The sequence below is a fragment of the Melanostigma gelatinosum genome (assembly GCF_949748355.1).
Source record: "Melanostigma gelatinosum genome assembly, chromosome: 21".
NCBI classification, from domain to species: Eukaryota; Metazoa; Chordata; class Actinopteri; order Perciformes; family Zoarcidae; genus Melanostigma; species Melanostigma gelatinosum.
The window spans coordinates 20892755-21036933 of record NC_136654.1 but is presented as its reverse complement, the minus strand read 5'-3'; the positions used below and the strand labels follow the sequence as shown (position 1 = coordinate 21036933).

Sequence of the window (144179 nt, the reverse complement as noted above, 5' to 3'; positions counted from 1 at the left end):
TCTTTGCACGTAATTCACAACACATGCAAAGATACGTTAACATTTCTCCTGAAAAAGCATTTAAAACTCCCTGTTCATACAGATAATATAGATTTTATAAAGCTAAGTTGTTGTAAACGCAAGAACTATATCATTCTTAGTAGTATTGTAGTAATATTTGTTAAGTCAGATTTATGTAAGAATAATATCCTTTGCTACTTTGCAATAGTAGTTATTTACTTTGAGTGCTTTCTTTATTGAGCTGTTATTGTGTCGTTTAATTATTTTTGATTGTTTTTGTTTCCCCCTGGTTTTGTACATTGTGAGTAGGTGCTAGGGTGTGTTAGAATATGATTTTGGGTTTTCTGTTGATGGAGTGTCTGATTGGGCCCTTGGAAGAATCGCCTTTGTTTTAAGAACCTGATGGGGATCCTGATAAATAAAATAAAGTAAATTGCAATGCCACAATTTGTGTTCGAAAAGTGTAATACTGTATCATACAGGGATTGAATAAACTGTGGTGATAATTTAGTCTGTGTTTTCTTTATTTATGACTTCCCGATATGCTATTTTTTATGTTTTGTTCATAAATAGGCTTTTAGGATGATCTTTACAGACAAGCTCACATCCTACTGAGGCTTGCACAAATTTGTTTCCCATTGACAAAATAAGGGATTCAATGATCCATCTTTTAACTCCAGATATCTCAACGTAATCTGCTGATGAAGATTCACAATCTGATACTAGTGCTCGCACTCATTAAGACCATTTTCATCAGCTCAGGTAACATGAAGTTACGGAGGTGTGGAGGGCCACAATCACAACAGAAAATAACTAAATCCTGAGATAGTGGCCTGCCATGACTGGAATGGAAGTGGAAACACCAAACTGGATAATGACATCAATGAAGGAGCTGTTTTTAATGTGCTGGTCACATTTTGCAGCTGTCAGATTGGTGCATACACAAAAATACAGCGCTGGATTACAGACAACCGCCCACTCACTGTGAATTGATTTAAGGTCATTTGTCAAAATTTCCTCCGGGAATTTGCTCCACTGCAGTAAAAATCAATTAAAGTGAGTCCTGCCTTATGACCTTATGTTGTGGCCCTACATTGTAGAATATCCCTGCGTCAAAATCTAATTCCAAGATGTTTGTATTGTTTTCACACTGTGCATGCTCATAAATAACTGGGGATGACAGGGGGAAATGGTTAAATGTTTGCCCTCTTACTGTTCTATTCCTCAGATTGAATAGAACATTTTCTGTTGGCGGGTGATGGATTCATTATGATGAGAACGTCCTTTCCTTTTAACTGTTGAAGCACAACATTTGTGGCTTGATAGAACTGGTTATTTCGATTGCTTACATAATAACTCTTGAGAGCTTTCCTTTCCCCGCTGATGCATTTTCATTTAACATTTTAATATCAGTAAGTATGAGCAAAACTAGTACTGTTTTGAGAGCAAAAACTGTTTTAAAGCAAAACATCTCATCTTAAATCCCGAACTGAACAAACACACATGTTTTTTTTTAATCAACTTGTAATTGCCAGTTATCAGAGTGATGAGTTCACGGCGTGTGCTTGGGAGGAGCTGAATGTGATGAAATCAAATAATGAAACAACAGTTAATTGTGACTGAGGCTCATTACATTGAGTTGACTCATCAGATCACTCCCTTGTATGTTACAGATGCAATACAGACCTGTCTTGTACAGCACAATTGTTAGGTGAATCATAGCATATTTCCCACATCCCATGTCTTCTGTTCATACAAAAATCACCGTTATCATTATGTCCAAATCCCAAAACGTCAGCATAAAGTGCGTTTCCATCTTGTTATCATTGACATTTATTTATATGAACTCCTCCTTATGAGCAACTCATGTCCTGCTGGTCTGGGCTTAATTCCAGCTGAATTGTCTCCCTCTTTCTGTTCTCCCTATCAGCCTTATCTTCTTTTATTTCCAGTTAATTAACACAGCAGGGGAAGTGGGTGGTTGTTGTTGATAAGTTGACAATGATGAAACAACTACAGAGGAAATCACGATGTTGCAAAATTGCCCGTATTCAAACTTGATATTCCTCTTGGGACTGCACTGCCTGCTTTCACAGAGGCATGATCTTTATATTAAAAAAATACACAGAGCCAATAGTGTTAATTACATCATTGGCCTCAAAGGGGACTGCAATGATTCCATATGCAAATTATGTAAGTATAGCTTTGACAACAATTATTCATATTCATTTGATCACATTCAAATAGGGACTTGGTGTGAGGCAAGGTTATTTACGATTCCATTTCCTGGACCACCCTTATAATATACCAATAAAGATGTGGATACATTATTTCATAGTGACGTCCTATTGAGTATTCAGTGTACAATGTTGTTCATATCGACAATTGTTTCCTCAGGTTTACTTCCCCTGCAGGAACACTAGGGGGAACCAAATATCTGTGCTTAGACAAACGCATTTTATAGTATGTGTTTTGCTCAAGATTGAGATAATTAGACAACAGACAAAGAAAAAAAAAGAAAAACTAAGAGGATGGATTCTGCGGTGACATTGTTTACTCGCTCTCATGATTCTACCATACTGGCAAAAAAATAAATGAAACATCCCCCCCCCCCCCCCCCCACACACACACACACACCGTGAAAGAGGAATGAGCCACTCTTGCTTCAATTCGTCAACAGTCTTCAATTTGAAGTCCCTCCTGCCGGAGCGCTTCCCTCAAGCAGAAGTGCGCACTGTAGCCTGCTATTCACATTCGCAATCGCAGGTCTATTGAAGCAGCACCTGGATCTACCAAGGACATAACTATTGAATCGAGCTGTCTGAATGCAGCTTTTGTTTTCTATGTGATGTTGAAGGTGTTTTTTTCCTTCCATGGATGAGACCTGAACAAAAAAAGTTACCACTTGCAGCATACTCCTTTGCGTAAAGGACTGAGTCTGAATCATGCATTGCGCAGAATCTCTGCTCACTTACAATTCATTTACAGGAGAGAAGCGCATCTCCACCCACAGGATGCCAGTCGCGCTCTGAATGTTGCTGCATGGTTTTGGTCAGGGGGTACCAAACTTGCGCAAAAGAGCCTGATTCTTCAGTCAAGTATTGATTGCCCGTCATAAGGTGATTGGCACTATGTCAGTCTTACGCAGGAAATTTGGCGAGGACTACCAGGTGGTAAACACCAACCGGGACATGACTTTTTCCGCACCGGCGAAGAAAAAGAGGCAGCGGTTTGTGGAGAAGAACGGCCGCTGCAATGTCCAGCACGGTAACCTTGGCGGGGAGACCAGCAGATACATCTCCGATCTCTTCACCACGCTGGTGGATCTCAAGTGGCGCTGGAACATGCTCATTTTCATCCTCACGTACACAGTTGCGTGGCTGGTCATGGCTTCAATGTGGTGGGTCATCGCTTACATCCGCGGCGACCTGAGCCACGGCGGCCACGACGCGTCCTACACCCCGTGCGTCGCCAACGTGTACAACTTTCCCTCCGCGTTCCTGTTTTTCATCGAGACGGAGGCGACCATCGGCTACGGCTACCGGTACATCACGGAGAAGTGCCCGGAGGGTATCATTCTCTTCCTCTTTCAGTCGCTGATGGGGTCCATCGTGGACGCCTTTCTCATCGGCTGCATGTTCATCAAGATGTCGCAGCCGAAGAAGCGCGCGGAGACGCTGATGTTCAGCCAGGACGCGGTCATTTCGCAGCGGGACGGGAAGTTGTGCCTCATGTTCCGAGTGGGGAACCTGCGGAACAGCCACATGGTGTCTGCGCAGATCAGGTGCAAACTCATCAAGGTACGTTACGCAGTCAGGGTGCGCATTATATCCAAAATCACTATACAAGTAGGCGCGCTTTGGCCGCAGTGAGCGTTTGACTCTTGAAATGCATGCCACGATCGAGGCTGAGACCAATTGACAGCCACTTCATTTGTTTGGAAATTGCTCATTGTGTCTTATGAGTGCTCTTCAAGTCATGTTTTGCATTTCCCTTCATCTCCAGAATTGATTGCATTCCCTGAGGGTCTCTGTGATTTGCAGGGACTTTGGATTTACATGAGGCTCCAACATAAGATGTGCGCTATTTGAATGAGTTAACATTTACATCTGCCCCCTGCAGCAACTATCTGCATTTGTCCTGGACACAGTGATGTCTTTCTGCTGAGTGTGTGTAGTCCCCCTCCAACTGTACACAGATGAGATGAACTGGCCCCCAGGGGACAGTATGTGGGAAACTACGCTTATTGAGATCAATTGAAACAATTCCTTTACTGAGCGGGAAAGCCTTTTTTCTTAAGGTCAGTCTTGCCTAAAGACATAATAATGTGAAGCACAGAGCGGACAGTGATTTACCTTTGCATGAAATGTCTGTTGGTTTCAGAGCTTAAGGAATCCTCAGGATGAAAGGAGCTGAGGCAGCTGCTGCTATATGATAAGAGGATAACATTTTGTGTCAACTTCACAACTAGAGACTGAAACTGCACTGTCGAATTACACCTGGTTGTTTTGTGTGTTGTTGCTGGACAACATCTACCACGTCTATTCATTTATCAGAAGCAGATTTTTCTGACAGATGTGTTTTTTTTTAATTTGCCAGCAACACATTCTCCCACTGTAGCAGGAATGTCTTGCACATGGAATCTACTTTTCTCCAGTCCACATTTAGAGATCTCCAGGACAGCGGTGCTTTGTTGTGACAGGGAGAGTTTGCGGTGCTTTTGTCGTCTCTGCTGAGTAGCGAGATGATCTCAAGTGACAGTTTACTTTCTGGACCTGGAGGGACAATCACCAGAAAGCTCCCATATGTTAGTATTAATGTGGCCTGTATGCTTGCTGTTCTTCATCCAGGCATGTGATATCATCTAAAATGGGTTCTCTCCAGTCATTTATCATCTGATTCGCGTAAAAGTATCCATTAGAGAAATAAGTCTCATTAAAAGCCAGGACTCAACGACTTATCATTGCTAATGTTCCAGCTTTTTCTACAACGAGTTTTATTTGATTTCATTATAATTTACTTTTTCATTAAAAGTCTAGAAAGGCAAAGAAAATACTCTGTGTTAATTGCAATTAATCAACACAGAGGCACAAATGCTATATCATCAGCTTTTCTCCATCTACAGAGACCAATAGTTCCATAGAGAGAGATTAATATTCTGTAATAGTCGTCGATGATGCTTTCAACTGGTGATTTAAAACAGAACGAAAGCAGAGTGTTTACCGGGGCATGCTGTCATGTTTGACCTTGGTCAAAATTGTCTGTGAGCCAATATTTCAGATATCGCTTTCGTATAACTCTTTTTAGCACATGGAGCAAGGACAGATTTGTTATTAAAGAAGAATTGTAGTTTCGGTTATGGTCTTTATTTGAAGTGGAAAAGGGGAAAACTTGTAGTGTGAGTCTGTCTGATTCACAGCATGAAAAGCTGAACAAGCTGCTGCAGCACGGTTGCAGAGTAGATACATAACCAGTACTTTGGCTACACTGCACCTCACTCAATTTACCTGTAAGGTCTTTTTCAAGAAGTAAATTAACCAGCCTGAGAATAATGTAATTGCTGGAAAGGGGAACGTTTCTTGTTTGAAGTGTTCCCAGCCATCTCTTTTTCAGGCCTTGTGGCTCTCTTTCAAAGATCAGTTATGTCATGATGCTGATCTGGGATTTCTGCAGGTGATGATCTGTAATTAAATCACCTTTCAGCAGTTATTCATGTGTTGGCGGAAGGTCAGACATCCAGGACGTTCATGTGCCATCAATCCTGCCCCGAGGACAACAGTAAACAGTCAAATTGTGCTTTCTAAGCTCACTTTTTCACACTGCAGTTTCATATGTTTCATGGACAGTGGGACATATAAATATATGCTACCTTATTAAAAGATCAAACCCCTATTTCTTTGGATTCTAGATTAAATGTGTTGTTAAGAAGGATACATTGCTGCTGAATAGATGCTGTATATGCTAACGTGTCTTTTTAAGCCTTTTAAAGTTTTTAAGTCGAAAGACACAGCGATGTATTAGAGCTCACAAAGCTACAGCATTGTGGCGTCAGAGTGAATTGACTACACATCTGCCCCGTAGCTCTAGACACACCGTAGGAACGATGCCATGGCTTGTGTTCAGGTAATGCACTGCTCAAGGTGACTGTCAGATGGGTCGCCCACAGAGCTGACTGGAGAACTGAGACGTGCTGCAGTAAATCCTAACGATGGAGCTGTGTAAACGCACTGTGACATGGCGACTGCAATCTATTTTCCGGGATAGGCCCGGGTTGTAAATTCTTATGGGACCTGGATACCTGGATAAAGTTGGGGCACGTTCTTGATCAGCACTCTTGTCATTTAAATTGCGACATTAATTACTGTGCAGGAGTGCGTCTATAAGTTCTTAATATTCGTTAAAACAGCAAACCTTCCAGAAAACCTGCTTATAATAGATGGTGTGTATGCGATAAGCAACTCACATAGAGGAAGAACATCAAGGTGAAGCATATTTTGGTGCAGCATTCTAACTCTTTTCGACTTTATTTTGTTCCCACTTTTTCATAATGATCGAGGTGATAAAAAACGGTTTTCTAAAGACTCACATTGCAGTATGTTTCCATTTGCTATCAACATCAGTGTCGGCCTTGATATTGCTATTGCATATTTTGTAAGAACCAAAACATCCTGCACACTGCCTACTCAATTTATCAGCATCCATATGGTGCTGCTGGTGCCCTCTGATTGCATTGTTTCCGTATGCGACGCCCACTTGAATTTGTTTCAAATCTTCACACGATGTCCTCGATGTTACTTGTAATGGAAACACAAGACTCTCCCGGATGATGCAACAGCTGCACAGGGTTATGTTAGTTTTAATTATTTCAACTTCATTTCTGAGAAAGCATCAGTTCGGCATCGTGGACAAGTTTAAAAACAACAATATCGGTGAATATGGAGAAGAGTCCAGTCAGAGGAGCAAATCTGAGCAAACAAAACATAGTTCCATAGTTGTTGAATGGATCCAAAATTGAGCCAGAAGCCAGTTAAATGAGAGGCTATTTTTATTGCAGTTTGACAAAATTCACTGAGTTGGTAGAGCTTATACTTCAATTTGTGACTTACATACCACACTTTTTAGAAACATTATCCCTCGGAAGGACCGTGCATTTCTCCACATACATAATGCATACCAACTTAAAAAGATAACTGTCCTTGAATATGAATTAATAATAATGCAGCTTTTATTAATAAATCAATAGAATGCAGTGGTGCAGTGGTGCACTGACCCCTGCGGCACCGTGCAGAATATGATTGTAATATAAAGGAACATGTTTGCATGTATGCCAGCAGTGCATGGAAGAAACATACTTGTTCTAATCGGAAGATAAAAAATGCGAAAAGTGAAAAAACAAAGAAAGACAGACAGCGAGAGAGGGACAGATGGGTTGTGCTCGTCAATGTCAACAGATGCTCGTCTCATTAGTTTGGTCCACAGCGGGAGATAAGTGATAAGGGCTGTAGTTGTAGCGGATAGACAGCCATGGATGCAGGCGTTTAGCTAGACAGGCAGGCAGACATGTGAGCATGACTCGCCTCTTCTGCCGCTGTTTTACTCCGAAGGACAGACACAAAGAGAGGAGAAGAAGAGAAAGACATTCGCTTTAATGGCGCCGTCGAGAGATTGGGAACGGCAGCTCGGATGTGAGCGCTACGTTTGATGTACATCTTAAAAGTTCCAGCTGGACACACATGGACATGTGCACACAGAAAAACACAGCTGCATTAAAGACACACAAAGACATCACACACACACACCTGGACACACACCCGCTGTCACTGAGGAGGAAGTGAGTCACCAGGGAGAGGGCCTGCTTTCACTCAACCTGAATCTCAGGTGGCTTGGTAAATGAAGCACTCCCTCTATATCAGGACCTCTTCCAAAGGCCATTAATTCCCCCCTTGTGGCACTGACTGTTTAGCGGCAGTAAGAGAACACCCCGAGCTTTCGCCATGTTTAAACCATTCAGTGTCGAGCAGGTTTCTCCTTCCTTGGCAGAGGTATAATTTGGTTGCAATGGAACGGTATGTGAAAAATAGCAGCTTCACTGTCATGACTAGAGTTGGCTTAAAAATGACTTCCCCTGAAATTGGTTTCCAATCTCATTAACTTGTACTAGCATTGCTGACAAATGGGACCGCTTTATCTCAATGACAATTTACATTTTTAAATGATTGGCTGAAATAAATAAATGAACACAACAGGCTTTTAAAAGCGAGTTCATGCATTCCTCCCACTTATAGGAGACGGAGGAAGCTTTTACCCAAAGCGAACGGCAATATGGAAAAATATTGCACTTTTATTAAAATTTCTTGTTTGTCTAAGAGATGCTGCAAGGGGGATGGGCCAGGAAGCGTGTTAATTAACTGCACACAAAGCTAAATTATGTGATAGTATCAAAGGGAAATCTAACTATATGAACGTCAATTTACAAATCCATTCATAATGCAGATATTTCATAGAATAAAAAACAAAAAACAACAAAAAAATACAGATTTAAATGTGTATTTAAAAGGAACAGTTTACATTTTTGGGAAATAAGCTTATTGTCTTAAGTCAGATGACAAAATCCACCCAACTCTTGGTAAGAAAGCAAATAAGGGTAGTTCCCAAAATGCCAATGTTTTCCTTTAAGTGTCATTATTGTGTTTTTTGTGTAACAGTCTGTTCAAGGCGTGTCTTTTTCTTTTGCAAAAAAAAAAGTTGTATCCATGTGGCTTCAGGGTTCTTCTGACCCTGAGGATGATGAGGATGATGGCGTGCAGTCTACGAGGCCACGTGGCCAGGACAGTTAATGTGTGGATGTATTTGTTGCAGGTGGTACCGTGGTGGGAATAGACCTGAAGCTGTGATAAGAGTCCCATCAAATAGCTTTGAGAGGGCAATTTTCCTCTGTGATTAGAGATAGCTGCACATGAAATAGGATCTCGGGATTGGAGTTCAAGTGAAGACTGAGTTAATTTAAGAGCACAAAAGCAGGCAGAAAAAGCCTCCAAACTAGAAGTAATGGTAGTTGTTCAGGATTGCTTCCATCATCCAAACAAGCGGAGGAAGAGGGTTATGTTTGTGTCTCATGCCTCGAGCTTCAGAGGGATGCTGCTGCAAAATGATGGTACCTAAATGCACACCTCTGACCAGCTGTAGTGCCTGTTTGCCTGACCTGCATGTTTTGTAAAATGGGAAGGGTCGGCTGAAATTCCCCAAAAATCTATGATGACATTTTACTGAATGGAATATTTATTTGCCCCCGAGACTCGGGTTAGTCAACAAAAAAATCTGGCAGAGACGTGGATGGATTTTAATGCGACATATTGGTGGCATGATGCCAGAACAACACACACCCAGGAGAGGCAACAACACGAACAGATGTTCTTAGGACCCTGATGTTCTTCTCAGTGCACTTACTGATAGACTTGCTGGGTAAAGCTGTAAATAAGGGTGAACAAAAAACTTGGTCTCCAACAGCATTGGTAACATTTATACTTTGAGACACTAATCGTTTACTCTCAATGCCAGTACATGGGAGCACTTTAAAACCCTCTGTGGTAGCCTAGCCTCTAAGGCAAGTGCCATTCGATTGTGGAGAAGACACTAGTGCTCGCTCTTGGGAAACTAAGCTCAATCAAATAAAGTACTCTTTTAGCTGTTAAATTAAAACATGGAATTAGGGAGAGGCCTTGAACTTCTTGAAAAGCTCATAAAACCTATTTTCCTGTCAATTGCAAGCCTCTTACTGCAGTTGCTACGTAAAGGGTGAATGATTTACAAAAGGAAAATATGTTTGTTTCACCCAGAGGGCCAAAATATAAAACCCCTGCTTTGAATTCCACTTTCAACACGAGTTTTAAAAAAGTGCACATTACAACCTAAACTATGTCATTTTCTCTGACGGCTGAAATAAAATAGTTCTCCTGCCGCCTCATGATAACTCGTATGCAGAGTAGCCTCCCTAACCCATTGAGTGTAGAGCCACTCGATCCACAGATGGCAAACAAAATGTCAATTCGTATTCACAGTGCTGTTGATGAAAGAAGGGTGTGACATTTCACAGGAAGACTTCGTGCCCACAGATCCCTGGCTTGGTGAGGGAAAGTGTCCCCCATCATGCTGTGTCAGTGATCGGTGCTCCCTGAATATGCAGACAGGGAGCCTATATGGCATGTCGACTGAAGTTAAATGAAAATGAAACTCCAAAAGACAGAGAGGCGGATGTTTTTCAAAACAGACGCCTGGGGAAATAATATGAAAATGTAGAGAAGAAAAGCTGTAAAAAGCCGCAACACCTGCCTGTCCTTTAACCCTCGGAACCCCCGTATTTTTATTATTGTACATTTTTCTCTTCCATAACCCTGTGCTCTGACTCCGTTGTGGAGGAGGAATTGAAGAATGATCCTAAATGACCCTCATTAATAAAAATGTGAATGCTATACATGACCTGATCATTTGTGTTTCCAGTCTCGGCAGACCCCAGAGGGCGAGTTCCTGCCCCTGGACCAGTGTGAGCTGGACGTGGGCTTTGGGACGGGGGCGGACCAGCTCTTCTTGGTGTCGCCTTTAACCATCTGCCATGAGATCAACACCAAGAGCCCGTTCTTTGATCTGTCGCAGCGCTCGCTAATGAACGAGCAGTTCGAGATTGTTGTCATTCTGGAGGGCATCGTGGAAACCACTGGTTAGAGCAAATTATTACTTTTCAATATATTATTTCCTAAAAACTTTTAATAAACGTCCTTTTGCCAAATCATTTATTTCATTGTCACTCAGCCTGTGGCATAGAGCATTTCTCGGTAATATATCATAAAATACTTCATTTCATGATCTGTAATTATTCAACAGCACAAGCTCTTCTCTCTCTGTCATATTTCTTTTCCCTAAAGCAATTCTCCACTTGTCATTTCTGTTCCTGGCTGTCTGTCTGTTTCTTTTTTTCTTCTTCTTCAGAATGTCAGTGTTTCATCCTTTTTCTTGTCTGTTTTAAAAATATTCCTCTGCACATTCGTCTCTTCTCTCCATCGTAGGTATGACATGCCAGGCGAGGACATCTTACACTGAAGATGAGGTTTTGTGGGGCCATCGTTTCCTCCCCGTCATGTCACTGGAGGAGGGCTTCTTCAGAGTCGACTACTCCCAGTTCCACAACACCTTTGAGGTCAACACGCCTCCCTACAGCGTCAAAGAGCAGGAGGAGAAGTCCTCGTTGACGTCGCCCAACTCCCTCTCTGTCGCGGCCACCACCTCCTCCCCTCAGTTGGGTAACGCTGGCCGCGGAGGCCGCAGGGAAAGACTACTGTCAGCCGACTATGCAGACCACGCAGAGGACCAGGCCTTCAGGTTGCCCAGCAAACTTCAGCGCATGAGCTCCACCAAGGAGGAGCTCCTCTGCAGGAGATTGAAGACAGGGCATGCCTTGCCTGGGGGGAAGGCCTCCAGCACAGGAGACCTTCCGCTTAGTATTCAGAGGCTGCGGTCAAGCTCCATCCCCGTTGTGAGGCAAAGACAGCTGGATGAGCAGGTCCAGCTGTTCTCCTTGGATGGACATGGACAGGAGGATAAGCTGGAGAAACACAGTGTGCCAGCAGCCATTAGCACCATCGCTGCACCAACCCAAACCCCGGTTCAGATCCCCTTGGTAGGGAGTCGGCCAGAGGACAACCTGCCCGCCAAACTGCGCAGAATGAATGCTGTCCGCTGACGTCTGCAGACTACCTTTAAGACTTTTGAAAATGTAATCAGGCTTCATGGGCATTGCATACAAATAAAGACTACTGTGATCTACGTTTTATTTATTATCTGCAGATTTTGGCCAGTATTTTACATTTACTTACTCTACTAAGTTGTCTATTGCCACAAATAGAAGGACAACGCCAATAAGCCATCCATCCGCTCACACTGTGAGTCATTTTTGATAGATCACCATCTGTGCCCCCCACTGACTTCTAAGACTTCTGCTTGTTTCTTTCACTTGTGTTTATAGTTTCATCAAAGACTTTATTATCTCAAACGACTCCACTTTTTTTATTTTTTTTTACATGTGATCAAGCACCAAAGTGGCAGTCATAATTAAGACTGACCTGAATTGACCATTCGCTAAACCCCTCGTCCTATCATAGCTTAGCAACTGTAAGGTGTGGCAGGTCGGTGCAGCGTACGCGGGGCTTCAGTAAGACTTAAGACCCACTGAAAGCAGTGTGACGCAAAGTTTGTCCTCAATCATTTTCTAATGGGACAACCAACAGCTAATCGATTCACAAAGTGTTGTGGGCTTCCTGGCGATGCAGGACTGACCAGCGATGCAAAAAAACAAAAACGAAGGGGTTGAAAGCTTTTTCACCTTTATGTGAATGGTGGCCAAATTCGCTCAGAGGATCTTCTCCATAGGAGAGATCCCTCTGCATCTCAACATGTTCGATGGTGGTGTTGAGCAAAAGTGTGAGGAACGGATGAAGCGGTGTGTATATACGCTCTAAAGTAAGCTGCAAAAGCTGTCTGGCTAACAAGCTCACTACCTACAGTACTATCATCATTACCTCCAAGGCCAAGGAGCATTATAATAACTGGCTACCTACAGTAGTTTGTGGGGTTACAGGCCATATTAAAATAAAAGGACCCCTAACAACCAGCACATTCACTGTGTAGTATTTTCACAATGTGTGGAAGACGATTTTGGAAGCTATCGGAGTGTAGCTGAGTGTCTTACTCAACTGGTGACGCGGACCTGTTAGCTTTAGCCTCAGTGTTTTAGCCCAATATCATAAATGTAGCCATCAAGTGTATATTTATCACCCATTTTACATCGTTTAGAAAAATCAGCTGGAGTTTAAAGCCAACTCGTGGAGCTAACGTTAGCTTAATTACTTGTTTAACTCTGTAAGAAATAATACAAAAAATGTTGAGTGCCACTGTTATTGTTGTAAACTGCTTATGTGCCATGTGAAAAGTAACTAAGGCAGACTGGGCTTAGCCAATGGTCAATCAACCTGATTTGCATTAAAATAAATCATACTTTATCGATCAATTGTGTTAAATATTTGTTTATTTAAACTTTCATTTGATTTGTATGTTAACTGCTGTACAATTTTAACTATTTTTACCTCTGGGTGCAGTGTTTGCATTGGCCCATAATAGGGTGACAAAATGTAATCACAGATCAATTTTGAACTCGAGAACTGATTTATTAAAATGTAATGATGAATATTTGGGAATGGAGGGTTGACATCAGGGGACACGTGTATTATTGCTAATAAAAAGTGCTGAATAATAAATTATTTGAAATCAGAAGTGTGTCTGTGAGAATATATCCTTTTTCCGTCTAGAAATGCTCATATTTTTCTGAGTTCAGCATTTTAACACCCTGTGGTATTTCAGTAGCTTGTGTGTCACCTGCTGCGACGGTTAACCCAACATTCATGAATTACTAAAGCTTTAAATATGATTGCGAGTCTATTTTGAAGCAAATCTCAAGAGGGCAAGAGTTCAGAAAGGAAACTCCAGACAAAATCCTTTGGTTGTATTCAAACCGTGGCTGGTATCAAAGCCCTGAGCCTTTCTCTGACTGCAGCTTCAGTTAATCATTTTAGTTTTCCTTGTTCACCAGCCTGGTCAGTAGCACTGGTTTGGTTTTGTAATTTTATAACTCGTTGACAGTGCGAATTGACATCTGACATGATGTTGACATGATGGATTTAACTGTTGATGTCATTAAATTGTGTTCGAGAAATGGGTTAGTCTAATTTTCACTTCAATTGTACTTCTTTGGTGGAATGAATGTCATGTAGAATAGAAAAAAACATGTATTTTCTCATCTCAATCAGGCCACGATGTATGTTCTGAAATGGATGCGATCCAACCAAACCAACGAGTCCTTAGCAACAACTAAAAGGTCAATATTTACATTTTTAGAGTTCAAACATCAGTGTCGTTATGTATTTATTTCTTGGAGCACTATAATGAAGTTGCAGCTGTAATATTATATGTAATAATGTACAATGTAACAATACACCTGAGTGTGTTATCCCAGCAGTACCAAATGAAAAGTCCATCAGATACAGCTGCATCAAACGTGGTCTGAATAATGACCATTTTTCTACCCTTTAAAGACACTTATTCTCAAACTTTAACAGTCCAAAAACATGAATCATCACTGTGATCTCTGTATACAACACCAGTTAGGCATCTTCATGTTCACAAGAGGTCGCGTCATTGTCAGGTATAGTCTAAAGTTGCATTTGTATGCCACCAGAGATGCAGATGTGGGTGCAGAGCGTGACTCTGTGGGCTCTGTATGTCTGCATGTTTATCTGTGTGCAAAGTTAAACACAGCGAGGGAGCACAGTGATCGGATCACACATCCGTGTTGACCAGATGCTCATCTATAGTCAATGAGCAGAGAAACTGTCGCTTCTCTAAAGCACGGCGCCATTCGCTTGGTGAGCCGGGTCGATCATGTGAATTGAGAGATCATCTCAGGTTGTGAGGGTTCAGTTCTGCTGTATTTTGACCTGTTGACATGGATACAGTCAACTACAGATACCAAAAGATAAGAAAGATAGAAGTGTAGAATAAGACACATTTAAGTACAGCCAAGTTTTATACAAGCACGGACAAGTTAAAACCAAATTAATGAAATTAATAACAAAATACCATGAAAACGGATTAACAACAAAAAAGATGGATCACATCCCTGCGTGTAACGTGAAAGGCGTCACTCATAGTTCCGAAGCCTCAGACAATTATCACCCGACTCAGCAGTTCCCCTCCACGGAGCATTTTAGTTCAGTTTATTGTTTTGATTTTCAGGCAAAAGACTTTATGCTTCTTTCAAAGGGTTGTTTCAGACCCTGCTTGCAGCTGTTTTCAGTGATAAATCCTATAAAAACCCACCGTACATGACCTGCAGAGCACCCAACATCACTCAGACACAGTTAGCGACTATCGTGAACATTTTTTAGCAGATAAAGAGCAAGATATATCCCTCAAGTGTTGGAGGAGACCAAATACAGAGCTAAAAGGAGAGTAGAAATTGGTCTGCGGGTTGCTATAAATGTGAGTCCAAATGAATGCCAATGTTGCTCTGTATCTGCTGCAAGTGGAAATAGGGAACGGTTTATACCGTGTGCTTTTTATCACAACAATCTAACCAGCAGGGGAGAGTGTTGTATCCTCTTTTTAAAGCAGGTCATGCTTCCCAGGACGACCCTGATTGAAATCTGCTCAGAGAGAGAGCTCAACACGTTCCTTATTACGGGCCCTGTCACTCCATTACAGAGTGACAGAATCTTATTACATGCCCCCTCTTGCCATCCTAATTGGGTTTTCCCACCAAGACTTTTTCAAACCTTCTGAATTACAATCCTACTGTGAATACAAAATCACTCAGCGCACATTAGCAGATATGCACGTCGGGAGCGGCGGCTGCTGCTTTGAGTGTCATCACGGGGCTTTTCTTTTCTTTAAATGCAAGGAATCCTTTCTCCAGTGATTTTAGTGAAGAGCTAGTAAAGCAGACAGAATCATTTACGGCCTGTTTGAATCAAACTGCTGCATGACTGTAAATGCATGAGCGTGTTCCTCTCTCTTATGAAAATGCCTGCTTGTCTAATAAATATTTGATTGATCCTTTAATAAGTGAAAAGCGCTGCTTGGGGGGAGGCAGTCCTGTAATGTGTGACTTCATCTGTCTAGCGCGAGATAGAAAAAAGATGACCTGAATATTTTAGGTTTCGTGCAATGTTTGTTGGTGCAAAGATTAATGATTGAGAGAGATACTTTTTGATTGTTTTTTTCCTGTGACAAACTTAAGAATATGGCTACTTCTGTCTCCTATTTGCAAAGTTCTAAACTTGTGTTATTCATCATATATTCATCTAAAATTGCACTCTTATATTTATGGTGAGAAAGCCAACATTTTCAATAAAAAAATGCAGCTCCAGCACTCGACAACCTCTGGCAACTAAAACAAACACATTGGATCTCCCAAAAGGCCTTTCGTAAAACTGTTTTAATGCAGTTTTTAAATCTCCTTTTCTTTTGCCTTATGTTTTGATGCTTTTAATGGTTTTATGTGAAGCACTTTGAATTACCTTGTTGTTGAAATGTGCTGTACAAATAAACTTGCCTTGCCTTGCCTTGCGTTGCTCACACAGTTCGCAGTCTTCATCATATCAACATCATAATAACTCATCTTCCCTCGCTGGATTACCTAAGTAACACATTCAGTCAATACTATGTGGGACAATTTAGTAATCTTCAAAGAGCGGCTCGTGAATGAAGACTTGTTCGTGGTCCAGGAAATGTACATATTTCCAGAACATTTACATATTTTCAGAACATTTACATATCTTCTGGGACATGAAGATGTCTCAGCTCCTCTTCTTGATTTCCATCGTTCTCATAACTTTTAAGACAGGATGCTTTTGTCTGTCACACGTGAGATGTCAGCTTTAGTTGGAACACTAAAAGTGCAATAATCTTCAGCGATTACAAGACGCACATGAAACGAGAAGCATTCAAATACTGGTAATACAACAATAAACACTGCTGATTGTCTCCCACAGACTCATCAAGCCACAGCATGTTGGTAAATTAAATTGGCTTAAATATTTTTATTTATATTTTATCTTTGTTCAGGTGCATCCTGTCAAATTAAATTGCCTCCAACACAAATAAATCGGATCGGCTGAGCACACAGACTTATCCAGCGCAGTGCTCACACAGCTGATTGAGAGGTGGACGTTTCATGCACACCAAATTTGATAATTTAATATTTGTTTGAAGGCAGGAATACATTTCATTTAAAATTAAGCAAAAAATGTGAAATTACATAGGTCAGTGGTTCCCACAGCCATAGCAGATGAACCCATCAGTCATTTGTAATGATTTTGAACTGGGCGTTAATTAAAGTCCCATTGAAATGGAATATTTGAGCGGTGTACAGTTACAAGAGGGATTTAAATGAAATCTTACTGTTCCAACCACCTTCAAATGTATCCATTACTTTCAGCTTATTATCTTATCTATTTATCTAATCGTGTTACTTTTATCTTTTATTTTCAACCATTTATCCATTAATTGTAGCTAATTATTTCAGTCTACTCTTTCTTTCCATGTACCACCTGGCAAAACTGCAGAATGAATTGCCCCCTGTGGTACAAATATACCCCTATTTGAGAATCACTGACACAGGTTGTGGTTCATATCTGAAAGGCACATGAAAGGAAAGAAAAACAACCAACAACGCAGTATTCAGTATTCAGGTCAAAAAGTTTTCTGAGGATTTTTGGAAACAATACTGCCGAACTGGAAACTCTGAACAGATTTGCTATCAGTGCAGCATCATCATGACGGATAAAATGCTGTCTTGCACATTCGCCAGTTTCTAGAAAAAAAACAGCAGCTGGGCAAACACGCGCTCCAATCTGGCAAACACACAAATGTTGAGTGCACATGTCCCAGACTGGCCACAATGTCTGTCTTCTCGGGAAACGATGCAGCGCTATAGCCAGTACACAAGTTGTGCAGAAGCTGCATCTGTGTCCTGAACCGTCTTTCTGCCGGGCAGATTTACATTCTCTGGGTGGGGTTAATCACTGCATGGTTTGGGGACACATTGCTTCGGCAGCAAAGTGAGTCATTTGTACCATGGGTACTGACCTTTCCTTCCTTGTCTTACTTGACAAGGCAAATTATTCGCTTATCTGGGTTAGGGTTGCTAGAACAGCAGTGACACTGTGAAGCCAGACGGTTTTATTAGTTTGGCCAGCAGAGCGGATTATAGCTGTGAAGTTATGGGACAACAGGCAGGAGGGAAAAAGGAACTTTAAACTTGACATACCTCCTTTGTACGACAGTAAAAATACATTAATTAAAGAATATCTAAAAGTGTGAGTGTGCACTCCTTTTGAGCCTAAAACCGAATGTCTCTCAGCAATGTACGGGTATTCCTTACACTGGCTCCAGTATCCCAATCAATTGGCAGTAGCTATAATCAATTAGCTCTGCATTATTTAGCCAGCAAGTCCCGATGGGATTCACTCAGACAACAGCACTCACTGTATCCGTCGTCCACTTTCTGGCGCTCTGGCAGGAAAACTGATAAATACTGTGACATGATTCCCGCTTGACGAATACAATTTATTACTCGTTAACCATGCTGGCCAGTTATAAGAGTTTCATCCTGAAAATGGAGTAAATGCCTTCTTTTCATTTAAGAGTAAGCTTCAATAAATTTACACAGGACATCGCATTCAAAAGTGACATTTATCCCAAAGGCACATTTTGTAAAAAGCTATTTTGACTCTTTTTGGAGTTTAGAATGAAATCGATTTCCTTATTCGTAGACTGTTCTCTGCTCCGTGTTCTTCACATAATCCTGCTGTACACTTGCACTGACCATCTGTGACTACACAGCCAGCCATGGGGAGGAGGGGGACAAATTAAAGCAACTAATGCTGTGACAAGACTTGTACTCAAGGGAATACCATTAGTCCCCAGTTGGTGAGAGAGATGGCCATCTGTGATTAGAAAGCAAATCTTAATGTGCCCTGTCCTCAGGCGTTGAAAAACATTTCCGATAAAATTGCTTGTGAGCACAAAATCCAGCATTATTTAGCTTTTAACTGATTATTTTTATCAAATTGTATTCTTATAAAAACCAAAGAAGAGCAGAGTGACCTCTTAAAAGTGACCTTTTGATGGACAACACTAATGGAGTTATTGGTAAATAGATTTAAGCTCATGCATCCCAAAGCCCCACAGCAAATAACAGCTTAGAAGCAGAGAATATGGGTGGGGCAGCTACAACGTGTGCCCTTCTGTTCACCTCATATCCGCTGCTGAGGTCTATTATTGCAGGGGACTTAATACTTCAACTTAAAAGAGCATTAAAATATGTCTTGAGCGAGCCTTTGTTACAATGTCAAATATCTAGTGGCAGTAAAGTGGGTCGGGTGATCTGCTCACACGAGGATTTGATGAACATTTTTTCCAAGTCTCGTGTCAATGCTACTTCAGCACAGTACATCATGGTAATTAACAGCAGAAGAGGAGAGCGGCTTATACGTTAAATGCCCTCAAGAAGAAACAAAAATGCTGCATTCACCGTATGCTCACGAGAGTTTATGACAAGACAATATGTCAGACGGGCTGATGAGTTATTACTGATTTGCATATGTTTTTGCAGCTCATAGATTTGCACTTTTACAGCAAAGTGTGAAAGCATATATGCATGGTGTGAAAATATGCATCTCTGGTTATTCCACTGAACATATTTACAGATGTAAATAGCGGGAAAAAAATGCACATTCTAATAACTGACTAGCAACTTTGATACATTTATTTATGTCTTGGATAACACGGACCAGACTGAGCAAGAAGTGACGATTTATAAAGTATTGTTTCCGACATTGGGTGGATTTACCCTTTAACTGACTCTGCTCTAGTTTTGGGGCGGAGACGTTGCACCCCCCTCTCTCCCTCTCTCTCTCTCTCTCCCTCTCTCTCTCTCCCTCCCTCCCTCATCGGTATTCACAATAAGTCGTGTCCTGAACTGCACTTGATAAGACTGGCCACGCTCTAATTTACCACAGAGGGGAAACAGGCGGATAAAATTGCTCCTCAGAATATCATTCCCATGACGAATCAATATTCCACTAAAGTTGGTTGTTTGATTTTTTTTCTTTTCTTCCAAGGGCGACCTTTTGAACTACTGTAAAAATAAACCCGTGATTTTAAAACCTATTTGGTTAAAGCTATCGCACAGCTAGCCGAGGAGAGATGTGTTCAGACTGCATCTATAGAACAAGCACCAATAGGCCCTTTAATAGAAGCCATGATGTCATTGCAGGCTTAACACAGGTGTAGTCAATGACATTAATTGCAGCCCTGTTCCAAAAAAAACAACACGTCCATCATGATATTTAGGCTAATGTTAGCACTTAGTTAGCATGCACTTGTTAGCATGCTTATCTGTGGTAGAGCCCAATACAGAACTGTGTAAATGCATAAAACGCATAAAATAAGCCTGCAGCTCAGCACCCTTTCAATACTGATAAGTAAATGTAAATGTTGTTTCACAGAGAGTTGTATAAAGAGCTGTACAATGACAGCAGGTGGAACAACTGATTTTGGTTTCGGTATAATCTGTGACAGTCGAGACCCGGGATGTTTCTGTGGTGTCATTACCTGTGATTGAAAAGTGTGTCATCAACATTATGACGAGTCAGATACAAGTCAGTGACTCTCTCTCTGTCTGGGTCAGCTGTCAGAGCCATGACAGGATTTTAAAGGTAACTGGGTGGCTAAAGGTATAATCCTGCAAACAGAATCCAACATATACACCTACACCAACATGCTTCCCATTTTTCCAGGATCAGTGGTCACATAATCCAGAGCAAGGCCTCCTGCCTGTGTCTGTTTTAGGAAGCTGCTTTAAAGAGCCTCAAGTCCAAACTTGACAAATGGAAATGAGGCGATATTGACACATAAACACTGTGCTGACAGCAGGGATTTGTGTTTACATTGAAGTAAAGGTGATTGGACAAACTATGGTGCCATGCATCCTGACCATCATGCTGTTGAAACAGTGTGTGGAGGCAGGTTACATTCATTTTCATTAACAGCGGACAAATTGTGTTTGTGCGGGACTTAATCAGATTGTGTGTTCTGTGATTTCTTATGCAACCTGGTGCTCCATCAATTGGGGGAATTTTTATATTTGATTACTTGATTGATTTGATCACTCGCTGCTTTAATTAACAGAGTAACCACAAAGAAACTAGCACACTTGTTCAGCTAGTCGAGACTCTCCACCAGAGTGGGGGCTATTAAATACAAATGAATAGAGGTCTGTCGTAGCATGAAAAATTAACATTTGCTCTACAATCGGCATAAACCTACATGTTCACATAATTCAATCTTATATTTATGGCTGTTACTTTTTTATAATTCATATGGATTCTTGACATAATTTGCAAGCCGTGAACTTTAGTTTAATAATTGATTCAACTAAGAATCAAATCATCAAATATATATCAGAGGAAGTTAAATAAAATGCTCTGAGAAAAAAAGCCCAAGAACACTGAAAAGCAGCAGCAAATCTTACAGGATGTTTTTATGAGCAGGATAATTGAATCGATTTTTTTTTCCTGAGAGGAATGTGAAGTACGTATTCCTTGTAAGGCAACTGGTTTCTGCCTGATCTAAACCTAAAACCACACTTCTAATCACGAGTAACCATTGATGATGTATATTTCTCTGTATATTCCTTGTTGTATGTGAAGAGGGTGAGGGATTTTATTGGCCAGTGAGCCTCCCATATGCAGCTTCCATCATGCATTTTATTCAATTCAAAGGACGGGAAAAGATCAGAGACACAATCTGGATCATAATTCTATTTTTAGAGGCAAGTGTGAGTTTAGATTATAGGCCTGTAGTTTGCACCACAACAGCTTGAGCACATTGTGGTTTATGTCCGAAGACAGATCGCAAAGTATGTATACAACCTTTATTGCAATCAGGTAGTCTTACTGAGATTAATTAAGATCTATTTTGAGAGAGAGACCTGAGTACAGCAGGGAATACACATACAGAGTGAAGACACAGTGCAGGAAAGTTCAGTCCCATTTCAATGGAAACACAACTCACAAATATCTCTCCAAAACTTTACATCAGTAAATTAAAAGTATAAAATCTCCGAGTTCTAAGACGCATTGTCACTCCGTAAGTAGTGGAAAACGGTATTTCTAAATTCAGGATATACCCGAGGAGAATCTGCAGTCAAAGAGCATTTTGCAAGCAAAACTTGACGACTAAATGATGAACTGGTAACACAACTTTCAACATGTTGGTACGACAGAACAATGTAAAGAAGAATGGAGCGGACCCAGTAACAACCCAGGAAAAATGAGAGTTGCACTACAGCCGCTGAATAAGTATGATGAGGTCAGAATCTGAGGTCAGACTAAAACAACTTTTCCCAATAAAGAAAATGAATTTCCCCAAATACTCGAGCCAAACCTGAGTAATGCCTTTTTTGTATTTCTACCATGAACAGACACTGACTCAGTCACCCTCATCCGTATCCTCGTTTTGTTTCTCCAGGTGTACTTGCTGTCTCATTTCAGAAACAACCTTTCTGACTAAAATCACAGTGTGCTGATCGTCTGAGGCCATTTTCTGAATTTTGCCTGCAGCGAATGTGTGCCTCAGCTGACCTTCGGGAGGTGCTCACACAGCACATTTGTCATCATTTCAAGGGAAAAAATCCCGTGGGTCAGCTCAGTGAAAGGTCATCATTCTTCCCTCAAGGCCCAATGGCAGTTGGTCCACTATTCATTTCCAGAGCCTTATTCCAATATGCTGCAGCATGCTAATATCTTTCTCGCTACACCGGTGAGTGCACAGACCTTGTGACATCCTCGAGAAGAGCTGTTTGCAAAGACAGGGCGAGGACGAGGCAAGATACGATTCAAAGAGGCTGACGGGGAAAGACAGAGAGTCCTTTGAAAAGACCATATTACATTTTGAGGAGCCAGCAGTGGTTGAATTGTATAAAACATTGATTTTTGTAACAAACTCAATTCATGCACCCATTCACATACATCAGGGAGACAAAATATGTCAATGGTTTAAAAAAATGGCAATCCACTGCTGCCTGAGTGAGCCACAGGTAAACAAGAGTCCAAAGCCATGCTAGCAGCTACGCGAGGCTGTTATAGCAGCAAATCTGAGCTAAATGCTAACGTCAGCATGCTAACATGTCCACAATGACAATGCTAACAGGTTGGTTCAGTTTTGTTGTGGCTTTGTTAACATCAAGATATTGGACTAATTGACTGTACTAATTGATTAGTTGAGTGATTGAGTTGTAACCTGCAGTGATTGACTGAAGGTCCGGAACCAAGGAACACTAAGAGGAAGAAGAAAGACACGACTGAGTCGATAAAAGAAGTCAACACAAGCACAGGCCATTTACATGAAGAGTGTTAATATGTAAAACACACACTACTCAACGCTTGCTGCACGTTGTAAACACTGCACAGAATTGCTCTGCTCTCCTCCCCACGATTTGAAATTGATGAACAGGACTGCAGGATCAGACTCTGGATGTGAAAAAATAAACACATGCGGACACTCTTGCGCTCAGCACAAGAGATGTTGTTTAAAAATGCAGAAGCCATTAAAGTAAAACATGTTATTTTGTACCTTCTGCCTTGAGAATACAAAAATGTTTTGCAGCGAAGGTTACGGCGAGCAGTGCAGCTCGGGCCATGTAGGAGATACTAGACGATTGCTCAAGCGAATCATCGGCTACAGCACAATTTCAGCTGACACTGTTTTTGTCTCATTCTTTCAAGAAAATCAAATTGTAAGAAGACGGCAGGGTTTCTGAAACAGGGCAGATATGTCACTGTAGTCAGGGCCGATGAGAGGGGAGGAGAAAAGTACTGTACTGTGAAGAAACACATCAATGCTGGGCGTAATATTGACATTTCTTGGTTGAAAATGGCCCCAATGCCATCAACTGTTTTAAATCAGCCCTAAAAATAATCCGGCCGAAAAAATCCCGTGGGTCAGCTCAGTGAAAGGTCATCATTCTTCCCTCAAGGCCCAATGGCAGTTGGTCCACTATTCATTTCCAGAGCCTTATTCCAATATGCTGCAGCATGCTAATATCTCGTAGATATCCCACAAAGTTATTTTTTGTGGACGTAATTATGAACGAGGAAGTATAAAGACTACAAAAGCATACACAGGGCGGGCCGGAGGGGAGTAGGATGGGTCCAACAACCAGCGGTCTTTCAGCCAGGAGGCCGCTCGTTCCCCATGTAAAACAAGACGTCAATGTTGATTCATTTGTCATGTAACTTGCTTAATGTAGTTGCAGCACTTCCGTGGTTATTTTAACCCAAACAACGATCTTTACCTCAACCTAATTAAATAGCTTTGTTGCCTAAACCTAACTGAGAAGTTTCCTGTGAAGACAGAAGTTCATTTCATCAGAAGTGGCCGTGGTTTCATCGCTTTGCCCCTTACCAAACTGACTTTGCTTCTCCCTTGCCTCTTGTGTTATCTATCCATGCGGATCATTTTGGTTTTATTAGCTCAGGTTTTGTTATATTTATCTCTTGAGATTCCTGCATCCTCCCCAATACAATGGATTTGTATGAAAGGTTTCACACTTGAAAATGACACTTCATGAAATTCAACAGCAACATCTTTTTCCACAAACAATGTACTTTGCATAATCCACAACACACCCCGTCAACAGTTTTCAGAGGAACTGTATGATAATTCCAGTGGCAGTCACTCCCAGTGAGCTGTGTGGATTACCCAGAGTAACCGAGACACTGTGATAAAGAAGACACAGTGCTGCTGATGAGTTGAATTTTTCACGGTGCCCCTGTGGAACAGCAGTCTAAGGCGTATGCCAATGCAACAGCAGCATCCTTTTTGCTGTATCAATGTCAGGTCTCTCTCATCTCACTCTCTTTAATGTATGAAAACAATATATAAAATAGTTTGTCTGTTCTTATGTGTAGTATTACCTAGAAAGAACATGAAAAAAACCACATTTCCGTATCTTATATGTGTATGTAAAATACAGCTGCTGAAAGACATGCAGCGCTTTAAAGAGGAGGTTTGATAATGTTTCCCAGAATATGCAAGCAAGCAGAAACGCAGCAGAAATACACGAACCACTGCCTCAGCAGCACCACCATTCAGAAACTGATTCTAGTCCTGAGCCCAGAGAGATTATGGCTGTAAGGGGCCACAAGTGTGAAGCCTTTCTCCAGAGCTGTTGGCAACCAAAACTCAGGGACGGGAGAGAGTGGAGCAACATCCTCGCCACGGAAAATGATGTAAATAAAGAACCGATCAACATATATATGTTCTTTTTTTACTATGTAGTATGAGTATTTTATGCTGAAAAGGCAGATTATGGGTCTCACTTTAAACAGTATGCTGTAGCTTTGCTCTGAGGATTTCATGAAGAAGTGACAGTCGGAGATTTGTCCGAGATCAATCCTTCAAAAAAGGAATCAAGGCACGCGTCTTCCATAAGGTGAATGATCCGCGAGCTTAGCAGTGCCAGTCAAACAACACAAGCCTTAAAACGACGAGCTTGCATGTGTGTTTCTTACGTGCAGCCAAGCCAGACGCAGAGCATCGACACACAAATATGCACTCGTGCAAAACACATACATGCGAGCGTTCCTCCCAGGGCTTTCGCTTCTGTCGACCACTGTTCATTCATGCGCGATATAAAACACAGTTTCCTCCGAGGCACAAAGCAGATGCATGAACTTGAACTTCAGACACATACAGAGCACACAGATGAACGCCTGATCTCGTGCTCTGCCTGCTCGCTCTGGGTTATAGTAATAAAGGAAAACATGAACGCTTCAGCACATTTATGTGACACCGCAATTATTGAGACTGACACTCAAACCTCAGCTCAAGTCTACACAACTTGAAACAGCGTTTCTGCACACGGCTCTCTGCACGAGACACAGGAATCTGACATAAAATCACTTGTTTGCCATTTCAAAACACTGCCATTCAAAGTGCCACACCCATGTACCCCATTGGGAAGTACACGTGACAACTGGGCAAACACCAAATTGCTTGACTGTCGACTCATGAGTCAGGATGTCAGCATTATAAAGAGACCACAGATGGGTACCTGTTTACAACAATAGCAACCAATATGGCAGCAAGACACCTGTGTTTTTGCACTGTATTCTATTTGCATTTTCAGTGCAAAATGCAACCTTTGGAAATGCACTGATGTATTGACTGACTTAATGATGTGGAGAGGAATAAACAGTACAACACACTCTTGTGTCTGGTAAAGATATTTATGAATTCCATCAATATTACTGAACAACCCAGACTGTATCTTTAGAAAGGTAGAAATGTTAAAAGTGTTGTAGGTTGAACACAGCAGTGTGTAACTGGTTCAACGGAAATTAGATTGTAAGAACCCTTCGGGTGCCATACGGCGACATTATTTGGTTTTCATATTGTATAGTTTTGAATGAAATGCTTAACTTTGCAAAATATCTGAGACTCCAGCTGAACTTCACATCTTCATCACTGAAGTTTGGCTACAGCAGAAGAAAGAGGAAGGGGGAACTAAAGGGACATGTGTCTGAATCTCGCGCTCGTCTTCTTCATGCGTTACACACTTATGCGTGTGTGTGCACACACGTATTGCTTGTTAATAATGCAGCAGGTGCACACTGTGCCGCACACACTGTTCACAGCAGAGGACTTATAACACCGTACGTCAGTGTGAATATTCTACAGAGCAGCCCCATTCACACGTGTTCTCTACACTCGGCATTAGTCCACAACCCCAAAACTTAGCCGAATTTAAACATAAAACGTAATCCTAACCCCACTTCTGAACTCTTCAACGGCCTTTTGTGATACTGTATTGATTCTCAAAAACACTGGTGTGATCTTTATCCTAGGAGTTATTAAAAACAAGTTTTTAAAAAGTGTGTTTTTAATATATCGCCTTGCTTACAATATGACAATATTTTTAAATATATTGAATCGTAACACACAGCCAAAGTACAATGCCGTACAATGCCCAGGTCTGCTGTCTGGCAAGACAGCAAAAGAATCCCAGAGATCTCCGGCCCTGTGAGGAAGAAGAGGAAGATCTTGGAAGGTATACACCTCTGTTAAAAAGGACTTATGGAGAAATCTCGCATCCACAGTGTCCTGACGAAATAAATGTCTCTGACTAAATAAATGTGTTGCAGTGTTGCAATGCTGCAATGTTCAAATCTATTCCTCACTTTTTACCAGTACAGTAGGCTGAAAAGCCCATCAATTGACAATCCTTTAAAAAGTACAAAAGACTTTTTATCTGTTTAGGTCTCTTGATAAAAGCTCTTTTGTATTCGGGTCACGCTCTGCACAGAGCCTAGACAGCCTCTTCAGTCAGATGCTGTGCAGTGATTTACTTCATGGTTTCATCATGTTGGTTATTTGCTGGTGTCTCAGCCACTATAGAATGTTTGATTTCAGAGTCTGGAATCAAAATGTACTCACAGAAATAAACTATTTTTTCAGACGATCTGACACCTAAACACGTAGACACACATATAGACAGGGGACCGTCTGTAAGCCATTATCTGTATAAAGCTTCTACAGATCCGAGGCTGCGCATCCCATCATTATCAGTTGTATTACGTCTTTCAGCCAGTAATTCAAATAAAAACAAATGTTATTTCTTTACTCAATTAACAAGAAGGATCCATTTTCACAGAGAGGAATGCCAATGTTCGCCCTTTGAAGGCTTTGAGCAGTAAGAGCCTGCTGTAGTTTGACAAAAGCAATGTCTTTTCAACGCTATGTGTGAAACTCAAGTCTGACCTGGGACCCTCCATGGGGGAGTTGTCCCCCCCACAGCAATTATTGGGGCCTCCAATCCTAGTCAGTTACACTTATGAGTATACAGTTTGAGCTGAAGCAAACACACACACACACACACACACAAACACAGTACAAAAGTCCCATAATTACATGAATAAATTGACTAATTACATCCTCAAAGCAAGTGACAACATATGCACTAGCTGGCACTGGAAACCACAAAACACACAGGCAACAATATGGATTTCATATGATGGGATAATAGGCATGGGACTCACACTGCACTTAGCTAATTTTCTCTCACCCCCCCCCCCCCCCTCCCTCCCTCCCCCTCCCTCCCTCCTCGTCATGCAATTAGATGAGCGAGTGTTCGACAAGGCACTTGGCACCCACACGCTTCCATTTCGGTGCTGCTTACATAACCGTGAAGCTCAACTCTACCGGCCCACTTTGACCAAACTCCATCAAACGGAGCCCCTCATCCCTCTCCAACACAGGGAGTCATGTCCCGACCGCCTACTCCAAACCAACTCTCATTTCGCCAGCTGTTTTTCTGTGTTGGGTGTAAAACGTCAATGTTAGAGAGTTTTGCATTTTGATGACTTTGATTCGATTCTCATTCCCAAATGTCATCAGCGAGAACAGGTTCTTTAACAATGTTTTGGAAATTGAGCAGTCCAGGGGAACAACAGTGTTAATAGATTTGTCAGGAAAATAAGAAAAAGGACTTCAGGAGAGGTTCACAATGGTCACCAATATTTATACTATCTGCAGTAAAACAAGATAAAGGTGAACCAATCACCTCAACAATGGACAAAGTAAAAAAAAAAACGCATTTGGGACAAGTCATACATGAATTTTCACAGTAAAGGCCTTTCAGTCTCAATGCGCAACAAGCGCACGTGGTGTCTGAGAGAGTGACATAAAACATTTTCATGAATTCTGGGCGGTCACAAGCATTATCTCTGCAACAGCCGCTTTTGCCGACTCAGTGCTCTCGCTTTGGAAAAGTCAGCATAAACCGGAACCCTTTATTAGTTTTGATTCTCTGTGCAGCGAACCGTGCTAAAGGTGGAGGCACTGCACTGTGGGACACAATGAAATGCATTAAGTGTGCTCCTCAGAGGCACCGGCTGCATATTTGTTCATTAAGTTCATCGCACTTATGGTTTTGATCCCCGCAGTCGCCATTGACTGCGTGAAAGGGCACCTTGAGGGTCGATGGAGGGCCGCTGGCCTTCGAAACGATGACAGAGTCATTTGTCAAACGGGAAAGGCCATGAATTTACTGCAGCCGCCGTCATATCCGCATGTTTAACCCCCTGCACTCCTAACACACACACACACACACACACACACACACACACCACCTGCCCCTGCAATGTATACGCAAGGGGATCCGGATCTGACGGAATTAGAGTGAGATAGAGTGAGAGAGCGAGGTGGAGGGAGACGGGGAGAGAGAGTTTATTTCATTAGAGGGAGACAGGAAGAGGACTGAGTGACATCATTTCAATGTCCCCCCCCCCCCCTATAGTTCACTGTCAAGAGCTCCATCTGGTAGACACACATGTCATACACGTTCATGTCGACACACACACATGTGGCCATTCAGAATCCCCACGGACACGCAGACCAACACATACGCTGCATGCTCTCTCACTGAGTCAGTAGTTCACACAAACAAACACTCCTCCATTTCACACATCCGAGCTATTAATCAGCTCCTTCATTGCCACCATATGGCTCTGACATTCTGCCCATGTTACTGTTCATGTAAGGCAGGGATTCCCAAAGTGGGGTGCGCGCACCCCTGGGGGTGCGCGAGCTGCCTCTAGGGGGTGCGCGAGAGGAAAAGTGTAATGGCGGTCTGATGGTGTAATAATATTAAATATAAAAAAAAAATGTAATTTTAATTTAAAAACTGTCAGGTGGGACATCTGAAGCTATCAGTCGTAAAAGAGGAGAGGGACAGAGAGAGAGAGAGGAATCGGAGGCGAGGGGAACGGAGAGGTGCAGCACAGACACATCGGGAGCACATCGGCCCATCGCGGAGTCAAGGTGAAAAAAGAGGAAACGAGAGTGAGCATCAGACTGGGAAAAAAAGAGGAAATATGATAAAGTATCTGTGTCTGGGCTTCACTTGTATTGGCAACGCAGATTCCCCAAAGCCACAGTGCGTGGTGTGCAGTGAGGTTCTGACTAACAGTCTGAAGCTCTTATTTACGTCGCCACCTGAACACCAAGCATGCCAGTGCAAGTCAAAAGCCCCTTACATCGTTTATATCCAAATTGGAGTTACAAAACAGTCAAAAACAACTGCAGTCTCATTCATGTGTTGGGTCTATAAATGACGCACTACGGGCTTCATATCTGGTTACAGAATAGCGAGAAAGGGGCTACCGCACACAATCACTGAAGACGTGAGCTTGCCAGCTGCCAGAGAGATGGTGGAATGTATGATTGGGGAGAAAGAAGCAAACAAGTTGTGCATGATCCCGGTGTCCAACAACACTGTGTCGCGCCGCATCGATGCTTTGTCCGAAGACATCCTGGCTACATTAGTCGCTCATTAATTGTAAATTAAATGTGATAATCTGCCTCTGAGCCTGTGCGTGTGTCCTCGCGATCCGTATTGCTCTTTAAAAGTGACGCCTTGTGTCACTGAAAGTTATTGAAACTTTGTTGCAGTGTTTCAGGGCGTTTTCACACCTTCAGTTCGTTTGCTTTGTTGCAGTTGCTCCTTTGTTCGGTTTGTGTTCACACTGCAACATTTAACAGCGGACTAAATCTTGTAAACAAATGCCACGCGCGAGCAAACTGTTCTCTCATTGGTCCGATTCTTATGCGGCTATGAAGGCTTAAAAGGCTCTGTTGCTTCTTTTTTTTCTTTTTTTATTAAGGGGGGGGGGGGGTGCGTGAACCCAGTCGGGATGTAGAAGGGGGTGCGCGGCCTAAAAAGTTTGGGAACCGCTGATGTAAGGGGTCCGTCAAGCCTGCCCTGTCACACGTCACACACACACACACACACACACACACACACACACACACACACACACACACACACACACACACACACACACACACACACACACACACACACACACACACACACACACACACACACACACACACACACACACACACACACACCACCTGCCCCTGCAATGTATACGCAAGGGGATCCGGATCTGACGGAATTAGAGTGAGATAGAGTGAGAGAGCGAGGTGGAGGGAGACGGGGAGAGAGAGTTTATTTCATTAGAGGGAGACAGGAAGAGGACTGAGTGACATCATTTCAATGTCCCCCCCCCCCCTATAGTTCACTGTCAAGAGCTCCATCTGGTAGACACACATGTCATACACGTTCATGTCGACACACACACATGTGGCCATTCAGAATCCCCACGGACACGCAGACCAACACATACGCTGCATGCTCTCTCACTGAGTCAGTAGTTCACACAAACAAACACTCCTCCATTTCACACATCCGAGCTATTAATCAGCTCCTTCATTGCCACCATATGGCTCTGACATTCTGCCCATGTTACTGTTCATGTAAGGCAGGGATTCCCAAAGTGGGGTGCGCGCACCCCTGGGGGTGCGCGAGCTGCCTCTAGGGGGTGCGCGAGAGGAAAAGTGTAATGGCGGTCTGATGGTGTAATAATATTAAATATAAAAAAAAAATGTAATTTTAATTTAAAAACTGTCAGGTGGGACATCTGAAGCTATCAGTCGTAAAAGAGGAGAGGGACAGAGAGAGAGAGAGGAATCGGAGGCGAGGGGAACGGAGAGGTGCAGCACAGACACATCGGGAGCACATCGGCCCATCGCGGAGTCAAGGTGAAAAAAGAGGAAACGAGAGTGAGCATCAGACTGGGAAAAAAAGAGGAAATATGATAAAGTATCTGTGTCTGGGCTTCACTTGTATTGGCAACGCAGATTCCCCAAAGCCACAGTGCGTGGTGTGCAGTGAGGTTCTGACTAACAGTCTGAAGCTCTTATTTACGTCGCCACCTGAACACCAAGCATGCCAGTGCAAGTCAAAAGCCCCTTACATCGTTTATATCCAAATTGGAGTTACAAAACAGTCAAAAACAACTGCAGTCTCATTCATGTGTTGGGTCTATAAATGACGCACTACGGGCTTCATATCTGGTTACAGAATAGCGAGAAAGGGGCTACCGCACACAATCACTGAAGACGTGAGCTTGCCAGCTGCCAGAGAGATGGTGGAATGTATGATTGGGGAGAAAGAAGCAAACAAGTTGTGCATGATCCCGGTGTCCAACAACACTGTGTCGCGCCGCATCGATGCTTTGTCCGAAGACATCCTGGCTACATTAGTCGCTCATTAATTGTAAATTAAATGTGATAATCTGCCTCTGAGCCTGTGCGTGTGTCCTCGCGATCCGTATTGCTCTTTAAAAGTGACGCCTTGTGTCACTGAAAGTTATTGAAACTTTGTTGCAGTGTTTCAGGGCGTTTTCACACCTTCAGTTCGTTTGCTTTGTTGCAGTTGCTCCTTTGTTCGGTTTGTGTTCACACTGCAACATTTAACAGCGGACTAAATCTTGTAAACAAATGCCACGCGCGAGCAAACTGTTCTCTCATTGGTCCGATTCTTATGCGGCTATGAAGGCTTAAAAGGCTCTGTTGCTTCTTTTTTTTCTTTTTTTATTAAGGGGGGGGGGGGGTGCGTGAACCCAGTCGGGATGTAGAAGGGGGTGCGCGGCCTAAAAAGTTTGGGAACCGCTGATGTAAGGGGTCCGTCAAGCCTGCCCTGTCACACGTCACACACACACACACACACACACACACACACACACACACACACACACACACACACACACACACACACACACACACACACACACACACACACACACACACACACACACACACACACACACACACACACACACACACACACACACACACAGGACACTGCCTGTTCGGATCAATTTAAAGGATTAAATCAAGTTTTTTGGGGGGGATAGATAGTGAACACACAGAGCAAGCATAATCAGGATTTCTGACATGACAGTACACACAAGGCTTATAAATACTTATAATACTGTGAAAACCACGCCCACCTGAGGGGAAACCATCACAGACACAATATGCAAGGGATGAAACGCTAACGAAATGCCTATAGCTAGCTCAAAACACCAGATTTCAGCATGTCGAAGGGTTACTTTATCGGGTGTACTTTATGTGTACAAGGGGCGCAGTTGGTAACTATGATATTAATGCATGGACAAGTTAGCAAGCTAATGTTAGCACATTCCACAATAACACGGTATAGGCCTTTCTCAACATGTGTTCTTGTCTCGTTGACTTGTGAACGTCATAGTACGCAGCTGAAGTACTGTTCCAATTCAAAAGTAAAGCATCTTGCCAAGCACCGTCCAAATGCCCGGATGTGACTTGCTCCGCCCGTTTTACCGGGGATGCATCGGCTTGTCTATACTTGGGACAGCCAAATATCCCAAAAATGCATTTCGCACCAGCAACGGGGAACAATCGCGAAAAACGAAGCACATTTCGGCACAAATTTTGGCTAGAAGTTAGTTGTTTAAGCATCAAATCTGTGGTCGATTTGGCCGACTTGAAAATTTGCTCTGACGCCGAGAACAGCCTTCTAGCGGAAAGTCTTTTTGAAATAGTAGTGATCGACCGACCGACCAACATAGGCATCCCCAGAGCTGCTAGCATGCCGAAAAACATCTGTTTAGCTACCAGGGGACACGTGCATGACTGCGTGTCTCTGTCTTCTCTCTCCCAGTAAGCTGAAGAAATGGACCAATGCTTTTATAATAACCCCCCCTCCCCCACACACACACAGTTTAAACAGCTTAATGTGCCTGCATGTGGGAGCCTTTCTCTATTTAAGTGCAGTAACTGTATGTTCTGTATGCGTGTTGTGGGTACAGTATGTGTTCAGTTGTATGTATTTTTTCCTGCCTGTGTGTGTGTTTGTGTGCATCTCAGCATGGAGAGGATAGAAGAAGCCTCAGCGGAGAATCACACAGGAGGTGAAGTGTTCAGTGAAGTGTGTTTTGTGTATTTCGTAGTGTGTATGTGTGTGTGTGTCTGTGTGTGTGTGTTACGTGTGCTGTGGGAGGACTGAACCTCCCATGGCTGGATCAGTGGCGAACCACAGGGGATGAGGTGTCCATGAGAGCTGTCACGAAAATCCAGCGTGACCGCATTTTATGCATGAGCAGGTGACATTTAATGGATCGGCTCAGTTCACACAGATGGAAAATCGGAGTATTAGTTAAAGAGAGAGACACCGCTGCTGTGTAAATGATTAAATCTCCCTTTAAGGCGCATTTGGTCGACTGCAGATTTCCTGGAATAATAAATAAATTGCTAAAGCGAGAGTATTTTTACATAATTAATCTCTGAGTTCAAATGCATGCGTTTATATATGTTCACGTGCAAGTACTGGTGATGAATTGCACAACGGTGGTTTACAGGACTGACATCTTATTTCAAAGCCCTGCAGCCCATCCATCAAAGTAACGCTAACTGAGCACAACAAACACAGCTATTGGGCTTCTTTATGTGGAGGAAAAACGCTGGCGTTGCATTGGAACATGACCTCGGGGTCACGCCGAGACGGATTGGGGGAACACAGCAAATGCACCCAGCCAGCAGGAGCGCAAATCATCGGGGAGGCTGTGAAACAGCAGGAAAATGGTTTTGCTCATAACCCCTTGTCAGTAGGGGGGTCAAGATAGAAATTATTTTACAAACATGTCAAAGCGCACGGGTTGCTATTAAGGGTAACACGCGCTAGCGGGTGGGAATGGAGGGATCATGGGGATTTGTTCCGCCGTAATAAACTCTCCTGATAGCAAATGCTGATAATGGACTGCACCGAGGTGAGAAAAAAAAATTGCAGCTATAGGCAGCAGCACAGAGAAAATTGCTGATGTTGCATCAGATTTAGTACATCCCTCTGAAAAATAAAACAACAGAGGATGCTGCCAAAACAAATCTCCCTGAACATTTGTAGATGTTAAGGAGAAAGTGAATAATGAAAAATCTAAATCATCTTCTGGACATTTCACGGTCACATTTTCGACTTAAACACACATATTGGGTTTACAAACAACATTAGCTCAGACATGAAAGACAAGGCGTCGTGCCGCTCGCGGAAAATGACGCTGCTGAAGAGAATTGAAGTTCAGCGGAAGAAATAAATAGACGGTTTGGGACTGAGAGGAAGAGACGGCCCTTTGATGTCATGCAATTAAACTTTGTGTTGTCTGTGGCCCGGAAAACACTGAACCGTCTCTCCACGCTGCAGACGTGTGAAGATGAAGGGTTTCATTTTTTTCTTGTCTCTGTACATGTTAATCGCAGGGGAAACAGCAAAAAGAGTGCCTACGCGATGTGAGGCTGCACGGTGATCGTAATATATATATATGTTATATATATATATAAAGCCTTTGTGACAGTGCATGCTGCTACGTGTGCGTGCTGATGCATGCTGGGGAATTGAGTCAGCTGCTTGAGTGCATTACTTCCTCCCATTGAGGAGGGTTAGCTGGTCAGTTTGGGCTAATGTTTCCATCAGTAATAGTCACACTGACACACAACATTCATCACAATTACACAGTCAGTCACCATCATCTTCCACAGCGCTGCTTTGCTGTTATCCAGCATGCAAAAGATGCCTCCAATTCAATTCAATTGCAATACTTTTCACGTTTATGGTCTGTGACGCTGCAAATGCGTTTCACAAATAAGAAAAGCCTGTTGAGGGAAATCATTTGAGACAATTAGAGATACCTGTTAGAGCCAAATATGGTATAATACCATATTTGGCCATAACATACTATCTGATGTCGGCGTTGGCAAACATCTGTAAAATAGCCTTTTCCAATGCTGCTGATTGTTGCAGATTTAAAAGAGATGGAGAAGAGGAGCAGTATGGAGAGGAGGGAGGGAGAGGAAAGGAGAGAGAGAGAGAGAGAGAGAGAATGGAAGAAAAGATAGACATGGAGGGAATAAATGGAGGGGGAGGGACAACGGAAGGAGAATGACGGAGAAAAAAGTAAAAAGCTGTTTTGAAAATGAGACCTGCTGCACTGCAAACCACCTGCAGTGATACTGAAAGCCATCTGCAAAGATACTGATTGAAAAATATATATATGTATGTTAATATGTGTGTGTGTGTGTGTGTGTGTGTGTGTGCAGGAAGCATTACAGGCAAAGGTAAACACACCTATAAAAGCAATTTCACAGCATCTGCGAAGGAGAATGAGTTTGTATAAAACATGAGGCGCACATAGCTGACTGTAGAGATACATTATTTTGAAGATCGCTGTAAAAGGCATGAATTAGAAATACTGCCTTGCAGTCATGTAGCGGGTTTACATCCAAAATATCATCACTTCAGCATTTCATCCCTTTGGCTTGAAATTGTCATGATTAGCAAATTAATTCTTGAGTCACGAGGTCATAGTGGCCTTTGACCAACAAATTCTACTCAGTTCACTGAGTACATGTGAAAGTTTGCGCCAAATTTGAAGTGAGGCGTTCCTGAGATATCGCTTTCACGAGCATTGGACAGGACGGATGCACCACCCGAAAACATAATGCTTCCAGCCACAGCTATTGCCGGTGCAGAGGCATAAAAACAAGAAGCTGGCCAGATAGTCTGGGGTAAATACCCGATCTTGGGAAATATATCACAGCTTCGGAGTAGAAAACAGACGACTGAAGGCCGTAGCCCCAGCTTTACTACACACAGTACCCTCTTCCCACACTCCATGTTACTGTGTGCCACTGACCTTGATGAAATCTAGGTCCAGTATGAGCCCCTCATAAACCCTCAGCTGCAGATTGCTTTTTAGAGAGGTTCAGAGGAATTGGATTTGAAGGGGTTTCTATTCAAATGAGACGTGCGCCAGACAAAATGTCTGTACAAATAAATAGACGTGGACAAAAGATTGCAATGACTGTAGAGTCAAATATTCATCACAAATATTGTGGTACTTATTAAAAGTACAATGCTGCTGTTTACAACGTAATATGTAAAGTGAATTGCACTTTAACCCCTTTTGTTTTTTTGTCATTTACAAACAAATCGTTAAAAGATTAAATTGCAACATTTCTTGCAGACGTTTGATGAATGATCCACTACTTCCACAGCGAAGAAGGAATCATTTGAGGCTGAAAATAATTGAGATAAAAGAGACAAAATTGGCAGAAGGGGGAGTTTAAAAATTGCCACAATTTAGTCATTTGGAGACATTTACGACTTCCTACTCAGTTGGTCAGTCAGACAATGGTGGAAGTGCCATTTTGGAGCAAATCAGTTTATATAAGAGGCAGGAGAGGAGGTACTGCATGGAGATTGGAGCTGAGGAAGAAAGCAGGATAACAATGTCAGGACAGAGGCCGAGCCCTCGCAGACCTGATTCTGTTTCCCTTGCTACAGAGAAGGTCACTCCGTATCAAAGAGTGGACAACCCTATTTAGCTGGTGCCAAAGTACCCGATGGGCTCAGCGAGGATTAGACGGCAAGCACAAAAAAAAGCTGCAGCCAGAACAAGGTTAGCTGCGTCTCATCGTCATACGCAAATTATAAAATGATACAAGTACAAAAGCCTTCTCCTCCTGCTAAAATCTCCATGTAGCAAAAAAGCAGGTTTCAAAGCACAGAGACGTTAACTATGACTGTGTTGTCTGAAAGACCCACAACATTAGACGTCTTATGTTCTGCCCGACTCATTATTCAATAAAATCAATATAAAACCATTATAATGGTGGGCGATGGTTGTTTTGACTTGGGGAAAAGCACCTGAGGTCCCAGCAGTTGGAAGATACCAGCATGTTGTGATTGTATATATATGAAAAGTCTGACGATACAAAAACTCATCTCTGAAAAGATTTGACTCTATTCACTCTTTTGAAATCAATCTTCTGTCTCATCTGTTCTCTCTCTACTTTAATACTGTAAACCAAACATTGAGTTCTCAATTTAATGGTTTTTGAAAATGTCTGCCTTGAGAAATGAGTCATGTTTTCTTTCTTTTTTGTAAATGTTTTTTTTTTCCAAAAGCATAAAAGACTTTTTGGCAGCTCCGGCTATAAAAAAATTAGATTTTCTTTCGGAGGCCACATTGACGTGGATTTCTTAGCAATCAGTGTACGCCAATGTTTAAAACTTTTGTGCAGTATTTTTTGCTTTATACCTATTTTGCTCGATGCTCGAACTGAACTTTCTTTTGTCAGGCTTTTTCATGACTGACACGGTCCTTTGTCTTTATCCTCAAGGATGAAGGCGCATGCATTTACATCAGCCGTCAGAGTGCTCTACAGCTCGTCTGTGATCTTGAGGTCTCCGTTTAGTTTGCTGTTAAGTGCCATCTACAGCCAGAAATGTTCAGCTCACTCTGCAGACATCCAGGCGCTTGTGTTCTATCTAGAATCTAAATCTGCAATGTAGCCTAACAAGTGACTAATATTGTCAAATAAATGTAGTGAAGTTAAAAGTACAATATTTCCCTCTGAAATGTAGTGGACTAGAAGTATAAAGGTATATTAAATGGAAATACTCAAGTAAAATGAAGTACAAAAACAGTCAAGGATTTAAGTCCAACCATCCATCCTTTAACTGTTACCTCTTATCCTATTCAGGGTGGCAGGGGGGATTGGAGCGAAGGTACACCATGGACAGGTCGCCGGGCTATCACAGGACTGACACATAGAGACAGACAACCAATCACACTCACGTTCACACATTCGTTTATCAAGCAGCTTAACTGCCACCTGGGTATTCAGAAAGACGAGGTCAAGAAAATGTTCCTTTGTCTTCATTAAAAGCAAACTAGATGTGGTCCTCTTGTCCTCTTGTGACAGTAGTTATGCCAGAGCAATGTTTCGTCTAAAACCCCTCTGGGCGACTTGATGGTCAGGGCTGGTCTAAATGGATCTCTCGCTCTCTATCCAGATGGATTGAACAGCAAGAAGATGACAAACAGGCTGAAGTGATGGATGCGTGAGGGAGGAAGATTTTCAATCAATCTGTCATCCGTAGTTCCCCTCTCATCCGCAGGAAGCAGGACTGATGTCATGGTCGATACAGGCAGGCTTTTTGTCACTGGGTGTGTGTGTGTGTGTGTGTGTGTGTGTGTGTGTGTGTGTGTGTGTGTGTGTGTGTGTGTGTTTATGCATGCATGCAGTGTACTGTACCTGCTTGTGTCAGAGGGTGGTGTAGGAATGGGAAGGTTATGAATTTGTTAGTTCTGGTTTGTTTGTTTGTTGATTGCGGTCGGGGTGTGTGAGTGCGGATGTGTGTGTTCGAATGCGTTGACGTTAAGTGGGCAAACTGTGACCATCTGCTGCCTGGAAACACCCCGCTGACGTTACGCATCAGACAATATAAACGGTCACTTCAGCAGTCGGCTCAGTGGGAGCCGCTTTCCTAATCCAAAACATGTGTGCAATGCAAGTGCTTGCTTGTTTGATCTCATTTTCTTACTACAACATCACCTCACAAAAGACTCTTTAAGATTCTAATAAAGGCAAAAAACAACAATTGAACAACACCACAAAGTTTTTTTGTATTGTGTTGTATTGTATTGTGTTGTATTGTATTGTATTGTATTGTATTGTATTGTGTTGTGTTGTGTTGTGTTGTGTTGTGTTGTGTTGTATTGTATTGTGTTTTATTGTGTTGTGTTGTGTTGTATTGTGTTGTATTGTGTTGTATTGTGTTGATTTGTGTTGTATTGTATTGTATTGTATTGTATTGTGTTGTATTGTATTGTATTGTGTTGTATTGTATTGATTTGTGTTGTGTTGTATTGTATTGTGTTGTGTTGTGTTGTATTGTGTTGTGTTGTATTGTATTGTGTTGTGTTGTATTGTATTGTATTGTATTGTATTGTGTTGTATTGTATTGTATTGTATTGTGTTGTATTGTGTTGTGTTGTATTGTATTGTGTTGTATTGTATTGTGTTGTGTTGTATTGTGTTGTATTGTATTGTGTTGTGTTGTATTGTGTTGTATTGTATTGTATTGTATTGTATTGTGTTGTATTGTATTGTATTGTATTGTATTGTATTGTATTGTGTTGTATTGTATTGTATTGTATTGTATTGTATTGTATTGTGTTGTATTGTATTGTATTGTATTGTATTGTATTGTGTTGTATTGTATTGTATTGTATTGTATTGTATTGTGTTGTGTTGTGTTGTGTTGTGTTGTATTGTATTGTGTTGTGTTGTATTGTGTTGTGTTGTATTGTATTGTGTTGTGTTGTGTTGTATTGTATTGTATTGTATTGTGTTGTATTGTATTGTGTTGTATTGTGTTGTGTTGTATTGTGTTGTATTGTATTGTGTTGTGTTGTATTGTATTGTGTTGTATTGTATTGTATTGTGTTGTATTGTATTGTGTTGTATTGTATTGTATTGTATTGTATTGTATTGTGTTGTATTGTATTGTATTGTATTGTATTGTATTGTGTTGTGTTGTGTTGTATTGTATTGTATTGTATTGTATTGTATTGTGTTGTATTGTATTGTATTGTATTGTGTTGTGTTGTGTTGTGTTGTGTTGTGTTGTGTTGTGTTGTGTTGTGTTGTGTTGTATTGTGTTGTGTTGTATTGTATTGTATTGTATTGTATTGTGTTGTGTTGTGTTGTGTTGTGTTGTGTTGTGTTGTGTTGTGTTGTGTTGTGTTGTGTTGTGTTGTGTTGTGTTGTGTTGTATTGTATTGTATTGTATTGTATTGTATTGTATTGTGTTGTATTGTATTGTATTGTGTTGTGTTGTGTTGTATTGTGTTGTGTTGTATTGTATTGTGTTGTATTGTATTGTGTTGTGTTGTATTGTATTGTATTGTGTTGTATTGTATTGTATTGTATTGTATTGTATTGTGTTGTATTGTATTGTGTTGTGTTGTATTGTATTGTATTGTGTTGTGTTGTGTTGTATTGTATTGTATTGTATTGTATTGTATTGTATTGTATTGTATTGTGTTGTGTTGTGTTGTGTTGTATTGTATTGTATTGTATTGTATTGTATTGTGTTGTATTGTATTGTATTGTGTTGTATTGTATTGTATTGTATTGTGTTGTATTGTATTGTGTTGTGTTGTATTGTATTGTATTGTGTTGTATTGTATTGTATTGTGTTGTATTGTGTTGTATTGTATTGTATTGTGTTGTGTTGTGTTGTGTTGTATTGTATTGTATTGTATTGTATTGTATTGTATTGTGTTGTGTTGTATTGTATTGTGTTGTATTGTATTGTATTGTATTGTATTGTATTGTGTTGTATTGTATTGTATTGTATTGTATTGTGTTGTATTGTATTGTATTGTATTGTGTTGTATTGTGTTGTGTTGTGTTGTATTGTATTGTGTTGTGTTGTATTGTGTTGTGTTGTATTGTATTGTGTTGTGTTGTATTGTATTGTGTTGTATTGTATTGTGTTGTGTTGTATTGTGTTGTATTGTATTGTATTGTATTGTATTGTGTTGTGTTGTGTTGTGTTGTGTTGTATTGTATTGTATTGTATTGTGTTGTGTTGTATTGTATTGTATTGTGTTGTGTTGTGTTGTGTTGTATTGTGTTGTATTGTGTTGTGTTGTATTGTTTTGTATTGTATTGTATTGTATTGTATTGTATTGTATTGTGTTGTGTTGTATTGTATTGTATTGTATTGTATTGTATTGTATTGTATTGTATTGTGTTGTATTGTATTGTATTGTATTGTATTGTGTTGTATTGTTTTGTATTGTATTGTATTGTATTGTATTGTATTGTATTGTATTGTGTTGTGTTGTATTGTATTGTATTGTATTGTATTGTGTTGTGTTGTATTGTATTGTATTGTATTGTATTGTATTGTATTGTGTTGTGTTGTGTTGTATTGTATTGTGTTGTATTGTATTGTATTGTATTGTATTGTATTGTATTGTATTGTATTGTGTTGTGTTGTGTTGTATTGTTTTGTATTGTGTTGTATTGTATTGTGTTGTATTGTATTGTATTGTGTTGTGTTGTGTTGTATTGTGTTGTATTGTGTTGTATTGTATTGTGTTGTGTTGTATTGTGTTGTATTGTATTGTGTTGTGTTGTATTGTGTTGTATTGTGTTGTATTGTGTTGTATTGTATTGTATTGTATTCTATTGTGTTGTATTGTATTGTATTGTATTGTATTGTATTGTGTTGTATTGTGTTGTGTTGTATTGTGTTGTATTGTATTGTATTTAATTACCATGATTAACACTTGAATACAACAGAGCCATAGTTAATGTTATTAGTGACAGCGTTGCTTTTCCTACTGCGACAAGTCAAAATGTCTGCTGTAAAATACTTCTATTTACACATTTGTCCATTGGGGATCAAGTATAGTTGTAACTAGAGACCATCTTTGCGATGGGATCACACCCAAATCAGCCAATGGCTCCTTTTCCTCTTCCTACCCCCTTACTTCTGCTCAGAGGCGGACCACACCCATCTTCAAACTCGTCCTTCATTTCGATCTCAACTACACACCTGTACAGTTTTGTAACTTCTTCTGGCACGATTAATCTGCTATCAGGGCGACAACATCTGTCCACAAGAACTCAAAACCACTTCTGTTGAAGTTCCTGCTACAGTAGGTGTCTCCAGACATATTTTACCATGATCACACACACACACACACACACACACACACACACACACACACACACACACACACACACACACACACACACACACACACACACACACACACACACACACACACACACACAGTCACTGTCTGACTTCCTAAAGTTGTCACCTGTTGCATTTAAGAATACATTAAATGGCTTCTAAGACTAAAAGTTGCACCTACATCTGTGAGAATATCGGTCATGTTGAAGAACTAGTCTGCACTCACCTCACAGGGACGGCCTGCACGTTTTGGGAAATCCTCCATCTCCGTTGGGGATGAGTTGCAATCAGTTTTCAGTCAGCTGGAAGATACACATGGAAGAGTGCCGAGTTGAAAACAGCATGAAAACAGCATGAGTGAAAAAATAAACCCAACTCAAAGGTCCACGAACGAGCTTTGTCAGCGCTTTCAACCGCTTCTCACAGTCTTTGGCAGAGATATTTGTTTGTAGTGTGTTCCCACTACAAAAGAGTCAGATATATAAATATAAAAGTATTTAATTGTGGGTGGTCGTGTTGTATGGAAAACAAAAACTATTAAATCTTCGGAAAAACATTTTCCAAAGTTGCAGTTTGATTGAAATCAAACTTTGACTAGAACTATGACAATTAGTATTGATGTAGTACATACTGTGCAGAAGTAGCACGTAGTATTAGATTTGGGACACGGTTATGGAGATGAGCTGCAGTTTTGAAAGCCTTTGAAAAAGCATGTACATGGACCTTTGAGTTGAGCTTATTTTGTCACACAAAAGAAAACTATGGGAACTATAAGTGCCACTTATGATGCAAAGATAAAGTACTTTGTGAAGATGGTTCATGGGACAATGATCAGACACAGCACCAGCCTCGATACAGGAATTGGCAAATGAAGTGGTGTCAAAAGCAATAAAATACAAAGAACGAAAAAACAATATCTGGCTTCCCATAAAGCATCAGACGATAAACTAGGTTTCCCTGATGTGATTCATACCTGATGGATCAATATCCTCAACTGCACATATTGCAAAAGCTCCAAGAGGTGATCGCGCTGTAGCTCGTAAGCAGTCTGGGAAATGTTGGGCGAGTTCATCTCAGCAGCAGGACTCCAGAGCGCTGCTGGGAGGAACGCCAGAGAGCATCATTTGATGAGCAGCATTATCACCTTCATTCCTCCCGATTCAGTGCACGCAAACACACAGGCAGCCAAGGTTATTGCAGGGTTGTCTCGGCTCAATATTAGCTGCCTCACTCAGAGCGTACAATGAATTGTTCAAGGCCTTGGATTTCTCACATAAAGACAAGTTTTTATTTTCCTCTCCGAGAGAGCCAGGCGCTATTACTTTGTGAGTTTTGAGAATCTAAAGGACTCGCTTGTCTTCCTCAAAGCCATTTTAATCTACGAAGAAGAAGAAGAAGAAGAAGAAGAAGAAGAAGAAATTGGCTCTCTCTGAGCTGATCAATCCCCCAAAAATATCTCTATTGGATGTGGTGTTGAGTGGGAATGAGTTTGCTTTGAACAGCTTAGGTAGAAGGCAAGAAACAACAGAAAACTAAAAATTGAAATTGGCTTTACTTCATAAAATATGACTTCAGCATGAATTCAGGCTCAGTCGAAATTTGTAATCCTGATCAAAGTCTAAACTCGTCTTCCCTTCCAGGGCTGCCCGTTCGCCTCCATCATCTCACATCCAGAGGGTTATGACTCAATATTCTGCCTTGTATTGCCATTGTTTGCCTGCATGTCAGTTGCATTGTGGGCCGCTGTTGCACCTGAGCCAGAAGGCAGAGAGCGATGCAGGTGATTAATGCTCACAGGACAGAGGGTAGATAACAAACAAACAAGCCGCCCATTCGCTGTTCGGGGAAGCGGCGGCTGCCTCCTGCCATCTGTCGTGGAAATAACTTTACAGTAAGAGACCTGTTTATGTTTGGATATGTGTTTCCTTTATTAATAATACACCCTTCATATACATCTCTCTCTGTGTATTAACAGTATGTCAGTGACCCCGGGGTGTGGTGATGCACAGATGTGCTGCATCACATGCATTGAGTCATGAAGAACCTGATGGAAATTCATGGCTGTTTTTGACACAATTGTTCGAGACCTACAACAAATATTTCAAGAAGCTCATTTAGTTCTTGTTCGTTTTACATGTTTGATGTTCCACTCATCACTTATTGATTATGTATGGCCCCAAAAGGCTGCACACATTGTATTAAGGGAGAGCTTCACAGAAGTTAGAGGTTGGACAGACAACGCCCCCTGGTGGTTAAATACGCATAAACACACAGCAGCACAATCACTTTGATGCATATTTTATATATTATCAGTTTCTATGCATAATTTGACAACTTTAGGGGCAACAAATGAACAAAGGATTCAATACTTACCCGAATTTTTTACTTTCAGCATCTTTTCACCGAAGGTTTTGTTTTTTTGGAAACCGAGAGCTGAGCTAATAGAAGACTTAATTACTTACATTTCATAAAGTGGACAGTAACGCGCCTCCAAATGAGTGCTAATGTTGCTCCGCATCTGCTGGGTGTGTAACTACGCAAGTCAGCTAACACGTTTCCACTCAGTTTGCTAACAAGCTACTTTGTCAGCTTGTTTCCGCTGCTAGCAAAAGTGACCAACAAAGGAGTATTACAGGTTTTAATTAATGCCACTTTAGTCGCGTCACACCCTCGTATTTCTAAAATGAGTACAATATAAGATGTGTAACAAGGAGCCTACTGAGCTAACTAAATCAATACAGGCAGCTTTGTCTGCTTGAGTCTTTTTTAATGAAATGGGTTTCTAACATGAAGATTTCAAAGCTTCTAAAGAAACTAAATTGTACATGCAACATCCGCAGACACGTTCTCACAGTGGAGATTTTGACTTGTCTGACACAGATGCTGTGTTTATTAACATAAACACTGGCTGTGTTCAGTTGAGATAAAGTAGTTCCAGGGCTCTGGTATTGTGCTCACTGATCATCAGAATGCTTTCTGAGAGTCCTAACTGACATGGAGCCATTGTTACTCAACATATGTGCCGTTTCTGTTGTATGACATACATGCCTGGCGTTAAAAAAAAAACCTTGAAAGGTGTTTAGAAGAGTAGTGCCTCTGTAATGCCGTGTTTTACTGGTCCACTGGAAGAGTACAACAGAAAAATGTGCATTTGTCGTCAGACCAAAGAAGTATCATGTTGTATGTCTACTGCAACAACTTCTAGCCGGCTGTTGTAATATTGATCCCAATGAACCGTTCATGCAGAAAGCATTCTATTACTCCCCATAGTCAGAAAAACACAGTAAGAAAGGCCAACATGCTGTTTAAAAAGACGATCAGAACCAAACGTGTTTTTTTTTTTTAAATACTTTATTTAAAAGGGACTCTTGAGCATTAATATCTCATTTCCCTACCACCAATGTTGACCGTTATGTGCCATGAAATACAAGCTGGCCTGGAAGCTGTCTCCACACGCAACGCCGATTTTATGTGTCACAAAAAAAAAAGATGTATGTTGCAACAAATTAAAACACCATTGTTAAGCAAAATATTTTTTTTGTGAACATCATGCAGAGAATTTCCTAATTCAGACATCACAGGCAGTCATATCAACAGCATTGTTCATGCATAACATACCATTACATCACATTTGCAGTACGCACTTGTGGTGTCAGCTCCAGCTATAAAGGCAGTTTATGCTCCACAGTTACTCTCTCTTACATACCCACACACACTTAATACTTTTAAAGATGTACATTTACACACTCTTGCACACACACAGATACACAAAAACATGTACAACAAGACAAAAAGACTTGATTTGGTCTTGATTTGGTCTTCTGGAGCAGCAGCATCGCGGCAGCTGACAGGAGGAGACTGGACAAACTGGTGAGGAAGGCCAGCAGCGTGCTGGGGTGTCCACTGGATACTGTGGAGGTGGTGGGAGACAGGAGGATGATGGCGAAGCTCTCATCCCTGATGAGCCACGCCTCCCACCCCATGCAGGACACTCTGGCAGCTCTGCACAGCTCCTTCAGTCACCGGCTGATTCATCCCCGGTGTCTAAGGGAGAGGTACCGCAAGTCCTTTCTCCCCGCTGCTGTCAGGCTGCACAACAAACTGCTCTCGGTGGACCACTAACACGCTGAACAGGAACACTTGAACACTTTTGATCACTTTAACTCATTCACCTGTAATCCTGTAATTTCCCCACTGAGGGACAAATAAAGGATTATCTTATCTTATCTCTTACAACCAGTTGATCAGAGGGCTGCCATCACTGGCACACAGGCAGTTATTCGTGAGAACCAGGAAGTATTCAGTCCCAAACTTGAAAAAAAATAAAATGTATGGGCCAGTTTCAATGATGCTGACGACAGTCAATCTCATCAATGTGATGGTTGCAAAGTCACAGTTAACTTTTCATGTTTCAGTTTTCTTTGGGATTTCAGAGTTTACTTTTTCACACCCACATACAAATACATCTACAGTTAAAATAAAAACTGAATATATATTTTCTGTTATAACTATACAAGTCAGACGTAGTACAATCGAGTACAATCTCGGTTTAAGACCACCGCGTTTCTTTCAAACGTCCACAAATTATTTGAGGGATTGTTCTCTGAACTTTGACTTGTTTTGCTTCTTTACTTTGTTTCTTTGTTTTTGCTAAAAGGATTGAATCACATCTTCCCATTCTCAAAAATCAATCAATAACGCCCTCAGTTTTAACACCACAGGCAATTCTCATACAAACACAATCTCACATGAACATTGACACAGTCTGGTGTCAGACATAAAAACACATTCATTTATAGTATATTACATATTTATAATGTGAGAGTAACTATTTTTTTTTACCATAGAAGGAAAACATCTTGCCATCAGAAAGATTAACAATTGCACATAATGATTGGCTAAAATATTTCAGTGACACAGGGAAACATAAAACAAAATGAAGTTATTCAAAATAGAGCAATATTTCAACAGAATTGTATGTTTGCTGTTCTTATACATTACAAAATGAGGACATAATTTTCTCTCAAATGATCAAAAAGCTGCTGAAAACAAGATTTGTGTACAAAAAGTTGTGTTTTAAAACAGACCCTTGCTTTTCTTGAGATTATTTTGCTTCCAGTTTGGCAGAGCGTTGAACTCAACTCGACTCATCTCAAGAAGTGTCTGAAAAACATGAACGTAAGAGGATAAAAAAACAAATGTTGATCAATTTTGGACGGTGTGTACATGTATATTTGCTGTATGACAACGTGACGGCAGCCGAGTTCCTTACCTTGAAGTCCTGGTCAGACAGGTAGACCTCCAGCCGTAGAGGGTCCACTCCCTCTGGTAGCGGTTTCCTGGTCAGCTCCGCGATGGAGTACTGCAGCTTACTGAGCTGAGACAGCGCCTCCTTTACTAACATCACCTTGCTCTTGGGGCTTTCCGCCTGCGTACACGTGTCATTCACAGCACGTAAAAACAAATGCAAAACACAACTTTTGCAGTCTCCGCGGCTCTATTTGTGTAAGACTGAATTATACATGAATCATAACAGATTTAAATGACATTAAAATATGGGTAAATGGATCATTCCTGCAGGAAATAATGGGGCGCTCTGGAGTTTACTGAGGCTGAATGGTGAATTCATGCCCCGCTTGCTGTTTCACTGTCGTCTGTAGAATTTATAGTCTGCACATTTTATGTTCTTCACTTACTTTACACTGAACATGATTCTGCATGCCAGCTTTCAAGAGACATGTCTGGGGCATGACACCTTATCTGAACAGATCTGCTTGAGTGAGATGATTTGGATTCTTTCGAGTGTCAACATACTGTACATGGAGAACAGCAGTCTCCTGTCTTAGTTGTGATATACTGGGACTCTTGTGAGACATCACAATAACAAAAAGAAGTCTCCCACCTTTGTGATACTGGTGTCCTTCTCCCAGTATGGGAAGATGTTGGTGAAGGTCAGAGGTTCACAGCCTGCTAGGACCAGATACGCCAGAGGGGGTCGCCGAGGGTTCTTCTCTATAAATCACACCACAGTGAAGAAGATATGAAAAACAAGCGTTTGAGTTCAGTTCCAAATTCAGATATCCACTCTATCAGGAGGAGTAATAGCAGTATTTCTTTAAAGACTATTTGGGGAAGTGTTTGGCTCCTAAAAATATCCGGATCAATCATTGTATACGCAGACTACTTGTCTCCAGTGGTCGTCTGAACTCTGACCTTTGCAGTACTGCAGCACAGTCTCCATGGCACACTTCCTCTCGTTGTTCCAGCGCATCTTTGCAGAGCCGGTGCACTGCGTGTCTTCGGGCTGCCAGCCCTGCCACAGGTACACCTCCATACGGTTATCCAGCAGGAACAGGGCTGGAGAAGTTAAGACGGCAGAGCACTTACATCCAGTAGCACCGAGAGGTAACGTGAGGCAGACAGCAACAATAAAACACATCCACCGACAGAGCAGCCTGTGAAAGAGTCTTTTAAACACAACAGCATCTTACTGCTTAGTTTCCATCAGTCCAAGGTCCAAACAGGGAACAATGTGTCACTGAAGGTTTTTGTAATTTGTTTGTTGTGCTTTTTTGTGTGCGTTTTTGATGAGAAAGCTGCCATGGCTCTTTTTTTAGTTTTTTACAAAATATCTCAGATTCACATTAAGGGTGACGATAAAAAAACAGAACAAACACTGTATTCTTCATGATAAATGAATCACAAGCGGACACAACCTCAAACTATGGGATTTACAGAACAGTCACTGACAACTAACCTAACAAAGAGAAGTATTCTTCAGCAAATAAATACAGTTGCTGGTAAATAAACTCAATTCAGTAAATCTTCTTTGTCCGGCAATGACAAAACATTGCTTTTCGAGTATTGACTCCAACTGGTGATTTAATCTCATTCACATCTCAGAAGTAGTTTTATTCCAGAAAGAATTTCTAGTTTCATAGAATGCATCTGACAAAGTAATAAACATACGATTCACTGAAATGTGACATGTCTACAGGTGTGTGTGCTACCTGGCTGGTGTGCGGAGTAGAGGTTCTCCTGCAGGAAGGGCATGGCCATGACTCCCTCCGTCACCCTGGCTGGATACAGCCGCTCCTCCCCCTCGAACAACCCGGAGCTGGCGCTCAGCCGGAACAGCCGCGGTGTGAAGTTGTACTTCCCTGGATCTGGAGACAACACACACACATCCGGTCACACATTAGCAATGAAGATCTTTCTCTCTATCTGTTGCTGATGACTAGGAATAGGTTCTAAGTGTGTGACTGTGAGGACGCACCTTGCAGCATACAGTCGTAGGCCTTCTTGTCCTGCGGGCCCAGAGCCTTCTTGAACTCCGCGGGTTCAGATCCTTCCTCCACCTCCTCAACTTCCACGCCGCTGGTGCTGCTCAGACCCAACTCCGAGGGACACCTTGAAGACCCAAACACGGAAACACCGTCGGTCCACCACGTTATGTCCATCCACAGGTCATCTATTTGTCCATCTGCCCTTTCCTTACCTCTGGGTTAGTTTGTCCGCGGCTCTTTTGGCCACCTGCCTGGCACTCGCATGTGCTTTACAGCCGTGCCACAAGAAGAGAAGGCCTTTCTGAGCATTAAGGAGCACCAGGCTGGCACGAGAGCGCAGACTGGCATGCTGGCGATCTACCTCCACCAGTGAGGCCTCCACCTCTGCCTCACCCCGGACACAGAACAACCGCCAGCCAACTGGAGGGGTGAATCAGAATTTTGTTCAACTGTTTGATACAGTATTTTATAAAATGAGAGGAAGTCTCTACATGAATCCGCAGTAATACAGCACATCACTGAAAACAACAAACAATGTTTTCGGTGTTTTGTACCTGTGTTTTGGGCATAATCTTCTCTACTGCCCTTGTGGATGATCAGACCTCCCTGGAAGAGCTGCAGGAAGCACGGAGGCTCTTTTCCCTCAGTCACCAACACCTGGACAGCCAATCAGATACAACGGATGAAGACAGACACACTTTGATTGAACCCTACTTGAACACAGCCATTCATCTGTTCATATCAAGTTAGCAGATGAATGGAAGAAACACCAGCTAACTATGAGTTCTAATCAGGAAACTTCACCTTTAAAAATGACATTTCATTGATTGTGTGTGGCTGTGACGGACTGATACCCACTTGTGACCCCCTGTGGCTGCCCAGCTCCACTGTCATCAGAGCAGATGTTCCTTTCTCGCTGATGCTGGAGTGACTGCCTTGCCAGAAAAAACAAGCGGTCCTCTCTCTCCCCGGAGCACCGGCACTCAGCTCCCCGGGCTTCTGCCGCTTACCCACTGACAGAACAAAACAGGAGCAAACCCGGCGGGTAAAATCAGGATTTCTGCTTCCATTTCGGACTAAAATGTAACGCTTAAGAATTTCTTCTTTCTACACCTTGTTAACCACACTTAGTTGTGCTTCTTCCCTCTAAGCACAAATGCCGTTCTTCAGTTGCACTCCATCACGATTAAAAAGCGAAGTCAGGCAGATCGATGCCATTAATCTTCTCCCCGGTCTTACTGCTTTGCCGCCGTATCAAAACCTCCTGTGTAACACGTCCGCTGGTCGTTCTTTAGGCTACCTCTGTGCCAAACGCACGACTCACCGAGTGTGGTGATGGAGTACTTCCAGCGGATGATGTAGGCGTCGGCCTCGTGCAGTTGGCCCAGGCTCTCTTTTGGCAGTTCCTCCTCTCCGTGCTCTTTGATGTGCCAGGCGTCTACAGCGACTGTAGCCAACTCTGCCTGTCGTCCGTCGTCGGCCCTCACCGGGCCGCGGCCCCGCTGGACGTTCACCCCCTCCAGAACCGTCTTCACCGGCCCCGGCTCGTTGTCCAGCAGGGCCTTGGCGTCGCATGGCTGCAGCTCCAAGTCAAAGGAGGGCCGTTCAATGCAGTGGACGGGGCTCTGAGCAGACAAAGAACATTCTCGGTTCGTCTCAAATGTGTTGCATTAGTCGGGATATTCATGAATTTAACAGCTACTTCTTAATTCCTTTCAAACAGATTGTCAGATTTATCAGGCGACGAGAAAAAAACCACTGATTCACACATCACATGAGCTCTCTCACTGCTAAATTAAAAATCCAAACACCCGTAGCCCAATCTCTTCCACCTTGATTTCATCTGCTTGAGCTGCTTCCTCCTTCTTCCTCTCGGCCCAGTCCAGGAACTTCTCTCTGAACAGGGACGTCTCATTGTGCTCCGACAACCGGCCAAACAGAGTCCAGCTCGGACGACCCTCCCCCTGCCTGGAAAACACACAAACACGTCTCCTCTCAGCAGCTGTACTGGCAAGATACAACCACTAGGGGCTACAACAACACAACCAATAACGCTCACTTTATATCAGATACAACTGCATTCGTTCGGTACAAAGCCAGATAGATAGATACAGATAATACAGTTCTGTTAAAAGCTGTTAAAAAGGATCAGCATGTGGTACTCACTGAGGCACATCCGAATCTGTGAAGGAGGCATCTAAAGGGTTGACTCTGTAGGTGCTGTAGTCATAGCTGCCGCTGTAAAGCTGTTTGCCCAGTTTCACAGCAACTTTTCTGTCACCCAGGGGCACGTCTTTCCCGTGCCACACGTACACTTCGCTGCCAAAATCAAACACTAAGACCTGGTGTGGGGCGTTGGCAGCAGTGGGGAGAGAGAGAGAGGAGATGGATCACAGTTAAAAAGCAGATCGAATGTGGATTCAAATGTCTGTCAGGACCATCACGGGTGCTTTATGAATATTTCTACCGTCTCTTTTCACACTTTCTAAGCAGGTCCCAGGCTTGTGTTACCTCTTTAGAGTCCAGCAAGGTGACACTTGGAATGGAAGCCCAGGCTTCTTCATGAGGCACCAGTTTCTCCCCGTGGAGTCTGTACACCCCGTTAGAGTCCAACACCCCATTCTCATACAGCTCGTCCTCCTCTGGCTCCCCTGCCCCTAAACCACAGCACAAAAACACAAGGTTATGAGACAAGGGCTGTTTGTGCCTGAGCTAAATACAAACTGCTTGTATTGATGTTGGAGAGACGGATATCGTTAACGAGTAGGAACCTCTGTATTGGGTTTGTCCGCCCAGCAGGCTCCAGAACTCTTTGGCCCATCTGGTGTCGGTGTTGATGCCCTCCTCCAGCACCGTCACCTGGGACGCCTTACACCCGAGGTCCCTCTTGGCCTGAACAAACGCCGCCATCTCCGACGCCTGGCCGCACCAAAAAGCATATCGCACATGTCAACATCTGTATTCAGGTGGAGAACTTGACGTTCTGCGTCGTCGCCCGTCTGGACATTCAAATCCAACAGCTGGTTGTGGATCCCGTACGCGAGGTTCTCTACCTTAGCTTTCTCGATCACGTTGGCAAACTCTCCGCTCCACATATAGCAGTGCTTCGGCGTTATGAGCAGGAAGCAGTCGCCGCTGTTTAACGAGTGGGCTGTTGGCTCCACCAGGCGCACCTGGATGTGCCTCCGACCTAAAGACAATGACAAAGCAGCTTGTACCTCCAGACCTCAGCAGCCTTAATCTGAAGCATTAATCACTGAAATACATGTGTAATCGACTGTCATTTGTTTGAGGTTTATGAACTTTGCATTCTGAAGGAATAGCACAGGAAGCACACCTGAGAGTTTCCCTTCAACAGCACTTTGCTTTGGTTATGGGCGACAGAGCACCATACAAGCACAGCTAGAAAACAAACACACACAGTTGATTTGCATGTGTTGCTGACCTTTGATGCGAATGAGCATGAGCTTGTTGAAAGGCAGCGTGCTGTTGTTCGTCACAACATCGGTGGATTTCACGCTGCGCAGGTTCACCTTGCGGAAGTTCTCCTTGCTTGCGAGGCCCGCCAAGGCCACATCAGCCAGGTTGCTTTTGGAGTGTTTTGCCACTTTGAGGGAGAGAAACAGAAGAGGGACCGGGCACATTAAGAAAGGAACACAGTGGAATTGAGACACTGATCATGACTATTCTTTAATCTAATCTGCCATCTTGCTAATTCTAACAAATCTTATAAATATACAGAGTCTTAAGCCTTGCTATGGAGAGAACATTCATCGTGCCAGAGTCAGTATGAGCAGTCTTACTCCTCTCCACTTGGATCCTCTTGGTCTCCAATGAGGCCACGTTAAGCCTCTGCTCAGTATAGACCTGGCGGATGTCGTTGCGGGCAGCCAGAGCCCGCAGAGGGTTCCTGGAGCCCTGGTTCCTTCTGTTCGGTCGTACTGCTCGCTTGTGCTCTGTTACAGCCGAGGTGAGTCTGAAGACGTACATGCACACAACACAGTGGTCATTTTCTATGACGGCAACCAAAGACTCTCGAGAGAAATAGGAAATCCTTAGTCATTCAAATTGTCGAAAATAATGCCGTTCATTGTTGTTATGATTTATAGAAACAAACTTTGGTGAATTGTCCTGAATCTGGCTGAGATCCTCCTCCGTCAAAACCACACCGGAGTCGTGGAGTCTCGACGGGGACACAGTTTTGTAGAAGTTGCCGAACGTCTCCTCGTCATCCAGGGTCATCACTTCTTTCTCCGTCTCTGCCGTCACCTCGACGGTGGAAGTCCTGCTCTTGCTCACGCCTGACCGAGCCGCCGCGGCAGGAAGCGGGAAGGATGGAAGGGGAAGAGGCGAGTCAGATATGAGCCAAATGTTTTGGATATCCTGTCCTGTGAGCTTACGGCCTCATGCGCGTGTCATGTCCGTAATGTTCAACACACACTATGTCTATGTGTCAGCAAAAGAGTGGATTCAAATGTGGATTCAAACATTTGTAGACATACATATATATATAATAGATCCTCCTTAATAACTGATAAATATTATCTCGTGTGGAAAACAACAACAAGCGAGGGTACGGTACCTTTACTGTGGAGCTTGTCGAGGAACGACTCCAGCTTGTCGAGCCTTTTATCTCCTTCCACTTTGACATCAGTTCTACTGGAGATTTCTGTCCAGCAATAACAAACAGAGGATTACTCATAGCTAACAACACTCAGTGCGACAATACAAAACATGAGCATTAATATTGTTTTAAAAAAAAGGGATCAAATGCCTTTAAAATGACCGGAAAGATTCATTTTAAATCTGTCATCTGGACTAAGCAGCATGGTATGACACAAATGGCCAAAAGTCAGTTTAGTTCAAGTAAAAAATATACTTTCAACATTCACAACATCTGCTGTAACAACAGATTTATCGGGTTAATAACTTTATGGATTAGCTGAATGATTCACACACTGATATGTCTGTAATATAAGTTGAAGGGAAATGTCTCCTACCTTCCAGTGGCTTCACGGGCGTGGCATTAGACTTCTTGCGGGAGATGAGAGTAGACTCTTCCTTTCCGGTGTCTGTCACCACACCTGGAGGAAGACGAGGGGGGAAATGTAAGGCGGCAACGGACAATCATTTTCCTCATCAATGAATCTGCCGATTAATTGTTTTGTCTAAAAGCAGTGGGAAAAAGTCCATGGTAGCATATTAAAAAGTCTTGTTTTATCAGAACAACAGTCCAAATGAAAAAATATTTTTACTTTCAAGTATGAGAAAGACGAGCATCAAATTCTCACATTAGCTGAAAAAGGTGTTTTGCCAGAAAAAATAACTATCAGAGAATGAAATTTGTGCAAATAAATTTTCTGTTCATCAATTAATCAATTAATTAACGAATCAACGCAGCTCTAAAGGGACTTGTTTTTAGGTCCCATAAGGAACTTATCCAACCACCGTGATGATATCCTTGACAGGACCAAATGCGATGCAGAATAATTGCGTCGTGTAGCAGCACGGAGAGTCTGCAAGTCTGACTGTCACAGCACAACAGCCTGTGTCAAGTCACGCTGAGCGAACACACTGCAGCTTCACCTTTCTTGGCCATGCGTCCAGCCACAGTGAACTGGACAGAGTCGTTGGCGGCTCCCTTGCCTCTGCTCTTCCACTGCTCCTCCTTGTCTTTAAGGACCTTCATCCTGTCTGCCACGGACATCTTGGGCCCCAAATCGACACTGGATTTCTGTTGGAACATTCGGACTTTCATTATAAAAAGGAAAGCTGGCCATGCACTCTACTGTTCATGTCACACGGGAACAGAGAGTTACGAGGACACAGTGAAGTACTCATGGGTGAGCACAAGGAGAGAACAGGAGAGACTACAAGTGATGGTGAAGTAAAGCAACGAGAAATACATTTAAAATGGAATTATGAAAGATATCATTACGTTCTTATTATTTCTGGGAGTGAATTATCCCAAAAACAACAACCTCCACAAAAAACATGAAGAATGTCGAGTCCTGACAATAAAAAAACAAAACTGTACTGAGGCCATCTATCACCAGCTGTTCATTGGAGCTTTCCTTACGTGACTTATTCCTGCTGCCATTTTTGCACCTGAACTCCACCATTCAAAATGAATTAGCAGAGGTTTACTGCCCCCCCTGGTCCCACTGGACCCCGGGAGCTGTATTAAAGTAATTAATGATATTCCACTCCTAAATATTTGAAGCGTTTTATGGCCCTGCCAGAGCTTTTACTGGCTGCCACCCCTTAGTCCTTGGCTAACAACGAGCAGTTCAATGCGTGTAATGTACCATGAGTTGCACGCGGGAGAGAGTCTCGCTCAGGGAGACCTACCGGTATCTCCAGTCCGCAGTATGACTGCACGGGAGAAAAATGCAGAGCAGATAACAGAATGAAGAAGTTATTGTACAAAATATTCCAACTTTATTTCCTATAAATTAGTCGACGTAGCATCTTTGTCTTTCTCGCTTTTGCTCAATTCTTGAATGAGAATTATTTCTTCCAAATGATAAGTTCAAATCGCTGAACAATTAGTATGTTGTTCACAGCAGATTTGAATTTGTTTTGGCACATTTCGGCAAAAGATTAGGTACAATTGTCAACAATTTGCACATTAACTACTTACTTATGGCTCGTTGAGTTGTTTCTCAGTAAAATTGCCTTGTTTTCACAACTTCTACAAATTCTTTGTGAGCCATCACATCTTAAAATGAACCATTCAATCATCAGAATCTGTCAGACATACATGTATATTCCATAAATATACATGACATGGTGTTATATACTGTGCCGGGGAAATCAGAGGACCGGTCTTTACAACTGACAATAACATCGTGCATATTTACAGCCCACTTGATTTTTCTCCGTCTTTGTATTTCTATGTTTTTTTCTCATTTTATTGTTATTCGGTAATGATCAGAAGAAGGCCGTAGGTTACAAAAAGGTTGAGAACCTCTGCACTGGCATGCAACACAAATCTGAAAAACAAGCCTGAGGGAATCCTATGTGCTATTTGTCCTGACTGAATGTGACGCATGCTACAACACACAAGCAGCAATGAACTAACAACATGGAAAAACACCAGTTCCCCTCAAACCATCTTCCACTCATATAATACGTAGCTCCGTCTCTCACTCACTGCACACACAGTTTGTTTGTACTTTAATGTGAAACAGGTTGCACAGAGTGGTCAAATATTAGCCTGACACGAGACAAAAGTTCAAAGAAATGCATTTCATCACACTGGCGCGCACACGGAGACGACCCACTGGGTCTGGACATCAAAGTGAACTCTCACAGATTTCACAGACAGAAGAATACGACACAGCTTGTCTTAAACAAGCTGTCCTCTTTTATTTTTTTAAACTATTAATACTCAAAAACATGCTAATCACATTGGTCCCGTCGTATAATAATGCTGGTGCTTGCAAACTACAATCGCGTTCTCACACACTTACAGACGGACAGGGCTCCTCCAGCTAGCAGCTCATCTCTGGAGTCAATCAGAGAGGGGAAATACCGTGGCCTGACAGGACCCTCGAGAGAAGGGGGGGGCCTGGGCCTCAAACCCCCACAGGAAGCCATTTTTTCTCAGCCCTGTCTTACTGTACAGTGCATGCAGCACCTCAGCCAAACCTCTGACACAGATATCGACCAACCGAGGGCCGGCAAACCACCATCCATGTACCAACAGCAAGTGTGTTGACAGCTCTGATTTATCAGCGGTAATTCTCAGAGGGTGTGTGAGTCCAGAGCACAGGTGGAGCAATAAGGGCTACAATAACATTGAGATAAAGTCCATGCAAAGAGGCACATGCACACACTCACCTCAAGGGGCTGGGAAAGGTTGACAAGTGGGTGGCAAAGTCAAAGAAAGGGGGTGGAGTCCGCAGGTGAGGACAGAAGATAACTGGAAAGAAGGGTTAAAGGAGGAGGAGGAGTCGCAAAAAGGAGACCAGGAAAGGAAAATTAGCAGAGGAGAAAAGAGCAAAGCATGGCAACATTAGACTGCAACAGCTGGAGAGAGCGGGTTTCAGCGTGGGAGACGAGAGATGAGACGTGGGTCATTGAAAGCCTGGCACAAAGTTTGGGAGGATGGGAGAGAAAGGAAATGGGAGATAGAAACAGGGTGTGAAACTAGCCTCACGGTTCAGTTGTAATCAAGTGAAAGACTTTCACTCTGTTGGCGTATTTAACGCAAACAAGTTTGAGTTCTTACAACGTATTAAATTGTGTTTTGAAATGAGCTACTCATCTTCAGTGGATGGTCTGAATTTAGATGAACACAGCAGCAGTTTTCTGTAAATTGATTATTATGATTAACAACACTTATTTAAGACAAGAAGACAGACCTTCTGTAAAAGGAATTTACAACAAGGCCTCACTTTACAACACAGCTGTGAGCAGGCTTAACAGGAAACATCTGGAGCTGGTTGAATTTGACCATGGTGTGTATCATGCATGTCACATTCCCTGGGCTCCCAGATATCAACCAAACGGCAGCAACATCTGCTCCAAATTGGCAGTGTATGAGATAAAAATGACAAACCAACGGCCTTTCCTCGAGAGAGAGAGAGAGAGAGAGAGAGAGAGAGAGAGAGAGAGAGAGAGAAATGTAACAAGAATAGACGCATGAAAGCAAATGCCCCACAGCTAATGTTGACATGGCATCAAATGCCAATAATTTATCCAAACCGTGTATTATCTACATCTCTGAGGTGAGACGGTTTCACAGAGTTCTTACGGCCGAAGCCAACGAGGCAAGCAGGTTACAGACCAACTCACAGGCAAAAACCTCGGATACAATTCAAGTGGGAGTTGAGGATGCAGTTTGGACTTTGTGTTGACTTAGCATCACGAAGACAGACCACATGACATCAGTTTTCAGTATTTAATTGAGTGGGGATTTGTTCAAATTGCTGGCTGTCTGTACTTACTTATTAAGTGGCTTTTTTCCAGACTAAGAGTGGATTTATTCGAAGGTTAGCTCATCCTTGGAAAAAGGATGAGCCCAAAACCAGAAATCCCTCCTGAGGATCAATGATCTGGACAGACATCAAACCAACAGATGCTCCGTATGAATAAACATGACATCATTTCAAACTCACTGTCGACCGTTTTTGGGGGATATCCGTGTGGCACTCATTGTTGTTTTTTTCCCCCCACTGCTGTCCAATTCTTTACTTGCACTATCCATGTAACGGTTATCATGTTGTTTTTCCACTTTAAAACTCATGTTTGAACAGGAGAAGAGCATGCAGAAACCTGCATGCTTTTCTCGCGCCACTTAAAGAATACGTCAGTTATCTTAGCATGTGTTAAACATTAAACCCCCTCGACGCTGACCCGTGTTTAACTGTATGACATGGATGTTTATATCCATGGAAGTCTATAAAGAACAAAAAGCTTGCTTATGGAGGGAATTGTTTGTTTTTTTGTACTTTGCAGACAGGGGCATTCGCTTGGAAGGCTTGCAGGTGTTTGGTCATGGTGTAGGATTGTAAGGGGCGTGTCTCTCTTTCTTTTTGGGAGCCCAGCTAAGCCCTAGATCTCTGGGCTTTGGCGTCACCACTCCCAAATCTGCTGCACCCCACAAGCCCTCCTAACCTCACATCCTTATGGAAACAAGTCGGGGGGGGGAAATAAGCTGATTCAGCAGAGGAAGAACCGTGTCCGCAGCCAAATCCTTCTTTCCCTTCACACAAAGCTGAGGGCAAGCTTCAACCTGTGGCAGTAAAAACAATGCACTCCAACTCCAGTCACGTAAACCTGTTATTCATACTAACTAACAAACTACTAAACCCCACAGCAAGAAGGAAGGAGTCTGCTCAACAAGCAAAAATCTACCTTTTTCATCCAGGCATTTTCAGCATGTTGGAGTTGGCCGAAGCGATCGGCCAGTGATGTGCGGGTCAACTCGGATGTTTTGGTCTTCTTCGTTCTATCCTTCTTCTCACCTTCACTCGTGAACTCTGCCAGTCTGAAAAAGGTAAAAGACACTTTAGTTCTTTCCCAATTAAATAAACTGTCCAACCTACTTTTGCGATGCATTTCAGAAAGACCTAAATGGAGCCTTACGTTTGGGTATTAAATACATTTAAAGTCGGGTTCTTGTCCATTTAACATTTCGTAAATTCTCTTTTCTTTGCATAGAAACAAATATGCACATTTCGGCCTAGTGCCTGCTGTGTTTGTGCACATCCAATGACCTCTGTTTGAGCGAGGAGCCCTGGCTTCCATCCAAACTGCTCTCCAGTTCCTCCACGTCCTCCGACACCGTGGACGTCTTCTCCGCGCTCTCGTCAGACGAGGGACTCCGCATCTCCTCGAAGCTCCCTCCACTGCCGCTGCTGCTTCCCTCTCTCTGTCGTCCGTCGATGCTGACGCACCCTCCGTCTGCCATATCATCAGTTAATGACTCATCTTCTCTGTCATTTTCCCCATTGACCTCTTCCTCGATCTCCTCCTCCTCCTCTTCCTCTTCCTCCACTTCCTCCTCTTCTTCTTCTTCCTCCTCTTCTTCTTCTTCCTCCTCCTCCTCCTCCTCCATCTCCTCCTCGCTCTCAGGGTGGCTGAGGGTGACACTGGTTTGTCGGGCTGGCGCGCAATCCGGCGCCGAGCCCTCGCTGTGGTCCGACTCCATGCTGGTGGAGCGGCTTTTCTTTAGGATTCCCCTGATGCCCCGAGACCCGGAGTCTTGGCGCTGCAGCGAGGCGAGCTGGCAGGGAGGAGAGGGGGGGGGGGAGGCGTCTCGGTTCTTGCTGAGGGGGAGAGCCCTGTCGGAGAGGAGACTGGAAGGCTGATGTAGAGAGGGAGAAAGAGCGAGAAAGCTTTTATTACTACCAGCCACAAGATTTATAAGAGCTGGAAAAGCGGATTAAAGTTGGAGACGACTGTCAGTGTATTCTATGGTCCTTGATTATGGCGGGCAACTCGCTCTGACCAGACCAACTTTTTCCAATGTCAGCTCCTTCGCAGTTTCCACACAAACAGCAACCCCCCCCCCCCTTTTCTTTTTCTTTCTGTCTTTTTATGACACACACAAACACATACTCCTGGACGTAAGTAGGAAGAGACAAGAAGGCTTAAGAGCTAGAGAAAAATGAAATGACTGATTCGAAAAAGGGATAAAGTGAAGGCTTTGCCTTTGTCAATAAATCTGCAAGACTTGTTTGGGATGTCACTCGTGTTTGTTGCTTTTCTCGGAAAAGAAAAAAGGTTAAAAAGAAACACATGCTGTGTCAAGTTGTAATTTTGAGACACAAGCCTTTCGTAATCTGAGCTACCATAACATACTCACAGTTTTACGGATGTGACCATGCGTTTAAGAAGCATGAAGTACCGTTAAGCGCTTTAAAGAGTAACAGTTTGCAATAAAGACGCATATAAACATGAACATGAAATGACACGTCCAAACACACCCTTTTGTGTGTGTGTAGTGTGGTGCTCAGAAGACGCAGCAGCAGCTGGAGCAACAGCGGACGTCCTACTGACGACAGGTCAAAGGTTACGAGGGAGTGCTGATTTAGGAGGAGATGACGGAAGAAGCCGTTCGTGAGCCAGCTGGGTGTGAAAGTGCAACGCAACCAGGTGGTCTTCTTAAATTAAAAACACTGGAGTGTGTCATGCACGGGGTCAATAGTGTGTGGTATGAAGTACGTTTACATACTTTCATTACCACCTGAGAAGACTGAGAAAAAGTAAAAGTGTGTGTGTGTGTGTGTTGTGGCAGCCGGAGGGGCAACCCCAGAGGGGCAGTGATAGAGGGACGATATTGCCTGACATGGAGGCGGAGCCCCCATGTCAGGGAAGGGAAAAGAGCGCCAAACCACCATCAGCCCAACAAGCAACACCTGAGGAGGAGAGACGAGGGAGCGACCACACCCTATCAGAGGAGGAGGAGGGGACTACAAAAGGGCCCAGGCAACAGGAAACCGGAAGAGAGTAGGAGTGGAAGAGGAAGCAGAAGAAGTAGCTAAACAGAGAAACCCTTGGAGAAGACTGCCTTACCCCTGGATCACCCTGGAACGTCTGACTACCCGCCCGGCTCACGACCCCTGCCTGTACGACTACCCTGCTCCTGCCCGCGCCCTGGACCGTCTGAGGAATACCCGCTGTGCACCGACCCGTGGAATTGGACCCCGACCCTCCCTCTGGAAAACGGACATTGTGTTCTTGAGTGTCTATCCTACCTCTTTCCCCTCTCTACCTTCAGTAAAAACCTCACTTGAACCGTTTATCTGCCGACTGGTTGTGTTTATTGGTCAGTGTTGTCGTGAAACCCCCTGTCCACCCCGGGGGCTGTCACAACTTGGTGGAGAACGTGGGCACTACCCGGTTCTGGCAACGCTGACCGATAGACCAACCGACCCAGTAAGCATGGCCACCCCGGTGCCATTTCAAGAGCTGCTAGCGGGGCTAATCGCTAGCAACCAAGAAACCCAAAAGCGCCACGAACAAGCCATGCAAATACAAATGCAAATCCTCCAATCCCAGCAGCAACAACAATACCAACAGCAAAGCCAAATGGAGAAATATATGGAATTGCAAACAGAACGCGCGGAGGCCATGCAAAGCGAAATCAAGGGCATGTTACAGAACCAACAGGAGCAACATACCGTGGAGAGAGCCAATCCAGCGCGCTTCCTGCTCAAACAAACGGCAGCGGACGATGTTGAAGTTTTTTTCCAAATATTCCAGACAACGGCACTCCGCGAGAAATGGCCAGAAGATCACTGGGCAGAGTTAATAGCCCCCTTTTTGATCAATGAAACGCAGGTAACGTATCAGGACTTAGAGCGCGCTGGAAAAGTTGACTTCCGGGTTTTGAAAGCGGAAGCGTTACAGCGATGCGGGGTCACGCTGTTCTTAAAGGCCCAACGATTTCATGACTGGTCATATGACGCCTCACTTTCTCCGCGAGCCCAGATGCATGAGATAAAAAGGATCACGACGGCCTGGCTACACGCAGAGCCAACCGAGGTGTCGCCCACCGATCGCGTGGTCATGGACAAATACATCCGATCACTCCCGTATGAGGCAAAAAAATTGGCAGGCCAGAGAAACCCCCGAAACATCGAGGACCTGGTGGAAATAATGGAGGGTTACCAAGCCGCACAAGCTTTAGTGCGTGGGGGAAGAAACCAGACATTAGAGGGGCCCACCCGCAAAGAAAAAATGAAAACAGAGGAAAATAAATATGTGTCTCCCTCCTTCCCCCCAGGCTTTCCCCGACGTCGGCCGGCGTTTGGACAGGAAGAGAGGAGGTGCTACCACTGCGGCGAGATCGGGCACATCGCCTGGGGATGCCCTCACCGCCAGGACGCGCCCATGCCCACGGCCAGTGAGGGGAGTCGCCCATGCGGTTTGATTACAGGATGCTGGGCCACTCACGAGGACCACATGCCCCTCACCCCTGTCAAAGTCAACGGCCGCGACGCCTCAGCGATGGTGGACTCCGGGAGCGCCATTACATTGGTGAGACCCACGTATGCTCAGTACCCGCTCCTAACCGGCACCCGAGCGGTCACGTGCATCCATGGGGAGACCCGCGAATACCCCACCACCGCCCTAGAGATCTACACGACAAGGGGTAGATACATCGGCACTGCAGGAGTCGTGGAAGGACTCCCCGTAGAGGTGCTCGTCGGCCGAGACCTGCCCGTGTTCCAGGAGCTTTGGCGCAGCCTGGTGGTGAAACCAGGTACGACCCCTCCCCGAAAGTACAAAAAAAAAGCCATCTGTGGGCTGGGGGAGGAGATCTCCACCGATCCCCTATCGGAAGGAGTCGCCAGTGCCGTGGCCCGGGCGTTGGTGGAGGCCACCCAACCCAACCCCGATGACGTCTATGCCACAGCCATCGAGAACGACGGACCCTCCAGCCCCAGTGAGCCCGAAGGAGAGGCGCCGCCCATCCCCGAGGAAGCAGATACCCCCTCCCTCGACGAAGAGGAGCTGGCCGGGCTGTTTCCCCAGGACCCGGAGGAGCCCATCTTACCCGGGCCCCTCACAGGGAGGTTTGGGACGGCCCAGTTGGAGGACCCCAACCTAGCCAACGCCCTTCGGCAGGTGGCCGCCGTAGACGGACGACCACTGGACGGGGTAAGAGACCTCCCTCCCACACATTTCGCCATATATAACGGGCTCCTATACCAGGTAGTCATGAGGGACGGGGCCCCCCTCAGGTTGTTACTGGTGCCACGTCCTTTTATACCCTCTGTCCTACAGTTAGCCCACTCCCATCTCCTAGGTGCCCATCTAGGAGTGGAGAAAACCCTGGAAAGGGTGAGGGCCAGGTTCCACTGGCCCGGAATAAAAAAGGCCATCGAAGATTACTGCCGGAGCTGCCCCGAATGTCAACAAGTGGCCCCACAACCCCATCACAGAAACCCGCTGGTGCCCCTGCCGATCATCACCGTCCCCTTCAGCAGGATCGGGATGGACCTAGTGGGGCCCCTACCCAAGACCAACAGGGGACACAGGTACATCCTGGTTATTGTTGATTACGCCACCCGGTATCCCGAAGCCATCCCCCTACGCTCCATGGCCACCAAGGGCATAGCCAGGGAGCTGGTGATGTTGTTTTCCAGGGTCGGAATACCGGAGGAGATTCTCACCGACCAAGGGACCCCGTTCATGTCTAGGATCATGAAGGACCTGTGTGGCATGCTGAAGGTGACCCAACTGAGGACGTCGGTGTATCACCCCCAAACGGACGGCCTAGTAGAGAGATTCAACCAGACACTGGAAAAAATGCTGAAAAAGACCATGGACCAGGACGGTAAGAATTGGGACCAACTGCTGCCATTCCTTATGTTCTCCATTAGAGAGGTGCCCCAGGCGTCTACAGGATTCTCGCCCTTCGAGCTCCTGTACGGTCGACGACCCCGGGGACTACTCGACCTGGCCAAGGAAGCCTGGGAACACCAACCCTCCCCCTACCGCACCATGGTGGACCACGTCGAGGAGATGAGGGTGAGGATGGCATCACTCTGGCCCATAGTCCGAGAACACATGGCCGAGGCACAGGCGGCCCAAGCCCGCGTGTACAACCGGGGAACACAACCCCGAGTGTTTAACCCAGGGGATCGGGTGTTGGTCCTGGTGCCCACGGCGGAATGTAAGTTTTTAGCCCGATGGAGGGGACCGTATGAAATTATGGAAAAATTGGGGCCGGTAAACTACCGAGTCAGGCAACCAGGTCGAAGGCACCCGACGAAGATCTATCATGTTAACCTTCTCAAGAAATGGGTGAGTAGGGATGCCATGCTCTGTTTCTCTCTCTCTACAACCCCAGGAAAAACGGAGCCCGTCGAGGTACCCGTGGGAGAAGAGTTGACCCCCCGGCAGAAGCAGGACGTCCGGGAAATGGTGGATCGGTTCCGAGACGTGTTCTCCCCGGACCCCGGATACACCACACTGGTGCAACACCGGATAATCACCGAGCCCGGGAAGAAGGTAAAACTAAGGCCGTACCGCATCCCCGAAGCCCGCCGGGGGGCGATAGAGAGAGAGGTACAGAGTATGCTGGAGGCCGACATCATCGAACCCTCGACTAGCGAGTGGTGCAGCCCTATAGTGTTGGTTCCGAAACCAGATGGCTCAGTCAGATTCTGCAATGATTTTAGACAGCTCAACGCCATCTCAAAATTTGATGCCTACCCGATGCCCAGGGTGGACGAAATGATAGAGCGCATCGGGAGGGCCAGATACATAACCACCCTCGACTTGACTAAAGGCTACTGGCAAGTGGCAGTGGCCCCCGAAGACAGGGAAAAAACGGCCTTCACTACTCCCATGGGCCTGTACCACTATAAGAGGCTGCCGTTCGGTCTCCACGGAGCCCCCCCCACGTACCAGAGACTGATGGACCAGGTACTTCGTCCCCATCGAGAATACGCGGCAGCCTATCTGGACGACATCGTCGTACACGGGGAGGAATGGGGGGCTCACCTCCAAAGACTGGACGCAGTCCTGAAAGCTCTGCGAGGGGCGGGGCTGACAGCCAACCCCAAGAAATGTCGCCTCGGCCTCCGGGAAGCTGACTACCTGGGGTACACCATCGGCCGCGGCTGCGTCAAGCCCCAGGTAGGAAAAGTCGACGCGATCCGGGAGTGGCCCCGCCCCCGCACAAAGAAACAGGTACGAGCCTTTATTGGGCTAGCTAGCTACTACCGACGTTTTGTTCCCCAGTTCTCTGCCCTTGCAGCGCCCCTGACGGACCTCACCAAAAACCGGCTGCCAGATCGGATCGTCTGGACGGCAGAGACCGAGGACGCCTTCGAGAAGCTGAAGGAAGCACTGTGTTCCGAACCAGTGCTGGTGACCCCGGACTTTACCCAACCGTTGGTGGTACAGACGGATGCCTCCGAGACCGGGGTGGGTGCCGTCCTGTCCCAGCTGAGGGATGGAGAGGAGCACCCAATCACGTACGTAAGCAGAAAACTGTTACCTAGAGAAACAAAATACGCCACGGTCGAGAAGGAATGTTTGGCCATCAAATGGGCTCTGGGGGAACTGAAGTACTATCTGCTGGGACGGCACTTTACCCTGGTCACGGACCACGCCCCCCTGGTATGGATGTCCCGAGCGAAAGACAATAACGCCAGGGTCACCCGCTGGTTTTTATCCCTTCAGCCGTATGCTTTCTCTGTTGTCCACAGATCCGGGGCCGCTCATGGAAACGCGGACGCCCTGTCAAGACGGGACGCCCTAGGTTCCTGGAGCAGTCCTCCCCCCAGGTCGGATTTAAGGGGGGGGGTATGTGGCAGCCGGAGGGGCAACCCCAGAGGGGCAGTGATAGAGGGACGATATTGCCTGACATGGAGGCGGAGCCCCCATGTCAGGGAAGGGAAAAGAGCGCCAAACCACCATCAGCCCAACAAGCAACACCTGAGGAGGAGAGACGAGGGAGCGACCACACCCTATCAGAGGAGGAGGAGGGGACTACAAAAGGGCCCAGGCAACAGGAAACCGGAAGAGAGTAGGAGTGGAAGAGGAAGCAGAAGAAGTAGCTAAACAGAGAAACCCTTGGAGAAGACTGCCTTACCCCTGGATCACCCTGGAACGTCTGACTACCCGCCCGGCTCACGACCCCTGCCTGTACGACTACCCTGCTCCTGCCCGCGCCCTGGACCGTCTGAGGAATACCCGCTGTGCACCGACCCGTGGAATTGGACCCCGACCCTCCCTCTGGAAAACGGACATTGTGTTCTTGAGTGTCTATCCTACCTCTTTCCCCTCTCTACCTTCAGTAAAAACCTCACTTGAACCGTTTATCTGCCGACTGGTTGTGTTTATTGGTCAGTGTTGTCGTGAAACCCCCTGTCCACCCCGGGGGCTGTCACAGTGTGTTTGCGTTGCAACTGTATATCAGCGACATGAAATACAATCTGTAAGTCAATTTAAAAAAATAAATTTAAAAAATGATGTAATCTAAACCAGACCCAGAGGTAAGAGAGCCAACGTTAAGGTGAGTAAGCGTTTTGGAATTGGCTCGCATGCAGTGTTCAAAAATATGATCTTTCCAAAATACAATCCAGAGGGATGACTTTTATATTTCAGCCTGTTGAGTTATGGAAACCATGTGGCATTTAAAAAAAAAAAAAAAGTATGAAATGGAAACAAAAATACTGACCTTTTCTTCGACGGTGGAGGCATTTTCATGCGGCTCCTTCGATGAAGGTTCATCTGTGGCGTCTTTCTCATCCATTGACTTGCTTTCAGTTTTGGGAAGGCTGAAATATGAGCGGGAAAAAAAAGATGACGATGATGGAAGCAGACAGAAAGAGAGAGAAAAAACAATATTTTTCTTCATCAATTTGATGTAACAAAACGGTTCAGCCATTACATAATGGAATGTGCAGGAAAGAGCTGGCTGCAAGGTGAATTCAAAACACACACGTATGAAACACTCATTAGTCTGCTGTGGCACCACAACATCTTGTTTCTGTTGAGTAGATCACTAGTGGTGAGGGACATAATAGAGTACCATTTGTACACTAAATGTACTGAGAATACAAGAGTAACCACCCTGAGCTGAATGGTGAGAAACCTACCTGAGTGAAGCTTGAGCCAAAGTTGACTTTTTTATATAAGTTCTTGTTTTTGCCAAAATCAAGAAACATCACTGATCTGTCACTTTGTAATTAATGTAGGGACGGGGCCAGCACAATGGTAAAGACACTGAACTTCAGACCCCACTGAGCTCATAATCATCTCATCTTGCGAGTGCTTTCTGACCCTTGAAAGGCGGCGGCGCTCGGACACATTCACATTCACTGCTCGTCATCTCCTGAGCAACGTCTGTTTTTTCTGCAATCATTTTCTGTTTTGTCGTAGACTTAACTGTCGATATGGAAATGTTTGGTTTGTCGCATGCGGGGCAATGGAGCTTTGCTGAAAAGGTCGTCAACATCTCTGCATCGAAAATAGTCAAATGTACCGATATCACCTCTGACTTGGGAGGAAACTGAAAGCAGTTCATGTGTCAGTTCAAACTCCATGTGGACAAAAAGGGACAGGAATCAACTTATGGTCCTTAAATCCCCCCCCCCCCCCCCACACACTTATGCAACATGGGGGGCATTTCTCATCGATGATAATACAGATACACACACTCTCCAGCTCAGCCCAGTCTCCAGTGGTTACAGTGCTAAGTACAGTTTTGCTCTCACTGCTGCAGCTATTAACTACAGCCTGGTTTGGTTTGCATCACCATGGCTACCTCACAGCCCCATTGTGTGTTTATGTGTGTCTGTGTGCGAGAGATGGAGTGTGTGCTATTAAAAGGCAAGCTCTGCAGGTTTATCTGGTTTATCGCTCCAGCTGTTCACATCATTTGACAGCCTTTCAGTTGGTCTGTAATTACCTCTGTGCTCCGCTCTGTCTGTCTGTCTGTCTGTCTGTCTGTCTGTCTGTGTGTCTGTGTGTGTGTGAGAGAGTGTCAGTTGATTTGAATGTTTGTTCTATCTGTTCCATGTTGTGGCATACGTATTGTGCCGCAGACCACTGCATGTATTACTCAAAGCTTGTGAAAAAAAGGAGAGCCCATTCAAAGTTCAAATCCTACCTGGTGGAGGATTCCTCTTCGTCACTGCTCATTCGCTGACCCTTGACTCCGTCGTCGGCGCGTCGGCCACTGCTTCCATCCTCCGACCCCTCCCGGTCCTACAGGCAGAAAGAAGGACGGCCGTGGCCTGAAGGTTGGGATTGTGTTTGCGAGAAATTCTGCTTATGTCCTGCACTAGCTGTAAAAAACAAACCGTGATAAGGGGAGTGAATGAATGAACGAGGCTCCACCCACACACTTAAGCAAAACAAGGAGTTAACCCTTCAAATGCTCAGTTGAGTTGCCAATGCTGTCGTTTGTGAGTGATTGTGAATAAAAACCACCCACCCAGAGTACATAAAGTAAAAACTGAAACAGAGAGACGAGTCCTGCATTTTCGACATTAAAGTCCCCTCAAGGGAGCCATCATGGTTTGTTCTTACTTTTCTTTTTCACCATCTTTAAAAGGGTTGAAAATCCCTTCCAGAACATCCTTTCAAACGTTGAAACGTGTCCTACTTCACTGAAAAGTCCATTCTCAGCGTATGTGGGCTGGAGGCTTTCAAACATCACACTTGTGTAAATTGCATATTGCACTTCTTCAAACATGTACAGTGCAAACTATCCGGCTGTGTGAGACGTGTGTCAGTAAACACTTAACTGAGGCCCTGAAGATAAGTGGATCCCCAGCTGTTAGCCAAGCTACATAAATCAAGTGCTCCTTACTCACAAAATGACACAGCAAAGCTTATAATATTAGAGGCCTCTTTCAAGCGGACTGGCGCTCTCTGATTATAAAGAAATGCATTGCCTTCATGTTTTTATATCCCGGGGAGGAGATTTAAGACATAAATGAGCTGTATCTTTCTCCAGAAGTCCACATGCACACATTTTATTGCCTCCATCCGTGCTGGAGAGCAGACGTACTGTAACCTCACTCCTGCTCTGTCTCTGATGCTGGAGACACTGACTCACCGGCTCCCAGCAGGGATTCGTGGTGGAGAGTTGAGCGATAAGGGAAAAGTGAAGACAGCGAAGGGGCTAATCTGTCACCGCTGATGCTTTTCAAGTGAGACGCGTAAAAATAACAAAGATCAAAACAAAGGACGGGGAGACCAGGGGGAAAAAAAGAAAGTAGTGCGATTGTGAGATACTCTCTTTGTGGGAACTTGTTTTCCCAGCAGGTTTCGCTGCCATCTGGGTTCACTTGGCCAACCTTGGCACTGCTGCTGGCCTGAGAAGGCCAAGTCAGAACAGCTATTTACATCAAATATCAGGAAACCGAACCACTTCTGAAACTTAAGCAGCCTGGGAAAGACACATTCATCTTTAAGCACACGTGCATATATCTCCCATAGGAGTGGGGGCATTATCAAGCTTTTGTTCCCGAATGGATCTTTTAGATCTCTCGACTTCTTCCTCTAACCGTCGCTTTAAGACATCCACAAACTATGTGTGTGAAGTCATGACTTTGGCTAAATGTGCAGCCAGGTGCGGGGCAGCTCAGTGCTGTATGGAACGGCTCAATTTGTTGTTGATGGAGCAAAGATCCAGGGGGAGGGAGGTTGAAGCGAACACCAGCTGCGGTGGAAAGGGCTGGGAGTAAATCAGCGAGGACACTGAACAGAGCCTGTAGAAAAATATCACTCAGAAGTTGATTACACACACACACACACAAAATCAATCAACAATATGACACATTTGAATGACGGGAATTAGAAGACAAACTTAAACTGGCGTACCTTAAAAAGAGACATCGTGGAAGTGCTCTTGGCCGAGTCCATCGGCTTCTCGTCATCTAGAAAGAACACACACACACACACACACACACACACACACACACACATGTATGGTTGACAATGAATACAACAGTGAGAGGACATTTTGAATTGCTTCCTGCCAGTGTAGTAGCACATGATCGGTCAGGGTGTCGCCTTAGAATGAGGGTTTCAGGCGGACACGGCGTGTGTTTGGTATTGTAAGAAATTTGAGTAAAAAACTGTAGTTAGTAGATATAATAAAAGTGTTTAATAATTCATAATTAATAATTCATAGTTAGTCATAATCATAAGGGTTTTGAGAATGCATAATTAAGATAAACATAAGCATAAACATAAACATGCAGAAGCATGAAACTTCTGCCAAGTTGCAGAAGTATAAACTTTCATTTTGAAGGATTATTATCGATGGGATTAAAACGTAACTGACAGTCATTGAATGTGATAGTAAACACAGGGGCAGACAGTAGAATACACTCCTGGAAGTTAGCCAATAGGAATCGGGATAAACGGAGGAGGAGGTGTTTCGAACAAATGTGGGAGGTTTATTTTGAAGCCTTTTTCTCTCTCTCACCTGGATGCTCGCAGAGAACAGACGTGTTTTTTATATCTGAGGAGCTGAGTAGAGTTTTTTGCAAATGGGGTTTTATTGTTTTAATATGTCATAGGAGTATATGCTCCAATGTATTACTGTAAATGTACTTACATCAGTGGAATTAAATTCCTTATAATTGTAAACCAGTTTTGGTAGCGTTATTATTGCAGTGTGTCGACGGCACAAGGAAGCCGGCCACATGGCTGGCTCGGCCTCCCCTTTGTTATGAGGTAAAAAATACTATCTTAACAAATTTGGCAAACACACGAAGGGACAGTCTTACCGGCCTCGCTGTGTGTGCTGACGGCGGCGTTAGTCAAGCAGACAATCCCGGGCCCACAATATCGGTAGGCAGAGCCGTTTCATGAAATCTGTGAGTTAGCTTCTAGGAATCGTAGGGGAATCTCTGCTTGGCTAAGCGCTGCTAACGGCTAACGCTCCGTTGCCGGTGGGTACGTTCCAGGAGCAGGCCACGTTCCACTGAGGTAGGTACGATTTACTGTCTGAAGTATGATGAACTTAAGGGATTAGTCAAGAGTATAAGGATCCTAAGAATTAATTAAAGACGGACAGCGCTGTGTAAGTAAATCACCACATTGGAATCAAACAAGCTGTGGTACAGGCGAAACTGCTTTGCTCATGCTGGGAGTCTCCTTCGGCCCAACATAAGTATTGTTAGGCCTGCAGATAGCTAGTTTAAAGCAGTTATGTAGCGAGGCGAACTGAGATATTGTGGCTTTGAGGGGCTTAGGTGTGCAATCCTTTGTGGGCTTTGTCCACGAGTATCGGGTCTCGTCGCATAAGCTGCTTAGAGAGCTAGGCTAGCGGGAGTTAGCTTCTGAGGCCGCAGGCTCCAGGAAAGACACTCTTGCTCGCTTTGGCTGTGAATGGATAATTAGTGGGTCGTGTGGTTGATTCAGAAGACGTAGAATAAGGGCTTTTGGTGAAACTAGACAGACTGGGTGAGTGGTTTGTGGCGTTGGCAGTGAATAACTCGCGTTTCATATACGTAACAGTGAGCTCGGGTCTGGATGAGCTAAAGCCTGTTAACCGGAGGTTTAAGGGTTAATAAAACGATAATACGTGTGACTAGTCTGTGTTTTAGCAGCGTGGAAATACGTTTAAAATGATGACTAAATATGTCCAATAATACGTGTGACTAGTCTGTGTTTTAGCAGCGTGGAAATACGTTTAAAATGATTGATATTGCATGATCGCGCTGTGGGGAGCTAACGCTAGCTACGTGTAGCTCCGGCGTTGCGGTACTCTGTATGTAAAATAAGTGCTTATAAAATAAAATAACGGCTGGATTGAGAGAGGAGACAGAAGGCGTATGAGTGGAATTAAAGTGTGGGATTTTGGTGATACTTGTGTGTGCGTACGCTTTATTAGAAGCTCCGTTTTTGTCGTTAGCATTGCGGTTAGCATATCTGTTACAAAAAGCCGGTTTCATGACAACTTCCGGTTCGGCGCAGAACAACTTCCGGTTCGGCGCAGACGGCAAGGCAAGTTTATTTGTATAGCACATTTCAAGGTGCTTCACATAAAACCATTGGAGGCATCAAAACATAAGGCAAAAGAAAAGGAGATTTAAAAACAATTAAACAGAAGAAGGAGTAACTGCAGGTAACCGTAAAGAAGTGTTTAGAATCTGAATTTTTCAGAGATTCATTGTCTAAGAGCTGTGAGCTTATATCCTGACCTTAGTTTTAATTAAGCATTATAACTTTAGTCGTTGACTTTGGTTTTAATTCAGCATTTTAACAAAGATTAATGGTTTCAGGTGTTCTTCAATTCTTGAACTTAATTGTGACTCATTATTGTGCAGACCAGAGTGTAAGTGCAGTTCAACAGTTTGACTTGCATTGGTATTTCTGATTGAATATCTTTGAACACAGTTATTGATTTTTAAAGTTGAATTTAATATTTAATTGATTAATTATTCATTGTTTTTTAATTTCATTTTACTTCCAATTTTAAACCTTTCGAATTCTGATTTGGAACTGGATTGTGATTGTGATTCTGATTTAGATGTTGAGTTTGATTTCGGAATTCCAGCTTCAATTTTGGATTCGAGATTCCTTCACATATCCAGTATTGACTAATTTTGGTACATTTACTAATTTACACAGTTCCTAAGAATCAATTTTGACACGGACGGCGCAAACATATTTGAGAGATCGTTGACCTCTCTTACACTACAGACGTATGCTAACATTTACTGCTGAACTTTTGGCAGTTCTGTGTTTGTTTTAGTCAAGGTGCGTGGTTGAGTGGGTCCAGATCTGGGAAGTGGAGCAGCGGATCCCAGTTTTGGAGTCAGCGGCCACACGCCATACAGCACAGAGGGTGAGTTGACTTTGATTCATGTGATGACAAGCATGCACATTTAATACACGCATTTGAATACTCCTAGGCTGCATAATGTTTACATTAAAGAAGCAGAGTAAGGAAGTAGGAGAGCTGGTAAAATCCAACGGACAAGCTGAGTTTGTGCCATGGGGACATCGAGACATGGACGCACTGGAAAAGGCGTTGCCACCGCTGGCAGGTGGAGCCAATCCGTGGATCCGTGTCTTTGAAAAACTCACAGCAGCTGATAAATTGGCATTGGGAGACATCCGTGCCGTGATGATCCACACCGAAGGAACAGCCAAATTGAACATTTTGGAGGTAAGTACAGGAACGACCAACAGGGGGGATGAAACCCCATTTGACAACTTTCGAGGAGTTTTCTGGTCAGCAATGCGGAGAATCTGGGCCAAAAAACCAAAAACGAACTCTCTTTCGGGACTGAAGATAAAACCAGAGGAAGAAACCCATCAGTACCTGAGGAGAGCTGAAGAAGAGTGGCAGAGGGCAACAGGGGGGAGACATGACGGCAATGAAGCCACCACTGTAGTATGGCGACACACTGTGCAGATGGGCCTGCCTCCACCGGTACGGACAGCGCTGGGAGAAGTAGTAGGCTTGAGCAACATGAAAGATGCCATGTGGAGGAAACACCTAACTCACTACAACCAGCGACAGCTAACTGAGAAGACAAAAGGACAGGAAGACATAGAGAGAATGCAGCGGCGACTGCTGAAACTGCAAGTAGCAGAGGTCGACAGAGAATTAAATAGAATCTGGGCCAAGAAACAGATGATAGCAGCAGAAGCCCAGCAGCCACCAACTCCAGCAGAGCCAGCCCCCATGGTGGAGTACTACCAGCCTCCGCCCTATAGAGGCAGAGGACGTGCACGTGCATCCAACAGAGGCAGAGAATATGGAAGAGGCCGAGCTTACCAAGCAGGCGGATATGGCCAACCAGGAAACAGAGAAAACCCTGACAGGTTTGGTGAGTGCTACGTATGTGGGAGATGGGGCCATGGGGCCCGAGACTGCCCAAGGCAAATGGGAAGAGGAAGACAGCCCAATGCACCACCACAACATGCTCCGTTCCCACCACAACATCAGCAGCACCTACGACCAGGTCCAGCTGGACCTCCTCCCATGAGACATCAACAGATGCCCATGCTGTCACCAGGACCATGGGGGGGTTCAGTGTATAGCCAGCCATGTGATCCCTTACAGCAGAGATATCGAGGTGAAGGGGAGATATGGTAAGGTGTCAAACATTTTTTGTAGATCCACATTTAGAATAGTTTTCAGTAAAGGTGCGACTCACAATTTTTGAGATTTAATGACGTCATGATAAACCACAACTAGACTTGCTAACTCTAGAAATTGAGAAATATACGGGAGCTCTAACTAACATGAGCCGAGTGTTGTTTTCTCAGGTGACAAACGCAGAAGCAGCAGCTGACGAAAGGAAGCAGGCTGATGTGTCACCAGGCAGTCTGGTGTGGATAAGAGTCCATGAGCGCAGGTGGAGTGAACCAAGGTGGACCGGTCCATGGGAGGTAGTATTGGCAACCTCACATGCAGTAAAGGTGAAAGGTAAAACTGGAGCTACTTGACACCACCTCACTCACTGTGCAGCAGCGAAGGTAACGAGTGTGACACTCGCAGAGACAGGAGTGAACATCAGACAGGAAAATTTGAAGCCAAAGACACCTCAAAAGAGGGGTTAGACAGTACTGAAGATGACGTTTCCCCCACAGTTTAAGCGAGGCCTTCCATTGGGAGACTCTAGCTTCAGTAGGTTATGGAAGTCTGTAATTACTTTCGTCCTGATTTCAGTAGTTTCCCTCTTAGTGTGGGGAATTAACCACAGACAGGAGCCAGAACACATGCATGACTACATCAGGATTCGAAATTTAGCTTCAGTAACTAATCAAACCGATCTCAGACCACGTAGAGAGGCTTCTCCGACGACACTCACCTATGAAAATGTAACTCTCACTCTTACGTTCAAAGAAGGTACAACATCAACGGTCCAGTTCGACTTCTGTGAAGTCGTTTCCTGTCCCAGGTATGAACACACCTACGGGTGGATGACCAAAACCTTGTGCATCATAACTGACGAGTGTGGGCCCGCCACAAATAAGTATGGTAAGCTGTTATCGTATTATAACTGTGCGTGTGAAGATTGGGGATGGGCAACGATGAACACAGGTGGCGAGGGTTTAGGAAAAGACCCCAACCCAGGTCTTAAAGACCGACTAAAGATGTTAAATGCCCCAGCTTCTTATCACATGTGTAGAAAAGGGGTGGGTAGATGTAATCCTTTAAGACTTACCTTAACAGACCCAAAATTGACTGACGGAGGACTTTACGTAGTACAGGGAAAGGCTACTGATAGTCCTGCCCCACAAGGGCTCATTAGGATTATTGTTAAGCCTGTAAAAAGACCAGGTTCGACATACGACTGACGCAGAGAATGAGGTAAGGGGTGGAAACTGGAATGGCAGATGGGAATTTATGGTGGGTACAATATACGGCTTCAAGCCAGTAGTACAGATTGTATTGTGTGTTTAGGATCTAGACCCCTAGCAACACCAGTTCCTTCAAGATTCAGACTCCTAAGTCCTGAATTAGTTGTATTTTAACTCTGTTTACTGATGACACTTTGCCCCTCCAACACACTTGTCAGAGGCTACACTGGCATTACCCACCTGTAGAATATAATACCCCACCTCTGTTCAAGGTTTCAGAGGGTCCATTTGATTGTATAGCCTCAGATACAGCTATGGGGCCCAATGTAGGCAGTATTATTGATGCAAATTGTAGCAACAGTCACAACGCTAGCGACTATCTATATAACAGTGTGTTAAGACAGACAGCACCTAGAGCTGATTTATGGTGATGGTGTGGAGGAAGAACCATATATCCAATCCAGCCTAAAGATTGGACCGGTAGATGTGCGTTGATGCAACTTATATTGTCATTCCATATCTTGCCTGTCACTGATGCAACTTATGGAGAACTCATCTCTCCACGCCCACATGCTAACAGAAGATCCAAAAGAGATGCCAGTGGCCCGAAGGGAGCCTTTGATGACCAAGTGTACATAAGATGTCATAAGACTGCCAAGGGGGGTGTCTAATGACTTTCAAGCCAGAAATCAAATAGCAGCAGATTTAGAATCTGTTTTCTCTCAGAGGGTGATGATTAATAAAAATGTCGATTGGATCAACTACATTTACCATAACCAACAGCTTTTAGTAAACTTCACCAGTGACGCCATATCAGGACTGCATGCACAGCTGGCGAAGACTAGTTTAATGACCTTGCAGAACAGAATGGCATTAGATATGATTTAGCAGAGAAAAGTGGCGTGTGCCAGATGTTTGGGTCTGCGTGCTTTACTTTCATTCCAAATAACACAGCTCCTGATGGATCGGTGACCAGGGCTCTGGAGGGACTGACAGCACTCAGCCAAGAGCTAGCAGACAACTCTGGTGTCACGAATCCGTTCACCGACTGGTTGGGAAGTATGCTTAGCCAGTGAAAACATACATTTTTGGCAATCGTAATTATTCTGTGTGCTGTCATCATAGACCGCCTAGTTGTCTGTGGATGGGGGTTCCCCTGCATCCGTGGACCTCTACAGGGGTTTGTTGCTTCACCGATGAGCCAGACACCAGTCCAGGCAACCAGTTATGTGACGAGGATGAGGACGAATTGGAGCTTCTGATGGCCACAGTCTAGATGAGGCCACCAGAGGGACTTCACGAGCGGTTCCTGACCATCCTCTCGGAGATCCTGAAGGACCTGATAAAGGCCCAGATGGACTTCTAAAACATCCAGTGAGATGTTGGAAGTTTGGAAAATAGACGGATTGTTTTGGATGAGTATTTGGAGATTAAATTTTTTGTTTAATTGGGTTATAAAGGGATTTTAAGGTGTAAAGATTAAGAAATGCAATTTTGTCAAGTGTAAATGAACAGTCAAGGCTTCTCAGTATGTGTTCTCTAGCCTACAGGCTGTATCCTGATCCTGCCAGCCCCAAGACATGGAAGGCAGTGACTTTCAACGCACTCTATCTTGAAACGAACTGAACAGAAATACTTGAAATGATATCTGTGTGCATGAATTGTTTGCCTCTGTTTAGATAGATAGGAAGCCTCTCCCTGGATTGAGTAGGGGGGAGGTCTCCAGGGACATTTGAAAAACTAACTACATTTGAGTAGCTAACTCACAGTGAACTGTGAGTTAGGGGGGAATTGTAAGAAATTTGAGTAAAAAACTGTAGTTAGTAGATATAATAAAAGTGTTTAATAATTCATAATTAATAATTCATAGTTAGTCATAATCATAAGGGTTTTGAGAATGCATAATTAAGATAAACATAAGCATAAACATAAACATGCAGAAGCATGAAACTTCTGCCAAGTTGCAGAAGTATAAACTTTCATTTTGAAGGATTATTATCGATGGGATTAAAACGTAACTGACAGTCATTGAATGTGATAGTAAACACAGGGGCAGACAGTAGAATACACTCCTGGAAGTTAGCCAATAGGAATCGGGATAAACGGAGGAGGAGGTGTTTCGAACAAATGTGGGAGGTTTATTTTGAAGCCTTTTTCTCTCTCTCACCTGGATGCTCGCAGAGAACAGACGTGTTTTTTATATCTGAGGAGCTGAGTAGAGTTTTTTGCAAATGGGGTTTTATTGTTTTAATATGTCATAGGAGTATATGCTCCAATGTATTACTGTAAATGTACTTACATCAGTGGAATTAAATTCCTTATAATTGTAAACCAGTTTTGGTAGCGTTATTATTGCAGTGTGTCGACGGCACAAGGAAGCCGGCCACATGGCTGGCTCGGCCTCCCCTTTGTTATGAGGTAAAAAATACTATCTTAACAGTATCCACAACATACTGCGTTGTGGATGGTCTGGGAGGCGGTGAGGAGGCTTTTTTTGTAAATATGGTAACAGTTGCACGCAAAGACCGAGCCGAGCACAGAGACATAAAAGGAGATTTAACAGGTAATTCAATGCAGGCCTGTGCATTGCCAACACAGCCACAAAATGCCACACATGCACACATCAGAGTCTTTACAGGTCAAGTGAACGTTTTCCTCACTTGGGGATAACAGCTTGAGAAATGTCGACAGGAAAACTGAGAGGATTTCATTTCGGAAGGCTCCTAAGGTGTCTCTGGATCAGAATGCACTGATGATATTTCCCTCACCTCACGGTGACTGCATTCAGACATTCAGTCAGTCAAGAGTTAACGGCAGTAAAAAACATGTTTTTTTTTACCATGTGGTGCATAAATTGCAAGACATAAATTATTTTTTTCATGCGAGTGGTCGAATCAAAAGCAGCCCTGAGAATATACTCTTCTAATCCGCACAAAAGGAAACCATTCAATTTAATGATGCTCCAAAACAACACAAGTTACTGAAGTCAGCACACTCCAATCCATTATCCCACTCTAAATCCGTTTTTTACTGCTTTGACAATGAGACATCGTTCCACCTCCAAAGAAAACAAATGAACAAACAAATCTGAAAAAGTCTGCCTGGCAAACTCCCCCATTTCATATCGGAAAAAAGATAAAAGCTAATACTAACATAAATTTATGTTCCCAAGCTCCTTCTGCTGTCCAGAATTGAACGTGATTTAGTTCAGATGATGACACATCACACAGACCCGCAGACCGTACTCTCTTCGTTTTGAATCCGGTCCAATCTTTTCACATCAGCATCCATCCAACATCCAAGAGAGCGAGAGAGAGACGGAGGGAAAGAAAGACGCCACTTAAGTTCACTGACTTTTCCATAAGTGTTTTCATCCATCTCATTAGACTGCTCAGTCAGAGCTGCTGAGAGCTCATTTGATGGGCTTTTGACCTCCTAATGGCCAATAGAGTCTGAGGAGTTCATTAAATCTGCATCATGTTTTACAGCAGAATTAACTCCAGCAGGGAAAATCAAATGGAGAGTATTCAAGTCATAGTGAGCTGAACTCATTCTGAATGCACTCTGTACTGTGATAACACGCATCTAACTGAGGGCTTCTACATACATGTTTGTATTGCTGGCTGAGGGAACGCTGACTCATCGGGGAGACCCTTGGTGTCACAAAAAGAGGCGTTCAGGCTGAGAGCTCTGAAGCCTCTGCCAGGAAGCTCATCAGCCGTGCGAATGCACCGCCGAGGCTCTCACACTCTCTTGCTTTCACACACAAACACACACACACACACACACACACACACACACACACACACACACACACACACACACACACACACACACACACACACACACACACACACACACACACACACACACACACACACACACACACACACACACACACAGACTGGTCTTTGTTCCTCTTTCTGCGTCTTTGGTTCTTTTAAACTCAATGAGGTTAAAATGGGTTTAACTTTTTACGATGTCATTTTAAATACATATTCTCTCATCATAGATCAGACCCGGTTTACTGAGAAGAGGGTAGAACCTGTGCTGCTACAATGAAAAGAAGGCTCTACCTCAGCCAGTAGGTGAGTCAGCACTTTAGTGAAATACACTAATCATGATTTAGCTCTGCCATCGACTGTTAATGCCTACCGTGCACATGTAGGTGGAGAAAGGCTCTGTTAAAATGCAACATTTGAATCAACGATTGGATTGAAAAACCAGCAAATACAAGAGACTGGACGGCAGACGGGCTTCACCTTGGTTTCACTTTCTTGTCCCTCTTGCATGGTTAAATAATATGTTTTTGATTAAATGTGAGGATCACTTAGACTTGGTCTTGGTCAATTTAACTGAGTAGGTCGAGTTTACATTGTTTACGCAACACTGCTTCACCCGTCCTGAGATACTGACACCTGGGACCTTCCCATCACCTCTCTCTCTGTCACTTTCTTTCCGTCTCTTGCGCAGTCGAGCGTTCACACGCACAGCCGTGAGCGGAGAAACACACACGGACCAATCAGGTGAAAAGGCAGGAGGCCACTGACAGAACGACGGGCGACGGACAGACTGACGGATGTGGGCTCAGGTGGCTGAATGAGAGTGGGAAAATCAGCCAGTGGGCCAACTCTAAACTTAACCGTTGTCTCTTCTTCAGTCCACTTGCATTTGATCCAACATTGACACACAGAAAGAGTGTAAGCGCACTCCCACTAAGGTCTTTGAAGCAAACTCGGCAGACACGTGCCGAACATTATCTCCCTTATTTTAGGAAAAAGAAAACCAGCGCTTGGGGCAAAACGTTCTCTTTGTATTATAAAGTGCACCAAACAGAGCCAGAGACGTCAGTAGATCGGTTTCCTTTCACTCCTCCTCATTAAACAGCCGGCATCGATAAACCAGGTAGGTGATCTGACATCAAGCAGTGAGCTCAGGATTCCTCTAACGCTGAGTAATAGAGAGAGACCTTGAATGAGTTCAGGGAGAAAGCGGTCCGTGGAACGAAAGAGGATTTGAGTGCAGTGAGAGCGAAGAGTTCGTCTTACCCTTTGGCTCCTCTGTGTCATCGGTTTCCAGCAGACTAGGGGAGAGGGAGAGGGGGAGAGGGGGAGAGAGGGAGAGAGAGAGAGAGAGAGACAAATGAGGTCAGCCTCTAACACACTGATGTGACGACGGAAATTGTGTCTGGCAAAATTGAGGTTTGACAGAAAAATAAGAATATTAAGTCTTACCTACACAACAATAATCCAAAACTGTACTCTCAAGCCACATATAAAGGTGTAATATAAACCAAACTAGCAACAGAGCTGCACCCCCTTACTGTGCTGCGTATGATACGCATCTTACAACAATTACCCGTGCCACTCTTCCAGTCCCATGTTGCAGATGATACAACAGCGGTGCCTGTGTCGCCTGCAAAGACTCATCTCGAAGTAACGGCCGTTAAATATGGACGGGGACAGCAGCTGCCTGTGGGGGGGGGGGGGGGGGGGGGGCAGCGATGATGTATCAGGAGGAGGAGAGAGGACTGCTTTTAACACAATGGAGAGACTTCTGGTGGGCGTTCGGGAGGGGTCAGAGGTCACTGAAGAAGGGGAGCCGGCCCTCAAGTTAATGTGTTGGTTCGGGGTTAGAACTCGATTTTGGTCAATTTCTGATTTTACCGGTCCGTTCCGGTTTTAAACCAATTACATTTCATGCTAAATGTCTGGCTGCATTTCCCCAAAAGTCTATTCAGTTGCCGCACTACCCTCACTGGAATGAGTGAGAGGACTGGCGTTTTCCGCCGCATCACCTGATGTGAATGCAGCCTAACACCCTCCTCTGCAAACACAGGACTCAGTGACGCCGAAACAACCCCACCGTACTTTGAGTGCCGGCTGATGGGGCGGAGCTGCACGCGTCGGTCCTAAGCTGCCATTAAAAACCAACCACAAGTTAAAAGATTTCATTTTAATGCTTCTAATTTGTGCACTTAAATGTTGGGAAGCGCAGTTCTTCCAATGGCATGTACTGGAACGGTGTAATGGTTCAGCCATGTAAACAATAATTAGCGAACGCCAAAGTGCCACGAGCCCAATTTACTGGCGTTTACTACACATGCTTGATGACACGCAGAGCATCAAACCCAAAATGACACAACATACGCTTCCCACTGCAGGTGAATAAAATCATCTTCGAATCAACTGCATTTTTGTACTGCGTATGTAACATGCATTGATGTAAAAACTGTTTCATGTACAGTTAAAATGTTCCCTATCCAACAATCTCACCTTTTTTTTTTTGCTAACATTAACTGCCGAAATCAAGGAACCTGATGTCACTGTGTTGTCTCTAGAAATGAGATCAAGGCGGCCAAAAAGATGAGATTCATGGACATTAACAGGTGACAAGTTAGGTACTTTGACAGGACAACATTTGTATTTTCTTAAATGAGTACGGGGGACTTTTCAGTAACAGATCGTCGTCAACTGTAACCTCACTAGGACTGGATTCTTGTCTGTGACAGTTGACAGACAGTTTTCATTGTCGCTGGAACAGCTGAGTTCCAGTTTCCTTTGTGCTATTCCTGCAACAGACACACGCCAACGTTGTGGTGAATATCTGCTAAGCTCCAGTCATAAAGCACTTCCAAGTCAACCAGGATTCTATATTGTTTGATATACAATTCATGATTGCCTGTACGGCGGCTTAATGAAACACAAACAACTCCAATTCCCCCCCTAGAATTGAAGGTGAACACAGCATGATGTGCAAAGAAAATTATAAAAATCCTTCAGATCCACAAATAGACAAAACCGATGCTTGAACATATTTTATACTGAATCAATTTCAACACTAAATTTGTCATAAGCAGGGTCGTTAAAAAAAAAAACATGCACATAAAGAGCTGTGCCATCAGGAGGCGATCAAGTACTTGATGGCTGAGATTTGCTGAAACATGCCGCTGCACGTCTATTGCCTTTCTCAATCTTATAAAATAATTGGTCCATAATACCTAACAAGCCGTCACTCACACAGCTATTGAGTTGTCTTGCTTCATTAAGCACAGGGCATGAAAACCTGGCAGATCCTAATTAACCCCCCCAACGCCCCCCCGCAAGCCCCAAACTGTGACAATATCTTAGCACTCTGTCCGTCTCACTTCTTCTCTCTTTATCACCAAGGCTGTTTTTCAAGCACAGACATGTCTGCCTGTGAAATCCCCGGCTTGATTACAGCTCAAACATGTTTTTGCTCCATCTATGCGCAAAAATCTTCGAAGAACATTCCTGGCCACCAATGAGAACAACTCCAAAACATCTTTCAGGTCAGCCTGACAATAACCGGTTTGTTACTCTCAGACGAGCTGAACATGTGGGAATCCCCGGAAAATGACTGTGAAGTGAACCAAAACAAAGCGGCTTGCATGTCATCATCACAGCAACAATAAATGTAGCATTCCTCCACTTTGCACACATGGCCAATTTTGGACATGTTAGCGACCATGTTTACTTCAAACGGAAGATACAAAGTGAGCCGACTTGTTGCCTCCTCGTCTTTACTAGCCACACTGAAAATGATGATTTATTGCAATCTATAGCCTGGTTTCTACTTCTACTGGCCTTGAGAGTCTCTCTGCCTGGACTGCTTTGTGTTTCATGTCTCATGGCCAAGTTTATGTCCCATTGAGAACAACTCTGTGGCTGGTCTTGCATAAACAACAGAAGTGCGCTATTATCTTGTGACAATGTTCATTAACTCACCTCGAATGAGAGGACTCCTTCATTGAGGAGACAGCTTGTGATTTAGAGGATGAAATTGTGTCAGTTTTGAAGTGCGTGGGCTCGTCGTCAGTCTTCTGCTCCTCCACAGGTTCTGCTGCTTTGGTCCTGAAGCCCCTCCTGGTATACATTTGCTCCGATCCATTACCCTCGTATTTTTCCTTCTCCTTGGTTTCTGAGGTCACCGTTTCGGATGCATCGCCAATTTTCCTGTCCCTGCGGACATATTTGGAGGTGACTTCGTCCGTGTTGCCATAGCGCTCGGCGAGCTCCCTCCTCCTTTCTGCCTTGTATCTAGCAATTCGCTCCGCCTTGGTCTCTGGGGCCGAACTCTGCAAGGTGCCTATTCCATCCATTTTTTGAAGTTCAAGGGTTCCAGCGCAGGTGGGAAGTTTCCAAGGTGCTACTTCAGTTTGTCCTGAACCGGATACGTGGATCGGCTTTCTTGTAGATCCCCCTTGACAGCGGTGTCTCACTCCATTTAAGTCATCCCAATGCTGCAAACAAGAGAGGCAGAGAGGAAGACATCATTAAAGCGTCATGATCCGAGAGTACAATTTCAGATGACGGGCACTCTAAACCTGTGTGGCAAGCAATGCTTACACTTCTCCAGCTTTCATAGGAAACTGGCTCAGCTGTAGAGCTGCGAGCCAAGCCCTGCCCCAGCTAACACCCACCCCCCCCACACACACACACACACACACACACAAACACCACCCCCACTGTGAGAATGATGTCAGCCAGCTCTGCTCAACGACTCTCATATAACCTCTGTTCCATCGACTCACTTGGAGCCAGTTGGACAGAGGGAGGAGAGAAAGTGAAAAACACACATCAAATAACATCTTCATCTTCTATTCCCAACCAAATGCATGCTGGGACAGGCCACAGGCTTCACCTTTCCTGTCCACATCCAGCCCAATAAACAAAGTGAACTTTCAAATAACTTTTCAAATTTAATTTCGGAGGCTGAGCTGAGCTCATTTCGTTCCATTAAGGATTAACGCAGAGCAGTAAAAACCACACATATGGCTCGGGGCGCAGAGGTTTTTGAACACCGCACTCGCATAAATGCATCGCCAGCTGTCAACGGGCGATGATAAAATATGCGTGCGCCGCTTCTGATCGCACCAAACCAAACACCGGGGGCTTTTCCACAGACGTTTCTCTCACTTACGATGCTTCGGGGGCTTCTGTCCGAGGACGGCCAAGGAGAAGAGACGTGATAAAAAAGGAGGTATATTTGTATTAAGAGGGGCAGAGGTTTGAGGTAGCCCCTGGCATCCCTTCAAATTACAGGGCATTCAGAACATTGGTTCTCACATTTATGATCCAGGAACAGGGGTAGGGGAGAAATATATAAATGAAAAGTGCTGTGTGTCTGGACAATGTTAGCAATGAAAGACGAAATAGGGAAGGTGAAGAATGGGTCGAGGCAAGAGGGAATAGAAGAGTGATTCCGGTGGAATAAATGAGCTGCCTTCTCTGTAATGATGACAAATGTGAACCAATGTCAAGTGCACCCCCGACCACCTGCTGGGCCATAAAACTAACCCGGAATCAGGACTCTTTAACGTCCCCTTAAAACAAATATGGCGTTGAAATATTACACAGGAAATAAGTGTATATGTCGGGGGATGTGTGTGTGAGTGTGTGTGTGTGTGCGTGCGTGTCTTCACCTTGACCTCTATTATCCCGCCTCCACCTAACATAACAGTGCTTGGCTAAACAGTGCCTCTCTTGTGTCGATTTAAATTTAGTCGAACCATAAAGTGTAACTCTGCAGGACGATTACGCGCCGTGTATTGAGCACCGGAGATGTCCAAGACACCTTCAGTCAAATGTACGCTCTGCGCCACGCAAAACTAAATTCACCATCTGTTTGTTAAATTAACAAATCAGCGCCAAGCACCTACTATTCCAGGTACGCTGGCATAATCAATTGGTGGCGATAAATCCCCTTCTAGCCAGCCTCAAGCCTTCAAGAGCGCCGCAGCCCAATAACAAAATGATGTCATCGGGGTTGCATTACATTTCTGCACTCGGGGTTAAAAAGCGTCGCGTTTCAAGATACGGTTTGCTTTGGTTGTGTATTCCATGAAATATAAAATGGTAAAAAACATCAAACGCTATCTCAAATTGAGGCAGCAGTCGTTTTTCCTCATCAAAACCTGAAGCAGATACGTTTAACTTGACTTGTTTTTGGGGGTTTAAAGTGAATGTCACTCCGAAGCCGGTGAATTGCCTTATGAAGGCAGAGCGATCCTGAGTGAGGATGTTGATTTCAGCGCTGTGCACACGCTTACATAACTCACCTAGGTCACGACCTATAAAAGGAGTGCTACACAGTGCGCTAAAGCTCGGTCCGTGGAGACCCGGAACATCGAGGCTGTTTTGTTTGGAAGCTGCTGGTGTTATTTTAAGCAACAAGGGGGACTGAAAACACAGTTGTTTGGTCATACAAGAACAATTATCATCCCGATCAGTAAAATGTGAACTCACTTGGGAATTTGTTTTCGTAGGCGTTTTTACACTGCCAGAACACCCCAAGGTGTCTTTACCTATTTATGGGTATTTCCTCAGAACAGACAAGTGGAGCAAGCAGAGAGGTGCAGGAGGACCAGACCACACGGCTCTGAATGCGCTCTCATGTGCTTGTATTGATTCAGTGAGTGGTAATGACGGTGGAGGGGGGAAAACCACTTACTGCACTCAGTGTCACACTTACCACAGCGCTTTGTTTCTCCGACGACAGTGCGTCTGCCTTGCTCAGTATGCAGTTATACCAGTCCTGCCTGCTAAATCATGACAATATGATTTCTGCTCCTCTAGGGCATGTAAACAAACAGAGTCCTCCTTTTCCAACCACTGCAGTTGTTCTCTGACCTTTTGTTGCCCGTTGGGAGTTGTTCCTGTCGCAAACAAAGGCCAAACGTGTCACTTCCTGACCCATATCCTTCTTCATGAATACTCGATTAATCAGGAAATGTTACTCACGAACCTGGCAAATGTCCCAAAACTCTTGAGGGACGGGACGGGTGAGGGCAGCGAGAAAACTTTGAATGGGTTCAAGAGCCAGACATCCCATTCGCTTTCAAAACAGTATCAGATCTAATGTCACCATTTCCTCATAAGTCTAAGTGCTCCATGATGGCCCCGTTTTTTAAATATTTACTGCTCTGCAAAGACCTCCAGTGATTATAAGCGGTTACTTTGGATTACACAACAGGCCTGTTCTACATGACGAATAAAATAGACCACAAAGGCAGAAGTTGCAAAAGCCAAGACGGGTTGAAGGTTATTTAACAGTATTAATTATACTAACAAGAGTGTATTTATACACTTGAACATTCAATGTTTAGGTCAATTTGGTAAAGTTTGCATTTGTACTTCCAGCACTAGAAGAAGCTGGACATTTCAAATGTTTCTCCATTATTTTCAGCGAACCAGTGCAACCATTTAGCCAACAAACTATGCATCTATTACTTTTATTTCAACCGTTTACTTTTAGTTCAGGGTTTAGACCTCTCTGCAATCCTGGTTGGGAACTGCTCACTGTAGTTTAACGTCATCTGTGGTGTGTTACTGTCTGGTGTTTTAATTTAAAAGAACATTTCAAAAGGTGAGTCAGCTAAAAACATCAGATGTCATTGTGTCATCGTTGCTCACAGCCCACTGTTTTGTCATGATCTACATGGGAGACGCGATGAGAAAGCAGGCTCGTTGTAGGAAAACAATACCTGTCACACATGAGCTCACCGATTTATTCCAAGAGTCAGACAGAAAGCTGGCCTCAGAGGCAAACCGCTGACCTGTAGCTCACCGGCCTGTGTATCTTTTCACAATTCACATGTCCACACAAGAGGACAGAGCAGGAATGCAGGCTACACCCTAGGCATAAACAGTGGATTTGAATTGAAAGTAGGGGATTTGACTGTATAAAAAAAAGTCACGGGCTTCCTCTTCAAGAGAAGCTTGAATAGACAAAGAGACGACCTGGTCACCTCTTTGGCCAAATATTTCAATCGTGTGTCAGTTGAACTCTACTGAATTACCCAATGTTTGTAGTATCTTACCTTGAAACTCTTGAGTAATCCCCACAGAGATTTACACCTGGAGCTGCTTGCATCGTGACAGCTGTGTTTAAAATGTACGCCTCTGTAGAGCTGCGCTCACGCCACCCAAGGTATCTGTTCAGCAGCAACGCTTTGTGCAAAGACACGTTGCCACCGTAGACCTTCAGGAATCCACATAAAGTTACTGCAAACATCAGCGAGACTTTCCTTCGCCGTAGAAAAAAAAAAAAGACAGAGGAGGTGGTTAAAGACACAAGGCGGCTCCAAATTTTTTTTTAAAACACGGCCATTCGAAAGGGAAGAGGGTGGAGAGTAGGAACTTTGCTCCACTGAGAAAACCAGGTGCCAGTACTTGGATTGCAAAGACAGACTGGCGGTGCCTTTTTAAGAAACGTTTGTCAACCGGTGCAGCTCTGGGGAGGTTTCAGCCACGGCCAGGGCTCATGAAAGGAGCAAAAACAAAAGATGGAAGCATGTCTTCAATGCAGAGGAAATAGGAGTGACCTTCAAAAGTATTGTTTACCTTGCTTTGATGTGTGCTCACATAATATGCTTCACGAACTATTCCAAATCTTAGTACCAATGTTGGCCACTGTAAAAATGTTGCATGTTTGTGTGCATGGGTGGTGTTTGACTGCAACCAGGTCATGTGACCAATCACTGACAGCAGAGAGGTCCTCAGTCCCCAAATCCAATAACTCCATCTTGTAAATCACGTACTTTACTAGCGTACTTTCTCTTTGTTTTACTGACAACAAGAGCATGTTAGCTCCGCCTAAATGCATTTATTTGGTCTAATTTTATCAAGTATTTACGTGTATGTTTTCAATAACACATGCAAAATACAAAGTTGTGATTTATCAAACATATGTCTGTTCAAAATGTCTGGTTTACCTGTTCAAGATCATTTAAGGCGATGCAGAAATGGCAGTAAAAATGGTGAAGAATAAATAAAAATGTACGCACAAATTCGCTCTTCTCGGGATACAGAGATGATTGTGTCGCGATAATTTGTCATTCCTAAAAAGCGGGTCCCCAGAAAAAAGGTTTTGGAAGCACTTTGATAAAGGATGCAGGGTGGAGAATCTTTTTTTTACAAATTTAAATAAAGTACACATCTATCTATCTATCTATCTATCTATCTATCTAGAAGGATGGAGGACAAAAACAAGGAAGGAAAGAGAAGGTGGGGGTACAACAAAGAGAATGAATATAACTGCAGAGATCAGAGGAGGAAAGAAGATGGAAAGGATTGAGGAGAGAATGGGCGTTAGTGGGGGCGGATGTGATCGCTTTGTGGGGCGAGTGTCTCCGGGGTGCCAAGGGGCCCCAGTCTGGTGGTACGGGGGTGGAGGGAGGACAAGATCTGCTGCTGAGGAGGAGGAGGAGGAGGAGGAGGAGGAGGAGGAGGAGGAGGAGGAGGAGGAGGAGGAGGATGGGGCAAATGCCTGGGCCTGAGACTAATCCATCTCTCCCTCTCCCTCCCCTCCCTCCCCTCTCTGTCTCACACAGACACAAGCTCCCTCAAATCCCTTTTACCAGAAGTCCTGCTGCCTGTAGCCAGTCACCCGAGAGGCAGTTGACATAACAACCCCCTGGGTACTCATGCCTGCGCTCTGCTCTGCCTAAGTAACCGACACTATAAAAACTGTACTGACCTGCTCGAGGCGGAGCTACCATTGTCACCGGGCAAAGAAAGTGTGCAGCTTTCCCCTCCTCGAGATCTTTGTCATGGGGGTACAACGGCAGCGCACGTCATCCAAACGCAATAAAGCAATGACATTCAACAGAGAGGAGCATCTGTGTTTTCCTCTATTTTGCATTTTTTTTTTTTTACAGGCTAGCTCTTTGTCCAAGCCTTCCGGCTCTCTGTTGACCACATTCAAAGGAGCCATTAAAATGTGACGTATGGGAAGGCAAACAAGCAAACTCGCACAGAAATACACACACACACACACACACACACACACACACACACACACACACACACACACACACACACACACACACACACACACACACAACAAGGCTGCAATCATGGGAGCTGGAGTGTGGAGAGGGAAGGGAAGGGTGGGGTTTATGGGGCTTTATCTTGCTAGTGGATCATGTATGCACGCATACTCGCACATACACAACACGGTGTGCTACGTTGGAGTTAATGCGGGCCAGAAACTAACACCCACACAGTTTTCTTTTTTTAAATGGGACAGATGTACTGTAGTAGCTGAAGTTAAAGCACCTACCCCCACACCGCTTGCTACCCTTTGTTGCACTCTCACATACAGAAAGCATTGCCTCACTCAAGCAACACTGCGAGGGCATCACATTTGCCAAGTTTTGACTGAAGGTGTGAAAGAATGTACAAACTGACCGAGACAATCGTCACACACTCAATCAAAGCCGTTTCAACTATTGGAGGCACAGTTACTTTGAGTAGAACTGATGTTTTGTTCAATACATGTTTCCTCTTCTCTGTGTACTTCCAGCATTTCTAGTTCCTGATTAAAAATGCATGACAACAATCACTCCACTCATGATAAGGTATTTACATAGATCTTGTGACGGTGCTTTGAGTTCCAGCCTGAACACAGAAATGAGGGATTTCTTCTGTCACGCTCTACAGTTTCTCCATTGAAACCATCTAATGCGATTTTCCCGCTTGTCAACAACTTATCAACATGGACTTCATCCCCGGAGTGGCCCGCCTGTGGGCTACAGACAACACTGAACAGAGAGGGCGACATTAGGGGCGGGGTGAGGCAGGGTGAGGCAGGGTGAGGGGGGGGGGGGGGGTCAGTGGGGTGGAATGTCTCATCCGGTGAATCCTGCTGGTGGGGTTTCTCTCTCTCGCTCTCTCTCTCTGGTGTCCGCTGTGCACAGCAGACACCATCTGGCCAGCTGGAATGCCACTGAGCAGGGGGTGGAGGGGTTAAAGGGGTCCTTGCAGGGGGGGATGGGTCTCTATGGCTGGGAGATGGAGTATTAAACAGTAGTGGTGTAAACCATGTAATGCCAACTAAAGCCTTTTAAGTGAAAAGGTGGCCATTGGAGGCCTAAATGATTAGCTTCTAGCAGTGTTATACTGAACATATCACATTCTACAGTACTTTAATACATTTTACAGTATTACGCTGTCGTTTCAGATTACAGTAGGAACACTAAAATAACAGTTTAATGGCTGTTCTATACAGCACAGTACTGTATTAATGTTTACAGTATTACACTGTTGTTGTAGATTACAGTATAATACTGCTAACAGATAAACAGATACATTTGCTTGTGTGCGTTTTATTAATGAATGCTACGTGGCAACTTCTGTCACTCTCGAACACAAGACTGGTTGACATGCACAGAAAAGGTTGCCCATAAACTCAGTTTTGAACATAGATTCAAAACACTATTTATTCTACGGCTTTATTTTCAGTTGACGGGGGTGTCGGATGAAATTCTGAGCTCTGGCACGGAGCTAAAACAAACGTGAGATGTAGCACAGAGAGAAGCATGCTGCTGCCGCTGCCCCTACACATGGAAACTATTATGCGAGCGCAAATCAAATGAAAGTCTGAAGTACAACCATATGTTTATGTGCCATGCTAATATTACACTGGGTTAACGACGTCATTGAAGTGGGCCTCGGCTGTGCAGTCGCTGAACAAATACAGTTAGCGTCTTGGTGACGAAGCTGGAAGCGGTCCACGCTAACTGCTAGCTAGGTTTATAAATATGTCTTAGTGGAGATTAGCCCGGGGGTAACCCTCGAGCGCTCTCGCCGGTGGAGTTCCTCGTGCTCACTTTGTCACAACCCTTTCTGCGTTATATAAATATTTGTGCTGCAGAATCTCTTGGCTGTGCAGCCGACATCAAACCCTTCAGAGGAGAGCGCGTGGGTCAGACCGGAGGGAGGGGGAGAGACGGGCTGAGTGGATCCTGGCCTTGTTGCAGCCAAGTTTTGCACTTCATCTGCTGCCTGTTATTTAACTGTTGAGTAGCACATGTAGAGGAGGCTTAAGACTCAAAATGCTCAGTTCAAATGCTATCTGACTGACCATGTGAAAGAGCGACTTCAAAAAGTTCATGCATCACTGACTTGTGCAAGACATCTTGCACATCATTCCCGAGTGGTTTTATTACGAAAACAAAATTGTAAATGAAAAATAAAACACGGAGAAGCCTTGTGCTCCTTCGCTCTCTGTTTGAATTTGAATCTGTGTTTTTGCATCTCTGTCATCGTACTTAAACAGAAATAGAATGAACAGCCAGGGACAAGGACAACAATGCTGGACTGATAAAAGGTAAAGAACAGACAGGACTGCTATGAACAAGTAGTGACAAGAATTTATATAGTCCACAAAAAAAGCACCAATGAACAACAATACACTTTAAAAAAAAGTAATGTCTCAAGTGTTCTGTAAGTTGTACAAAAAACAAACACTGAATGGATGATTATGTACAGTATGCACATGTTATGATGCCTCTTTACTGTACAGACAGTGTGTAGGATTTATATTGACGGTGCCGGATGATATGTATGTTAAAAACTGTAAAATTGTAATCTGTAATGACAGCTGTGGATACTTGGTGTTGAATGGTTGTTGACAGTGACGAGGTGACAATGACTAATGTTCAGTGTCCGTCAGGTTGACGGCCTGTGGAGAGATAACTGCTCTCGTGTCTGGTTGTTTTGGTTCTGTAGCAACAGTTGCATGTGCAGAAATGTATGATGTGACAAGTTCCAATGAACTGACAAGAGGCACATTCTTCTATAAGTAGGACAGCAATCAAAGCATCACACTGCCGGTCCAAAATAGATATAAAAGTAAAACTTTGCTCATTTTGTACTAAACTGAGGCGATATGGGCGCACAAGTGTACTATTTTGTGTCTTTCCCTCTTCAATCCTTGTTAAAAAAAACCTTAATTAGCCATTTAAATCCAATTCACAAACCTAATTTAACAAGAGGGTTGTTTACATCCCTTCAATTACTTTTCAGCTAAGCAATCCTCTGTGGGAGGCACACTCACTCAGTGCACCGGACAGAAATCTGGAACTCGCACCTTCATGACGGAAGGTTGGCAAAACAGCAGCAGGAACCTACAAAATAAAAGCCCAGTGAGAGGCCATTAACTGATCTGAAGCTTCAAGAGAAGCTAAAAAAACAACAACAACACGATCATTCAAACCCATGCATTCCCCGCTATAGCTCTTATTATTATTATCTTATGATTCAGGAATTGAAAGTGGATAGTTTCACTCTTGAAGACTTGTTCTAAAGAAAAAAAACTAAGGAATAACAAGTTGATGTTACAGCATAGAACAAGGCAAGTCTCTGCAGCAGGAACCCTCATCCACCCTCCGAACTCCCTCTTTCCATTGTTGAGCAACAAGATCCCTGCAAGGGGCAACGCAACGCCTGACACGAGGCGTTCAGGTGAATGCTAAAACCAAACCACAACCACATAACACACACACACTTCTGCTGAACAACAATGGAGGATCTGTCTCTTTGTTTGGGGTCTTTACACGGTCCACTGAGGAGGCAGGTAAGGAGCAGCAGAATGATGCAAGCACGACAAGGGCCACTCCCTGCTCGGACAAGTTTTTGCTCCAGGCGTTAAAAGTATGCACAGGCTGGCTATCAACTTCCTTTTTTTTCTCAACACAGCATCAGTAACACTAAGCAGCTCTGTTGTTAATTAGTTGTTGTTTTTTTTTAAGTACAGCAAGCATGTGCAGTCTTGCTCTGTGCCCGGCACACAAACACAGTATCTCTTATCGAGGCATGCATTCGCTTTCTTTCTCGCTCTTGCTCAACACCAGCTGGCGGAGGAAGGTCTCGGTAAACCTGTTGTGACACAAGCCACTGAGATGCCACACAGAGGGAAAATTACAACCTGGCAAGCTTCAAATACCATCGCCGTCGGATACGAAGCTTCAATTGGTTTCCCTCTATTCACCATTCAAGGAACAAAACAAACTCTTTCAACGATTGATAGCACTTTTACACAGCACATTTAGAAGATACAGACTAATGAACTCCGGGGGATCTTATTTATCTCACTTTAATGAATTCATTTTGAAGGTAAACCTTTAGAATTCACAGCCTGGTGACAAATAATAAGAGGCAGGCCCGGTTAAAAGTCAGAGGAAAAAGACTGGTGTTTGAAATGCACACCGAATAAACAAAGGCTGCACTTCACAGAGGCTACAAGTCGCCATATGGAAGGAAACCAAACCGGTCTCATCCATCTCAAAAGTACACCCAGCAGCAGCATTACCCAGGGCAGCTTGCAGGTTATGCATAGCCGTGGCAGTCTGACACAGATAAACATGACCATGATTCCAAACCTTGTTGTGCCAAGTTACATAATCTAGTTCGTAGTGACAGTATACTGTCAGCCTGGTCACCACAGAAGAGTTCAGACAGTTTCAAGTCTCACGCTCTCTTATCGCGTTAGGTGGTTTTGCAGAACTCAACCCTAAATGCAATTCAATGGACTGATTTGAGGCGGTGTTCTCTTCGATGCAGTAATGCACGCGCCTCAACATAACGGTGGAAATAGAAAGTATGGGTTTTCAAGTGAAATATTAAAAAGCAATGCGCTTTAAAAAAAGCATTCCCTCCAGCGTCTATTGTCGATGAAGGAAGGAACCTACACTGACAAACGCAATGGCAGCTGTTGGGAGTGTGTGAGTGTGACAACATAACACGCATCATATCCTTGAATGTGACATTTCGTACCGTAATATGTGACTGTCACATCCGTGCATTTGCTGAAACAGCTGTAAATGACTTAAGATCGGTTAGAGGAAGCTGTGGTAGTGCCTCGGTAGTAGCCTACTGCAGCAACACACTCATTACAACGTTACAACACAAACTGCCACTCGATGCTGTGAGTAACATACCTGCGGTCCTTTACGGGGGTCTGCTCGGGCGTCAACACACGCGACACCCACGGAGATGTGTCTGTTGGGACCCTCGAAAAAGACCGCTGTTCAATCAAAACACCACACTGCTGCACGTTAACGCTACAATGCTAATGTTGAAGAGTTCAGCACGTTACTGGACTGACGTTCAGCCGACGAGAGCGAGTCCTCGACGCAGATGAAAGGAAAAAGTAGAGGAAAACAACTTTTCTTCTTTATGAAACAGTTTGGCTTCCTCTGCTCATCCTGCACCGAAGCTAAGGGACGACGCGGCTCTGTCCTGCCCGGGCAGGGTGCAGAGGCGGCAGTGAAGGTCGCTGTCAGGTCCGGTCAACTTACTTCAAACTCAAAATGCCTTCTCGCCTCTGATTGGCCCAAACTCAGCACGGTGATGCATTCACGGACCCCTGATAAATGCAGGCTCCAAATTACTTGTTTGCAACATTTGTGCGTGTTTTTAAGTGGAAGGTGACCACTGACAGATTGCATTCACCCAAGACACATTTTTACAATAAGTATTTATTGTTTCAGCTGCTTTAAACCCAAAACAAAAATGTGCTTTTAAATAGAATTAGTTAAAAAAGATTTAAAAAGCTGAAGTTTTGGTTTGTGACCCTTAAATTGATGCCATGTGTACTTGATTAGTTTGCAGCCCATATAAAAGTGATTTAATATTTATTCTCTTCTCAATTTGCCAGATTATTTCATTTGCTTGATTGGGAGGGGCCCAAAAAAAAAAACCGATCTAATATTTCTCAAACAAAATGCATCGATGAGGAAAAAAAACCCTGTTTTTCTTACGCATTCAACAATAAAATGCGAAGCAGACGATGTCTGCATCTGCACTCCCAAATAGTTGCTCACAATAAAAGGCTCACTGTAATGTTAATGTTGCAGTGCACCCTGCTGTTCATAATTAGACATTGTGGGCACCTCGTGCTTATAGCGAGTTATCAGGGGATGTTGCATGGTCTAAAACAGGGGCGTCTTTAGGATTTTGGGACATTGGGGCCTTAGCCTGGGAGGATCCTCCTGCTCCTGCTACTTTTAACACTTCTTCCTCTTGATAGTTGGTTACACATATTGTTTCATGTACTTGTCAATGATAACCTTGGTCATGGTAACCTATACCTTTTTTTAATGTGCTGTGCTGTCCGTCATAAGTCATTTGGAGTTATTTTGCAAAAAGAAAGGGTTCACGGTGGACATGAGCATTAGATCTTTTGGTTTGGGTCTGCCAATACTGGCGAAACAACTGGGATTCATATGGAGCCGGAAAGTAATCACCATCTTTACCCACAAGTCCACCATGTGCCAGCATTTATCAGCCTCAGCTGTACTTTTTGTTAATCAGCAAGTGTTAGCATGCTAACGCTAATATGGTGACTGTGGTCCATTATATTGCTACTTGAACATTGCTGATGTTAGCGTGCGGCTCACTGCACCACTGTGTCTCCGTACAGCCTCACAGAGCTGCTAGTGGGGTTTATATGATTGATGAACCTTTAAGTCCGAAGGTTTACAGATTTCCGTCTCTGAGGTTTTTTGCTTTCATTTAATGTATGCGGCATGAATAAATATTGGACTCAGCAGCAACTTGTTTCTGTGAAAATAATGTCGCTATTCACTCGATAATCCATCTAATGTCACCAGAGGTTATGTAAAATGCCTGTTGAAATACCCAAAGACACACACACACACACACACACACACACACACGGTTATTCTCCATCATGCCAAAAACAATAATTTCCTGTAGCAGAAACGCTGAATGAATTAACTGACATCCAGAGAATGTATTTACAAATGGAATGTGCCTTTATTTCTTTCATTGATTTGTGAGTGTGCTGTTTTACAGATTGTCATTTTTATATGTATTTTTTTAATCTGAATTCATGCTGGTGGTGATGACGTTTGATGCCCACTGTGCTGCCAACCACGATGGTCTCTCCACCTTCACCGCTCCACCACCTCTTAGGTTAGTTGGGGAACATCAAGCCCACCTGTAAAACATACAGCCATTACTGCTGGCAGCTGTCAAACATGTCAGAGTGATTTCTCTGCTATATTGACATCATTTCCACCTGCTTTATTGTGTGTCAAAAAAAAGGAAACGTATATCATGAATCTAGGCACATACAAACAGTTTTGGCCGAAACAAGTTTTGGCAAGGTAGTTAGATATGTGTTTTAGTTTACCCCCCCTCCCCCCTAACGGCTTGAATGACCAATGATTCAATGTGTGTATTAGAATTTTCCAATGTATATTATAGGCCCCGACTTTGGGCTTAGAATACACAGAATAACAGTGACGTGTCTTGGCAGGAGGAGATATTACAGTGTTCATTACCTCTTCTGGGCTCATATTAGGACACATCCAGTTGTACAGGTAGTAATGAAGACTCTTGTCCATGACGCTGAACTTGAGGTTATCCAGAAAGCTCTTGTTATCCATCACGTCGAGAGCGGAGAAGACGTCAAAACCTTTCTGTCAGTGAGGAAAGGGAGCATTTATTTTGTTATCAAATCTACTCATGAAAAAAGACACATATTACCCTTCAAATTTTATTCTACAGATACTTTTGAGTACATTGATCATTTAACTGCACGTTTGTAGTTTGGAGGGAAAGCCTTGTGCACTTTTTCAATGGCACTCACAGATTTAGCCAAGACCAGTGCGTCCTCCATGAGGTCGACTGGGTCTGCGGCGGTGCCGGCAACGTAAAGGAGACGAGCTGCTCTCAGGCCAGTGTGGACTGGGTGATTCAGCACCCTGGAGGAGACGCCGTAGAAACTCACCACGTCGGTCAGTGTGCCAGCATCACCCTGCATGTGAGGAAGGGAACACACTCTTAACTATACTGCAGCATAATGAGCTTTAAATTGCACACAAAAGGGTGAGGACCGCTCTAAATCAACATCACAAATTGTCAGGCCAGACCTCTACTACATAGGTGTCAATCACGTTCTCTCTGGGTAGCAGCCAGTGCTCTACTTCCTGCAGAGACAACCTGGAGCTGAGGTGAAACTTGCTGAGGTTTGCCTGCAGTAGTGCGTGTAACCCCACCACATCTTCTTTAGTCAGAGGGCGCAGACCTGGAGTCTTTGTCACCTGGGAGAGACAAAAACATGTTCAGTCAGCGCCATAGAGTTGCCTGCATCTTTAAGCATTTTGCATGCACCCTTTTGGTGAGTCAGTTGAAGAGACTGCGTGATGGCAGGTCAATGTCACACTGCAATGGCACTAATGGCTTGTAGTCTCTAGGTGGCAGCACAAACTAACCTCAGGCAGACGGTAGAATTTGAGAGCTCTCTGCAGATTCATGTTCTGTCTCAGACCCGGGTAGCTCACCTCGGTCAGCTTTCGGGGATTCAGAGGGCGATGCCAGTACCTAAAATATTTAGTTTGTTTATTTGGTAGGGACACTGAAGGTGGAACGTTGCTTCATAAGGTAAATATCAAAGATGACATCTACTCCCCATTGTGACATACTTGTTGTGGAGAAACAGCATTAGACCTGGACTAAAAAACAAAGACTGCATGTTTGCTAGTTAGAGGAACGAGAGTGAGTTTGATGTTTTATGTAAATCTTCACGCTGTTAAAGACCCTGGCAATGTATTTATCCATAACATGACACATTCTTGACTAAATAAGCCATTAATGCCAAGTACAATTTTGGGTTTCACTCAAAAACTCAGCTCATCTGCTTCACCAGGACTGGGCGGCTGTGGTTTGATCAGATTTGATAAACTGTGACTTGTCACCTTTCTCCCCTTCCTCCAAATGCAATCTGCTGCTTCAAACGAGTGAACAAAGCAAAGACAAGAACAGAAATCTGCAATGTCAAATGATCACAATTCTCGTGACTTTGGCAGAACATTTTGTGTTCAAGGCAAAACCCATCCCTCATATCACAGTATCGACATTCTTCAGGGGCTTTAACAGTGCTAATTGTGGCTTCACTTTGCCTTTGAAACAAATGTGAATCGACCCTGTCTACTACCTGCAGGAGCTTAGCGGTGTGGGCAGCACTATGCCAGCTGTGTAGACAGCCTGGTGGAGGCCCTGCCGGTTGACCCGTCTGGTGAGCTCTCGGATCAGGACTGGAGTCATCCGCTTGAGGCGCAGCTTCTTATGAACACACAGGAGTTTGACCTGTGCCATCCGCTTGTCCCTGCAGGAGAGCACGTCTTCTGAGCATTTGCTTCGAGACACTCGAAAGTCAAATTGCTACAGTTTTGTTGGCAAGTGCTCTGAATGCTAATACGGCTCACCAGAGTTCACACAAACACACATCTTTGCATACATTCATGAGCAACTCACGTCTCATACACGCGGACCTCTGCAGGAAGAGCGGCGATGAAGCCGACTAACTTGTTATTGGTGTGTACTCGCACACCACAGTTCCACTGGGGCAGCCAGTTAGGAGGTCGTAAAGCCCTTAAGAGGAAGAGAGAGACATTGTCTGCAATATGGCTCTGTGAGTACATGCAGCGGTAGTTCAATTAACTCTGATTAAGGACATTTTATGGTAAAAGTATTGAGCATGAGATGACTCAGCTGAATAAATACAGCGGCTTTCTTTAACCTCAGGGCCAAAGACATGTGCCAGTTCCTGGAATGCTAATGTTAATTATTCGTAACTAAGTACATTTTCTTTGTTTTGTTCCCTGCAGTATACCGTTTATGCAGATCACAAAGGAAAGCAGCAAAAGTGAAGTGAAGCGATTAGAGTATAGCCGGCTTGTCACTGATAACGGTTTGTCGGAGGCTCAGGCTGGAAAGTCGACTGGGAGAAATGATGTCATCGTTTTCAGACTCTCAACACCATCGTTCCTTCAGTGCAACTCAGAAGCTCAAATTGTTGTGTTGCAGTCGTACAGAGCAGTTTTGCCAGACGGGAGGGGGGGAACATGTTTTCAGCAAGTTTTGCTGGAACCAAAAGTGACTAAATGCGCATGCTTGAAGCTTACCATTGCAGATACTCCAGCGAGAACTCACACCTGATGGTGTTGTCATCCTCTTCCATGTAGTTGTCGCTGAGCAGAGTGCAAAGCTCTCTCAACTGCAATGATGGATGTAAACGTGCAGAATGTGAGTCAACATTTCTTTAGATTCACACCAATAAAAGCACCGCTCCTGACCTCTGAAAGGGATGCATGTTTCTAACCACATAGAGTAACTTACAGGAAGTAACTTACCACAGTAGGGCTGCTCAGGTCCAGAGTGTCCCAGGAGAAACCTGAAGGTAGAGAGTAGGGCTCCTCACGGACACTGGCTTCACCTTCTACGATTGGGCCATGAGTCACAAAACTGTCACCTGGCGCCACAAATATAAAGAATTAAATGAGGTAACTTAATTCTCAATGTTGTAATTATAGCGAATGATTTATGGACTTATGGTTATGTTTTTTTAATGACAATACTAAATAGGATTAGAGGGCTTTTTCTTCTTCTTACCATTCATCTATTTCAAATCCATGAAATGAGTTCAGTGGTATAGAGGCTGTAATCACCAGTGGAGTTATAGGTATCCCGAGCAATGTTTTGATGATTTTTTTGTGTCATGTTTTCTGCCAGTGTAATACCCTCAAGTGCCGTACACACATGCACAACCAGGGTGAATATGATCACACGTCTGCCCACAGAGCCTGGTGGTGATGTGCTGTGAAACGTAGGAGCGTGCCAATAAAACGATAGAAGTAGTTTGAATGTTGATGACAATGACGGTTTTAGAATGATCAAAAGAAGGATTTGCAATACTCTTGACTTTCTGCACAGTGAGTGGCACATGGTTTTGTATTTAAAGGAACAGTTCAGCATTTTGGTAAATATGCACGCATGAGTTAGATGAGAAGATTCGTACCACTCTCAAACAGCAAGCCTGTCCAAGGTAACGCAATCCATACCAGCAGCTCTAAAGCTCACCAATCAACTAACTAGAAAAGCGAAGAGTAATCATGATAATATGCCATTTTACAGAGGGTAACTATTTCTTGACTATTTCTTTAGAGGTGCTGGTAGATGGGTTTTTTACCGTTGGACTGAGCCAGGCTAGCTGTTTATCCCGGTTCCAGTCTTTATGCTAAGCTAAGCTAACCGCCTGCTGGCTATGGCCTTATATTTAACGGACGAATGGTATCTGATTTCTCATCTAATCTCCAGCAAAAAGGTTATACCCTACAAATGTCAAACTTTTGCTTTAGTATAAGTTTGAGCAAATGCTTTTGTTTTTCAACAAATATTCGCTGGAACAGGAATCACGTCCTACCCAGTTTGGGGACAGGCTGTGTGTCCCAGAAACGGTAAGTGTGTGATTTGGCCTGCTGCAGGGTCTTCGGCAGACTTGGGCCTAAGGAGAAGAGGTGGAGGGCTCTCTGGATCTCCTGCTGCTTCGCTTCTGGAAGAGAGTCCAGCTAGGGCAGAACAAGACCAGCAAGGACAAGTTACCATCATCTCTCCCACGAAGATTGACCGTTTGACCGTCACACAGCAGCATAACTCAAATTGATTCCTACAGCCAAAATCGGTGATTTCAAAAGACACATTTTCCTGTTTCATGTGCGATGGGCATACAGGACATCCACGGGCGAGTTTAAGAGTATTCACATTGCAACAAACACAAACCAGCACACATACATCACTGCACGTGTGCACTCACACGCTCAGGAAGACACGAACCATAGCAAATGGATCCCTGGGTCCCTGTGGTTTCCAGGCCTCTTCTTTCTTCTGCTTCTTTTTGCTCCCTTTTAGACTCTCCTCCTCTGTCAGCATCTTATCACTAAAACACATTTTCACGCATTGACGTTCTTGTATATTGTAAAGGGGATTTTTACGAACTGAAGAAGCAGAGAGTTGAAAACGCTGCCGTACTTACAGCAAGTTTGAATCCGTCATTGTGAACAAGTGCGAGTCCTTGACGCTGAGGGTGAATTCGGGGTGTTTTCTAACACATTTGTGGTTTTTCAGCTCTTATCTTGGCGAGCAGCGATGGGAGGAGAGCGACCGCCTCAGTCACCCAACCCCACTCCCACCCAGTTGATAGATAACAATACTAACAATTAAATAAACTTCTCACGGTCTTGATATGTCAGACAGCTGCTGGATAGAGCACTGCGGCAGATTAAAGCTTCTAGCAGCTTGATCCCGGCTGCAAATTTAATTGGCTGAAATTGTCTGATTGCAGAGTTCCCATACAGTCTTCCACTTAAAAGTCAACACTTTGTATCTCTTATATACTTGATCATCTTTGCCTGTGTTCAGTATAATGCACAGTATCTTCACACTGCAATTTGACCACAGTTTTCTTGTCAAGTTGTTCATTGTTAAATACATTGCAGTGACAAAGCTATACAATCAAGTAGAAATCATAGAAATGGTCACATTTAATTGATTCTCAGAGAAAATCTCACTCAACAAGCTCTCTGGTCACACTGGCTCCTTTTGCAGATGCAATAAGGCTAAAAGTAGTATCTTTTAGCCTCTAGATATCCAGGCATTTCCGAAAAAAAAGAATGAGCTTAGCTCGATTCATTACTGAGGCAGGATAAGAAGATTTGACTGAAATCAGGATCACATATTAACTTGTTATGCCAGTGAAGCAAAGTTGAATTTAAGTGTTATGTTTTTTCTGGGGAAGGCAGGACACTGTCGTTTAACTTCTTCTCATCCTAGAGTCAGATTTTATATCATTCCTACATTACATTTGTTGTAGAAATGAAGAAAGATATCAAATAGTTCCAAATAAGTCCATCAGCAGCCACGGAGCTTTTGCCTGCTGTATTAATTGTTTATTAAGCAGCTCTTTCTTCATCCCTTGTATTGTGCATCACGTACGTTCTCCTAAATATACCCCAGGAGAGGTTTACTGCAGTCCCTGTTGAGTCTATTGCATGCTGCTTGGATTCATCTGGGGAGCATGTCATTTACAAAGCCCAATATAAGAAATCACAAATTTGTCCTGAGGGGCTTTACAATCTTTACAGCATCCTCACGAGTGCTCAGCCCTTTGTGTATTATAAATCTGTACAACCATTTGTGCTATAAATGCTCCAATCTCCTTTGATCGAATCTAAATTTATATTTCTAAAGTGCAGCCTGGAGCTATTTCTGTCTCTGCTTCCTTTCTCTTGTCTTACCACTGAAATGCAAATATAGGGAAGTATGCTAAAAACACCTGTCACCATTTAGGGTGAAGGAGTGGAAGTTGTGCAGTATAAGTACTGAGGAAAGCTCATAGCGTGCTGATTGACAACAAATAAAAGGGCGGAGGCGCTTGTTCCCCCTTGAGGTGTTTCAGCTCTTCTTGACTGCGACAGAGAGGAAGCGCCTCGCCTTGAGACGCAGGCAGGACGACCAAACTGGGGAGGCAGCCGGCTCAGCGGCACACCCTGGAGGCAGCAAGGCAGAGGATGAAGGCTAATGAAAGTCCCAACTGAACAACACACAACGCGTCTCTGGTGAGACGATGCAGCCTCAGATACCCTGTGTGTTTGTGTCTCACTCTATATTTAGCATTCATTTCTGTTTTGTTTTACTGCGTCTCATTTCTTCTGAAAAAGACTCAATGTCCCCCCCCCCCCAAGGGTCGTCAAAATGTCATCTTACAGCTGAGCCCTCTTGAGACACTGAAGGAGTCACTCAGTTTTATTGTTGCATGTGGAGAAATTATTTATCAATTTTGTCGTGAGAGTAGGGAATTCATTTTGAATGTATTAATAATTTGAGTCCACCCGAGGCGATTACTGTCACGCTCCACACGCTGACAGCAGATTTACTATCTGGTCATGTCAGAGAAACTGATTCATACTGTGAATTGCAGCATGAACATGCAGAAATACACATATGTCAACATAATGTGATCGCTCTCGACATTTGATACTTATTATTATATGTCTATTTGAACTTTTTTCATCATTTCATATGACCGCCAGCATAGAGCTCGGAGTCCTTTGTCTGAGACAAATACAAGCTGGAAACACATATGGCTGAGCGAATGCACTTCTTAATCAAACATCATAACATATGGAAGTGTTCAAAAGCAGCATGCGCTTGGTGACATGTGTTTGTTTGCAAGAATAGCAGCACATACAACTGTTATTTAGACCATGAAACCATTATTTTATGCAAATAATGGCTTAAAATACAACATTTTTCAGGTATTGAAAACATCCACATCCCCAAGAAGAGAGGACATTATGAACAAGCGGATGAGCTGGGCAAGCTCCTGGCTGTATACATTACATGAAGGAGCCATCAAGTGTTCTATGCTTTTTCTAATGGTTTTCTCTGACGTTGTCTGTGATGGTATAGCTGCACCTTGTTGTGTTCTCCAGAACTAATCCCTCAATTTTTTTTGTGCTCCAAGCTGGCTGATGCACAGAGACCCTTATTCTTGAGGGGGAAAAAAGGACTTTAAATTGCCCGGTGTGAGGAGCAGATTGAGATTGAAGAGGCAGAGGAGGCAGACAGACAGAATGTTACTCATTGCTTCATTTTATTTACGACCGCAACACATTTCATGCGTGTCATTTTGTAGATTTACTTGTTTCAGATTATTCTGTGATTCCAATGACTGTATGTGCCTCAATCCCTAAAATGCTTACAATAAAAATGAATGCCAGATGTTCATACCCAGGCCTATAGATGGTGCAAAAACACCTGCAATAATGACATACACCACTATTAAAGCCGATCCGTGACAAACTGCAAAGTGGCAATGTGTTGCTTTCTGCTCAGGGGATGTAAGGATAACCAGGCAAAGGTGTGTGTGTGTGTGTGTGTGTGTAATTGTGACTGTGTTCTGCTGGTTCCCCCCCCCCACCACCACCACCACACACACACAGACACACACACACGCAGTCAGAACCATTACTAATCTGTAAATAGATCTGTATTGCTGTGATCTCTCTGCCGAACAAGATCCTCCTCGCTTTGCTTCGCTTTCTCGTCTTCTTTCCCCGTCTCCCTCGTCTGTCTTGGTGTCTGTAACTCTGTTGTTTGCGAGATTGGATGAATGGGAAACAATGTCTGGGAAACAATGTCTGCATCCCTCTTCCTCTTGTCTTTCAGTTTCTCTGACTCGCTGTGTCTCAGATTTCTCTTTCAGCCTGTTGTCGCGTCCTTGCCTCATTCTCTTTTACTTGTGCATTAAACTCAACTCGATTCTTCTTGACAGCCGTGAATGTCAAAATATGTCACGGTCTCCATATATATAGTAAATATTTCTAATCAGTGCATAGGGATGATTAGGCCATTAAACATCTGTTTTCTTGTTTGTTTGTTTCATCTCTTTCTTCCTCTGATTGTTTCTTTTACTGCCACTTTAACAGGATAAAGATAAAAGGCAAAACCTGATGTAATATAACACAAGCAGAGAAGAGTCATGCTAACTGACTCAGTAATGCTCATCAGCAATGTCTAATGTTTGCTAACATTAGCTACCAAAAGCTAATGGCATTGCCAAGTCAAGCTGAGTGGATTCAATTTAGAAAGGGTGCATTTTATAGCTTACAAACAAAAACATCTGTTTGTAAGTGGAATAATGTGCTGTTTTTTCTTTCAAAAGTTACTTCAGCTCACTTTGAGAGCATGCGGTTTGACACTTAGCATTTAGCACTTAGCGTTTAGCACTTAGCATTTAGCTTTATAATTACACCAAGTTGTCAGTATTTTACACAAAGCACCCAATAAAAAGTGTATCCTTGTATAATTGTGTGTTTATTCTCATTACGATAATATTGTAGCATATTTCCACTTATATTGTTTTCAGATAGATTGAAGGTAAACATGCTCCCCCAAAGGTTCAGGAAATTCATCAACTACTGCCTCTCCTTATCTCCTTTCAGGTGATGTCAAAAATAGAGTTTCTGGTATAACGGGACAATTTTAGTTGAGATATGAAAAAGGGGGTATTTTGCTGACTAAGCCCAAAAACAAAAGCCAGCCTTCTATGAAAAGAGACGTGTCAGACGATTCTGCAGCACAAGATTTACATCCAATGCCATTGATACTCTGCAGCAAAGTGTGTACAGTGTGTACCATGACAAAAAGTAAAGGTGTGGGGGTAGATACATGTTGGCAATCTGATCTTAATGCTGCAAACTGATTTTGTGTCCAGTGTCAGACTTTTGAAAAAAACTATAGCGATGACCTTTTTTATCCTTAAAGCTACTTTGTGTTTAGGTACGTGTTTATAACATCTTTTAAAACAGAATCAGATGGCATTGGGTGTTTTTCCAAGGAATTGATTGAACTCAGTAATCAATTCTTTGTTAATTGTTAGTCGTGATACTTTGTCAGTTAAATTCTGCTTGGTGGAGTGTCTTTAATCAATTGGTTTTATTCCCCAACCATAAAAAAATGTCAGCACTGAATGTTCAAGAGTACCATAACTGAATGTAATTTGGCATCCTCCAATATCGGTGTTCTTGTTTGTCGAACAGGTTGTGGAAACAGTCTTGTCTCAGGGCAGGAACTATACAATCCATCCCACACTTCACCCTCACACCCATGTCACTCACCTGAATGGGCTGTCTAAAACGGTGTCTGGCCTAAGGCTGGGCTAACTGCCTCCCCCCCAAGGGTGAGGATAAAACAAACAGACTGGGAACACACAAAATTGATAAAAAAATACAACCATTTTACTTTTTGTTGTTTCGGCACCAACAAATTTCATGTTGCAACATTACGAGGACACAAACCTTTGGGATCAACTCCTGGAAAGTAGAAAAACTTTTTCAAAATAAGCCATAAAACCGGAGCTGAGAGTCTAACTGTCTGGTTAAATTGGAGAAGGCAGCACCAATCTCTTTCCTGACTGTGGGATTACTGCAGGCCTGGCTTTCTGGGTCCTAATTAAAACCCTTTCATCAAAGAGTCCAAGATGCTACTTTGATGTTACCAACAACTCAGACAATTAAAAGCTTGGTTTTGTCCTGATTGGCGGATCCTCGCTCCTAAATCATGCAACTGCAGGACCTTGTTTGCTGATATTATGTGGCCATGATGAGTGGATAGGACAGTATTTGCATTCCCCTTGAGCGCCATGCAATACTTTCTCCCCGTGCCAGATTGGGTTTTCCTACATGTTACGCACACAGGAGAAGTTTCAGTTTGTTGCAATCTGCAACCTCAAGTCCTACACATGACATCTTTAAAAAGTTTGGAGACTTAGCTACAGAGAGATATAAACCATAGACTCTGTACAAAGATGGACAAAGTTCACATTTACAGTTTCTTCCAATCGTTTAAACTTGTTTCCCGAGACCGTAGCTCAATTTCTCAATACTCCTAACACAAAACTAAAACCGTTTTTAGTCAAAACTCCAGAAATCTCTTGCAAAATGAAACTCAAAAATACACTCAAATCATCTTCTAACAAAGGATTCTTCCAACCAAAACGACACACACACACACACACACACACACACACACACACACACACACACACACACACACACACACACACACACACACACACACACACACACACACACACACACACACACACACACACACACACACACACACACACACACTATATGTATTGCTTCATATTTAAATGTATAACATTTGTGTAGAAAGTGTTTTCTTTTTCTTCTTTTTTAAAGTTTCGGGGTTGTTTTGGCCCCACAATAGGTTGCAGTATAAACACATACAGTATTATAAACAACTGGGTTGTTTTTGGTAAGGATAGGTTTAGGCTTAACTGTGCTGGGGTCTGGGTTGAGTATGTATTGATGGTATAAGTGAATGCATTGCCTTTCTAAGTACGAGTGGCTTGTTTGTATTCAAGGCATCAATTTCATGGAATATCAGGGTATTCAATATAATCAACCTCTTGCGCATCAAGTAAATTCCACATTTTAGCATTTGACATGAAATAGAATGAAATAAAAATAAAGATTATCCAGTTAGGGGCCAATGATGAGATTCAGGAAATAAGCCGATTTGGAAATTATGATTGGAAACACGGCAGAGCTTTAATGCCTATTTGGACTAAGTAACATTTCACCTATAGAATGATCAAATGATTGAGATGAAAGACGACTGCCTGATGAGAGCGCCAATTCAAAACAAACACCAAGGTCAGAAAGCTGGCAACCCTGTGGGAAGAAGGCGCACGACAGGATACCAGTATGCTTAACACAATGATGCAAATGTAGGGCATTAACTATGGGCACTGAACAAGAAAGACTGATTTCTGCCTAAATAAGGAGGATTTAACTGGGACAGGCCAGTTGTTTGGCATCAGGGGATTTCATCGAACCATCTGGGTAACTTGTGGCACATTGAATCAGAGCCTTGATGTAACCGCTCAGTGTTCATATTCTCTTACAGGGTACGTCGTGGCCCGTAACTTCAAACCCTCTGGTGCTGCCTCTCTGACAGCTACAAAACACAATCATGTATCGTTTTCGGAAAAAAAAAACCCGCTGCCAAGAATGAGGCCACAATAAATCATAGCAAAATAAGAGTGCACCACTGTGTTTTTACAGTAAATTACTGTGATGTGTGGCTTACTTTTTGTTGCATTCAAACTCCTGTCAAGTACAAAAGAAGAGCCCAGGAACTAGCTCAGTGTGTAATGTGTATAGACACTGACGTGATTCCTTTGAGCTCAGCAACATCCTAAATATTTCATCACGTATAGTACATACATATACATTTGGCTGTGATTCAAAGTACACATTTCACTTGAAACACATTTACACATCACTGTTTAAAATGTATTTTCAGCTGTTTTCCTGTTAATCAGCTCACTCAGTCAGTTTCAGACCTCAGTAATAAAAGCAAGCAGTGCACAATTCAATGCACTCACTCAGGGATGGGTCTGAAAATGAAGACGCTGGACATATTTTATTTTTCATAATTCTTCCAGCAGATCAACACAAAGCTGTTTTTGTCTCCTTATTGCAAGGTCACTCTTGAGTGTATTTCATTTCAACATAATGTTTTCATTTTTACTTGTAGTATAGTTTGGCATTTGGGGAAATACACTTATTTGCTTTCTTGCGAAGAGTTGGATGAGAAGATTGATACCACTCTCATATCTGTCAAGTAAATATGAAGACGCAGCCAGAAGCCAGTTAGCTTAGCTTAGCATAAAGACTGGAAACAGGGGAGACAGTCTGGCTCTGTCCAGAGGTGAAACATATTCATCCTCTTACCAGTCGATTTGAGCAGATTATGAACCGTTGTCTTGTGATCTTGTTGTCACTGCGAGGTTGTCAGGAAACCAGTTGAGACTCCAGGAAGAGATGGCGCGGAACACAACCCGCTATAAAACCAACGTTTGTTGTTGTGTGCGGATTAAACAAACAAGACACAATGTGTTACTGAAGTGCTGGTATGTAGATTGTGTTACCTTTAGACAGAGCAATGCTAGCTGTTTCCCCATTGTTTCCAGTCCTGAGGCTAAGCTAAGCTAACCGGCTGCTAGCTATAGCTTCATATTCAACCAAACAGATATGAGAGCGGTATCCATCTTCTCATATGACTCTTGACAAGAAATGAAATATTTCCCTAAATGTCTAAGTATTCTTGTCACATTTTTTTGGAAGAACAGTGATTTACCTTTTCATTAGTTTGTGTGGGTCACCACTTAGTTTTCAGGGTTAAAAACTCCATTGAAACTTTTTCATTGTGTTTCATTTGTCAACTGCGAGTGGAGACTAAACTACTGGCATGTGTATGCTGTGTCTAATTGTGCGACGGTATTAACTCCCTACTCGATTGTATTCCAGGCAGACACCAAATCCTCAGTTGGATTTTTTCCACGGTGGTTTGTGCATCCCAAACTTCATCAGTCGCTTCCATTATTTCAGCAGCCAAACTAATTTTGTGCGTTAAGTCAACCTCCATATGCTAGGTATAGAAGAAGTAGACAAAGCATAACAACCCCAGTCAAATTTACTAGCATTTATTGGCTGTCGGCTATAATTACTTTCCCAAGCTGATTGTGTGCGATGTACTTTATGGAATTGGAAAGAAAACAAACACTTACTTCATACAATCACTGTGCGAACTAAAAGCTGCCAACAATATCCTGCCATCCCTTTGTTTGTATGGGTTTTGATCTATTTCTTGTCTCCTCATGCAAACCTGCGTTTATAATCCTTTGTTCTCTGCAAAAAAAAACAACTTTGTGACAAGCCTGTTCATGAAAAGGACGTTATAAATAAATTTGTCTGACACCAATATCTCCAGAATCATTTTGTAACCCATTTAAATGAGCTAGTGACCTAACTCAGGATGCTGAGCCAGTTTTTAAGGAATGCTAAAGAAGAAAAGTTGAGGCTTGAAGGAAAACGATTTTCACTCTGACAGCAGCCTTAGCGTCAGGCAGATCAATCTGTTAGTTCAGGAAACAGTTTGGCTCCATTTGGGACACTATTTCATCCTAATTTCATCACAAATCATCATGACAGGAGATGCAACGCTTAAGAAATTCCTCTTATTCTCTATTATTCCCAGGTTCTGTGTGTTAGTTTCAGAAATCATCCCACAGATCACCACAATTAATCCTCTTCTTTCAAAAGTTGACTGTAATCCCACCAATCCGTTACTTGCCAAAATCTGTTATTACATCAACCTTTAATTTCAATTGAAAAACTTGGCATGATCTCAGTGTTCTGGAAAACCTTGAGGTCAGACAGACACATTTGTTCAAGATAACGATGTGGATTTGATCGAGATTAGATTACTCCGTTCGTACATCTGAATTTCACCACAAGTTGACATGACAGAAGGCAGAATAGACGGATGAACTGAGCAAAGAAAAGGGGGAGTTGAGTGGAGAAATTAATAAAAGAGGAGCTGTTGTTATGGAGGGAGTCAGTCTGCGAGAGACTCAGCATGGGCGCTTCCCAAATTACTTTGCTTGGAAAATGACAAGACAATTAATAGGATCCACTTGGTTTTGTGTGTGTGTGTGTGTGTGTGTGTGTGTGTGTGTGTGTGTGTGTGTAAAGCACGGACAAGGCACATGTTTTTACACGTTTTTATTGCGTGTGTGGGTATGAATGCCTCAATGTAAAGTCATAAATTGCATTGAGCAATAGATGTTTCAAGAGATGGTTCTAACAGATGTCCTTAGTCTTACACTTTTTTACCACTGTTATGAGTGAGTGTGTGCATGCCCAAATTATTCTCCTTCAATGTAGAACTCATGATTCTCCATGAAAGTCTGTTTTTATTGTTCATTTGCACATGAAAACGTATTTACTGTAATGCAGTGGCAGGCCGTGCATTTTATACCTAGGCCTTCACTGTTGTCCTGCTGCTTAAACATCTTATAACCACATGATGGCGCCACAGTTATTGTTAGTTTCTAAGGCTGTAACTATGTACGTATTAAATGTACGTATCGTTCGTTACGAGACTTGCAATGTGTTTGAATAGTACAAGAGCATTTGGAAAATGCAGAAGCTCATATTCAGGAGAATATAATGTTTTCTGCGCTCATGGAGGACAGTGGTTCTCAGCTGGTCTGGCTGTGGGACCCACCATCACTACTTAACAGGGGCGGACTGGCCATCGGGGATACCGAGGGAATCCCCGGTAGGCCGACGGGGTTTGGGCCGGTCTCTGACATCGCCGGCCGAAGAGCTGCACATGGACACTGAGCTGCACGTAATGCTGACGTCATTATAGGCCGGCTCGCAGGCGCTGACACGTCAAAGAATACGCCCAACATGTCAAACTAAAGATCTGATTGGTTGAAGAATATGACAATCAACAATATCGTCCCCATTCACTTAAACTGCACTGGATGCAGGTGAGACTCTGCAGGCCTGGGTCTCTGTTCTTACCTCGAGGTGAGATCTGATTGGATAAAAGCTCTACTTAAAACAAGCTGCACTGGAAGCAGAGCAACTGAGGAAGACAGTAGCTGTGCAATGAGAAAATAAGATCATGGGAAAATATTTTTATAAATTACAATACATGTGAATTGTAGAAAAATGATTAAATTATAAAATATATATAGCATTGTGATTCTGTTTAGGCCAGCAGAGAAGGCCTTGCAGGCCCTGATGGCCCACCACTGCTGTAATGGGGGGAAACATTTGTTACTGAGTGTGAGCATGTGGTTTTTGTGTGTGTGCGTGTGTGTGTGCATTTCTGTGTGTGCGTGCCATACAGATTAGCTTCTGATCCCTTCGTAAACCAGAAATCAATAGGTCTCAGTCTGCATTCAGACAGTTAGACAGACAGTTCTGCTTCAAAACATCCAAACAACCCCTCTACTTCATATTCAGAGCACACAAATGTTTCTCTGACATCTATGAAAGACAGAGAGGTAGAAAGAGGCGAGAGGGGGCAAAAAAAAAAAGAAAAAGAGGAGGGAACAGGAGTGAACAGGTCTATTTCTGACATTGGTGAAAGATGTGTAGCAACACACACAAAGACAGACAGACGGACGAAGAGTGAGGAGACATCAGCTCAGTTTCCCTCCTTGTAGAGAGAGAGAGAGGGGGGGGGGAGAGGGGAGAGAAGAGAAAAAGGCAGAAAAAAACGGATATATATTAAAACTGCAAGCAGTGATGATCGGGCCCTCGCACCTTCAAGCACCTCAGGGGTACTGGAAGCCGGTGTTTGAGTTCTGAGAGGTCTGGAGCTACAGTGTAGGGGCGGAGCAAACCACCACATAGAGACAGAGACAGAGTGCAACGTGTCATACTACAAACAAAATGCCTTTAGTTTGCTAAAAATGTTAGATTTAGCAAGTCACTGTAGTTAGTTAAGGCACTTGCAAACATAATGCTGCACGTCTGATGCATCCAAATTCCACAACAACACAAGTTGCATGCTGTCAAAATGCTTAACTTATGCTTATATATAGAAATATAGTGAGCTTAAAACTGACATTTTGACTAAATGCTTGCTGCACACATACCTTTTGTCAGGATCATCAGTCCTGCTGATGCCTCACGTCTTATTGCCTCTATAAAATAGAACATTAAATTAAAATGGCTGACTTGTTGAGTTTAGGTATACCTACGAGAGGCTTTTCAAACATCTCCACATGTTACATTTGCCGACTAAATTTCATACATGTGGTGAAACCTCAACGAGGAGCCCCTTTTTGCAGCTTTGTAGGGGGGCTTTTCTTGAGCCATTTTGCCACATCCAAGCCAGAGACCCCTAAAATATAACATTTGTCACCATGGGTGATCACATCTTTCTCTCGATAGTCACGGCTCGACGGAGGAGGTGAGTCCATGATTAAAATACAAAAGGATGCATCATTTAGCCTGATATCATGCTAATGAGAAAGGCAAGGGGTGTTCTGCACATTTCATCCACCTTCAACGTGATATATATATATATATATATATATATATATATACAATTGAATGGGAATTTGCTCATTTGTGTTTTGGGTGTCTTGTTATGAACTGAAGCGTTGATCAAGTGGACATTTTGACTTGCTGGTAGCTGAAGATGAAACTTCACGAAGGTCATTAGGATCCAAAATGTGCCCCCGTTCATTTCTGTGCCACATTTGATGACAATCCAGTTGTTGAGATATTTCCCTCTGGAACAAAATGACTGATGGACTGACAGACTAGCTGACTGACCAAGCAATATTGCCACCCCTTTTAAAAAGAGGAGGAAAAGCAGGCATAGTGTCATAGTCTTGGATGGGAAATCTCAGCACGCATTTACACTCGTGCACACACATGGATGCAAAGACATGCACGTGTATGCAGATGTGAACAGATACAGGACACACACATACACACACAGACTGCACATGCACATGTGCATCTTGTATGCTGAGCCAACACTGGCACAGAGAGACTGGCAACGCTTGGTTGGCTGGCTGGCAGAGACAATGGGATTGGAGTAAGGTGATTGAACGAATCCGCCGGTGCAACAATAGGAGTGTGGTTTTTCGGCCATTATTTTAGGGCGGAGAGGAAAATCACATTCCTACTGTGAATCAGGTTGAACTGTTTCAACGCCAGAGATTTCCTGCTGAGTATCTGTGAAGTCCTCTGCAGCACAATGAAGGGCCGCCTGTTGTGAATCAATTACCGGTATCTATGAAATGAATATGCTGTACATTACTGAAAGGCCTTTCTCCATAGTATATATTACCATGTATAAACATACATACGTGTGTGTGTTACAATGTGGAAATATTAGGCAAACGTAATGCGCCATGTTGTGTTGACAAAATGAAAACAATATCATAATTTGCACTACGATTTCAGAGTGAAAATATTCGCGGGCTGGATTAATTGACTGTTGGCATTTGCCTCTTTAAGGTAGCAGTTGGTGAAAATACATTACAGTCACTTAGCATACGCTTTTATCCAAAGCGACAATTCAGATTCTATCACATGATACACCGTAGGCACAGTTACGGGCGCAATTTTGGGGTGAAGTGTCTTGCTCAAGGACATCGACATGCGACTAGCGGAGCCGGGGTTTGAAACACCGATCCTCCGATTGAAGGACGGCCCTGCTCTCCACTTAGCCACAGTCGCCCGGAAATAAAAATTCAGATAAAGGCCAAATTGGATTTATGGTTTCTAGGGACATGGATAACCTGGCTAACAGACCTTGAAGTAGAGTAGCATGAACAATGGAGGTTCAGAGGGGTTTATCAGAGACATAGATATTGTGCTGTAATAAAAGTTTCCTCTTACTGAAAATAGAGAGGGTCCTTCAATTTCTTGGTTTGCTCCTTCTTCGATTACCAGCAGATTCATTCAGCACAAACATTACAAGGAGGAGAGGGACAACAGGATGCAATGCACACATACACATATGCAGAGATATCCACCGGAACATAGAGAATACACAAATACATGTGGGCAGATGATATTAAACACGTAATAGGCTCACAAACACACTCGCGTTTTCAGAAAGCACAGCCACAGATGGAAATGGTTGACAGTGCAATTTGTCAGCGACTGCTGCAATCAGTATCACGTCTGTCCAACTAGCAAGCGGAAACACACAAACGACCACACACACACAGCTAATCAGTGCTTGTGCATGAGAGATGTGTTAGAGAGAAATGTGTTGACAGCATGTGGATTTTTGAGAGTATCTTCTCTTGAGACCACAAACCAAGAATTATTTCTTCTTCAAATGTCGTACATCCTCCTCACCGTTGAAATAGACTCACAGTTGTTAATCCAGGTCAAAGCTACAATCCCCAATTGACTTTGCCCATTGAACCCGCTTCACTCATGACTCAGGAGATGCAGACCAGACTCGGAAGCTTTTGCATATCAAGTCAAAGGAAAGTTGCAGTTTGCCCCAGGCAGCACAAACTGAGTCATGACGCATCTGCAAGATTGAGTGAAAAATGCTTTTCCCATACTGTATGACTTGCAACTCAACCATACACTGAGTAAACTATCGCGCCATTGGTGCATTGGCTGATTCAATGAACACAATCGGGAAACGTGTAGCGTCATTTTTGATTTCTTATGCCGGGCATGCAGTTGAAAAAGTTGCACACTTGCAGGAAACACCTCAAAGGGTGTCAAGGGCCGAGAAAAGCACATCGAGCACACAGACAGCGATCTGACAGGTCAGAGACACAGAGGGCTCCCAGTGGGCTAGTCTGCATGCATTCAAAGCCCTGCAGAAAAGATGGTTGGATCGCCGGTGTTTGGCTCTTTAAACCGCTCCACTGGTCTGTGGAGGTGATGAGTTTGGCTCCGACCAAATGTTTCCTACTTGAAATCTATTCTCTTAGAAGACTGGCCTCCCTGTATCTTGCAGCTGGATTCTCGCTATGTCATGAGGTTGTGCGAGAGTGGGCTCGAATGTCACACCAAAATACATCTTATCAGGCTTCAAGCGGGTAATGCGTTTGTGTCCGGTATGCTACAGGTATGGCTTAGGTGTGTGCGAGACTGTTTGTTCTAAGGCGACGCCTAACGAGGTTAGCGTAGATCGTGCAACAGCATCAGTTATATCAAAACTGGAGAATATTTCTTTATTGAAATGAGAGCAAAGAACGGCACTGAAGGCTTTCCTCGCTGGAAAAGAGGTTTTCGCTCTTCTCCCGAGACAAGAGCATCATTGACAGATGGTTCAACAACAATGTTGAGATCTATAAGGTTGCCATGTGAAACCAGATGTAGTAAAAAAAAGAGCCGAAAATTCACTTTGCCTTGCAGGTTGGACGCTTTAAACATCGTTGTGCCAGAGAGGACATTACTCGATATGAAGGCAGGTTAGGTCGTGTTTAGAGAGGTGAAGATGATACCAAAAAGGGAATAAAGAAACATCTTTGGCTTTAATGCAGCAAAATGATTTAAACCATTGATGAGGGATTGAGTTTAATCTGAAACCAACCATTGTCAATGCCAATGTGTTAAGTAACGCAGATGCAAAACTAGAAGTAAACATTGGACCACAGTCATAAGTCACGTGAGTCGTTAGTCACGTGAAATGTGACTGTATTTTGAAAAGATGCTGAAGTGAGGTGAGTCTGGGACCTCCAACAGATGGCTGAACACAAGAGAGGAGCAGGGCAACGTTTGTGGTACTGGTGAAAAGGCGACTTTGAATAGTTGTTGGACACGATTGGTTTTCCCACCACTGGGTAAAATAGGGTTGGTGAGCTGTGTGTGTGTGTGTTAAAGCGTGCACTGCTCTGGGGAAAGTGTCAGTAGAATACATGAATCACTCTTCCCAAACTTTTGGTCATGAATTCAAAATGTGTTCGTGTGTGTGCAGTTGTTGATGCAGAAAAGGGAGTCAGGCAGAGCTGATTCTTTCTCTCCTTCTCCCTCTTGCTCCTGAGATCTTACTCACAGAGCCACTTCCACAAATACACACAATTAAAAAGTACATTTTGACCATTCTGTTAGATTTTGCACAAAGGATTCACACATTACATCCCCCACACTCCGGAAGAGACTGAAAAGGAACCGAGGCTTAATTGCTCCCTAATTTAGCTGGCAGAGGTTCCAAAACCCATTACTGTTACATCACCTGTGCACCCAAGCCATTCTGCATGGATGTGGCAGTTTTGACATTCAACCAACATTTATTCTTTAGCAGGAAGAAAACTAGTTGCAGTATAATGACGCAATTGCAGCTCCACAGATGATAGCTCCATATGCAACGTGTGTCAGAGTTACATGTAGTGGGGGGATGCAGACTATGAAAAGTCTAATTATTAAATGCCAAGAAACAGACCCTCAGTAATGAAAAATGAACTGAACAAGAAAAGCCGGTCCTGGCTGCAAAACATGTGGGAAGATTTGTCCCCGAGGCCAGAGAGGAATGGCTGAAAGAAAAATGGAAAAAAGAGAGAAAATAAGTATTTAAATTGAATGATAAAAAGGAGCAATGGCTGTTTAGCAAAACACATTCAGAAAAAAATACATATTTCTCACAAAAACAGGTTCTTAGTATCAAAAAGCCTGACAAACAGCTCGACTATCCATTCTGCACCAATTTGAACAAGATGTTGGAGAATCTTGAGTCACAGATGGTCAATCATTTTAACAAACACAAATGTTAGAGCTAAATGGATTAGTCTGACTGAAAGAAAAGTACTCGTTAACCGTTAATAATAAACTAACCGTTTCAGTAATTTATCCAGAAAAAAAAGCCAAACATTGCAAATATTTAGCTCTTTTTTATCACATGACATTTTATAGACCAGACCAATTCATGGATGAATTAATGCCAGAAATGAATCACCCGTATAATTTCTCAAATATAATGAGACAACTAAATAAAAGTGTGTCGTGTTTCGTCCATAGGCTGTAGCCTACCGAAGAAGGTTTCGTTCCTGTTGATCACCTGATGGTTCACTCAGAGTGGTCATACTCTCCGTCAGCAGGTGTGCTGATGATCCTTTTCTGTCACTCACTGATGGTGCCCGGATGAGTAAAATAATGACGCTCACGTTTAGCTGTAATACGGAAAAAACGTTGCAAAGTTTCCACAAAACAACTATGGGAGAGAGAGAGAAAACGTGAGTCAATTTAGTCGCCATTCTCAAATACTTCACCTTCATCCAGTAAGTAGATGCACGTGCAGGAGCGTCAGCTGATTAATTAGCCGCAAAGCAACCTGCTGCTGCCGCTAGCTTTCTCCGGCTGTGGAGGACGTGTACCACCTGACGTCTGGACTGCACCATGTCAATGTTCACCTGAGAGAGAGCTGGCTCAATAATGGGACTATCGGGACATATTTCCACTAAATAAATCAAAGGTAAGCAATTTAAGCTCGTTTATTGGGCGTCTTTGGTTTGGATGAGGCTGAATTGATGGTGTAAATTAGTTTGTATTTTGTGTTGTTTGTTGGATGAGCCTAACGCCACAGGTGAAAGGAAGTGTTGCGCGCGTTGTTATTTGGCCGCCATGCCACGCTGTTGTTTCAAGTAAGCGTTTTGCCTTTTCGTGCCTGTTTGTTGGTTTTCTGCCAGCTGTGTAGCTGCTGTGAGTGTGTTACCAGTTGCAGTATAATGCAGTATGCCACCGTGCCCTCTGGTGTAAAGAGCATCATTTTTTTCCCTGTTTGTTCCTGTAATGTTAAATGAGTTATAATTTCCTGAATTAAGCAAAATAGCACTTTAGTACCTAGTTTAGGGACAGGCTGGTCCAACTTGTTTTATTTCTAAACCCACCCAGAATATTTCTGATTTTGAGGCCATAAAATAAGTAACATAAAAAGCCGAAACTATATATTTTTTAGCAATTATTTACACTATTAATCTTTTATCTTTAACCTTTTTACTGATATTTTAAATTTGCACTCTTTATATGCTATACTCTCCTATTTTGTACTGCAACTGCTGCTCAACTCATTTTACTAGCAGTAAATACAGTTTGTTTTTATCTAGGGCTGCCCCTGCTAAATGACTTATTTAAAAGAAAGTTATAAGCACATCTCTAGTAAACACTAAATCATTTAAATCATTTAATGATGTCTAAAAACTTAAATGCCCATCAAAAGTTCCCCAGGGGATGCTATCAAATTGCTAGCAGGCTGTTTCCCTATTGAATACTAGATTGGACATAATTCTATTCCTTAAAAAGACAATGAGATGAGTCAATAAATAAATAAATTATTGAAATGGACCCTTGAGCCATCTAGTTTTCGATATTCCCCGGGCTAACCGCCCCAATCCTCAACACATTCAGTCAAAAAACGCTGGAACTAGAAAATGTTTGGCTCTTTTGCCTGAAAAGTTCCAAAAATAAATTAGCAAAGTACTTCAGCAGCATTGACAATCATCCATTTAAAAGTGTTTCAAAAAGCACCTGCAGAAGATCCCTGCTGTGGTGGCATAATGAATACCCTGAACTTGTGTTGCACATATTCCCTCCCAAGCCTTTTACTAAAACCATGCACATCAAATGAGCTGAGCCTCAAAAAAGAGACAGGAGAGCCCACAAAGTTCTCTCTCTGGGTTATTAGGGTGTTGATTGTTGGAGAACAGGGACACACTGAACTCTCCCAGTAGGAAGTTGAATGGTAAATGGACTTGTACTTGTATAGAGCTTTTTGAGTCTCTCGACCGCTCAAAGCGCTTTCACACTACATGTCAGTCACCCAATCACACCCATTCATACAAACGCAGGGGCTACCATGCAAGGTGCCACCTGCTCAGCAGACATTCACTCACTGTAGGCACAGTTCATGGGAACAATTTGGGGTTCTTGCCCAAGGGCACATCGACATGGACTAGATTTGCTCTGTGCCAGAGAATAACAATGATCAGAGGAGAATCCAAAATGAAATACTTAGTCCGCAAAGTGGACTAAGCATGTGGAAACGTAAGAGGATCAAATATTTAAGCCAGAAAGCCATTGCAAAGGCAGTGTGGATTTATGTTAATCTTGTCTCTAGACGACGATAACACCAGGGCCCACTACTTTTAAAATAATACATGGGTAAGAACAAAATTGGGCGAGATGTTGGCCGGCACTCGGGTGGAAATGTAGCTATACTTACTTTAATATATGAATGGCATCGTCCTACTATGCATGTACATTTGCAAATATGTAAATAGCCAACTTTACAGAAAGGGCACAGCAAAGAATACCCTAAACCCACTATAGAGTCCCAGTGACGACGCCTCGATGTATTTGATTTCAGAGCTTTTTTCTTTGCTGCTGCATTTTTTCCCTGAAGATCAATAAAGTTCATCTCATTAGCACGGTTTAAGGCCATTTAAGGGATCAAAATGAAATTAAAAACAAAATGGAACTGCAGATGGCAGAAGAAAATTTCACCATATGTGGCCTGAAAAAAATGGACACACACACCAAAATAAAATGGCAGCTTTGAGAATGGTTTATTGATTTGTGATCATGCCTGCAGTGGCATTTCAATCATTTTTAACCAGCAGAGGAAATTCCATTAAACCATTTTGTGTGTGTGTGTGTGTCTTTGCCCGTGTTTTTATTGTGCGTACTACGTATATAAAGCATTGGTGGAACCGTGTGTGTTGACGGTGTGTTTGTGTGTGTGTTCACCCACATCCCATCCTGCAGGGAGTTTCAGGGAAGGTTCAGACAAGTGTAGAACACTCACCATGAAGAACAGAGAGAATAAGTGGGAGGAGACAAGGCTCAATGGTGACAGGGAAAGAAAGAGGAGAGAGTTAAAGAGAAATGAAGAGAAAGATTGGTGGGGCGGGGGGGAATATCCAGTAAGTCAGACAACCTAGAAACAGTTGGAGAGAGCTGCGAACAAAAAGATAGACATGGTGCAGCTGTGAGCGGAAACACCAGAGGAGACGCTGGTTGTAAACATCACCTTTATCACATCAAGGCTCCAGGACATCCTTTTGTCCGCTCGTATAACTGGTACTCCCTTCTGAAAATCGTATTAGCACGAGCACACAATGTAGGTGCAACACTTAATTGGCACGTAACGCGTGCCATTGATAAAGGCTTTGGTAATAAATTGACAAATTACAGAAAAATCAATGTGCTGTGCTATGCTGTGTGAGACAAAATCAATCAGTGAAATAGGGCTTTTTGAGACAAACTGTGCGTTCGAGTCCCTAATTCCCCACACACAGGCTTTAATGGGGCGGTCCCCCAAGTATATTTAGCGAATATCCGAAACCCCAAATAGACAAGAGACTGCCTATCCAAACATAATCAAATATTCAAACAAAACACTAAGCCGATACCAATCCATTAAGCCCGAATCGGTCCTGATACTGATCCTCAGTATTGGCTCAGGAAATCCCTGCTCTGGAGTGAAAGAGACAGAGAAAGATAAGATGGAACTTTATTAAACCCGAAGGAAATTCTTGTGCTGGAGTGTCATTCAAGATTACAACAGAAGAATAGCAAAACACAGTAGAATAAAGATGTAAACCTATGTGAACAATATAAATATACGTTAGCAACCCAGAGGAATGAGAGGAACACAGGAGACCATGACAGCAGTAAGAGAGAAGGAAAGTATATTTAAAGAAAATGTACGTAAAGTTGAATTTCTGAAACATAATGATGATAATAATAAAACAAAAATATATCACTGCTGAATTTCTGATGTTGCAACCAAAGTCTTGTACATTCTGGAGTTGTGAGGTGACATCTGAGAAAAAGCCCTGATGTACAGTGTGCTGCAACAAGCACAACATCTGAGGCAGAGAGAAAACAAGTTGTTCTTTGGAGAACTTCTGAGTGAATCACATGGAGACCTGGACCTGGATTGGACAGAGGGCAGGAAAGAGAGTCAGAGAGCTGGAGAAATGGTGTCAGAAGAACAGAGACCAAAAGTCATTTTCAGTTTCTGTTCATATTTAACTGTTTGTTCAGTGGAGCGTCATCTGTGTAATTGCAACATGGTTGATGGCATCGGTAAACTCAACTACAAGTTAAACACTCTTCTACACTTTTTCAGTCGGCCGTCTCAAGTGAAAGATAAAAAGAAAACACTCTGCGGGACTGACACGGACTTGCGTCATTAAAGCAGCACATTTGACCTGTCGCACACTCGCAGACATGTTGTTGTTTTTTTCTCAGAAAATTAGTCCTCATGAGTCCGCGAGTGTTGTTTTTACACTTTGTGTGTCTGCAAGTCACGCTTCCCCTTAAACGACAGTGTTTTGAGGCTGCTGTCTCTGGGCATCGTGCGCTGCCTCTCCAGCTGTGCGCAGCTGCAACCCCGTGCGTGACGCAGCCTTCAGAGGCTCCACTCAGCCCTGTCTGGTATTTTCTTAATTTGTTATTGAGTAAGAAACATTTTTGAAAAAGAAAAGGTTAAAAAAAACAGGCAAAACGAATATCAGAATAACAAAATGTAATAAATAAGGACGCAACTATGTTTACATTGGCTCTAGATGCAAGACTGGTGCAGTTGAAATCCTCCTCCTGCTACCTACAAGTTTGTTTTTTCATATTAACTGCATTGCATCAGATCTTCTGCAAATCGGCAACACTTCTCTACTCAGGTTATTTCCCACATGCATTGAAAACTGCAGTCATTAAGCCACTCGTAAAAAAACAATGATATAGACAACTCGCTAATGAACAATTACAGACTCATACAAAACCTCCAATTTTAAGTCATTGAAAATGTTCTTTCTTGGTTCTAAACAATTTGGATGTTTTCCAGTCAGGATTTCGAACCACAGCACAGACGTGATTAACTGGTGTGAATTCCATTCGAGGTACAGCGTCTTCTTAGTGACTTTAATATGCTGCAGTTGGTTCATAAAGCACTGAAAACTAAACATGAAAAAGCAACATTTAGTTTTTATGCATCACAGATCTTGAAAACTTGAGATCTGCTCGAACTGTTGAAATTACAGCTTAAAACTTTTTGATTTGCTTAATTTACTTGACTATTCATTCATATCTTGCAGTGCAGCTGCAGTCTAATATGTATTCTACTTTTTGATTTGTCTTGTTCTGCTCTATTTCATTTTATCTTTTTTTAATTGGTTTTACTCTTTTTAAAAATCCTACTCATGTTTACAGATTGCCTTTTTTTATTTGTATGCTTTCTTATGTTACAGACTCTGAACTGCCTTGTTGTTGAAGGCTACCATTGTCTATGGTTCAGGTCAAGCCAAATGCCACAAGTAAATGCAAAGTAACACATGCAGCTTAAACGGGTTCCTTCGTCTTTTCTGTACCATTTTCATTATAAAAGAAACTCGACAAGATGTCAACAAGTTTGCTCCTCTCCGTTGCCTTTTCTCACTTCCTCCCTCTCTGTCTTTTCCAACATAAATCATTGCTGACAGTCAATAAGCTCCTTGTCTGAAAGTTTTAAGTGGCCACCAAAAGGTCAGAACGTCTGAAACACCTCAGAGAGCGGTACGAGAGCCCGGATGCAGACGATCTGCTGTCTAAGCAGCCCGAGCGACGACAGTGATCCAGCACTTCGCAGACTGCAGCTGGGTCCTTGCCTTCAAGATACAGAACATATCTGGATCAAAAGCTCAGACGATAAATGACAGTCGAGAATGTCTTCAATCCAATAAATCTCCTAATATGAACCCACACCGTGCTAAGACACCACTCTGTATATGGATTGGATTGATTCATGATGTTTGTGACCTCAAATAAATGAAAATGAGTAATTATTTAGTCACTGCATCCCCTGACAGAACAACCCCACGGTGTAAGTTCAGCCTGCGTGCACATTTCTTTAAGTTTAGCATGGTTGAAACAGAGCAGCGAATGTTGGTAGCGTGAGGAACCTTCTAGCGGGCTGCCGAGTTCCATCTCAGCGCCGAGGAATGTAAGCTCCGCCCTGAAACAGAGATCAGAGAGGAAGAGAAAAAGAGGCGCAAAATACGGTAAAGACGCACGATCATGTTCCGACGTAGAGTTGTTTGCGTCTGCATCGCAATGCGTCTTAGAATCCAGAAATGTCCACCACTCTACACTGTATTGGAATTTGTTTTATGATATTGTTAAACTGACCAGCTTCTTAGATTTTCTTTGTTTATTTTTTGGCCAAAAAAAACAACTTTCCCACTGAAGCAGACGTCAGTGAGTCTTTACTGTCCAGTTGAGCGGTTGAACAATTCAACCAGAAGAATTCATTTGTACCATCTGTGTTTTTCTTTTCATGAATTCAAGACTTTTCCCGTTGACCAGGACAAACAAAGGTGTGTGTGTGTGTGTGTGCATGCCCATGTGCTCCTTATATTTTGGAGACAGATGGCACAGTCGAAGAAAATCTATAACCTCATCTTCTTTTGACTTCAAGGCAAACTGGTTTCATATGTTCTGTTTTGCTTTTGTTGCCACTAGACACTCACAGTTGCACTCACATCCTCGCAATACATCTGTCTAAATCTTTCACACCCACACACAGTCTGTCCGTCCAGATAAATATCTTTCTTTATAATATCAGGATATTTATTCCCGTCAACTTCTATTCTGTCATATTGATATTTCCATGTGTCGTCTGTGTGGTGCTGACTGATTGCTTCTTATACTCTCGTGTCAATGGGCAAAGAGAAGGAGGTCATAGCCTCCTGTGTGCAAATGATGAAGAGGGCGGTTAATGGTTGGATGTGAGTGATGTTGCTTCCAGAGAACTGAGAGGTGCAGCTATGCATGTGTGCTGTTCATGATCTATATATTGTTTGCGCCCACGGTGTGGATGGATGAGCTTCTACAAAACAACAAAACAAAGCCACAGAGTCAACTTCAGGACCAAGAAATGTATTCAAGTTTCTCACCAAAACTACATTTTACGAGATTACACGTGAACACATCACGATAACGTTGTAATTTACCCAGTAGGCCCACTTATTTCCACCGAACGGAGCCTGATTGCATCATAATGTGAACAGAACCTTTGGAAGTTGGCCATTAGTGATGCTACCATTGTTACAATGGACTGTTGGTAGTTCTGCTCTTGTCAATTTCAACACGGATTGGTTTACAATGTAACATCACCAGGGATTAGTGAACAGAAAAGCATCAATGCAGATGTCCTGATCGCATATTTGACTGAATATTGGCAGATAACGATGTCAGTAAAACTTTATTTCACACTGTGATGGTTTTTAAACTGTTATTAATCCGCGGTTCACATACAGTACGTGGGAGGGGGGGGGGGGGATCCGTACGGATCACGTATAGACAGTGGTGTGTGTTCATGTGATAACCGTATCATCACCAAACATATTTACAGCTGTTGGGTTTTACGTCTTGCCTCACTGACATAACACGGCAAAGCATTCTAACCTCGAGCTCCAAGCCCTCGGAACACTCAGTCCATCTACCGGTGGTAAATAAAGGTGATGATGAATGATGTACAGTTACTGAGGGAATATTTTTTTATTTAGCCCTTCTAGAGGGAGCAGCATCAGTGAAAGAGCTGGCTGTCAATTTCAGAGGAACCATATCTTTGTGGTAATGCCCATGTTTTCATCAGTGAACTCGCAGCACGCGCATGTCGACGTGCACGGACGTACAGACACATGCGCTGTATGTTAAGCATGCCGTCTTTCCATTCCTTACTCTCCTTTTGACTTTCTCCCTTCTTTGCCCGCCACCACATGCATGCAAACACGTTACACATCAGGGCCACGTGTACATGAATGCTGCATGTGATGAATGTTTGCGTGCAACATCTGGACACTCTCTGAATATTTAGCTGACTGGCCTCCTTGGAGAAGATGCACTGAAATGGAAAAATGTCAGAATATTTAAGATTCAGACTGGATACACACAGAAACGCATCATTTATTTAAAAGCCCTGTGAGTCATGTGATTAGAGCAGTTTGCTCTGTTTATTGCCCGAATAGTAAAGTCCGCTCAGTCCTACTATCCAAGTTGTCGGTGTAATTTTAATTCTGTAATTATGTCTTCTTGTGATTTCTACATAAGGCCTGTTATGAATTGGGTCTTAATGAATTAAGTAGCTCTTCCTCCGTGTGTGTGTGTTGTAATCAGAGCTTCTCTGTGCTTTGTTTATATAGCGGGCTGGCCGTGTGTGCCTTTTAGTGCACGTGAGCGTGTCACATTGGCCTGCGGTCACAGCTGATAACGTGTCCCAGACAAGGACGTTGTTGCGAAAGCACAGCGCCCGCCCTCCGGTTCCCCCTTCAGGTTAACACGGTTACCTCCGTCAGCACGGTGTCAGTTTACATCTGGAAAATGACATTAAAATAGTTTAGATGTAGTAATATGTTTATCACTTTAAAGCTATGACATCCATTGTTCTCCAAAGTTTTTCCAGAATCTTATCAGCTTCATCTGTTGAATGATGAATAGTGCTCTTTGTTATAGCCTGAGCAGCAATGACTACTTCAGTAGATGTTTTGCATTAGTACAGAATTTCTTGAGGGGAATTGAAGTCAAACAATGGTTGTCAAAATGGATATAAAATAAAGTGTTGCCCTGACATTGCACACTAACATTAGGTTCAGATTATGTTCTCTCAAATTGCTCTTCGTTCAGAGACATTAGATTCCTTCCGTTTTTGACCATCTGTGGAAGCCTCTCAGTTCATATCAGACGTACTCGGGCATATCATTTTGAGATTGGTAGTTTAGAGTCTAGACTTTTAAACACTACTATGCAGCTCTTTTTTTAGCAGCTATGCAGCTCTTCTCTTCACATTTTTTTTTTTTATCATCTGGAAAACCACAAGTGATATGGCACATATGCCAGTAGGAGACAAGCACATCATAAGGCCTGGAAGTCAGGCTTGTTTTTATCTTTTCAGCCTTGGCGGATAAAAAAAAGAAATAACAAACGATAAAATGATTTCTTTTTTAGTATCTGTGCAACATACTGCCTATTTAACATGATGTAATACAAAGTACGAGTGGAGACAGTTCACAGCTTTTCCTCTTGTTTGGTGGGCTTATGTTGACTTTCAACTACAGCTGTGGTGTATATCTGTACTATTTATTATAAGGGTTAGAAATAGGAGGCAGGGATACCAAGTCAACAGGGAGAAATTCACCGAATTAAATATGAGAGGTTTGATCGACTGTATGTTTAGAGTCAGTCTTTCGCTCAGTGATGAACATTGATCTGAGGACTGAAAACTACAGCGTAGCCCAGCAGCCTCCTCCTTGTAGGTTCAAAATAACAGATTGCTTGTGATTGTAATCCACTTTCGAACATCAAATGTCACTGGATGTCGACTATGTGTTCAAAGCATTTGTAATTTGCGCTGTCTCACTCCTTTCCTCTCCCTCTTTTGCAGTTTTTCTTTTTTTGTTTTCCTCAAGACTCCTTCTCAATCCCTCTGACTTTCATTCTGTCTCTCAAATCCCTCCCGGCATCCTTTCATTTGCTCCTCTCGGTCTTCATTCACCCACCGAATTAACGCTAGTTTTATAGGAGGGAATCAGCAGTGTTGTTATCAGCAGCAGCACTGAATAATGTCCCTCAACACAGGCACTGCAATCCCACGATCAATAAGTGGCTTCAATTATTGAGTGGGTATTGGTGTGCAGTTTGCATTAGCAGTTCTGGAGACTCATAGATGATTAAACATATTCAGTCTGACCCAGCTCTGTGTGTGTGTGTGTGTGTGTGTGTGTATGAAAGGGAGAGCGAGGGAGATTGCTTTAGAAAGACATACTTTGCTTTTGTCGACTTACAGAAAGCCTTTGACTTGGCGCGAGGGACTGTTGTATGCAGTAATTGAAAAGCGGTATTGATGGTCAAATCTATGACCGCACTGCATCACTGTGTAGCAAAAATATGTTTTCATAAGGATCAGCTGTGTGCCAATGCTGGAATACCTGCGAGTCCTTCAACGTCTATGAACCTGGCCACAAACTAAAGCCGTGCAAAACAAAGGGTCTCAAACTCTTTGACAGGGAGATGAAATGTCCCTTTTAAAAAAAGTACATTTTCTTGATTATATACTTACAAAGTTTTACTTAAGTGAGAATTTGAATGCAGGACTTTTACTTGTGGTGTGGTAGTGTTGTAGTAGAGTGTTTTTTAAGCTTGTATTAGCACTTTTACTGAGTCAAAGATCTTTAAAAGTACTTCTTCCACCACTGGCATTGATCAATGACACTGGCTCAGTGGGTCGCTCTCTGCCTGCACTTTCATCATCAGTGGCGAGTGAGTCAGAATCTCGTCTCTTCCTCCTCTCTCGCTCCTCATTTTACTTAAAAAAAAAATAATCGGCTCCATTTTTTCGGAACACGGTAACAACTAAATAGATTGCTCCGTAGAGTTTCCATTTAGATAGGCGAATTAGTCTGGCAACTGCTCAACCGTCGCTTGTCAGGTTGACTTTTGTGACTTCAGACGGAGACTGGCTGATGTCTCCACGACATCAATTGTATTCTAAATAAATAAACGTGTAACTCAAAAAATGGTCCTACATGGGAGCGTTTTTGGTCGCAGTCTGGAGCCCTGTCACCTGCCACAGTTGCACGTTCATTTGCAGACACTGACGAGTTAAAGTTTTGCAAAGCAACACAAATGCATTTAAATCCCACTGTGGCCCTTTAGGGACTGCGTGGAAGTTTGCTCTATATTTGTGGAAGGTTTAGTCTGTCTGATCCTGGCTTACACCTGGTTTAGTTTGTGACAAGAGACAGGATGTTGAAATAATTGGTCTTGACTGCATACACTTTGAATTAAATCATCCTTCATTCGGCTTTAGAATCCACATGGATCTTCAGAGCTTGATACTGTCTGTCTGTCTGTCTGTCTGTCTGTCTGTCAAAAAAACTGACCTGCAGAGAATCATTAATGTAGTAATAAAGCAGAATGAAAGTAAGAAATAAAATTAAAAAGCTTAAAACTGTCGGTGTGAGTGAGTTTGTGGCTTAGTGATGTGTAAGCGTATGTGATTAGAAGTGTTGTCAGGTGTGAGTTGATGAAGCCAGTCTCATACTGTGTGAATATGCACCTGGAGAGTGTGTGTGTGTGTGTCAATGGGAGTGTGTGCATGCATGTGAGTTTAACTGCCCATTATAGTCCAGTGTGAGTGCAGTCAGCGTTTTCAAACCGCTTTATCGTGACAATCAATAGGTACATTAACCGTTTATGGAGCAGCAATACTACGTGAATATTGAGTGGACATTCTACATCATGCAGTTGTTGCCAGAATTTGACTTTCGATGGAAATGAATCAAGTGTCGGACAAAAACATACGGCAAAGCCACACTGGCTGTCGTATTTAAAAGCATGTGGATGCATGACGGGCGCCCAACAGGTATTCCATTAACATTGTTTCATACCTGACAACACTAAGAGCTGAGTTTTAGTGCTCAGCCATCTAAGTACTGGATTGTTGGCACTTTACCATGTGGGTGGAACAAAGACAGAGGCCTACATGCAAAAATAAAAGCCTGAAGAAGTTTAAGAAGTGAGATTTGGTTGAAACCACAACACCGGTGCCTGATTGGTCGAGCCCCACGGGAACCCCAGGGAGTCCTTGTGACACGGCCATGACGTCACTGGGACTATAAACATCGGCGCATACCTTCACTCTGCCTAAAAGAAAGAAACCTTACGGTAATGGCCCTCAGTTCGCTGGTCGAGCAACAGACTGGTTTTATGTTCACGAACACACTCGGATCCTGAAGGAGAAACGGATAACTTGCCACCGCACACTGCAATGAGCTGTCGCATTACATCCGATCACCAGGCCCACTTCCTCAGTAAAGACATCATTCTACACTCAAACATGTCTTTGGGCATATCTGAACGTTGATTGGCTGCTTGCTGCACGCTCCCTCCTCCTCTCACAGTAACCCGCCACGCTGTACCTGCTCATCAACCTCTTGATTTAATTGGCTGCACGTTAGCTTGTCCACTGCTAAAGAGACAAAGGCAGCCGTAACAAAAAGAAACTGTTGGGTGCTATTAAGCTATTTACTGCTCCATTTGTGGTTTTATGGCTGATGTGATGCTCTCTGGAAATGAGTTTGAAAATGCCTTGTTGGCAGGCAGGGGATTATGAGATTGGGGTCCCAGAAATAGTTTGGCTGCACAGTGGGGCACTGGTACGCAGTAATTATAAAATCTCTCCTGTTTTCCATGTAGTCTCTTTTTTTCCCCTTGTGACTGGCAGCCTTTGCATCTGTCTCCACCTTTATCTGCTCTTTCTACTTTCCTGCACGTTTCCAGCTGAACAGAGTGCATGTTATTTCTCTGCATATCAATATTGCATCTATTAATCACTTTACCAACTGTCAAATAAATCCAACTTGAGTAACCACAATGCTTTCAAGATTTCAGGTCCCCCGTATGCGGAGGAACGGCAATTCTTTAGGGATTCTTTTTGTGCCACTATTCTAAATTGAGCATCAACATTGTGTGAACACAGAAAAGGGGAGAGGATAAAAAATCATGCTGACATAAAAGTCAGGAATTTGCATCACAGCACATTTTATGTAAATTAAAATTAAATCATTTTTTGAAAAATGCAACATGTCTGTTGCAAACAAACCAGTCCTTTTTGCACAATGAGAAAGTGATTATAGCCAAACAAACCTTTTCTGGAACATTACTCGTTGACATTACAGCGTCACATTTTATACTCCAGTGATGTACCAACACGTGATCTTCTATATTTTCTCAAACATCTACAACTTTTACTAATGCAAAGTCTAAGTTTTGGACAAAACCTGTAAGGAGGCGAAACAGCATGAGTAAAAAAAGAATTGCACTTATAAACTCTGTCAATGTGCAAACTCTAGTGTGTGAAAGAATAATGAAAATTAATTATTAATCATTTAGCTTGAGGGGGGGGGGGGGCTCAAAGGTCCTGTAGGACCCCACATTGTTAAATGATGCAGCTCCTCCGCTCTGCAAAAGCAACACGGTGTATTGACCGGAAAGAAAAAAGTGACAGGAGAAGAAGACAAAAAGGACCATATTCAGTTTACAACAACACTCAACAGCTATTGGATGGATTGCCAGGAACTTTGGCGCAGACATTTATGTCCTCTCAGGATACACCGTCACCACTTTTTCCCTTTGGATTCCATCTAGCGCCGACTTCAGGCCATTTATGGATTGTATACTTGATACTTTATGACTAAATACCTGCAAAAACATCAGCCTCAACTTTACTTTGTGTTACGCAAAGTAAAGTTGAGGCCAGTGAGGATTTCACCTGTGGCCGGAGGTGGGCCAAGACCAGCCTCTCCACATGTCGAGGTGTTGTACTGTAGTTAAAATGTTCCACACAAGTTCAGATTGGAAACCTGATTTGCATTCAGATCACACTCAAAGTGGAGCCTGTGTGTAATTTGACAGTTAAGCCGTGACGTGAGTTTAAAAGGAAAATTGCTGCAACATTTTATGCTGATTTCAACCAGCATGAAGCATTTCAATCTATTATATCCTTATCACAGAGTGCCACGGGGGCAGCTTGTCTCTGTCTCGCTTTCTTTCCTTTGCTCTCGCTCTCGCTCTCTCTCTCGCTCTCTCTCTCTCTCTCGCTCTCTCTCTCGCGCTCTCGCTCTCGCTCTCGCTCTCGCTCTCTCTCTCGCTCTCGCTCGTCTCCGTCCTGCTCCCATTTTGCACCATTGGTGTTTCTTTTCTTTCTTGAAGTTTCTCTTATTGTGTCCCTCTCTCTGCCATTGTTAAATATGGATCTAACCAACAGCTCATAGGAAAATAATTAATGTCACGGAATCTCTGTCAGCAGCTAGAGAACTACTGTGTGGTCCGATAGATAAGAAACTCATTATAAAGACGTCATGTGACCGTACACAAGTCCCACATGTGTCTAAATCATTACATTATGAACGCAGTTCTCTTTTGAAATTGTGTATCGGTGGATTTTGTCTTGACTTACTGCATGATTTCTATATTCTACATCGTCGATGTTCTTTCACTCGTACAAACAACTCAAAAGATGCACGAAAATGTGTCCAAGATACAATCATATCTCATTGACGAATGCGCTCAAACACCCACTCCCGGTCCTCTCCTGTAGCTTTTTTTTTTTTTTGACAGTGGCCACAAGATTTAATTGAGTTCCTGTCAGAAATATCAATTGTTCAATTTGTCATCTGTCACAGGGTTGGGCAGAGAGAAGTGAGAGGAGGGATCATTTTCCCCTTCCATTGTGTATACAAACTGTCAGTCCCAGGGCCGCAAGAAACGAAATAAGTAGAAACCGAGCGAACCGAATCAAATATAAATATAAATTGCATACCAGCAATTTGTAACACACTGACTCCCAACTTCTGACTGACTCACCTACCCTTTCAATGAATAGTAAGAGCCTTTTGGTGCATCTGTTAATTTACAGACTTCAAAAGGTATAAATATGACTTTCCTTTTCTAAAGAACCGTCAGTGTGTCTTGTAATTCTGAATTAGCGAATCACGTTCAGCTTGTGCACTAATCATCAGAGGGCTTGTTGTCCACTTCCAACACCTGGTGTGTCGATCATTTTGTCAACACTTTGACTCAAACTCAATTCTTAATCCTCGTTAAAATAATCAAATCATTTCAAACTAGCTTCCATGCAGCAATGAATGCATCGTGAAGAGTGGTTTAATGCAGGAACCTCAGAGTAGTGATAATTATAGGTTCCTTTATAGAATTTGGGAAGCACAAGTTGTGAGCTCCTCTTCTAAGCATAGTATCGCCGCCTATCCAGAAAAGTTGGGAGAATTTTAGGATTCTTACCAACGAAAAACTTAAGTCTACATATCATGTCATGCAGATATTTTTCTGAACACTTTCTGAAAATGTTTCAGCCTAAATTGTTCCAGCTCCTCCAATCTCAAGCTTGTTCAAAATGCAGGAGCTGGATCGTACCACTGGTCAAGGTGTTAGCATCCTTATCTGTCACTTTCAGAGTAATTCTTTTAAAAAACGTGCTCTGCGTCTGCTAACTTTGATTGTGTTCAAAGGGTCATGAGTCTATAAACCTTTGACAGTATAAAAGCCTTGACGGATCAGAACTGCACATGACACCTTGGTATCATGATTAATTATAGTTTATTTGGGTATTCAGGTAGTCAATGACGCTTTTATTTATCTGTCCAACTGAAAAAACAAGGTTCAGAATGTACCTTCAGCAAAAGCCCCCCCCCCCCCCACACTGTTTGCCTATTGGTTTTGTGCTGCCGCTGTTCTTCCATCTATTTTCTCTCTTCTCTCTGGTCTTTGGCTCTTGAAGCCTTCCGATGTGTCTCAGTGAGGTATAACGGGGATCTTTGACTCGTGATCTTTGATACCATCACTGCATGCAGGACAGAGAGGAGACTCCCAGCCAGCGTAGAGACGTGTGTAAACAGCGTGAGCTTTAACCAGCGAGCACAAAGCTGCTATTCACTTCTTCTGTGGCCAGTAAAGTTCATGTAAGGTGACGACCAATCTTTTTGTTCTTCACCCAGTGTGATTGTAGAATTATTCAAAATTACCTTTAATAAATGCTGGGATTTTTTATGTTTTGTCTAAAATGACATAACTGTTTGATGCATAATTATGATCTTTGTGAATGTATTCTTTATAAATAAGTTTGATTTTTAATTCACATATTGAAACAGTTTTTCTCTGATATACAGTAGGTGGTGGTTTAAAAAAATCCTTCATTATTTAATATTCTTTTTCATCAAATTTGGCCGTTAATAATCCAGAATTCCGCCTATTTAGAGCATTTATAGCTAACATTTGTATTATTATTCAAACCTGACAGATAGCCCATCTTCTCTTCCCCTCTCTCTGACATTTTGCACAGACATGGATGTAAACTGCAACTTCACTTGGTTGGCATACAACCGCAAGGAGGTAATTCTAGTTTGAGGTATTAATAGATTAATCAATCAATTATTTTGGAAACGCAAGTCCAGATATGTGAAGAGCCATGGCTTTCTATTCGAATTGCCTCTTTCCAGTGAGACACCCGTGATACTTCAGACTATTCATATTTGCCATTTCCCGTTTCCAAACACTGACCTGCTCCTCGAGTCTCCCCACTCCCCCTCCTCTGTGTCCCACTGTGTGTTATTGGCTGTACGAGATGCACCGTCTGTGGTTATCCGAGCCAAAGGGATTTCCTTTGATGTTTCTGCCACAATGTGAGCTTGGTAATGCACGAATTTCTGCTTTTAAAGTTTCCCTTTGATTGCAATGGTGTACAGTGGGACAGTAGTGAGTGTGTCTAATTGGCTGTGAGGAATATGAACAGAAAGGTGCATACGAAGAGGTGCTGATGCGTTGCTTACGGACACACTTTTATCCACATGTTGCCACTGTGTGCATGTACCCACATGCATGCCGCTGTGTTTATAGTGGAGACTCTCATGCAGGCCTTCGGTTTCAATAGGTGAAGCCGCTTCTTTGCACATTAATTCTTCTCCTCCATCTCTCACACACACACACACACACACACACACCGTATTGCATATTAGTCCTCTCATAAATATTATTTTTGGACAGGCTGGGTTTGCTTTAGTGAATTATTTAAGCTATAAAGTTTTGTGGGATTCAGCAGTGACTTAAATCCAAATGAAAAGTGAGAAGAGAATGTATTAAGTAACTACACACACACACACACACACACACACTGTATAGATGTGCACCCTGACTTTACATCTGTACTCTTAACACATGCATCAAAGGTCATTTTCTAACACATACAGTCACAGAGCGTCTCTGTGACTGATCTCTTCTTCAGTTCACAGCACAAGCACATACAGCGATAAATATGCACAGACTCATTCGCACCGTTTCATCACTCATTTTGTCATTTCACATTTATATTCACAGTTGATGCTGTCTGTTATATTGTCTTACGCGCACTGTTGTGCAGATTTGTCACGATGCTGTCCTCAGAATGAGAATAAACAAATACTTTCAGTGTTCATCTGGATTCCCGTGGTGTTCTCTGTGCAGGCCTGCTCAGTGAAAACTCCTGTCACGTTACTTTGTAGTTAAAGTTGTTTAAAACTGACTTATAACGGCCGTTTAGATCCTTGCTTTCCCATTTAGCCAACCGTTGTACGACAAGGTACAGAGCCTACAGTACGGTCTGAACCTCGGCCTTGCGTCTGCAGCGCTCAGCGTTGGACATCTTGACTGATGTGTTTTGGGCGGAACAATCACTTCTAGAGTTCAGCGGTCTGAACCCATGAAGAAACTCTACGATGACTTTCTTTAGTGTCGCAGAGTTAATTTGCGCTCCAAACGAGTCGACAGTCGTAATGAGTTACTGGCGTCATAACCTTTTAATGTCACCTTTGTTTAGACCTGCTTTTAATTGCTGGGTTAAGACTGCAGTTTAAAATCCATCTGGGGCTTGTATTTCAATGTCTGCTGTCTCTACAGTGCCATTGATGAGTACGATATTATCTTTAGGTTTACCGGCCAAAACAAGGAGAAGACCAAAGATTGGTGATTGATTGGTCGTTGGTGAAATTGAATTCAAACACTGGTTGCTGCCTGCATCACTCATCAACCTTCACTGATTGGTTCTACCTCCAGCTGCCAGACTCAATTGATCTTCACTGACTCTATTCTAGACTAATATCTGGTGAGAATTGAGCTTGCATTATTCACTTCGACTTTTGTGAGGATGATATTTCACAGGCTGTCCGTGCAGGTATCCTGGACTTGGAGACTTTTTTTTTTTAGCCAGGATTAAGTGTGTGTGCGTGTGTGTGTGTGTGTGTGTGTGTGGTTTCTTCTTCACAGCTCTCAGCAGGCCTCAGGGGACGACTGACAGGAAATGGTTTCTGAGTATTGGGTCTCGTGCAAGTACAAATACAGTGTGTCTCAAGCAATTGAAGCGAGGCTGTCAAAGTGTAAGCACCTGCTATCACATCTTTCATACGGGGGGGGGGGGCAACAGGGTTGCTGACAATAAACACCTTGGCAACTGTCTGCTTGTGACATCATGCTTAATGCCCCTTGCAGCTTTGCTGGCAGGGATTCAGGAGAAGTTGGTGGACATCTTCTGGTGTTTTGGCTGAGAGCTGCTGTCGTGGCCAGGAGGGCGGTCACAGCAACTTGGAGAGTCTGGTGGCAGCTTTCCAGCCCCAGGCAGAAGACATCTGCTGGCGGGACAGTAAAGGACGCCACTGTAGCCAGTTTCTTTTTAAATCACAGGACTCCCTTGACGGTGTTTACATTTGGCCTGACATGTGGTTGGATTAAGAGGAATGGGATGTGGGCCTCTCGGCCAGCTCGGCCGATACACTGGACTGACTTCTCTGAGAAGAAGTTCATCCGGGAGTCGCTGGAGCCTCTGGTAGATGCAGTCCCGAGGCAATGCGATCATTCCGTTTGGAGTTGCAGGTTGCTGTCCTAGATTCAACTTTGAGGCATGAGGCAGTGTAAACAGACACAGCCTTGCATGTAGATAAACCCTTTGAAATTGTTGAACGCTGTTTAATCATTAAGAGTTATGTGTAATGATTTCTTCAGCCATCCCAGCAGCGTTGCTCCACGGATGCCGATGTCGGTGAGTCAGTTGGCTCACAAGTTTGGTCCAGACCGAAACATCTCTACTATTGTGTGGAAGTTCTGTACAACCCTTCTTGGTGCCTAGAGGATTCATTTTAATGATTTTGGAGCCCTCTGACTTTTCCTCTTGCGCCAGCGGCAGATTGACATTTTTGGTTGAGAAAGAGATATTTCTACAAATGTTGGATGGAATATAATGAGATTTGGTACACGCATTCATATTCTCCTCATGGTGAATGTTTAATAATTGATCCCTTAACTTTTTCTCCAACGCCATCGGCTCAAAATTTTAATTTGTCCAATACTCTAGATAATTAACCAAAACCCTGCAAACTTAATAAGAATCCCATCATCCTCGGCTGATTTTCAGTTTAATTACTAATGTTTGCATGGGAAGCATAGACTGTATATAAGAAATGCACTATTGGTTTGTGGCCTGCCCTTTCAAAGCCTCCAAGTTCAGCATTTTGGCCGTTGCCCTCTTGATTTTTGCAACCAGATGTGATACAAGAGAAGGGAGCATAATGCAACCGAATGCTGAATAAGATATTTTTAAGCGACCAAATGTAACGAAAACACACTGTGAAAGGGCTGCAGTTGAAAGACGTAAACACGGACAACTCACAGACCAGACAACACTGAGGCAACAGCGACCTGTCAATCATAAGGTAGCCCCGCCCTAAAGCATACTCTGCTTTATGGTTTATTTTACTCTGAACAGGACCATAATTTACTAAATAAACATCGTGCTGTATTGAAGAGACCATAAACTGCTGATTACAATGTTTACTGAGATATTTTCTCATAGACTTCCAAACAATCAGACTTATTTTTGCAACCAGAGGAGTCTCCCCCCTGCTGGCTATAAGAACACGTTTAAGACCCGCAGGTTGCCACCTGATTCTAACACGCTACATTTAGATGTGACCTTGGTAACCATTACGGTGAGATTGTCATCGTGACCTCGTTGCCATGCTGACATTAGTATTTCAGCACTGCAGAGCTGAAGTACAGCCTCAGAGGTGCTGGCATGGCTGTAGGCTCTTCGTCCTGTTGTAATGCTCACTGCTGAGCGGAGTTATTCTCCGTTATGCTCCACAGAGCAGAACGAGCTGTGCATAAGCATAAATGAATTAGACTGTGCTCGCCAGGCATTTACAGTCAAATCAACATTAATCAACTGCGTCAATCTGGTGCACTTGGGTAGGAGGAGGTACCTTGGGGATTTCTATTGAATTAAGCTAGAAACTACATACAAATAAGTACTACAGCAACACTTGACACTTAACTTCAGCAGTGCTAACAGGTAACACTTAAAAGTATCCCTCAGCACATATCATGTCATGTCATTATTGAACGAACTCTCGGGCCAAATTTCTGGTTGGCCCGAAAAGCAATAGTTTGATATTGTGGCCATCAGCCAGTTAGCTTAGCATTAGCAGAAAGACTGGAACAAATGGCAGACTATTTAAAAACAAAAAAATATGAAGTTGATTTGACTCGTGTCATCCATAATTCAGTCAGCGGTGGAGAAACCTAAGAAAATACATTTCAGAGTTCAAACTCATCTCGCATAAGCCTAATGAGACACTGTTGGTGGAGTCCATTCATTTCTCTCAGAAATGATATCGACACATTCATGGTTGTTTGGGGACTGTGACACAATATTTACAGTGAGAGAGGAGGACCCAGTGCGTTGAATTTCAATGTGCCTTCTGCCAGCATTGTAGATAGTAATGCGTGTGTGCGCGTGTGCGTGTGTGTGCGTGTGCGTGTGCGTGTGCGTGTGCGTGTGCGTGTGTGTGTGTGTGTGTGTGTGCAGATGCTGGTGATTTTCACTCCGTCTCCTCTGAGTGCACTGCTTTGAAAGGTGTTCAAAAGTGGGGTGAAGAGAAAGAATGCAAGTGTGTCTGTGATTTCTTTTTTTTTTTTGATGGATCAACTATCTGTCCTTGAGGACGGTATCAATCATTCGGTCGCAAAATGTGTTATGGCGCCAGGAGGGACATACCTGCCTTGTTCAGAAATGCAACATGGCTGTTGTTAAGATTTAGCGCTGAGAGAGCTGTGTGACAATGACGCTCTGTATCTGAAAACCACAGGTGCAACTCTGAACAGCTACCAGGTCAGCTAGAAACGTATAAGAAACCTATGGTGAATATATTGAGTAAATAAATGATCAAAAAATACAGCCGTAATTAAGTACATTAATGAATTATAGATATGTTTTGAGAGTTGATATGAACATTGTGGAATATTTAGTTCTAAGATAAAGAGACGGCTATTTTTTGAAGGAGTTGGTACAGAAGCAAACAAACGCATCACATTTACATATTGGACTCATAAACACAACTCCAAATGAATGCTGATGTTGCTGTATGACTGCAGGGTGTGTGTCTGACACTGTGTATGCTGTAAGTTGTGTTTTCATCTTGTTCTGCTGCCTCACCTGGCAAAAGAAAGCGAAAGAAAAGTTTCCACTTTCAGCGTGACTCGGTTATTTGATGTCGACTGTACTCCTTTGGGAGACCGGGGATTCAAGAGAATATGGTCATGTCTGGGTTCAAAGAGCTTCTATTTCGATTTTATTTTCTGAAAACAGTGTGTCGTCATCATGACATCATGACTTTTGACATCTTCCAGGTTTCCTCTTGTTGAGGACAACGCCTCACCCTTCGTTCTCATTCAGTGCACACCTGTGTGCACACAAATGTACTTTATTCTTTACTCTGACAAAAACAACACTTTTGATTTCCCCTATACAGAGACACACACACACACACACACAACACAGTTTATCAGGAAATGGAGGCAATGATGAAACCTCGGTGTAATATTGAGGTCTCAAAATGACTGACACATGTCAATCATCCACTCAAAATAGGTGTGTGTGTGTGAGATACACAAAGAGGTCCCAGTGATTTCTGAAATTGGATCACAAGAATAAAATGCCAGAGTACTTTGCTTTAATACAGAGACAAACACACTTTGTGTCTTTACTGGCAACAGAATTGTGTGTGTGTGTGTGTGTGTGTGTGTGTGTGTACAGCGGATGTTCATTGAAACAATCAAAATTGAAGTGAAGATATTTAGTGTTTGTCACAAGAGCCCTTAGGGATATAACACAGTAAACTGGAAATCAATACACGTAGTAAACAACTTATTATGTGATTGATGGAGTCTTTAGCTGTAGCTGAGGAGTCCAGTTTAGGTGACCTCAAAGCTGCATTAAGGCTTTTTGCTGATGAGGGAGTCTAACTTGCTTCACTGAACCGTGACCTGAAGCTCACAGTTTGGGGCTTTGCATCTGAGTGTGAAGCTTTGCACCCAGGCTGTCGTGTTGAAGAAGGAGCCCGAGCCTTTAAAATAACCCTCATGACGTGTCAGTCGACCACTCGTCGATGGTCACGAGCGCTGCGGAGGGACCCGATGGAGCGCTCCTTGCTGCAAACGTGCTTCGCCTGATGCCGACTCCTCCATCACAAAGGTTTTGAACGCACAAATTACATAAAAGAATAACGCATCCTTCTCAGACATTTGTTTGCTACGGGTCAGAAGTTTAATCACGTTGTTAAAGAAAAGACGAGCGGAGCGAATGAGAATCAATTCTGAAAGAACACTGTTGTGTCTTTGTCTAGACTAGAGGAAACGAGAAGTGTTTCTAATTTTTTTTAAAAGATGCTACAGATATGGATTTAAGAAATGATCAAGAAGACAAATCACTGCAAGCCATGCATGAAATTGAGTTTGGTCTGTTAAGACCATTGTTAAGCTGTTAATCTATGCTTTTAAAAGTTGCCATGAGTACGCAGACGTTGTGTGGTGTTCATGAAAAACATAGTTTTGGTTAATTTATTGGAGGTCTCGGCTTTGTTCTTGTTTGTCTAATCCTCAAAATGTTGTCATGTGTTTTGCACAAAATAATTCACATTCCTCACACCAGACCTGAGGTTTGACAAAGGATGAAGGCCGAACGAGTTCTAAATTACAAAGCAAACCAGGACCGCAGATTCTTTTACATTTTAATCGATTCACCTTTTGGTCCATAAAATATGGAAGAAATGTCTTCACTATTTCCCAGAGTAAAAAAAAAAAACACATTCAAATGCATCTTCTTTTAGTCCCAAAATCTCTGAATATTCACTACAAGACCGACAAAAGCAGCAACTTCTTGGAACCAGCACATGAAAAAAGCCACTTCTTCTTAAAACACGACTAAAACCGTTAATCGCTTAAGCACAGTTTTTGAAAGACGGACAATACGAAAAGAGAGACGGACGATAAAAAAGACAAAGAAAAGGTCAGATAGTTGAGGATATATTTTTGCATTCATACGCTTGTTTTTATTTGGCCACTCAGACACCGATTGTACTTATTTTGACAATCAGCATATTTGCTGGTATGAAAGTGGAAAGCGGAGTTGAAACGTATGACCTTTGCATCCAGAATACAGTGTTTTAATTTAGCGCAGCTCGAGTCCCGCGCTCAATTAGGCACAAAGACAGGAAAGCACCCATTAAAATGTCTCAAATCAGCTCCGGTAATGAAAGGTGATTTTCGAAACAACAGCTGAAAGCTTTCATTCCAGCGCTGCTACACTGAATATGATATCACTTGACACACGGCTCACTATTTCCAAAAAAGTATATTTTCATGAGCACCCAGTCTGCTGTGGGGTTTCATATTGTCTGCCTCTTGCTTTCTCCTTGTCATCTTTTCCACTAATTTACAATTTCCTCTCCTCCACACCCTCTCTCTTGTTGCATTTCACGTTATCTGCACTCGATCCACCTCCCTCTTTTCTTCCCGTCACTCTATCTCTCCATCGCTGCCGTATTCTATTGATTTGATCCTGTAGCCTTCTCCCCTAATGCTCAGCCTGTTTGGGCGGCAGCACCAGCTTATGATGCGGTGAAATGACAGGCACCTTTGGGGAAGACAAGATTAGAGAGCTCACAGCGAGCCGTCTGTTTCGTCCCCCGTCACACAATCATTTGCTCCTCTCGTCCGGTTTTATCCTCTACTTCCTCTCCTCACTCCCCATCTGTCGCTCCGCTTGTCTCACTCTCCATCCGGTCTCCTCTCTTGTTATTACTCTTTTCCTCTGCTCTCTGTCTTCCTAATCCTCTCAAGTGTTGTTTTGTTTCCTAAACCACATTAACACAGGGATCATCTTTGTCTCCTCGAATTTAAACGGAACCGAGAAGATCCGAGTCGCTGCTGTCAGGTTTAAACCTTGTATCTGCAGAGGAATTAAGATCAACCGCTCAATGTTTTTCTTTTCTTTTTTTACTCAGTTGACCCGTATCCCTATAGGTCATGAACTCTGTTCGACTCATGGCGAGGTTCGGTTTCAGTCAAAACATGACCAAAAAACACGATGAAGCACTGAGACACAGAGGTAAAAGTCGGACAGAGGCTGATCCTCTTTATTCTCTTCTTCTCCAATGAAACCGTGCATGGCTGTGGCAGCGTCTTGGTGGAGGATACATGGAGGTTATGAGAGCTCTGCAGGCCGGCCTAAGGGGAACTAGCGCTGCTTTTATTGAGAATGAACTGACTGTTGCATTAGCAGATAGATGGATAGTTTTTATCATTTTTTATTACATTATTTGAACGTCATAATAAAATGCATTGAAATACATTATTAGTAAAGATTCTATACCCTTAAGCTTGCGTACATTACATTTAAATCATTTTAACCCCTCCAGGCCAAGGCACGACACTTAATTTTTCCTCGTCTTTCATTAGCGTCATTTAAAATATTTATTCATGCCAGTTTTTCTTTCAATCAAGGGCTGATTGAATATGATGTGAATGATTGCAGCTCCTTTTATTAGAAATCTGATGGTGTCCAAGACACAGAACAGTGATCAACCGGTGACGCTTTTTGTGAAACGAGACACCGTCGACGGATTTACAACTGCAGCATAGATACTGTATAACGTGGGTAAGATATTTATATGTCGACTGAGCAGTTCAATGGAAAGCCTCACTAACAGTGGGCAGAACTCTGATGGTCTCTTTGTTTTTACTTGCTGCAGTATGTTGCTGTTAGAAATGCACTCTCCCTGGCTGCGTTATACACCTCTACCACAATCGAATCGGAAAAAAAGTTGACCAAAGTCCTGTGATGCAAAAAAAAAAGAAGAGAAATGATTTCATTCAGACAAAGCCACAGATCACAGGAATTAAGATAAAACATATAAATAAATGTGTCACAAGAAAGGAGGAAAAGTTCATCAGGGCCGCTAGTTTGTTTACAAATGAGAGGACAGGTAGATTAAAGGGTTTGTTTCACATCGGCACCGGTGGGTATAAAAGAACGACGTATCGTGAAGAGAAATAAAGAGGAAAATAGAACAGACATCCTCAAGGGAGCAAGCTTTGCCAGGTGAATTACAAGTTCTCTTCAATTCTATGCTGTTTTCCCCTGTCGGACGATTATGAGGTCGGTGTCTCCACAAAAAAGAAGAAAAACAACAATATGATTGCATGAATATTTGGTTGTATTATTCACACTAAAATGAAGCTTCTGTCTAGCTATTTAAAGATTATTCTTGTTTTTAAAGTAAAGCTGGTATATCACTGTCAAAACTCATCAAAATAAGAGTTCGTAAAAACAAATGTAGAGCGCATTTCCCACAAAACCTTCTTCTTCCTTTTAACTCCGCGATGAAGATAAATAAACTCGTTGGAAGCAAATTATTTTTACTTGGGCCTCTCACTCATTCCACCATCTGTCATTGAGAGAAGCTCTGAAAGGTTTAGCTCCATTTGCACTCCAAGAACAGCACCCACTTACTATTTGGTGTGCCACATCAATCTCCTTTAGTGTTACTGTGGTCACGAAATGGCTAAAAATCAATAAGACAGAAGTCCAAAAGACCCTATTGGCAATCAGCCATGGTGACAAATAGACAACTAGCCACTCAGACTGAATGGTTGTTTTTTTTCACAGCGAAATGTTACTACCTTGAAAATGGAAATGAACACTCAAGAGTATCTTGAATGACTTGATTTGTTCTTGTACTTGACGCATTTGGCCAGCTACCTCGAGTCAGTGGTAGTATACACGCTTTGTAGCTCTGAAAACAACTTTTTGTTCTCCGATCTCAACACAACCAATCAGCTCAACACCATCACGAGTGGATATTGACTGCACCGAACCTGGATCGGCCAACTGCTGTTTTTAAGTTCAGCGTTTTACATTTGGAAAATACACTTGTTTTTGTTGAGTTACATGACTTCTGATCCCCATGCCTTTGCAGTAAACATTAGGCTACAGCCACAATCAATTTAGCTTAGCATAGACACTTGCCCGTCTGTTCGCTGTACAAAAGTCAAGTCAACAAAACCCTCCCATAACACCACGAAAACCCACTAATTAATATGTATCTTGGTTAAAAAGACAATTCACAGTTTTTTAGAGGATATATGTTCGATTTTGTTACTTTTGGACACAGCCAGGCTAGCTGTTTCCCCTTGTTTCCATTCTTTGTGCTAAGCTAAGCTACCTTGTTCCTGGTTGGAGAGATTTTTAACGGAAAGGCATGAAATCTCATCGAACTCTCAAAAATGTGCATAAGCGCATTTTGAAAAATACTGAACTCTTGCTTGTCCCCTTGCTGCTGCTGCTGCCTTGACCGGTTAGTTTTGATGTTATTGTGTGACTTTTACAGTGTTTTAAAGGGTTAGTGCGGATTCACCAATGTCTCACAATAACCCGGACAATCGAGGTCTCAGCTCCTCCCGGGGACTTGGTCCACAGCAGTACAACGATTAGCTTCCGACTGGTACTTCTGTCTACTGTAGGTAATACATTGACCATGTACAAGTGTACAACCCCACTTCAAAACATTCAAACTAATCTTTTAAATATCTCAGGCGTGGACAAGTTTATTTTTCTTGTAAAAAAAACAAAAAACAAAACAGAAGGCTGCTTGCAATGTAGGGAAAATAAATAGATTTGTATTTGGGTGAAACAGTCCTTTACTAGGAATTTGCACAATGCCAAATGTATAACTAAAGAGAGAGGCCTATTAAAGCTGCCAGGAATCCTGGAGAAGTTCTCATTGTTTACAGTAATTACACTAATGGCTGGCAAACAATGTGCAATGATTTAATGCTGTGAAAATCATGCACACGGCATGTTTAATACCACTATTGTTCAACACATGCAACCCCCACCTGGATGTACACCCGGCTGCAGCGAGATACTGAAGCCACACCTTTAGCCACAAAACGAGAAACTTCCCCACGGTGATGGGGAAAATATCACAATATGCAGCACACAACCCCCCCCCCCCCTCACACACACACACACACACACACACACACACACACACACACACACACACACACACTCAACCCCAGATGCTGAATCACTCAGAAATGTAAAAAT

The 144179-nt window shown here is 43.2% G+C and overlaps 4 protein-coding genes across 4 annotated transcripts; 2 read left to right on the top strand and 2 right to left on the bottom strand.

Moving 5' to 3' along the window:
- Window positions 1-3032: 3032 nt before the first annotated feature.
- LOC306794875 (G protein-activated inward rectifier potassium channel 1-like) lies at window positions 3033-11734 on the top strand (the record flags this gene model as incomplete). Its single annotated transcript, XM_079293110.1, is given in 5 exon segments — window positions 3033-3074; window positions 3076-3090; window positions 3093-3800; window positions 10498-10714; window positions 11061-11734. Coding segments are annotated over 5 exon segments (1656 nt in total).
- A 33710-nt stretch (window positions 11735-45444) lies between these two features.
- Window positions 45445-94714, bottom strand: LOC306795137 (supervillin-like). The gene is made up of 29 exons (XM_079293516.1): window positions 94403-94714; window positions 83406-83920; window positions 80706-80740; window positions 70207-70262; window positions 68486-68583; window positions 67052-67151; window positions 59625-60214; window positions 59263-59395; window positions 54985-55132; window positions 54399-54482; window positions 53981-54067; window positions 53516-53699; window positions 53202-53374; window positions 52844-53005; window positions 52452-52588; window positions 52170-52317; window positions 51910-52055; window positions 51565-51740; window positions 51231-51366; window positions 50723-51023; window positions 50257-50411; window positions 49953-50055; window positions 49611-49818; window positions 49389-49522; window positions 49123-49278; window positions 48326-48469; window positions 48015-48124; window positions 47385-47540; window positions 45445-47275 (listed from the first exon to the last, which is right to left on the bottom strand). The coding sequence occupies exons 2-29, from the start codon at window positions 83777-83779 to the stop codon at window positions 47189-47191; spliced, it is 4521 nt and encodes a 1506-aa protein (XP_079149642.1). The 5' UTR covers window positions 83780-83920; window positions 94403-94714; the 3' UTR covers window positions 45445-47188.
- Window positions 62593-63959, top strand: LOC306795375 (uncharacterized protein; the record flags this gene model as incomplete). The annotated part of the gene is made up of 2 exons (XM_079293875.1): window positions 62593-63516; window positions 63665-63959. 2 exons carry the CDS (start codon window positions 62593-62595, stop codon window positions 63674-63676), a joined length of 936 nt encoding a protein of 311 aa, XP_079150001.1. The 3' UTR covers window positions 63677-63959.
- A 1530-nt stretch (window positions 94715-96244) lies between the features above and the next one.
- Window positions 96245-101360, bottom strand: LOC306794945 (glycylpeptide N-tetradecanoyltransferase 2-like). The gene is made up of 12 exons (XM_079293211.1): window positions 101305-101360; window positions 101106-101208; window positions 100696-100840; window positions 99626-99744; window positions 99398-99489; window positions 98748-98864; window positions 98428-98598; window positions 97706-97814; window positions 97364-97534; window positions 97081-97248; window positions 96773-96910; window positions 96245-96426 (listed from the first exon to the last, which is right to left on the bottom strand). The coding sequence occupies exons 1-12, from the start codon at window positions 101322-101324 to the stop codon at window positions 96403-96405; spliced, it is 1377 nt and encodes a 458-aa protein (XP_079149337.1). The 5' UTR covers window positions 101325-101360; the 3' UTR covers window positions 96245-96402.
- Window positions 101361-144179: the final 42819 nt, after the last annotated feature.

What these genes read in the sequence shown, in the direction of transcription:
- LOC306795137 (XM_079293516.1), bottom strand. Translation starts at nt 83,779, where the DNA reads ATGGATGGAATAGGCACCTTGCAGAGTTCGGCCCCAGAGACCAAGGCG. An exon ending in ACAGATTCGGATGTGCCTCA is followed by an intron (nt 51,367 to 51,564) that starts GTGAGTACCACA and finishes TGTGTTTTCCAG; the next exon opens with GCAGGGGGAGGGTCGTCCGA. An exon ending in GCAGCCACAGGGGGTCACAA is followed by an intron (nt 50,056 to 50,256) that starts GTGGGTATCAGT and finishes TTGGCTGTCCAG; the next exon opens with GTGTTGGTGACTGAGGGAAA.
- LOC306794945 (XM_079293211.1), bottom strand. Translation starts at nt 101,324, where the DNA reads ATGACGGATTCAAACTTGCT. An exon ending in ATGACGGATTCAAACTTGCT is followed by an intron (nt 101,209 to 101,304) that starts GTAAGTACGGCA and finishes AATGTGTTTTAG; the next exon opens with TGATAAGATGCTGACAGAGG. An exon ending in ACAGCCTGTCCCCAAACTGG is followed by an intron (nt 99,745 to 100,695) that starts GTAGGACGTGAT and finishes TTGTGGCGCCAG; the next exon opens with GTGACAGTTTTGTGACTCAT.